The sequence below is a fragment of the Eptesicus fuscus genome, chromosome 9 (assembly GCF_027574615.1).
Source record: "Eptesicus fuscus isolate TK198812 chromosome 9, DD_ASM_mEF_20220401, whole genome shotgun sequence".
Lineage (NCBI taxonomy): Eukaryota > Metazoa > Chordata > Mammalia > Chiroptera > Vespertilionidae > Eptesicus > Eptesicus fuscus.
The window spans coordinates 32787096-32912841 of NC_072481.1; the positions used below are offsets into that span (position 1 = coordinate 32787096).

General features: G+C 41.7%; 2 protein-coding genes across 2 annotated transcripts; one reads left to right on the forward strand and one right to left on the reverse strand.

Annotated features, from left to right (window-relative positions):
* Positions 1-13077: 13077 nt before the first annotated feature.
* ZYG11B (zyg-11 family member B, cell cycle regulator) lies at positions 13078-82699 on the reverse strand. Its single transcript, XM_054720547.1, has 14 exons — positions 82493-82699; positions 59561-59726; positions 45572-46326; positions 33757-33897; positions 27473-27649; positions 25843-25907; positions 22856-22955; positions 22581-22631; positions 19779-19940; positions 19626-19673; positions 17506-17703; positions 17320-17372; positions 15867-15964; positions 13078-13697 (listed from the first exon to the last, which is right to left on the reverse strand). The coding sequence occupies exons 1-14, from the start codon at positions 82520-82522 to the stop codon at positions 13507-13509; spliced, it is 2235 nt and encodes a 744-aa protein (XP_054576522.1). The 5' UTR covers positions 82523-82699; the 3' UTR covers positions 13078-13506.
* Positions 82700-103923: 21224 nt separating this feature from the next.
* LOC103284015 (cytochrome c oxidase assembly factor 7) lies at positions 103924-125165 on the forward strand. The gene is made up of 3 exons (XM_054721070.1): positions 103924-104167; positions 106509-106649; positions 124437-125165. The coding sequence occupies exons 1-3, from the start codon at positions 104062-104064 to the stop codon at positions 124883-124885; spliced, it is 696 nt and encodes a 231-aa protein (XP_054577045.1). The 5' UTR covers positions 103924-104061; the 3' UTR covers positions 124886-125165.
* The last annotated feature ends 581 nt before the right edge of the window (positions 125166-125746 follow it).

Here is a 125746-nt window from a genome sequence, read left to right on the forward strand (position 1 = left end):
CCTGGGAGACCAACGTCCCTCATCCCACCCTCAGGACTGACACCGCTGCTGTCCTCCCGCAGAGGCGTGCGGGCCGCGGGCCAGCTGACAGAGTTGGGAAATGGAATATGTCATTTTATTTAGCTCTTGAAAATATATTTTTTGAAGACCTTTCTCCTAAAAATCTGGCAACAGCCGAAACCGGTTTGGCTCAGTGGATAGAGCGTCGGCCTGCGGACTCAAGGGTCCCAGGTTCGATTCCGGTCAAGGGCATGTACCTTGGTTGCGGGCACATCCCCAGTAGGGGGGTGTGCAAGAGGCAGCTGATCGATGTTTCTCTCTCATCGATGTTTCTAACACTCTATCCCTCTCTCTTCCTCTCTGTGAAAAATCAATAAAATATATTAAAAATAAATAGATAAAAATCTGGCAACAGAGCCGAAACCGGTTTGGCTCAGTGGATAGAGCGTCGGTCTGCGGACTGGAAGGTCCCAGGTTCGATTCCGGTCGAGGGCATGTACCTTGGTTGCGGGCACATCCCCAGTAGGAGGTGTGCAGGAGGCAGCTGGTCGATGTTTCTCTCTCATCGAAGTTTCTAGCTCTCTATCCCTTTCCCTTCCTCTCTGTGAAAAATCAATAAAATATATTTTTTAAAAAAAATCTGGCAACAGCACCTCTCGTCGGATCAGTCCTCTCTGTTTGAACTGCAGACATTGGATGAATCAAATGTTAAACCACTTTCGACGTCAGAAGTATTACAAAATGAACTACCCAGACCCGGCCAGCGGGGCTCAGTGGCTGCGCGTGGACCTATGAAGGAGAAAGTCACGGTTCTGTTGTGCTCAGGGCAGGTGCCTGGGTTGTGGGCTCCATCCCCAGTGCCCGCGTGCAGGAGGCAGCCGATCCATGATTTTCTCTCATCACTGATGTTTATATCTCTTTTCCTCTCTGAAATCAATAAAAATATTTTTAAATGAACTACTCAGCTTTCTTGTTCCCTAAATTGTACCAAAAAGACCCTTATACTCTGTTCCAAGAGAGCAGTAAATTACACTTTAGGGAATCAGAAAGAAAACCTGTCTTGGAGGGGGTGGTTCTTAAAGAGTCTGCGCCTTGGATTTAAATTCTTGATTGGAATGCCGCTCCACCTTCTACTAACTCTGAACCTGGGGCAAGATTCTTGCAGCTCAACTTCCCAACAGTAAAACAGGGTGAGAATGCTTCCCGGGGTCAATGTGAGAATTAAATAAGACAATGTGTGTAAAGTACTTGACAATGCTTACAAAGCAAGTCCTTGAGGAGTGGATTCAAATGTTAAAATTATCTTTCAAGTACTAATAACTTTGCCAAATGCCTTTCTTCACGTTTATTCTTTTATTTAATCTTCAAACAAAACAAAGAAATTCTGAGCAGTAGGTATCGCCATTTTACCCACCGAGAAACTGAACACCTGAGAGGTTCAGACAAATGTTACCCACCTGATGAGTGAAAAATCTGGAAGTCAAAATCGAGTTTTCTAATTTCAGTCCAAACCAATATTCTTTTTTAAAGATTTTTTTAAATTGATTTCAGAGAGGAAGGGAGAGGAAGATACAGAAACGTCAATGATGAGAGAGAATCATTGATTGGCTGCCTCCTGCAAGCCCCTTAGGGGAATGGAGCCCGAAACCCGGGCTTGTGCCCTGACCTGAATCGAACCCTGATCTCCTGGTTCATAGTTCCATGCTCAACTACTGACCCACACCAGCCAGGCAATATTCTTTTTTTTAATTGACTATTTAATAACTTCTCCTCTGTCTTCAAACTTCCAATATCCCCTCTCTGCCACCAAACTCTCAGCTTCTTCCACTGCAAAAAAGAAAAGCTATTGTGCTTGCTTTGGCGGCACATATATAAAAATTGAGAGAAAACACGCAAATTTTTGAAGTATGAAAAAGAGAGAGGAAGAAAGCCAATAAATAAATAAAAAGAACACCCCCACTATCACATCTACCCACCAGTAGAGGCTCTTTGTCTTGCATTCTCTCCTGTTACTATGAAGAATTTATACTCTTGTCTAAAACCAACCCCTGGACTTGTGCACTAAATCACACCTCCTCCTGTTTATTCAAAGATATCATCCAGCAATATCCTTTTCCCCCTGCATTATCATCTTTTCCCTCTTTTTGGATTATTGCTACCAGCATATAAACAAGCTGATTTTTTCCCCATAATTAAAGAACAAAAGATTTCTTTTTATCTAATTTCTCTCTTCAGGTCTTGCCCCCATATCTCTTCCACCTATTACAGCAAATCTCAAAAATATGGTCTCTACTTGCTGTCTCCAATTTTCCTCCTACCAATTTCTTTCACCCCTGCCATTCCACTAAACCATTCTTGTCAACAGCTCCCAAGTTGCTAAATTCACTGGTCAGTTCTCATTCTTCATCTTATTTGACTGCTCAGCAGCATTTGACCCAAACAATCATTTCTTCCTTAAAATTCTTTCTTCATTTAGCATCCAGGACACATCTTCACCTCCTACGCCCTACCCCTTCCTCTTTGTTCTTTCTCTTCTCCTCCTACCTCATCAACTGCTCCTTCTCATTCTCTTGATGCCTCATCACCTGGACTTCTAAATCTGAGTAACCAGGACTCAGCACTTGTGTATCTCTTCTCTATCCATTCTCTTCGACTTGTGGTGCTTGTATCTAGTTGCATAACTTTAAAGGCAGTCTATGTGCTCGTGTATTCCTATTTCATATGTGTAGCTGGTAACTCACTTTTAAACGTCAGACTCATATATACAGCTGTAGACTCAACATGCCCACCTGGTTATCTAAATGGTCTTAATGAATCCAAAAGTAGGCTCCTAATAGTCGCCCCTCAAACTGCTTTTCCTACCAGTCTTTCCCAATTCAGTATATGGCAACTCCTTCATTTCAGTTGCTTGTAACAAAAACTTGGAAATAATTTTTAACTCCTCTATTATTCTTGTCATCCCATATCCTATCTTTTAGGAAATCTTGTTGGCTCTACCTTCATTTTTTTAATTTATTGATTGGTTTTAGAGAGAGAGAAGAGAGAGAGAGAGAGAGAGAGATATCATTTTGTTGTTCCACTTATTTATGCATTTGTTGGTTGCTTCTTGTATGTGCCCTGATCAGGGATCAAACCTGCAACCTTGGCGTATCGGGGGCAACACTCTACCCATGCAACACTCTACCAAGACTGAGCTACCCAGGCAGGGCTTGTGGGCTCTGTCTTAAAAATATATTCAGAGACTGTCTATGCCTTACCTCTTCCACCATTGCTATCCTGGTCCAAGCCCCTATCACTACCCACTTGGATCTCCCATCTGGTTTCCCTGCTTCTACCCTTTCTCCATTAATAGCTATTCTCAGCATAGGAGCTACAGTGATCATTTTAAATGCCTTGATATACTTTCTGGCTACCTTGGAACTCCTAGTCGACCATTGGAATCTATTTAATAACTAGTGGGTATTTGAAATGACTGACCCCTTGCAATAATAGTTCTTGGCCCATAGTGCTAATTGATTGACCCTGTTAAAGAGAAAACCAGAGGCCCGTGAGCACTTGTGCTAAAACCCTTGATACCTAATGTAGATGTAATACCTGATCTAGTAGCTGTTTCTTAATCAACCAGTCTGGAATTTTCTGGTCACCACCAGAGGTATCTGTCACGTGGGCACTCTCTTTTCCCCCCTTACTCCCCCGCCACCACCAATACAAATAAGAGATCATCTGCATGATAAAAACTCTAAAGAAGACATCCTGGTCTAAATGTAATCCTTTTTTACCTTTTGTTAATAGCTCCTTTGTATTATCCTTCTTCCTCTTAGAACTTTACTTTTTGTACAACTCCCTTGGAGTGCCCTTCAAATTGCTAATTGCTAGATGAAACACTGCCCCATTCATGAATTACTTAGCTTTTCAAATTTACTCGGTTGAATTTTGTTCTTTAACAACTCCTGAACTATAGCTATGTTCCCATAAGTCTATAAAGGGGAAGACTCTTTAAATCCACAAACAATAATGTGATTTATTTCATGAACCAGTTTCAGAGGGCTTTTGATTACACTGTTGTCTTCACATACAAATACATCACTACTGAGATTGTACAAAGCAGCAAATATTCTACAAAGAATAGGAATGCTGGTGTTAAACTGTCTAGGTTTAATCTACAAGTCCCTCTATTTTCTATCTGTGTGGATTGATGCAAGTCATTTGACATTAGGCTTCCCCTTATCTGTATAATAGGAGAAAATAATCTTCCCTTATAAGGTGTCGGAGGGTTAGATTGAACGCAGTACTGGGTTCATTATTCATAGTTGCAGTTTTGAATTGATAAGATCAAGAATTAGGGTGAACAGCCCTAACCCGTTTGGCTCAGTGGATAGAGCGTCGGCCTGCAGACTGAAGAATTAGGTAGAAAATGTGTTTGGTAACTCAATCTCCATATTTGAATATGACAATCGCATCCTAAATATATAATTGAAATGGTTCCTTTTTATTTTTATTTTTTAAATACATTTATTGATTTTTTACAGAGAGGAATCGAACCTGGAACCCTTCAGTCCACAGGCCGACGCTCTATCCACTGAGCCAAACCGGTCAGGGCATGGTTCCTTTTTTAAAAAAATATTTTTATTTATTTCAAGCCCGGCCGGCGTGGCTCAGTGGTTGAGCGTCGACCTGTGAACCAGGAGGTCACGGTTCGATTCCCGGTCAAGGCACATGCCCAGGTTGGGGGCTCCAGCCCCAGTGTGGGGGGTGTAGGAGGCAGCTGATCCTCCCTGCCTCCCTGCATGTGCTTTGACCAGGAATCGGCCATTATGGAGGGTCAACTATACTGTCTAAATCTAAGAAATCTCATGCCATTATGCAACAATATTGTGTGGGGGGGAATTGGGGGGACATTGGATTGGAAGCTGGGAAGTAAGAATTGTGATCGAGTTTGTGACTGACTTGCTATGTGACTTGGGCAAACTGATTTTACCTAAGACTTACTTTCTTCTACTATAAAATGAGGTTTCTGAAACTAAAATCACTAAGGATTCTTCCAGGCCATTAGGGTTCTTATATTATACTTTGTTTTTTTGGTAATCTCCCTGACTAAATGCACTTAAAAATATACATTATATCAGTTAATTATTTTTTTAAAATAATTGTCAGTCTCAACGAAGCATTGTTTTAAATATATTTTTTAATTGGTTTTTGCAGAGAGGAAGGGAGAGGGATAGAGAGTTAGAAACATTGATGAGAGAGAAACATCGATCAGCTGCCTCCTGCACACCCCCTACTGGGATGTGCCCACAACCAAAGTACATGCCCTTGACCGGAATCGAACCTGGGACCCTTCAGTCTGCAGGCCGACGCTCTATCCACTGAGCCAAACCAGTTAGGGCTATATCAGTTAATTATTGCAATAGTTGTGTGAATGAATATCATCCTGGATATTATGTTCTCTAGGAAGTCTTCTTGAGCTGTCTAGCAGGTATCCAGTTTGGTTTATGTGTGGTCTCTGTGCCTCTATAACAAGCACTGTGTATTGGTCTGTAAAACAATCTATAATAATAAAAGTGTAATATGCTAATTAGACCAGATATCCTTCTGGATGACCTTCCAGACAAAGTCGGTGCTGTGAGGGTTGAGGCAAGCCGCCATGGCTGCGAGGGCCGAGCCCCTTGCATGAATTTTGTGCATCGGGCCTCTAGACTCTCTCTCTCTCTCTAAAACCCTAATATGCAAATAGACCGAATGGCGGAACAACTGAACTGAACTGGATGCTATGACGTGCACTGACACCAGGGGGCGTGCGTGAAATGTGGCAGGCGGTGGCAGCAGGTGGCAGAGTGCGGAACACGGTGGGCATGGGCCACGGTGGGATGGTGGAGCAGGTGAGCAGGGGTGCCAGACCAAGGCGGGGTGCTGGTCGCTGTCATCAGGGCAAGCCTCTGGTGGTTACTGAAAATTCTTTGCTCCTGCGCACCGTGGTTGCCGGGTGCTCACATCTGCTGCCAGTGCTGGCCCCACTCACACCCACTGCTGGTGCCAGAGCCACCGGTCGCACCTGCTGCCAGCGTCCAGCACCGGCCCCAATAGCTCGGCACTGTCAGCTGATGTGAGCAGCAGCTGCTGGCCTCGATCACCCCTCAAGCCTTCTCCACCTCCCTCTGCTCCTGAGGGGCAATCGGGGCAACAGCCGCTGCTCGCACCCGCTGATGGCACCAGCCCCACTTGCACCCACCGCTGGCACTGTTCCCAATCACTCCGCATTGTCAGCAGGTGCGAGCAGGGCTGGCACCATCAGCAGGTTGGAGCGGCGGTGGTGCAGCAGGAGCGGGGCTCCTGGCAGACGGGACCGGGGGCTACGGCAAGAGGGGCCGGGCGAGGACGCGGAGGATGGGCCGAGACCCACCCCTGTGCCCACCACAGCCTTGCGGCCCACAGTTCTTTTCTTTTTTTTTTTTTTTTTTTTTTATTTTTTTTTAAATATATTTTATTGATTTTTTACAGAGAGGAAAGGAGAGAGAGAGAGAGAGCTATTAGAAACATCGATGAGAGAGAAACATCGACCAGCTGCCTCCTGCGCACCCCCTACCGGGGATGTGCCCGCAACCAAGGTACATGCCCCTGACCCGGAATCGAACCTGGGACCCTTCAGTCCGCAGGCCGACGCTCTATCCACTGAGCCAAACCGGTTTTGGCCACAGTTCTTTTCAAGGTGCACAAATTCGTGCACTGGGCCCCTAGTGTTAAATAATAGTTATCTTTCTTAATATTTCTTCTTCTCCACTAATCTATATTTGGTCAATGCAGTCCCCTGAGGGATTTATAGATGATAGAAGTTCCAACACTTACACAGTACCTAGCATAGGTATTTAATAAAATGAATAAATGGAGTTCTAGCACTAGAAAACTTTTGCAGTAAAATTGAGGTAGGATAGTAAGAAGCTAGGAAAATTCCTTAGCAAGTGAAATGGGGAGACAGCTAGTGGATTCAAACTGGCCTCATCCAGCACGCTGACTTACCTGCTTCCTTCTCCTTTGCATGACCACCCCTTTAAGCATTAAGCACTCAGGACAATGAGGTTCTGATTAGCATAAAAAAATCTTAGGAACAAAGCCTCCAGTCTGTTGACCAGAGAGACAGAGTTTTGGTCAAACTAGAGATAACATCTAGGCCTCGGTTGTGTTTCAGCTCTAGGCCCAGAAAAGCAGCAAAACCACATGAAGTAACACCATGGCTGGTGTCAGGACCAGATGCATGACCAATGAACCCCTATCCTAGGGCCGACCAATCAGTAGAGACCACAACCCTGACCCTAAAAGCTATGAATCCTCATATTAAAGGACACACCTGGAAAGCTGATGAATATTTTATGGAGGTCCTCCCCTGAAACTCCTGCCTTTAAAAAATAGCTAAAATCCCTTAAGATAAAGGACCCCGTATAGGTACTCTCTTTCTCTAGAGCATGCCCATGTCTTCTTCCTTCAGGCATGTATCTTTGCTTTCTTTCTCCTAAGCTCTAAGGGTCCCCACCAGACTTGCAAACAGAGAAGCAGCAGGTAGCAGTAGCTCGCTGTGGGCTAACCCCTGAACCTTTCTCCAAGTGCCCTTTTTTTGCCTCTGAACTTGTTTCCCAAGTCCATGCAGCTCAGCTGGCTCACTTCTGCCTCTGTGACTTTCTTTCTAAAAGGTCAAAGCCGCTCTCTGAGCAGCCCACTCAAATCTTCTCTTCAAATGTACTGTCACTTTGCATGCTAAATAAACTTCCTCTGTGTTAGCGTTCTTGGCTCTGAATTCTTTCTGTTAGAAATAAGGTGAGCCCCTCCAATTCAGGGGTCCTTGTAGAACACAAAACACACTTGGGAGTCAGGCAGTAAGGCAAATACCTTTACTTCTACATAGAAGGGTGCACACACATGGTCTGGAAGTGCGTGCACATCAAGCAGGCGGGCTGCTCAGCTTTGTAATTCCTGACACACCTGACCTGTCCTTTGCTCTTGATTGGAGCTCAGGCGCACAGTCTTTTGCGATTGGCTAATTCAAAGGAAGGGTTGGCCTTTTCTGTTTCAAGATGGCGGCCCCCAGGGGAGCTGCAAGCCATGTGGCCAACATGGTGGCTGCCAAGTCACATAGACCAAAATGGTGGCTGTCTAAACTGTTCTTTGATAGAAAAGATGATTTGTTTATTCTTACATTTCTTTACCAAACTAAAGCATCGAGAATTAACAGTGCCAGTAACAAAACCTTTGGTCTTTTCGAAAAGCAATTTTTCAAGAGGATAACTAAGGAATATGAATCTTGCATTAGTATTAAATTTTAAAACAAATGTCTAGAATCAAAGTAGACAAGACACACTTTACATAAAATTTATAACATTTATTTAGGCAAAAAAGAAATTCCAAAAACAAAAATCTTTACACACAACATTAATATCTAAGTGATGTCCTGGTTTAAAATATAGCATGACTCATGTACAGAACACTGCCATTTATCTGGCCACAGTGAGAACAGTGCCTTCAGTCCAGATAACTGAGAGACTCTGAAATGTATACACATTATACTTTCCAATGATATCCTTTGAAAGGAGTTAAACTCTTCCACTAGAATTCAAGCAAAAGATAGCTTTTTTTTTTTCACACTCACAAGTTAGAATTTGATAGTGGGAATTACACAAAAGTCAGGGATTAAAAATTTTTATTCTTGCAGATTATCTGAAAGTATAAATCTTGATATAACATCCTCCCATTTAAGGGAAAGAACACTCAAGAATTTCTTGCTTTTATTAAAGTGTGTTCAGCTTCCACTAGCTAAGTAGCTTCTTGCTTCTAGGTTGATTAAAATAAGCTTAAAAGAATCCAATTTGAACAGTTTTCCCAAAAGTGAGTCCCAAATTGAGCACATACTATTAATGAACTAGATCTATAATTTCCCATTAAATAATTTTTATAAGATTAGGTTTTCTAAATATTCTTAATAGACATTCTGTCTAGCTATAAAGTTAGGTTGTGCTGTCAAAGAGTTATGCTTCATCCCAAGAAAGGAGGAACAGCATTGATTTTGCTCATAGTTTACCCCAAAAAACTGGGGGAGGAAAGAAATAGGCAGAGAAAGCTTTCTCTTAGGCTACCCATCGGTTAACATAGTATTTCTTAGGTTAAGATTTGGAAACTGGCCCTGGCTGGGTAGCTCAGTTGGTGAGAGCATCAACCTTGATATGCCAAGGTTGCAGATTTGATCACCGGTCAGGAATCAACCAATGAATGCATAAATAAGTGAAACAACAAACTGATGTTTCTCTCTTTCCCCTTTCCTCTCTCTCTCTAAAATGAATAAAACAAAACAAAAAAAAATTAAAAGATCTGGAAACCAAAGAATGTATAATTAGGAGTGTACCATGTCATGCAAAGATTATGAAATACTAAAAAAAGATAAAGTAATTACTCACTTAAAGCATATTCAGCCAATGTTCCCATCATACTGCTATTCTCATCATTGGATAAAGGTTGGATTTGCATTATTCCTAAAATAATCAGTTCATGAGTTAACAATAAAAATTAAAAATGTGCCAACACAAAGCAAATGATAAAGATTAAATATCCAATACCCACAGTCATTTGAAACTGCTACAATGGGTTTGAGAGGGAAACCATAAGTATGCAAATCTTTCTATTAACTGTCTTAGAATACTACCCTGAAGCTCTAACCACAAAGTCCCAAATAAATATCATACAGATAAAACTGCCCACATCAGCTGACAATAACTTATACCTTTAGTTTTAATAATACTGTTTATCCCAAGATAAAAGTTGCACAATAACCAAAGAACGTACTGGTAAAAATACCATTAGAGGGCAGCAGAGGGATAGGTTTTCAACAAATAAAAAACTTTCCCAGCTACTCAAGACGTCTTTTCAAACTTGAGTACATTGTTCTATGGCAGGGAAGGCATGGTGGGTGAGTGTTATCCATGCATTTTGAAACATTAAGCCAAAACCATGATTCCTTAATCTGATCTTCCCTAATTTAACACATAAAATGTTTTCATTAAAATGTGGTCCAGCCCCAGCTGGTTTGGCTCGGTGGATAGAGCATCGGCCTATGGACTGAAGGGTCCTGGGTTCAATTCCGGTCAAGGGCATATGCCTGGGTTGCAGGCTCGATCCCCAATAGGGGGGATGTGCAGGAGGCAGCTGATCAATGATTCTCTCTCATCACTGATATTTCTATTTCTCTCTCCCTCTCCCTTCCTCTCTGAAATCAATAAAAATATATATATATTTTTAAATGTGGTCCAAAGGTCTAGAAGATGGCCCAATGCCACCTTACACATGGTATAATAACAATAAACACAGCCAAATGAAAATGAATGGGGAGAAAAAGGGCCAACTCAAAAGGTTCCATTAGTAAGAGCAACTTCGTAGGCTGAATATATAGGATTAATGTTTTTACACATGAATGTGATTCCTGGGCTGTTTGTAATCAAAAGATAAAATTAAATTCCCATGGCAGCTTTACGGTGATTCATTGCAATCATGGGTAATTCACTTAAGTTGACTGATACCACTAAACAGCATTTCTGTTCCAGAGAAGTAGTAATACTTAAGTCAATTCCTGGAATTGTGGATCTGATATGATTTTTTATATCCTCAACTAAGGTCAGTAGCCACTGAGGCCTTGCCAGAAGGTAAACTAACCCTTTATTATTACTTGATTTATGTTTTTTTCTGCAAAAAGAGAAAAAAAAGATCTTTTAGAGTTCAAAGGCCACAGTCAAACTTACTTGATGGAAACAATGAGATGGCTTAAATTTTGCTTTAATTTCAGACTGCTCTTGTTTTACTTAACAATACCACCAACATGCATCATTATACTCTAAAAAATCGAATTCCATTTCCTGTTCATCTCTTGCTGTTGCTTGTGGACTGCTGTAGTGTTATTTTACAATATCTGAGCGCACCTTGATTTGAGCTATGAGTGGCTCAACCCTTGTCTTAATTGTGCTTGAAACAGTACCTTTTAACCACTGAAGAAGTAACCCTTGAAGGCACCAAGTACTGTTAAATTCTGTTAAACAAATGCAAAAGGAAGGCCTAATAGATTCTAACTGTAGAGAGAGGCCAGTTGTGCCTTATAATTTCGATATTTTAGCCAGATTCAAGACCTTAGAAACAATTCTGTGCCTTAATTAGATATACAATTTTAAGAACCATCCCAACAATAAAGGTACTACAATTTTTACATATTTGGGAAGTGATCAATTAGTTTGCTTTTAAGACTCAGAGGTGTTTGGCCATCACCAGTGCTCAAAGTAGTAAATTAAAATATCCGAGTCTTCATCTATCAACAAGTTATTCTGTGTAAGAGATTTATTCTTTTCTGTACATCTTTAGCCATTTCTGAAAAGAACTTGTTAGGAAAAATTAGGATTAGCCTATAAGGAACATGCACTTTGTCTTGAACAGAATATAAGAAAAACTTAAAGCCAAGCTTTTCAAATAGGCTTTCCTTTTACTACACAAGCTAGGAGACTTGGAAGTGGTCAACATAGCTTAGTAGCAACTTCCAAGCTACTGTAGGCTGCCCTATTTTCTATATTTTGCCTTAGACCAGTGGTCGGCAAACCGCGGCTCGCGAGCCACATGCGGCTCTTTGGCCCCTTGAGTGTGGCTCGGCGTTAGCACCACTTCTTCAAAATAGACTTGCCCAGGCCGAAAACTGACTTCTGCGCATAGGCCATGAAGTTTCAATCGCACTGTACGTGCGTGCCTGCATGTGGTATTTTGTGGAAGAGCCACACTCAAGGGGCCAAAGAGCCTCATGTGGCTCGCGAGCTGCGGTTTGCCGACCACTGCCTTAGACATCAGAATTCAGAAAAAAAGGGGGAAATCTTAAAAGAATTTTCTATTTCCTTTGAAATAGGCTTATTCTGTAAAAATTTATCCTGTATCTATAACATTTTCTAAACCAATTAAGTTGGAATTAACACACAATTTTATTGGATTTTTAATGGTTCTTAAAGACCTACGTTAAATTTTCATCCCCATGGAGGAGTACCAAATAATTCAAGTATGATTACTGTAATAGTGGTACAAAATGTCAATGTCAAAAATGTTATCAGCATACTAGTAAACCAGTTCCTTTCTAAATAAAAAGGCTTCTGAATAATCACCATAATTTAAATATACCATTTAAAATCTCTACTGAAAACATTTGGTCATCTATAGAAAAAAATGCATTCATCTGAGATTGTGATTAACTTTAATCACAAAGTAAAATTTTAATTGGGAATTAAACTTTTTGGTGACTTGCTGCCTCCCAACTGCTGTTATTGATATAATGATAACTGATTCTTTACTATAACAGGTATCTTAAAGGAAAGGCAACTGTATTTAAAAAATCCATCAAAAAGTATTTTCTTTTATGCACTGCAACTAGAATCACTACATTTAACAACAGTCTAATTCTTCTTGTTCATTTTGGCAGTACAAAGTGGACATCCTTCTCCAACATAAAAACATTAAGATACATGTTATTTTGAAACAAAAGAAATTTAACTTCTTGTGGCAAAATTTACTGTTGTTAATTGTATTTTAACTGAGCAGGTAACATCATATGTAGTCTCTCTATTCCACTGGACAAAATTACTTTGAAACAGAATGGTCATTTTTAACAAGACATTTTAAAAATTCACATTTTCACAATGATGTGACCTATCGATTAGAGAGTTAATCTTTAACACAGAATGCTGTAACACTTTACACTGTGATGCCTGGGGATACATTTCTAGAGAATATGTGTAGGAAGCAGAAGCCCATGCTTCCAGGAATAAATATGAAGAAGCTACTGCTCATTGCCCCAGGAGATGTGGACTCCAGAAGGATAGCCTGCTCCAGTTTAACAACTATACCGTAAGACCAGACCTCTTCCCAGTTCCTAAACTCTGTTATCCCTTAACAGTTTTTCTTTTTAATATATTTTTCTTCCAGCTATCCAAGCTCCAGCCAGTGAGTAGCTTTCCCGAGGAGAGGATTCAGATTTCCATTCTTTCACGCTAAGGAGGGCATCTAATAAAAGGTACACAGACGGAGAATAAAGGCATTTTATACAAGCATTATAAAATTTACAACTGAAGCAGTTTCAGAAATCAGGTTAACAGCTTATCTGAAACTGCAAACTGATTAGAAGGGTCTTTAAGGTCAGAAAAGTCTGGCCTAAGGGTTCGTGCAAACTTTATCATAAAACTGTAGAATTTCAAGCACAGGTAAGTTCAAACACTGAAAGATGTGGAAATTTTTCTAAAAAGCAATGATGAAGGAAGAGACCCTTCTTACCTCATAAGTTAAAAATCACAAAACAAATTAGAGACTGTTCACATGGGCAGTACTGTACAGCATCAATCCCAAACCGATCTAAGACTCTTGTTATAGAAACCCCAAAACATCACAGAAGATACTCCTAATGAGCCTATCACAAAAAGGATGCCTGTGATTCAATTATTCAGTTGCCTATGGCTATCAATTTAGTCTGGCCTGGGGTTGTTTTTTACAGGGAGGTGGTCTCCCATGGCGTACAATGTGTTTTTCTAAAGTGTCCAGAATGGCCACAGCAATCTGTTGGACATGGGGATCAGTCTGTTCATGTTCTTTGATGTTGTATAAATGCTGCAATCCTCCTTCTTCAATCAACATGCTGCAATACCTGGAGGCTGAAAGAAAACAAGAGAAAGAGCTTTTCTTAAAACACTTAAAAAATTATTCCACACACACAAAAAATAATTTTTTCACACTTAAATTTTAGCTCTTTTGTTATTGACCGCTAACATATGCTACAGATTGATAAATACCTTTGTAATAATGTTATGTCTACATTGCAAGTTCCCGCACATAATGCACGTACCATATATATATATTTACATTTATATTTTAATCATAACCTTAAGACATAGACAATCTGGAAAAGAAAATTTATTTGACCCCAAATCACAAGCAAGATAGGTGCTTGTTACACTTTTACACATTTCCTATTTTTTTATATATATTCTTTTCTTTTATTTTTAAATTACAGTTTATATTCAATATTATTGTTTTTTAGTTTCACGTGTACAGCATAGTGGTTAGAAAATCATATACTTTCCAAAGTGTTTCCAGTATTTCCAGTACCTATCTGACATCATACATAGTTATTACAATATCATTGACTGTATTTCCTATATGACTATACATTCCTATGATTATTTTTATAATTGCCAATTTGTACTTCTCAATCCCTTCACCTTCTCCACCAGTACCCTCCACCCCCACCCTCATTTCTGTTGTTGTTTTTTTAATTTAATGGCACTGATATTGTACATGCAACTTTCTTTATTTCTGCATTTTTATTTAAAAATGTTTTTGTACACACAACTTTTAAAGCCTTATTAGTTTTAGTCATTTATTAAAGTACAATTTACACAGGATAAGACAAAATTAAAGTTAATCTACATTTTGATGAGTTTTGCAAATGTACTAATATACCTGTGGTATAATTCTTGTTTAAGTTTTTTGGTGGACTTTCCATTTCATTGATCTTGAGGAAATACCTGGAACGCTGGGCAAATGCTAAATGTATGTTTAACTTGAGAAGAAATCACCAAATTATTTTCTAAAGTGGCTATATAATTTTTCCATCCTATCAGCAAAGAATGTAAAAGAGTTGTTTCGCATTCTCGCCAACACTTGTCCTTGTCCATCATTTTGATTATAGGCAGCCTTCCTAGTATGTGTGAACTGGTATCTCATTGTGGCTTTAATCTATATTTCTCTAATGACTGATGATGTTGGTCCTGATTTTTAATTTAAAAAACAGTGCTTCTATGTGTTTCTTGTGCAACGTTTAAAATAATTTATGGAATGAACTTGTATTAATAAATAACTGACAAATAGTTGACTCATAATCTTTAAAAAAGAGATATAAAACCTGATCTAGGCCCTGGCTGGTGTGACTCAGTTGGTTGAGTGTCATCCTGTGCACTGAAAGGTCACCTATTTGATTCCTGGTTAGGGCATATGTACAGGTTTTGGGCTTGATTCCCCATTCAGGTGCATGCAGGAGGCAGCACAGTGATATTGCTCTCTTTCTCTCTCTCTCTCTCTCTCTCTTTCTCTCTCTCTCAAAACTTAAAAAAAAACACACCAAAAAACGCTGATCTAAATGCTTTGCTTCTCCACAGACTATGGGTGCAGAGAGCAACATCTTGAATGGGAAAATTTTGTGTAGATGAGGACTGGATACTGGAATGTACCATAAATATTGGATCTCCTTAAGACATTTTGCTCAAAATGGAGGCTCCTAATTTTTATTTTTTTTATTTTTTTAAATGTCTGGGTTGTTGAATAAAACTTTGGTTCTCTTGACCCTTTTATTTATTTTTATTTATTTATTTTTAAATGTATTTTTATTGATTTCAGAGAGAAAGGGAGAGAGAGAGAGAGAAACATCAATGATGAGAATCATTGATTTGCTGCCTCCTGCATGGCCCCTACAGGGGATCAAGCCTGCAACCCAGGCATGTGCCTTTGACCAGAATCAAACCTGGGACCCTTCAGTCCACAGGCAGACTCTCTATCTGCTGAGCCAAACTGGCTAGAGTGGCTCCTAATTTTTATATTCCATATTAGAACAATGTAAGTCTCATTCACCATTATCATTCAGTATCTACTATTGGCAAGCTCATTCTGAAAAAAATAAATGTACTTTATAAACTAAGATTCTCTTATATAGTATTTTTAAAAGTTTATGTCCTTAAAAATCACTTAAATACACAATTCAGAAATGGCTTTTCTATGTAAGGAGAATTTTCCTTGAGGAAGAAAAACAGTTTCTTTTTGGTACATACGATTCTTGCTGCAGACATGTTGCATGGCCCAAACTGCCCATAGCTGGACTCCTGGTGTTGTGAAACAGCCAAGTAATGGGAAAAATGGATTAAAGGACCTAAAAGTACAAAAGAAAAGAAAAGTTACGTCCTCTACTTAATGTTATTTTCTTTATTTTTTTTTAATTCCTCACCTGAGGATAAGTTTATTTATTTTAGAGAGAAAGGGAGAGAGATAGAGAAACATGGATGTAAGAGAGAAACATCAATCAGTTGCCTCCCGTTCATACCTCGACTGGGGGATGAACCCGCAACCAAGGTGTATGCCCTGACCAGGAATAAAACCCACATTTCTGGTGCACGGGACGGTGCTCTATCAACTGAGCCACCCAGCCAGGACTTAGTGTCATTTCCTAAAGCAATGATTCCTGAGCTTTTCCTTCTATAAATTTTATCCAACTATTTTTAAACTAATATAAATAAGCTATCAGTATATCTTTTCTTTGTCTTAGCCATTTGAAAAAAGGACCATATTCTGAGAAGTCTTGGTAGAGAAGATGGAAGGTGACTAGAACAAGGTACTAACACAGAAATTTATTTTTTTTCAAAAGTACTTTTTTGGTCTTGAAGATACACATTTAAAGAATAACAGACGTTGGCTGGACAACCTAGAAAAGAAAAAGTTAGTTGATAACTAACTGGAAGAACACCATGAAGGAGGTCTAGAATTAGCCTTTCTATTTCTACTGGTCTTCTGCCCAAAAGTGGGTAGAATATAAGTTGGGGGAATCATAAATGTTGGCAGCATCAGCATTTATAAAGTAGACACAATAATAAGTTGTAATAATATTATGCAGCCATCTGGAATATTTCAAGTAATTAGTAATTAGCTATCAAGTCAACTAATTGTCATAAGCAGAGTTAGGCATCTAGTATGCAATAAATTATTATAAATTGTTTCCCTAAACTAATCTGGTGCTACTTCTAGTTCTCTCGATCTTGTTTTGGAACTCCTTATATTAATATACTGTTTCCTGTTCTTAAAATCTTATGCCCTTACTTGATTATCTCTCAAAATTCAGCTCATAATCTACTATCGTCTTTAACTGTATAGCCTTCTATGCACAAAACTCGAATAATAGTGAATTATATCTGATTCACATTTGGTCTCCCTCACTAGGTTCTTGTGTGCAAGCCCCATCTCTTACTCCTCTTTGAATTTCAAGAGCAAAAAAACAAGTTCCTGGCATTTGTCTTCAATAAAAGTGGAATAAAGGAAGGAATGATGAATGAGAGGTAGCAGAAAGTAAAAATACTTTGCTTCTTTTAAAACCAGTAGGAAGATAGATACCTGGGGACGGGGGGTAGAGGGGATTATGTACCTAGTAGGAATTACACATTTACTAGTAGTAAGACCTCTAGACAAGCAAAATGACTAGGTTACTGTCTTAATATTAATTATCTTGCTAATTACCTGTATGCTACCATCTCACACTCTGGAGTTGGCCATTTCAAAATAGCTGAATGCTGCAAGACACAAGACACACAAAAAAGGATTACAATATTTATTTAGCACTGCCTTACTGCATTATGAAGCTTTGATAGTTTAACCACTATGAATATTGTGTGTATGCTTCCAGAAAACATCAAATGATCCTACCAGATCATCCAGAAGAGAATTTCTCTGGCTACGGCTCAATGTCCAAGCTTGTTCACCTCTAGATATTAAATGGGCAATAATTCCTGCTGCAAAGTAACTGACTTCCACTTCCACACTATGTAGGAGACTACTGATGTGGTCTATAAAATCCTTCCACATTAATTCAGAATGCAATTCTTGTACTTCAGCTATATTGTTCTGGAAAAAAAAATTAAAATATATAGTAAATGCCTATGACCTTTTGTACTTTAAGAAACAACAGAGATTGAAATGATTTAAACATGTACCTGTACATGGACATAGCTGAAGACTGTTGCTATATTAGCACAGTGGGATTATGGATGATTTTTTTCTCTCCTCTCCAAACAAAATAATAAACAGTAGTGAGTCCCTTTTCAGGCAAAATTGCTAAATAGATAACCTAAAAATGTCCTGATATAAAATATCTAGAAGTGCTGGGTGAATAATAGCTAGCAACCCTTAAATATGTAGCAAACAGAACCAAACTAGAGCAGTTACAGTTCATCACCAACCTGCAGGGGCAGAGAACTGGTTTTAATAGCCATGCAAGGCCAGACGGTAAGGGCTAAAAATTGGAACTAAGACTTCATATACAAAAGAAGGACTTTCAAAGTGCTGTACCTCAATAAAGGAGTGGATTTAACAGAGGCACATGAAAAAGAAACCTATTGGAACCTACTCTCTGGCCTCAAAGGAAGTCTTCCCTTGTAATTTATAACCAGGGGCCTACCCTCAGACAAGGCTGTGGTTAAAACCCAAGTTAGGAAACAAGAGCAAGAGAGGTAGGAAGAAAACCAGAAATGTTTGGTATCTAGAAAGCAGAGAGGGGTGAGTATATCAGAAGGGTAAAGGAACCAGTAGTTCTGAATACTGTGGAGAGCCTAAATAAGATTAAGACAAAAAGCACCTATTTGTTTGAGCAATATAGCAATCTTGTGCCTCAAAAATTTCATAGCCTTAGATCCCCACTGAATACCACCGAAGTTTGCCTGCTGGACTATAGAAGGCAGGTGTTTTATCTGGACTTGGGATGTAATGGCTTCCCTTGGCAGCACATAAGGAGGACCTCTGGTCACACGGGAAAAAATTGAGGGGTTTCCAATTTATCACACTATTCTGAAGATTAATCCTTATTCTTTTTTTTTTTAAGGGTAACTTTTAATTTTTTAAATTTATTCATTTTTAGAGGGAAGGGAGAGATAGGGAGCAAAAGAGACATAGATTTGTTGTTCTACTTATTTATGCATTCATTGGTTGATTTTGACCCAGGATTGAACCTGCAACCTTGGCATATTGGAAAAATGCTCTAACCAGTTAAATGATTTAACATTTCCTTATTACTGGGCATTTAGATCGTTTTACATTTTCTACTTTATATAACTAAAGCTATGGTGAATAGATAGGTCCTTCTTAAATGCCAGCCTCCAACTGACCCCCAAATCCATCTCTTATTGCTCAGTATTTCAAAGTCTTGCATCTGGAAAACAAACACAAATCTACATATTTTTACTCACTAATCTATGCCTCCTATGATCTAATTCCTTAAGAACAGAGGTCTGCTCTAAAATGGTTTTTACCACATGGGCACTTTGCCTGTTGCAGAGATTAAAGCATTTGATCCTTTATCTTTGATCCATAAAACATTTGATCTTTCATCTTTGTCTCAAATTCCTAGAGGGCTCACTTTCACCAAATCCAATATATTTACTGAATATATGATTTGTTAAGCAGTCTTTTAGGTAGTAATTATTAATTACCAAACACAGCCTCTAAAAATACTTTAGGTTAGTGACATTTTTTTCTTTTTTTATATGTGGCATTTTTAAATGAGATTTTTTTCTGACTATAAAAGTAAATCATGCTCATGAAGTTTGAACTATATCAAAAATATAAAGTATGTAATTCATATTTTTCCTTTTAGTGTGGTGAAAATCTTAATATGTACATATAGTTTTGTACACTGCTTTTTTAACTTAGTTAAAATACATATGTTTTCTAATGTCATTAGGTATTTATATATACAATAGCAACTTCAATGTATTACCTCAGACAGAAAATAATTATAGCTTTGAATTAAGCAGGAAATGCTTATATCTTACCAAAAGTCCTAGAACTTTCTGTTGAATGGATGACTCAGTTGGAAAAGACTGTAAAAAGAAAGAGAAACCTATAACTACCTAAAGAATCAAATATAATAAATGCTTAATTCAATCAATAAATGTCAAAACTGTAGGCTAAATTCCCATTCTAACCTCTAGAACCCTCATGAAGAGTTCTAACCCTTGGTTTTCAATAAAGTGTCTGCAAGTGGTTGGAGATTCATCTGTGAGGTTCCAAAGTGCACTCAAAGTAAATTTCAAAGTAGTATCCACCGAATTTTGATTGGTTTTCTGCTTCACTATTTGAAGAAGTTGCTAAAAGAAGGAAAACAGAATTAATTCTCATTATTGAACTGTTATTACAATTATTAGTGGTAATAACTAAAAGTCCATAAGGTTTAGTCTCATAGCTCAAGACACTTCCTATAAAGGTTTTTATAAGTATAACAAACAGCCTCCTAGACCAGACTATTCCTCCAACAAGAAAAAAGTATAAGAACTTCACAGATACTTCTATGTTATTCTGTTTGTACCTATAGTGTAATCACCTCTAAATAAAATGAAAAGCAAAATGATTAAAGCTTGGGACCAACTATCTTACCCAATCGGTGACAACATATACTCATTTCAGATCCTGGTATATAAAAGGTGAAGGGGAGAATGAAGCAAACATTTATTTAGCATCAGCAAATTATATCCTAAATTGTAGTAGTTCTATCCCCATTTTTCAGGAGAGAAAATTCAGTCTGAGAGGTATTAAATTTGATCATGGTCAACTTAGCATGAGAAAGTAAGAAATGGAAGAACTAATTCTATCTTCAAGTTTTCCTTAAGAAAAAAAAAAGGACAAACTAAATATAATAGTAAGAGAATTAAAGTCTATATTGGATTTCCCGGGAGGAGGGGGGGGTCAATGGGGAGAAAAAAAGGGCTATCTGTAATATTTACAACAATAAAGATACATTTTAAAAAAGAAAACAGGGGTGCAGGAAAAAAATTAAGTCTATATTGGATTTAAATAAGATAATATTTTTGAAATTCCACTTGTATATTATCTCTGTCATAGCTTTAACCTCCAAAATTTAAAGTTTGCAAGTTAAATGTTTTAACACCTACATAAAGCATCCATAATTCCATTTTTAGATTACACTTTTGGGAATAAGAGACAGCTTTGCTAAAACAGATACAAGAAAACATTAATGAACACTTACTTCAAGTTACATACAGTTCAAGAAAAATATTTAAGAAACACAAACACTTCTGTGCAATTATTTAAATTAATAGCATAGAGGCTAAGAGTTTGGCATTAGAATCAGGTTACCTGAGCTTAAATATAATAATTTCTCTGCATCTGATTAACTGTGTAACCTTGTTTGCCAATTCTTTGTTTCTTCATTTGTAAATTGTAGGTGATAATTAAAAGCAAAAAGAAAAAGAAAAGCTATCATCATCATTACTACTACTACTAATTTCTGCTCATTCCTGCTTAAGCTAAGCTTAATTTCCCCCCAAAGCATATAAGAGGGCTATTTCCTTAAAATTTTTGAATATGTCTCCATCTAAAAGTACTGAAACACATATATTTAGCAATAAAAAGGCATAATTAAAATGCCATTCTGAATATAGTAAAAATAAATAAAATCATCATTTTCCACTTAACTAATATATATATTGTATCATCTAGCACTTAGCATATATTCCTTCAATTACTCTTTTTTCCTTTTCATTTAATCTTCATAATAACTGTATGAAGTATTCTTTATCACCCTTAAGAAAATTTATGTGACTTGCCACAAATCAGACCACTAATAAATAACAGAATTCGGAATAAACCTAGATATGTCAATTTAAGAATTCCTACACTTTCCATTTATTATGTTTCCTTCTTGTTATGTTACTTATTTCATTGATATCTTTATTATTATACTTATTAAACTATATTACATCTACATAGCTATTTTCTCTACTCTACTGTGAGTTTCTTATGGGAAGTTATTAGAAATATAATTCAATGTGAATCCCTAACATTTTAAGGTGGTAGTGATGAGTATTGTATAATTACCTATCAAATGAATGATTTACTTTGTCATTACATACATAATTTATGTCATAAAAAAAAAGGAGTCTCTCACTTGACTTTTCCATCTACTATGGTTGTTCAAACACCTCATGCCAGGATTATAACAGGAAGCCCCTACGTGGACGTTTTCCCTCCAGTTCTTCCTAAAGCACTATTCATATTTATTCTCTTTAAAGATTTTTAACTTTTCACTGTTCATTATATTATTTCCTCAACCGTGTAAGCAAGCAAAATAATATATGAACTATTTAAATTATATTCTTCCCCAAATCATCTAGCACAATCTTAAATATTTTTAAAATATATTTTATTGATTTCAGAGAGGAAGGGAGAGGGAGAGAGAGATAGAAGCATTAATGATGAGAGAATCATTGATCGGCTGCCTCCTGCATGGCCCCTACTGGTGATCGAGCCCGAAACCCAGGCATGTGACCTTGAATGGAATCCAACCTTGGACCCTTCAGTTCATAGGCCGACGCTCTATCCACTGAGCCAAACCAGCTAGGGCTAGCACAATTTTACATTTAAGACTGTGTGTATAATCATCTTTACATTTTCTTCATAAATTTAACAAAATCACAGAATTTTAGAACTCAATAAGATCTTAAGGCATATGTACACACTAATAGTTCAGGCAATTTGTCTAAATTCACAAAATGAGTTTACAAATTAGATTATAGGTCATCTGACTCTTAGTTCAGGGCTCTTTCCATCTCTGTTAAGGAGTAAAGCTGCCTTTATAAAAAGGAATACACTCATTTAGAAGAAAGAAAAATAATTTTTAAAATATAAAATATCAGAAGATACACAACACTGCCTGAAAACAATGAAAATGAAAACTGTCTAGTGGTCTGCATAGAGGAGATAACACTTACCCTCACAATGAAGAGCTCAGCACCAAGCTGTGCAGTTTGTTCTGTAGAAAGCTGCAAGCAAGCAGACAAAATAAATGTCCAAGAACCTACTAGTGTGAATGTAATATCAGTCACTATAACAGACTAAGGTCAGAGTAAAATCTTTGATCAACCTGGAATTCCGCAATATTGAATTGCAAGGGTGAATAAGCAGGCTTGCAGAGAGGCTTACTAACCTTTGTGGCTTTCAGATTTTGGGAAAATAATAACTATAATGGAAACATGAGCTCAGGTACCTTGGCAGCCAGAATGGAAATGATAGCAACTGCCATCCTTTGCATGTTTTGATCCTCATGGTTGCAGAGCCACTGCATGACAAGCTTAGCTGCTTCAAACCTGAAAACACACAAATGGGTTCATGAACTAATTCTGAAGGGGCAGGCACAATTTCAGAGTCCCAGTTGGAAACTGATAATTCTTCTTAATTAACAGAGAATAATAATTATATTAACAGAGAATAATAATTAACAGAGAATAATAATTATACTTAGTGTTCTGGAAACAATACCTCAATATTGATTCTGACAACACTTTTGTAATGAAATAAGAGTCAAAACTATTGGGCATTCATCTTCTAAAATTATAACACATTTCTATTCTGTAGTGATTTCTATAATGTAGTAATAAGTATTTTCTGAGTTCCTCACAGTAGCTACCACAACAGTAATTCATTCACTCACAAACATTTATTGAGCTCCTGCTTATGCCAAACATTGTTCTTGGTGTCAGAGACAGAGTACTGAATAAAATAAAAATATTGCTACTCTCACAGGGTTTACACTTTAGTGGAGGAAACAGATAATAAATCAGATAATAAGTAAAGTATATGGTACAATTAGGTACTGACATGTTATAGAGAAAAAAAAGCAGTGAAAGAGAAGACATGAAATGTTGAAATTTTACGTAGGGTGCCTAGGGAATGTCTCACTGAAACTTTTGAGGAAGTAAGGGCTAGCCATGTAATAATCTGAACAATAAAGATTAAAAAACAAACAAAAACCATTATAGGCCCTAGCTGGTTTGGCTCAGTGGATAGAGCATTAGCCTGCAGACTGAAGAGTCCCAGGTTTGATTCTTGTCAAGGGCATGTGCCTCAGTTGCAGGTTCAATCTGTGGCCCTTGTTGAGGTTTGTGTGGAAGGCAACCAATCAATATGTCTCTCTCACATCAATGTTTCTCTCTCTGTGTCTCTCCCCCTCCCTATAAAAAAATAAAATAAAAAATAAATGGAAAAATATCCTTGGGTGAGGATTAACAAAAACATCATAAACTTTGGAGTCAGCCTGAACTCGAATATCACCTTCTACCACTTAATAACTTTGGGACCCTGAGCAAGTTCCTTAATCTCTCTGAACTTCAATATTCTCATCTATTTATAATAATAAAATCATAATATGCTAATTAGACCGGACGTCCTTCCTGACAAAGCTAGGGCTGCGAGGGAAGCCCAGGTCCCAGGTGCCAGAGGGAAGCTGGTGTCGGCAGCTGGGGGAAGGAAGGCCTACTCTTGCACAAATTTCGTGCATTAGGCCTCCAGTAAGATAATAAGATCTATTCTATAGGACCATCATGAGGACTAAATGATATCACATATCAAGCTTAAGACTTAGTATAGAACTTGACACACACCAAACTTTTGATAAAGGTTATTTTTTTACTAGTATTATTATTGACTTCCTCCATGCCTTTATTTGTACAGTTCCCAAAACATAAAACAATCAAATCAACTAGCTTCATCTTTAAAGCATATAGCATGGCGTAAAAAGTACAGTCTCTCAGTCAGTCTAGATTTAAATCTAAATTCTGCTACTTACTATCTTATCACCTTGAGCAAGTTACTAAACCTCTGTGTGCCTCTGTTTCCTCATCTGTAAAATGAAGATTACAAGAGTAATCATTTCACAGAACTGATGTAAGGACTGAATAAGCATATGTAAAACACAGCACAGTGCCTGGCGATTCCAATGCTTCATACATGTTAGTTATCTTCATTATCTCAAATGCCATCACTAACATGAAATCTTTAATGATTACTAATCAGATGGAATCTTTCCCTCCTTGTTTGGGGGCCCAATTCACTCTGTTATTTCTTCTATGAAAAATTCTGTTTTCTATTATACTCATTCATTCATCCTTCCATCCATTAAACATCCACTTAAGCACTAGAGACAATGAGATAAATCAATCACCGTCTCTAACCACAAACAAGTTCAACTCTAGTAGAGTGCACTGCTATAAAATTAAATTAGTAATCTACTATATATATATTCCAAACTACTCATTTTAAATAGTAAATGGAACACCTCATTCCTCAGCCATGCCAGATAACAGTGTACTGTTAACAAAATAAAATTAAATCACATTAAAATTGATGCTTGAGAAATTACATTTCAGTATAAATTTCTTTTTTAAAATATCATCATTAAAAATTATAAAATAGAAAAATGAAAAAAAAATCTCTTTTAGCTCGCAAATTATAGCATCTTAGAAAACAAAAGAACCCTTTTTACTTACTGGAATCTAGTCTTCCTTAAACCTCTGCTTAAAAGTTTCCTCTTAAAAAGTTTCTTCTATAATTCAATATCAAATAACTAATAATAAGAGGTATGATACAAAGAAAAGAACACTGGACTAGAACTAGAAGACTCCTAGTCTGGTAATTACTAGTCACAAAACCATGGGCAAGACACTGAATTTCTATATGCCTCAGTTTCTTTAGCCCACATTATTGTGTGGATATTTTAAAAACTATAACCAATATAAATTCTTAAGCAAGGGGCTATGAAAACAGGGGCCCATCTGTTATCATGAATATCAATACACTGAACTAGAGAAAGTAGATTTAGCATTCTATAAGACAACATATAATCCCATCTACTTGATTAATTGTACACCAGGGATATAACTGGTACGAAATTACCTAAGGCTTGGCTGTCATAACTCAGTGGTTGAGCGTCGACCTATGAACTAGAAGGTCATGGTTTGATTCCTGGTCAGAGCATATACCTGGGCTGCAGGCTCGATCTCCAGTGTGGGGCGTGCAGGAGGCAGCCGATCAATGATTCTCTCATCATTGATGTTTCTATCCCTCTCTCCCTCTCCCTTCCTCTCTGAAATCAATAAAAATATATTAACAAAAAAAACAAAAAAAAAAAGAAATTACTCAAGACAGATTTCTAAAATTCTGTTTTGTCCCATTTTAAGCTTTAGGACTCTCACTTGCCTGTTAAATGGAACATCTTGAAGGATCCGGTCACTGCAAAGTGAAAGGAGGCAATTCTTCTGCAACTAAAAAACCAAAGGGAGAAAAAAATCCTAAATAAAATAATGCTTTGTTATTTGTTATTTTTTAAACAGGAGTAGCCTCTATATTAAAAAACACACAAAAAAAACAGAGGAAGACAGATGAAACCCCACTTATGTTTTACAACCTTTATTTTGGCCACCTACTGTTGAAATAATGACTTCCACTGGACACATATAAGTTTACCAGAACATTTTTTTTCTTTTCCTTTAGATGACAAATAGGATAAGAAGTAGGATAATTCCAGCTAATTTCCCTCTGTTCTGACAGACTTTGGGTGGGTCCTATTTTGTCTGCTATCTACCTGGCTTCCAGAGGCCATGAAAAACAAAGACCAAAGTTTATCTAGTTTGAGGGAAGCTGTCTTTAATGCTCCACTTACCAATGTGGGTTGCCATTTTTACTTGGTTTTAGACATATTTTTTACTAACTTACCAACTCATTGCTAACTTTTTAGAGTTAAAAATATAATTTAAGCCCTGGCTGGGTGGCTCAGTTGGTTGGAGCATCATCCTGTACACTGAAAGGTTGTGGGATCAATTCCTGATCAGGGTGAGTATAGGAGGCAACCAATTGATCAGTGATTCTCTCACATCAATGTTTCTGCCTAATCTCTCTCTAAAATCAATAAAAACAGCCCAGCTGGTGTGGCTCAATGGCTGAACCAGAAGGTCATGGTTTGATACCTGGTCAGAGCACATGCCAGGGTTGCAGGCTTGATCCCTAACAGGAGGCAGCCAATCAATGATTCCCTCTCATCATTGATGTTTCTTTTTAAAAAAACAAACAAACATATTTTTATTGATTTCAGAGAGGAAGGGAGAGGGAGAGAGAGATAGAAACATCAATGATAAGAGAGAATCACTGACTGGCTGCCTCCTACACACCCCCTACTGGGGATCGAGCCTACAACCCAGGCATGTGCCCTTGACCGAAATCTAACCCAAGACCCTTCACTCCGTAGGCAAATGCTCTATCCACCTTGCCAAACCAGCGAGGGTTCATCATTGATGTTCCTCTCTCTTTCTCCCTCTCCCTTTCTGAAATAAATAAAAAATAATTATATATATAAAAAATAAAATAAAATCAATGAAAACATAGCCTCAGGTGAGGATTAAATATATATATATATATAATTTAAGCAGTATTTTGAGTTTTCATCTGGCTATGTTATATAGTCTGCCATACTGCTAGACATAAAAAATACTTGTCTTATTCATTTCTGTATCCCAGTACTTGATAGTATATGGCACAGAACAGATAGATGCTCTAAGCCTAGACTCAAGATCTAGGTTGAAAATGAGTTTTACATGGCTTGCACTATTTCCCTAAACATTTGGATTTAAATACTATTTAGGCAGGGAATGCACACTTTAGTTTTCTACTTCTCTGTCGTCCTACACTCATTCATACCACAAATTTATTACTGTACAGTTTCTAAAGGCATTTGTTTTTCCACCCTTGGGCTATTAAACTGAACTATATGGAGGTAGGAGATGGGTAGGAGACACTAAAAGGACTATTTGAATGCAGATTCCCATATGCTTACCTGCTGGTGATTAGGAAAATGTTCCATAGCTTTCAGCAGCAAGTGGGTCACATCAGCCAGGAGTCTGACAGGCATTCCTGCAGCAAGATCCTGCTTGGTTAAATTAAATACACAGGCGCTTGCAGCAAGTTGCACTGGTAAATTCATAGGGTGGTTTCTCATCCCAGTGACCACAAGCTGGAAAAAAAAATTCGTTCTCTTAATCCACCTTATAAATCCAAGCCCTCTTCACATAGCAACATTATTGTGTTAATATGTAATAATTTCTAAAATATCTTAAGTATCTTTTTTATCCTCATGTGCGAAGAGCCTAGGACATAGCAGTTGCTCACTAACACTTAGTTCCTGTGAACCTTGTTCATGTCCAGAAATTTTTCTGTACGACTAATGAATCTGAAAGAGGCGAAATAACAACAGACCCCACAGAATTACAAAGGATTGTTAAAAAATACTATGAACAAATCTGCTCCAACAAACTAGACAACCTGGAGGAAATGGACATATTCCTAGAAAAATACACCCTTCCAAAACTCAATCAGGAAGATTCTAAAAATCTCAATGGGCCAATAACTATGGAAGAAATTGAAGCAGTCATCAAAAGCTCCCAGCAAACAAAAGCCCGGGGCCAGACGGCTTCACAGGGGAGTTATACCAAACATTCAAGGAAGAACTAAAACCTATCCTCCTCAGATTATTCCAAAAAATTCAAGATGAAGGAACGCTTCCAAGTTCATTCTATGAAGCCAGCATTACCCTAATACCAAAACCAGATAAAGACACCACAATGAAAGAGAATTATAGGCCAATATCCCTCATGAACATAGATGCCAAAATCCTCAACAAAATTCTAGCATATCGGATCCAGCAATAGATCAGAAAGATCATAGACCATGACCAAGTAGGATTTATCCCTGGGATGCAAGGATGGTACAATATCTGCATATCAATAAACGTGATACATCACATAAACAAATTGAGAGATAAAAATCACACAGTCATATCAATTGATGCAGAAAAAGCATTTGACAAAATACAACACCCTTTCTTGATTAAAACTCTCAGCAAGGTAGGAATAGAAGGATCATACCTCAACATAATAAAAGCCATATATGACAAACCCACAGCCAACATCATACTCAATGGACAAAAACTAAAACCACTTCCCCTAAGAACAGGAACAAGACAGGGATGCCCAGTCTCACCACTCCTGTTTGACATAGTACTGGAAGTACTAGCCATTGCGATCAGACAATAAGAAGAGATAAAAGGCATCCAAATTGGAAAAGAAGACGTAAAACTGTCCTTATTCACAGATGACATGATACTGTACATAGAAAACCCTAAAGACTCCATCAAAAAATCATTAGACTTAATAAATGAATTCGGCAATGTAGCAGGATACAAAATTAATGCCAAGAAATCTATGGCATTTCTTTACACCAATAGTGAACTTACAGAAAGAGAAACTAAAAAAGCAATCCCATTTACCATCGCACCAAAAAAATTAAGATACCTAGGAATAAACTTAACTAAGGAGGTAAAAGACCTATATGCAAAAAAACTACAGGACACTGAAAAAAGAGATAGAGGAAGACATAAACAGATGGAAGAACATACCATGTTCATGACTGGTAGAATCAACATCATCAAAATGTCCACACTACCCAAAGTAATCTATAGATTCAATGCAATCCCCATTGAAATACCAAGGGCATATTTCACAGACCTAGAAAGAAAGTTCCAAAAATTCATCTGGAATAAAAAAAGACCCCGAATAGCTGCAGCAATCCTGAGAAAGAAGAACAAAGTAGGTGGGATCTCAATACCAGATATCAAGCTGTATTACAAAGCCACTGTTCATAAAACAGCCTGGTACTGGCACAAGAACAGACATATAGATCAATGGAATAAAATAGAGAACCCAGAAATTGACCCAAACCACTATGCCCAATTAATATTTGACAAAGGAGGCAAGAGCATACAATGGAGTCAAGACAGTCTCTTCAATAAATGGTGTTGGGAAAATTGGACAGATACATGCAAAAAAATGGAACTAGACCACCAACTTACATTATACACAAAAATAAACTCAAAATGGATAAAGGACTTAAACATGAGACGGGAAACCATAAAAATACTAGAGCACTCATTAGTCAACAGAGCCAAATATCAATAGTACAACGATTGAAATTTCTTTTGAGAGCCAAATTTTTTTAACTTAAACTTCTTCTAACGCCACTTCTTCAAAATAGACTCGCCCAGGCTGTGGTACTTTGTGGAAGAGCCACACTCAAGGGGCCAAAGAGCTGCATGTGGCTCCCGAGCTGCAGTTTGCCGACCAGTATACTAGAGGAATCCACAGGCAGAGAAATCTCAGACATATGCAGAAGCAATTTCTTCACGCAATTTCTTCACCGCTCCTAGGACAATGAAAACTAAAGAGAAAATAAACAAATGGGACTACATCAAGATAAAAAGCTTTTGCACAGCAAAGGAAACCACCAACAAAACAACAAGAAAGCCCACTGCATGGGAGAACGTATTTGCCAATGTTATCACTGATAAGGGTTTAATCTCCAACATTTACAGGGAACTCATACAACTTAACAAAAGGAAGATAAACAATCCAATCAAAAAATGGGCAACGGACCTAAACAGATACTTTTCGAAAGAAGACAGAAGGAAGGCCAAGAGACATATGAAAACATGCTCAAAGTTGATAATTATACGAGAGAATCAAATCAAAATGACAATGCGGATTCATCTCACACCTATCAGAATGGCTATCATCAACAAATTTAACAAAGGACAAGTGTAGGTGAGGATGCGGAGAAAAAGGAACCCTTTTGCACTTCTGGTGGGAATGCAGACTGGTGCAGCCACTGTGGAGAACAGTATGGATTTCCTCAAACAACTAAAAATAGAACTCCATTTGACCCTGCGATCCCACTTCTAGGAATATATCCCAAGAAGATAGAAACACCAATCAGAAAGGATATATGCACCCCTATGTTCATAGCAGCACAATTCACCATAGTTAAGATTTGGAAACAGCCTAAGTGCCCTTCAGCAGATGAGTGGATTAAAAACCTGTGGTACATCTACACAATGGAATACTATGCTGCGGTAAAAAAGAAGGAATTCTTACCATTTGCAACAGCATGGATGGAACTGGAGAGCATTTGCTAAGTGAAATAAGGCAGTCAGAGAAAGGTAAATACCACATGATCTCACTCATTTATGGAATATAATGAACAACATAAACTGATGAACAAAAACAGATCCAGAGACAGAGAAGTAGCGATCAGACTGTCAAACCTCAGAGGGAAGGTAGGGGAGGGTGGGGGTAAGGAGGAGAGATCAACCAAAGGACTTGTATGCATGCATATAAGCCTAACCAATAGACACAGACAACAGGGGGGTGAGGGCATGAGTGGGGGTAGGTTTGGGGGACTAATGGAGGGATAAGGACACATATGTAATACCTTAATCAATAAAGAAATTAAAAAAAAGGACTAATGAATCTTTTTTATTCAGATAATTTATCTTTGTGTATCCAAGACTTACTACAGTATCTGTTATAAGGTTAACACAATAAATTCTTAAAGACTTGAACAAAGTAAAGCAGAGGCTAACCACTTTCAGATGAGATTGGGCATGTTCAGGGTGATATGGCAGTAGACTAAACTTCACTTACTTTTTTCCCCCTACTTTTACTTTTATTAGCATTTATTTTATGCTGAATTTACTCCCTAGCCATAGTTTTTGTTTCTTCAGTTTCTTCTGGGATATCTTTATCTTCCATGTAACTTCCTCTTCTGGTTTAAGAACCATTTGCTCTTTTTTAGTAAGGATCATCTAAATGTGGGAGGGAGAGTTCATCTATGGGTTAATCTGCATGAACTCTAAGTTCTGCGCCGCATCTTACGCTTTGTTCAGCTGGATGTGCTCAATGACTAGAGAACCTACATCTAAACCCTGAAGTTCAGCATTACTCTCTGCATTTTTAAGCACGTGCAGGAAAAATTTAGCACTCTTTTTGGCCATTGACCCTGCATCCTCCCCTACTCTATGGCTTGGGCAAACATACCAACTCTACCATTCAAAAGACAGAATGGCACACATTTGCTTCTGTACAGTAACATCCTTCAGATACTTGGTGGCCTGCATATACTTGATGGCCTGGGCAATTTCACAAGTGTTCTTAAAGGGAACACAAAGATTTGAACCTTGATTTGTAGGGTTTTCTGGGTGAAATGAATAGCAAATTATTTTCAGAAATCACTTCAAGCCATTTTCAAATTCCAACATTCAGTTCCTTGAGAATGCTAGTTAGAGCACAATAAAATCAATCCATTCACTTCCTTCTGGCCTTGATAACTATTTCCTACCTTTCCCTCTCTAATCAACCCCCAACAAATCCTTCCTACTCATTACCATCTGAAGACCTTGCTTCCAACTACATGGAGAAAACTGAAGCAATCAGAAAAGAACTTCAGATTCTCACTACCACATGTACCCTCTAACCAGCATATACACATGCTGCCTTCCTGCCTGTTACCATAAATGATTTCTGTGGGCTCCTGTTTAAAGGTAATCTCTCCATTATGTCCTAGATCCTCCCTTCCTTGTCTACTTAATGATATTGTTTCAGTTGTTCTCCCCTCTCACTTTTACACCATTTTAAAATTCTGCAGTAGATGCCCTGGCCAGTGTGGATCAATTGGTTGAGTGCCGTCCCTTATACTGGAAGGTCACTGGTTTGATTCCTGGTCAGGGCACATACCCAGGTTATAGGTTTGTTCCCCGGTCGGGGTGTACATGGGAGGCAACAGATCCATGTTTCTCTTTAACATTCATGTTTCTCTCTAAAATTAATAAAAATACATATTTTTAAAAATTCTATAATAGGTCATTCATATCATCATATAAACAAGCTAGTTTGTCACCCATCTTAAAAACAAACCCATTTCCTCAGCCAACTACCACCTTTTTTCCTTTGCTCCCCTTTGTAGCAAAATCTCTTAAAATTACTGCCTATATTATTTTCTCTCTGTATCATTCACTGAATGAATGAATGAATGAATGAATGAATAAGTATTTCAGATCAGGATTAGAGATCTAGTCCTTTGGTGCTAAAAAAAAAATAAATAGATAAGGCATATGCCAAGTGCCAATATCCTCTGGTATGTATGGAGTGGGTGATAGGTGTTGGGGATAATATCCTAGGATCTGAAATGTACTTGTTCCTATTCATGCACACCATTCTCAAAATGTAAGATCCCTGAAGATTAAGTCATTTCTGGTTGTGCCACTAACTTGATGTTATTAAACCTCACAGATCCTCAGTTATACAATATATAAAATAGAAGGTACAACTTATCAATTGGGATTATGGTGCCCACTAAATGAGGTACCAAATATAATATACTCCTATAATCACTGGTTTCAAAAATGAATGTTTATAAGGATTATCTTTTTTAAATTTATCTTTATTGTTGAAAGTATTACAGATATTCTCATTTTTCCCTTTTGACCTTCTCTTCCCGGTTCCCTCCTCTCCCCCAGGCCTTCACCTTCCTATCGTCTGTGTGGATGGGATATGCATATAAATTCTTTGGTTAATCTCTTCCCATCACTTCCCCTATTGAATCTAAATTTCTTGGGGTGGGGTTCACAAATCTGCTTTTTAAAATAGGCAATATACCAGACATCTGGTAGACAAAGACCACATTCTGACAAACACTGCCCTAAGCAATCAACAAAATTAAGAATCTTTCTTACTTGCCCTTTAAAAGCTGTCTTGGTTAAAATAACATGGCTTAGTTATGAAAGCACAGGAGGTTTATAAATGGCACAGGAGGTTTATAAATGGCATGGAAAGCACAGGAGGTTTATAAATGGCATTGCAATTCCAATGTTGTATTTCTAAAAAGAGCCTATACCGAAGCAATACAGGGCCAATATCTATTGCAGTGTCCTGATATACTTCCATTTTCAACTACAACTGGTGAGAAAATATCACACTGGTCACTGGTTTTAGGTAGTTAAATATCATCTGGAAGTAATGTTCATACTGCTAAATGAGACTGCTATATAACTTCAAAAACATTATGCAACTATCTTCTTTCTTTCTCATTTACTGCTAATAAGTAAAGTCATACATCATCAATCCTATTACAAAAAAAAGTCAAAGGCTAAATGCATATTTTCACCAGTTTTCTTTACAAAACCATCATCTATCCAGGCAGATAAATTTTTCATATCCAGTTTCTTATTCTTACCTTTAAAATTTCTGGCTTTGTTTTTTCCATCACATGAGTCAGACTAAAAAGATGAAATAGAGCTTCCCGGACAAAGAATGCTCGTTCACTGTACCGCTTCAATGCTTCTGCAATCTGAGTTTCGTTGGCTTCTCCAGACACCTTTGAACAGAGCCAGAAAATTAGCTTTTAGGTTCTTCTCAACCCCCTAACTTTCTCTATCCAAACATCATTTGTATAGATGGCATCCAGGATAGCTATGTAAGGCTTAAAACAAATCAGAATAGTCATCCTATGCAGGTGCACATATGATAAAGAGAGATATAGATAGATAGAGATATATAGAGATAGAGATATATATTAGACTAGTAGCCCTGCACACGAATCCGTGCACCAGTAGGTCGCTGCTGCCCTCCTGTAGCTCTCTGCCCACTGCCCTGCCCTCCTGTACCTCCCCCCAACCCCCTCATAGCTTGCTGCCCTGCCCCCTCCTGTAGCTCTCCGCCTCCCACTGGCTTGCTGCCCTGCCCTGTCCCATAGCTCTCTGCCACCCGCTTGTAGTTCACTCCCCCACCATCTGCAGATCTGTGATCTGATCGTTACGTGGTCAGTCGTTACACCTCATGGTGTAACGGATAATTAGCATATTCCTCTCTTAATATATAGGATAGACTCAGACCCTACTATAAGCCTGTGGGTAAAATTTTCTACATTGCACCTAAAATAAATCTCAATTTATTTAATACTATCTATAACAGTGATGGTGAACCTATGACACGCGTGTCAGCACTGACACGCGTAGCCATTTCTGATGACACACGGCTGCTGAGGCGGCCGCATGCCGAGGATGAAACATTTGCTGCTCCTGAGGGTGAAACATTTGCGAAATAATGTTTTTTCCTCTAAGTGACACACTACCCGAGTTATGCTCAGTTTTTTGGCGAAGTTTGACACACCAAACTCAAAAGGTTGCCCATCACTGATCTATAAGGTCTTGCCTTGGGATTAGGCTTTTATCTACCTTTTAAGGTACTCTCTCCCCCTAACATACAATGTTATAGCCATATGGGCTATTTTCCTGATCTTTCAATAACTCAAGCTCTTTCCCAGGAAAAAATCACCTATAATAATAAAAGCATAATATGCTAATTAGACCAGTCATCCTTCCGGACGACCTTCTGGACAAAGCCGGGGCTGCAAGGGAAGTCCGGGTCCTGGGTGCCTGCCAGTGGCTGGAGGGAAGCCAGAGTCCTAGGTGCCAGAGGGAAGTTGGTGCCGGCTGCTGGGGGAAGGAAGGCCTACTCTTGCAAGAATTTCGTGCATCAGGCCTCTAGGTAGCCTATCTAATAAAGAGGGAATATGCTAATTGCCCATCACACCCTCACAAAGATGGCAGTGCCCACAGCCAATAAGGAGGGAATTGCTAATTGACTGTCACGCCCTCAAAGATGGCGGCGGCCAGTACTCTCAGCCCCGCCGGAGCGGCAGGCGCGCGGCATGGCCTGGCCCGCCCCCAGGCAGGTCCGGCTGCTCTGCGTGCCTGACTCTGGAGTCCCCCAGTCCCTTCAGCCCCTAGCCGCCCAGGGCCGGCCCAAGGTTCAGGCAAGCCTTGGATGGTGGTTGCGCAGCCGCCCAGGGCCGCCCGAGGCTCAAGTAACCAGGGACGGCCAAGGTTTGCACTGTCAGCGTGGCAGCAACAGAGCTGTGATAGGGGTGTCGCCTTCCCCTGATCACTGGGTTGCCTCCCGCCCCTGAGGGCTCCCAGACTGTGAGAGGGGGCAGGCTGGGCTGAGGGACTGCCCCCCCAGTGCATAAATTTTCATGCACCAGGCCTCTAGTTTATAATATCCTCTCATTGAAATCTTCCTCTCTTCTACTCAATCTTCCCAATTCAAGTTAAATAATACTTCTTTAGCAAGTCCTTCTCTGACCCACCAATCTAAGTCAGGTCCCTCTGAAACATCTTCATAGCCATTATCATAACCACCCCTCCCCCAACTAGACTGACCCATTTACCACTGTATCCCAACAGCTGGCATTATGTGTGCCTCACAGTAAGAACTCAGTAAGTATTCATCACATAAACGTATAAATTAATTTTCCAAGATTTATTAAGCTCTCATTCAGCATCAAGAGGTTCTGTTAAAAATTAAGACCATCTAGGAATTTCCCATTTATAAAGGTTAATACACTTAAACTATGGTTCATGTACCATTGGGTAACCAAATGTATGTAATGTATGTAACAAGAAGTGGCTCTTTATAAAAGTAATCCAACTAATAAGTGAAAGAGAAATTATTAGAATAGCACCATAATCTCCAATGAATTAATGGAACTAGGTATTAAGTTTCAACAACTGTTAACATCACAGAACAGATAACGAACCAGACATTATATACTTCCTTAATGAAACAGCATGACACCTTAAGGGTCCTGCCAAAGGTATCAAACATGAGTGTGATTAAGTTTCCCAATCTAACTACCAATTTGTATAAAATCCAAACACGGGGAAATATGCATCAAGAGTATATAATCAAGAAAATCCAGATTGAGGGAAATTCTACAAGTCAAAAAAAGCTGGATTCTTTAATAGACAAATCATAAGGAAAAGAAAGGGATGGAGAGAGAACTTGTAAATTAAAAGGTACTCAAAAGACAAAATTTTGAAAAAATGGACAAGACTAACTAAGTCCCTAGAGATAAATAGTTGGGTCATAAAACTATATATAAAAAAAGCAATGACATGATTATTATTATAAAGTCAGAATAGAGATACTTTTGTGGAGAAGGAGGGAGTTGTAATCAGAATTGGACACATGGAAGAGCTTCAGGGTAGCTGACAAAGTTCTATTTATTAACAGAGTGATGGTCTCAAATGTGTTCACCTTATTTTCACTCACTACAGTATACATTTGTTATTTACAGTCTTTGTATCCATCTTATTTTATAATAAGGTTTAAAAACATGTAAAAAAAAAAACAACACAACAACCCTGTCATTCAGAAAGATATAACCTCATTAAGTTGGAAGACAGGTATTTTTTGGCAGTAACATTATGCAGGATGAAAGAAAAATAAATACTTAAAAAATATATTACTCAGAAAATGGGTTTTATATGAACAAATAGTATTTAGAAAGGAAATGCAGCTTTGAGGAAATGAAGGGCTGCATTATGACTGACATTTCAACCATTGATATGATATGCTACAAGGTCTAATACAAACTAGACCAGTGATGGCGAACCTATGACACGTGTGTCAGCACTGACACACGTAGCCATTTCTTTTTTTTTTTTTTTTTAATATATTTTATTGATTTTTCACAGAGAGGAAGGAAGAGGGATAGAGAGCTAGAAACTCGATGAGAGAGAGACATCGACCAGCTGCCTCCTGCACATCCCCCACCGGGGGATGTGCCCGCACCAATGTACATGCCCTTGACGGAATCGAACCTGGGACCTTCCAGTCCGCAGACCGACGCTCCATCCACTGAGCCAAACCGGCTTCGGCACACGTAGCCATTTCTGATGACACGTGGCCGAGGATGAAACATCTGCTGCTCCTGAGGATGAAACATTTGCAAAATAATGTTTTTTCCTCAAAGTGACACACTACCCGAGTTATGCTCAGTTTTTTGGCCAAGTTTGACACACCAAGCTCAAAAGGTTGCCCATCACTGAACTAGACTATAGTACCGATGCATGCCAAGTGACACAAGGGTACATACCGCGCATTTGTAAGATTGTAGAAATAAAAATGCTATTTCTTTACAAAATATTTTAAAAACTATCCTATATTACAAAGAGGTGATATGCAAATTGACCCTCACACTGTCGACAAGATGGCCACTCCCATGTGCTCAAAGATGGCCGGCAGGGGAAGGTAGTTATGGGCAACCAGGCCTGCAGGGGAGGGCAGTTGGGGGAGACCAGGCCTACAGGGAAGGGCAGTTAGGGGCGGGGCGACCAGGCCTGCAGGGGAGGGCAGTTGGGGGGGACTAGGCCTGCAGGGGAGGGCAGTTGGGAACGACCAGGTCGGCAGGGGAGGGTAGTTGGGGGGAACCAGGCCTGCAGAGAAAGGCAGTTGGGGGCAACCAGGCCTGCAGGGGAGGGCAGTTGGGGGGACCAGTCCTGCAGGAGAGGGCAATTGGGGGTGACCAGGCCGGCAGGGGAGGGCAGTTAGGGGTGACCGGGCCAGCAGGGGTGGGCAGTTGGGGGCAACCAGGCCTGCAGGAGAGGGCAGTTGGGGTAACCAGGCCTGCAGGGGAGGGCAGTTGGGGGGGACCAGGCCTGCAGGGGAGGGCAGTTGGGGGTGACCAGGCCAGCAGGGGCAGGCAGTTAGGGGCAACCAGGCCGGCAGGGGAGGGCAGTTAGGGGTGACCAGGCCAGCAGGGGAGGGCAGTTTGGGACAAGCAGGCCTGCAGGGGAGGGCAGTTGGGGGTTACCAGGCCTGCAGGGGAGGGCAGTTGGGGGGACCAGTCCTGCAGGGGAGGGCAGTTGAGGGTGACCAGGCCTGCAGGGGAGGGCAGTTGGGGGGACCAGTCCTGCAGGGGAGGGCAATTGGGGGTTACCAGGCCAGCAGGGGAGGGCAGTTAGGGGAGACTGGGCCAGCAGGAGTGGGCAGTTGGGGGTGACCAGGCCTGCAGGGGAGGGCAGTTAGGGGAGACTGGGCCAGCAGGAGTGGGCAGTGGGGGTGACCAGGCCTGCAGGGGAGGGCAGTTAGGGGCAACCGGGCTGGCAGGGGAGGGCAGTTGGGGGTGACCAGGTTGGCAGGGGAGGGCAGTTGGGGGCAAATGAGCCGGAAGAGAAGCAGTGAGGCATCAATCAGGCTAGCAGGGGAGTGGTTAGGGGATGATCAGGCTGGCAGGCAGGCGAGCGTTTGGGAGCCAGCAGTCCTGGATTGTGAGAGGGATGTCTGACTGCCTGTTTAGGCCCGATCCCCGAGAGGTCCCAGATTGGAGAGGGTGCAGGCTGGTCTGAGGTATAGTCCCCCGCAGTGCAGGAATTTCGTGCACTGGGCCTCTAGTTTATGTATAATATACATGCATACACATTGGTCATGACTATGTATTCACATATATAAGCAGTAATTGAATAATAAAATTTTCCAAGTGTTCACCTCTTTTTAATCACTCTGAACCTTTTCTTACATTCTCTTACATTTGGAAAGACACCGATTTGATCCCTGACCCCATTTGGACTGCCCTGGAGACAGTCAATCAAGTGTCTCTTTCACATAGATGTTTTCTCTCTATCCCTCTCTCCTCCTCCCTCCTTCTTTCCCTCCTTTCTACTCTATCTAAAAATCAGTCAAAACAATATCCTTGGGTGAGGATTAAAAAAAAAAAGAAGAAATAGCCTAGAAAGCATGAACAAGTAAATCAGAATCACAAAAAAGATTGTAAGGGGGAAATTACTTAACAATAATTTCAGTCAAACTTCATTTACCCACAATTGGTTGATTCCAAACAGCTTTATAATATCTTATATGAAATATAGCCTCAAGTTTGCATGGGGACCACTGCTAGGTAGATAACCCCAGAGTCTGGGAATGAGGTGACCCACAAATTTAAGAATCCTAGTTGTGGAGAAATAGAAGGTTCAAGAAAGGGATTGTGACAAAAGAGCAAATTGAGTGGGGAAATGGTGATGACAGAGTTGGAAATTCTATAGTAAGAAAGCTCTCTGTGTTGGGACTAGAAAGTGAGAGGAAAGAACTAAGATACTCAAATAGAGACAATGACATGTAGTGGAAAGGATACATAATTTGGAATCAAATAGTCCAAGGATACAGGGGCAGGGTCTGATGTCATCTAGTTGTGAGCCTTAAGAAAACCATTCCCTCTCATTGAGTCAAGAGATCAAAATAAGTAATCTATAATAATAAAAGCATAATATGCTAAATAGACCGGATGTCCTTCTGGACAACCAACCTTCCAGACAAAGTCAGGGCTGCGAGGGCTGAGCCCCTGGCACGAATTTCATGCTTCGGGCCTCTAGTATCCTATCTAATAATAGAGTAACATGTAAATTACCATCACTCCACTACGCCCACGATTGAGCGGCGGGAGGCTGGGGGGTGGGACTCCCGCCCCCTGTGCCTCTCAACGGCCAGATCCGCGGCCGCTGAGGGGGCCTGCCGCGGACACTCAGCTGCGCCTCTCAACGGCAGGGTAGCCAGGTGTCCGCGGCAGCCCCCCTCAGCGGCCGTTGAGAGGCGCAGGGGTAGCCCCCCTCAGTGGCCACGGACCATCAAAAGGGTGGGAGCTGGGTGCCAGTCTGCTCTGGCACCAGGCCTTTCAGAAGCCTCTGAAAGGCCTGGTGCACCAGGGACAGGCACCCAGCTCCACCGCGAAAAGCGAAAGCGTGTAGGGGACCCTACACGTGCATGATTCAATCATGCACTGGGTCTCTAGTATATATATAAATGCAAAAGTCCCCCCCACCCCCAAATCCCCACAAACCTCTTCTTATAACTAACCACTCAAAGTACCATATATGCAATGCCTTATAAAGAATTCTAGGAAGTCACACTGTCTCTCTTTCTTGCATCCTTCAGTCTGACCTAAAAAACTCGGAATGTAAAGCCAAAAAACCAGTCTCAACTAATTTAAAGCATCACAATACTAAGACAATTATTTCAGACAAGTTTTTCATCAACTTTACTAAGTTAGACAATTCTACAAAACGAGACATGGCAACATCAGCTCTCCTCCCTTAACATGACCTGTTATTTTCCAGTTTTCAAATCAGTAGTCAAATAATGTAAAAAGAACATAAATTGTTGTATTTAGTTGAATAAAGGGCAAAGATCCAATTATCTTTATCTTAAAAAATATTTTAAAACAATGATTCTCAACTTTGGCTGCATATTAATCACCTACTCAGTTTTAAAAAATATTGAAGCCTGAGTTCCACCTCCCTGTGATTCTGATTTACTTGTTCAAGCTTTCCAGGCTATTTCTTTTTCTTTTTTAATCCTCACCCGAGGATATATTTTTTGACTGATTTTTAGAGAGAGTAGAAAAGAGGGAAGAAGGGAAGGAGGGAGGGGAGAGAGAGGGAGAGAGAGAAAACATCCATGTGAAAGAGACATGTCGATTGACTGCCTCTGGGGCAGTCCAACCGGGGCTAGGGATCAAACCTGCAACCCAGGTATGTGCCCTTCACTGAGAATCGAAGGGCAATACTCTAACTACCTAGCAACACTGTCCAGGGCCCAGGTTATTTCTTTTTTAAAAAAAATATATTTTATTGATTTTTTACAGAGAGGAAGAGAGGGATAGAGAGTTAGAAACATCGATGAGAGAGAAACATCAATCAGCTGCCTCTTGCACACCCCTACTAGGGATGCGCCCGCAACCAAGGTACATGCCCTTGACCGGAATCGAACCTGGGACCCTCGAGTCCGAAGGCCGACGCTCTATCCACTGAGCCAAACCGGTTTTGGCCCAGGTTATTTCTTTTCAATTAAAATTTTATTCTTGCTTTATCAAGAATAATCTATAATAATAAAAGCGTAATATGCTTTTATTATTATAGCCGACAACCTTCCGGACGTCATTCTGAACATCTTTATGGACAAAGCCACGGTGGCGGGGGCGGGGGCTGAGGCAGAGGCGGTTAGGAGTGATCAGGCAGGCAGGCGAGTGGTTAGGGGCGATCAGGCAGGTAGGCGAGTGGTTAGGGGTGATTGGGCAGGCAGCCGAGTGGTTAGGAGCAGGCAAGTGGTTAGGGGCATTCAGGCAGGCAGGCAGAAGTGGTTAGGGGCGATCAGGCAGGCAGGCAGAAGTGGTTAGGGGCGATCAAGTAGGCAGGCAGAAGCAGTTAGGGGCAATCAGGCAGGCAGGCAGAGTGGTTAGGAGCCAGCAGTCCCAGATTGCGAGAGGGTCCAGGCCAGGCTGTGGGACACCCCTCCCCTCCATGCACAAATTTCGTGTACCGGGCCTCTAGTTGACATATAATATTGTAAGTTTAAGGTGTACAACATGATTTGATGCATGTATATACTATGAAATGATTACAATGGTAAGGTTAGTTAACATGACCATCATCTCACATACTTACACACCATGTGATTTTTCTTGTAGTCAAGGTTGAGAATCACTGCTTCAAGAGTTACACAGGTGGAATTAGATAATGATAACAAACGGTGTTTGCTAGGGCCAAGATTTCACAGTAATTACAGTTGCATTTGTAAAATCAAACTTGGATCACAACTTTTATAGGATTTTTACCTTGAGATTATTTGGCTTAATGTACCAGGGACACATTCTTGTCATCCTTCAGGATGCAGGTCAAGCTCACCTCCTCTGGGAAATCCTTCCTCAACTCCCAACACACAGGGCTTTCTTGCCCTTTAATTTTTACAATTCTTTACTATCTGACTGATTTGTTAGGCACTTAAGTGATATTAAAATAGTAATTTACATTTTTGTGCTCCCTTCATCAACAAGTCATGCACTAGAAACCTAGCTTGTTTCATAAAGGGCTGTTAAGTAAGTTCCTCATACTTCTTATTGTCCTACACCTGGCTTGTGTGATGTTGCCAAATCTGCCCTGGCATCTAGTTCTCCAACTTCATTTCATCACTCTGTGACTTTCTACTGTTGAGTTCTATCCAAGTAGCCTTCCTTCAGTTCCCTGAATATACTATGCTCCTTCCTGCCACACATCTTTTATATATATTACTAGAGGCCCAGTGCACGAAATTCGTGCATGGGGAGGGGGTTCCCTTAACCCAGCCTGCACCCTCTCCAACTGGACATCCCTCTCACAATCTGGGACCACTGGCTCCTAATCACTCACCTGCCTGCCTGCCTGATTGCCCTAACCCCTCTGCCTGCCTTCCTGATCTCCCCTAACTTCTCTGCCTGCCTGCCTGCCTGCCTGCCTGCCTGATTGCCCCTAACTTCTCTGCCTGCCTGCCTGATCACCCCTAACTGCTCTTCCCTGCTGGCCTGATTGCCCCTAACTGCCCTCCCCTGCCAACCTGGTCACCCCCAAATGCCCTCCCCTGCTGGCCTGATTGCCCCTAACCCCCTGCTGGCCTTATCTTGGCCCCAACTGCCCTCCCTTGCTGGCCTGATCATCCCTAACTGCCTCTGCCTCAGCCCCCACCACTATGGCTTTGTCCAGAAGGAAGTTGGACGTCCAGAAGATGGCTGGTTGACCCAATCTAATTAGCATATTATCCTTTTATTAGTATAGATCCGTGATCGGCAAACTGCGGCTCATGAGCCACATGCGGCTCTTTGGCCCCTTGAGTGTGGCTCTTCCACAAAATATCACGGCCTGGGCGAGTCTATTTTGAAGAAGTGGTGTTAGAAGAAGTTTAAGTTTAAAAAATTGGGCTCTTAAAAGAAATTTCAATCGTTGTACTGTTGATATTTGGCTCTGTTGACTAATGAGTTTGCTGACCACTGGTATAGATTACATAGGATAGGATTGCTTAAATGGGGGAGGGAAGCCTTTTTCAGCAGGAGGAGATGCTCTTTGCAGACAAAAATACATAATCCCTATATCTGGACTGATAACCAGCCATATGCACTATACTGCCAAACCGGTTATTAAAAAATTGAACCACTTTCTTATACCAAAAACTGTTGCTCTTATACCTTATACCAAAAACTGTTGCTCTTAAAACCCCTTCTCAGCCCCCACCTTAGGATCTGCCTTCGCAGTTCACCCAGATTAGGTTCTGATTGGTCGGTTTCTATACCAGTCAGCATAAAAAGCTCCACCTCCTGCCGAAGCGGGTTTGGCTCAGTGGATAGAGCGTCGGCCTGCAGACTCAAGGGTCCCAGGTTTGATTCCGGTCAAGGGCATGTGCCTTGGTTGCGGGCACATCCCCAGTGGTGGGTGTGCAGGAGACAGCTGATCGATGTTTCTCTCTCATCGATATTTCTAACTCTCTATCTCTCTCCCTTCCTCTCTGTAAAAAATCAATAAAATATATTTTTTAAAAAAAAAAAAAAGCTCCACCTCCTAGGCAGCCATTGGCTCTTCTGGAAAATCCAGAACGGCCCCACTGACAGCTGCCTTTCTCTCCTGGCCTATCTTCGGGCCTGATCCGCAGCCTCCATGGCAGCTGTGGATCAGGCCCTGCCTCTCTCTCACTCTCTCTCTGGGCCTTGCCGGCAGCTGCGAAGGCTGCTAATCAGGCCCTGCCTCTCTCTCTAGGCCTGATATGCAGCTGCAGCTAGGTCATTAGGCCTCCAGACCGGCCCCGGCCAGAGGCTAATGACCTCACTGCACCCGCCTTGCCCCGCTCACCCACCACCACCCCGCCCACCCGCCTGCTGCCAGCCTTGCTGTGATAGGAGCCTGTGGGCCACGGGGGAGGGACCAAGAGGTGCTCCATGCACTTCCTGGTGACCATTAGTCTGTCTGGTCATTTAGGTCCTGATGGCCCTAGGCTATTATTAGTATAGATTCTCTCTGCCAAGAGATATGTTCTCTCCCAAGCTATTCACCCTTAAGATCATCACTCATTTATCAATTCCTCAGAGAAGACTTAAACTAAGTCAAATCTCTATGTTAAACATTCTCATATATAGTATTGTGTATCTTCTAGATTCTTAGCACTATACAGTTTAAAGCATGTGTGTGTGTGTGTGTGTGTTTGTGTGTATTCTTGTTTTTTTGTGACCATATATATTTGCAAACATAGCCACATAGCATATAATATTTGGTTGTCTGACTCTCTCACTAGTTACAAGCTCCATGAGGGCAAGGTCATATTTGTCTGGCCTCACAATCAAAAACCCATGTTCAGCACAGTATCTAGTGTACAGAGATACCTGATAAATATTTATTGAATGAATAAAAAAGATTAACTCAAAATCATTTTCTACATTCTATTTTTTTAAAGTCTAAATTTATAAATAACCTTTCCTTTTCCTTTATTGAAATCTATGATGGTTGCTCAAAAAAGATACGTTGCCATTGTAGCCATAATATTCCCTTCTAGGCCATCCCTGACACTGCACCAGGTCAGATCAAAGAATGCTTTTGCTTAAGTGGTAAAGGTAATAAGGGGGGAGGGAGGGAAATGTGGCTCTAGAACTAGACATGTAGATCCAAATGTTGGTTCTAATGAACAGTAAATCAGAAAATGTATGAGTCTATGTTTGACATCTATAATATGGGGTTAATACCTATCAATATAAAGAATCTAGAGGATACAATGTATATTAGAAAAATATTAGTTTTCCTTAAATTTGTCACGTTCTTTTCTTCAAGGTCTGACTCAGATACCATTTTCTCCATCAAGCCCCAAATTCTCCAGCTAGAAGAAATTTCTCCTACTCTCTTATAGCAACTATAGCTATCCTTGGCTTAATACTTCTTGTTTTTTTGTGACCATACCATCACCATTCCTATCAGACTAAGCTCCTGGGAGGCAGATCCTGTATCTTTTTCATCTTTGAATGCCAAACTGTATTAAGCTCAATAGATGCTTGCTAAACTGAATTTAAACCACTAGGTATAAGAAACCTAAGAAAAGCAAAATTTTACCATTTCTGCAGTAGATTTTTAGAGATTTTTCTAAATCTCTAGGCTTTCTAGGGCCTACTACATGACTTTCACTTTACATATGTAATTACTAATCTTCAAAAGAATTCTGCAAGGTAGGAATGATATCCATTTTATAAATAAAGAAATGTAGACTCAAAAAATTACATCATAGCTTGCTCTGGATAATAAGTAAGCAAGCTGGGATTTTTGTTAGGACTCTGACTCTAAAGCAAGGTCCAGATATTATTAGACATTCATCTTAATGGGTCTTATGTAACTAAGACATTAGACAGCCTGACAAATAATTCATTTTCTAACCTTCAAATGCCCTTCGCCTGTGAGGAATTCAGAGTAACCAGCATCAGTGGCCAGCAAACCTACGAACTGCATACTGGGCCGTTGTTGTATAAAGGCTTCAACAGCTTTATCTGTCACATGCTTTCTCCCAGAAACGTCCAAGGAGACCAGGTTGGGTAGGATATCTTTTTGTTCTAATAATCGAAGGGCTATGTCTGATGTAAATTGTTTATCATCTGATATATCAAGATGATTCAGGTATTTTAGTTCTCGAACAACATCCAGTATCTGAGTAGTTGTCATTTTTAAACATTTTAAGTGATGCATGGTTAGAGACTTGAGTCGGTCTTTGCAGGCCAGCAGAGCCGTGATGTCTGTGATTGAGGTGTTAGAAATATCCAGGCTCTCTAATCTTGGCAATGAGGCAACTTCAGCCAGGTCTTCATTGTAAAAGAGAACGTTGGTGATGCTTAATGCTCGAAGGCCAGAAAGCTGGTTGAAGCACCGCTCATAAGGATCTTCAAGGGACAGAGTTAATGAATTCAGCACCAGGCACTGGAGATTTTGCTGGATCCATTTATTACTGCCAAGCCCGCTGATGATGTCTGTAATCGTGATGTCAGCATTCACACCTGTCGCATCAAGTTCCACTAACTTGTGATGGCAGAAGGCTTTGCGAAAAGCAACAGCAGAGATCTTGGCTTTGCGAATGCAAGCTCTCTTTAAGCGCATCTGGTTGCCCCTAAAAATACCTACAGTTCCATCATTCAGGAGACCTGAAAAAAAAAAAAAGGCAGTACTTCAACTTCAAAGAAAAGCTAAAATTTCCAGCATACTTTACATTTCCAAAGCACTCCCATGTGACAATGTTTCATTTAATCTATACTAATAAAAGGGAATATGTTAATTAGGGTGGACATCTTCTGGATGTCCATCTGGAAGTCCATCCGGACAAAGCCACAGCAGCTGTGAGGCCCAGGGCTCAGGCAGCCTTGAGCCCCAGTGGCTGTGAGGCCCGGTGCTCCCAGCAGTCGTGGGCTCACGGCAGCCATGGGCTTAGGCAGTGGCAGCAGCAGCGGGGTGATGGGGGCGGCGCCTTCTCCTGATCAGCCTGGTTGCCTCCCGCAGAGGGAGGCCAGACTGCAGTTGTCAGTAGGACATCCCCTGAGGGCTCCTGGACTGTAAGAGGGGGCAGGCTGGGCTGAGGCACACTCCCAGTGCACGAATTTTCATGCACCAGGCCTCTAGCATATATACAAAACAATTGGCCTAGGTAAAAATATTATCTACAATTTATAGATGAGTAAACAGAGGCTTAGAAAAGTGACTTTCCCAGAACTAGCAAGTGGCAGACTCAGGACTGTGGTAGACGTTACTGAAACTAACATCTGGTTCTCCTCATCTTCCTGAACTCATGGACAATTACATTCCCCAGAACACCCTTGGAGTTAGATGGGGTTATTTCCCTAGATCTGCCAAATCTGCTGTAACCTGAAGCACCTGAGACGCAGTGCATAATTTTTCACTCAATCTTTTCCTGCTATGACAAATGAGGAGCCTTCAAATTCTAGACAGTTAACCTTTATGAGAGTGGAGCTTCTATCAGCCTACGTCCTAGGGTGACCATGGAGCAGAACCCTTCATGAATTTGCAGCATTTATGAACCATGAGTGAGGTCTAAACTTTGTGTGATGCTCCTATATCTGGGGGTAAATTTGTTAGTAATGCATTTAAAGCTTATCCCTTTAAGTCACTATAACACATTATTAAACACATATCTACATACAAATATAGTTAGCACATATGTCTATAGTTCATTATTAAACTACTAGCTAATAAAATCTAAAATATTATTAAGAGGATCTAGAGGTTATAGACCCTCCCTGTCAGATGAACTCAAATACAGTGAACATAGTAACCTCTTGAAGACCCTAAGAGATAAAAATAATAATAACTCATTATACCAAGAACCAGTAAGGTTTCAAACTGAAAAAAAAAAAAAATCTATAAATTCAATATGTGATAACAAAAATGTTAAAATTGACAAATATTTTAAAGGAGCCACAATAAAAAGTGCTTAAGTGGGCAATTACAAACATGCTTGAAACAAATAAAAAATGGAAAGCCTCAGCAAAAAATAAAAGACCTTAAGAAAAACCAAATGGTAATTTTAGAACTGAAAAATACAATAATAGTTGGGTTCAACTAGAATGGAAGGAACAGAGGAAAGAATCAGTAAACTAAAAGATGAAACAATAAAAATCACTAAAATGTAAACAGAAAAAAAAAAATGAAAAAAAAAAATGATCAGAGCTATTTGTCATTGAAGTCCCAAGACAGGAGAAAGAGGGCAGGGTTGGAAAAGTACTAAAAGAAATAATAGCTATGAGAATGCCCAAATAAAAAATTATAACAACACCAAAGGCTGGCAAGTATGTGGAGAAACTGAATCTGTCCTATTTTGCTGGCAGGAGTGTAAAATGGTACTACCATACTTAAAAACAGTTTGGCATTTTTCTTAAAACCTAAACATGCGACTATCAAACAACCCAGCAAGAGCACTCCTGGGTATTTATCCCAGTGGATGAATGGTTATACAAACAGATGTACTTCATAACATGGACTACTACTCAGAAATACTAGGTGTACCAGTTAATAATGCGGATTGGTTTTCAATAGATGGAGTTACACATATGTTGATATATATGTGATTTGATATTATGCTATTTTGTTGTGTTGACAACAAGCTTCAAAACTTCATATGTCAAATTTTCTGAAGTGTTAACACCATAGATATTTTTACGCTTAAAACTGTCGAATTTTGGGCCAAAAAAAGCGCATTTGGGGGAAGTTTTAATTTATTACTTTATTTTGAAGAAAAGTTCTGCTGAATACTTCGGGAAGCTTATGGTGAACATGTTCCATCTCAAGATACTTGTGAACGCTGGTTTAAACGCTTTAAAAGTGATTTCGATGTGAAAGACAACATCCAGGTCAACTGAAAAAGTCTGAAGACCAACAATTACAAGCATTATTGGATGAAGATGCGTGTCAAACTCAAAATCAACTTGCAGAAAGATTAAATGTTGCTCAGCAAATAAAAGATTTTAAAGGAAGGAAAATGGGTGCCACATCAACTGAACAAAAGACAAATGGAAAACCAAAAAGTCATCAGTAAAATGTTGCTTCAACAGCACAAAAGAATGTCTTTTTTGCATTGAATTGTGACTGGGCGGTGAAAAGTGTATTTTGAGAATCCCAAAAGCACAGAATCATGGGTTGATCCAGGTCAACCATCAACATGGACTGCAAGGCCAAATCATTTCGGAAAGAAGACAATGCTCTGCGTTTGGTGGGATCAGGAAGGTATGGTGTATTATAAGCTTCTAAAACCAGGTGAAGCCGTTAATACTGATCACTACCGACAACAAATAATCAATTTGAACCACGCTTTGATCGTAAAACTACCAGAATGGGCCAGAAGACACAGCAAAGTAATTTTGCTTCATGATGACGCACCATTACACACGTTAAAACCAGTTAAAGACACGTTAAAAGATCTTGCCTGGGAAGTATTAACCCACCCACCGTATTCACTAGACCTTGCTCCTTCACATTACCACTTGTTCAGATCGATGGCACACGCACTTTCTGAGCAGCACTTCAAAACGTACGAAGAAGTGGAAAGTTGGGTCTCTGAATGGTTTGGCTCAAAACAAGGAAAGTTCTATTGGGATGGTATCCACAAATTACCTGAAAGATGGGGGAAATATGTAGCTAGTGATGGACATTACTTTGAATAAAGCACTTTTGATGTTTCTCTTGAAATTATCGTGTTTTCTTTGATTACAAAATCCACCATTATTAACCGGTACACCTACTAAAAAGGAATGATTGATATACACAACAATCTGGAGGAGTCTCCAGAATAAATTATGCTGAGTAACAAAAGCAAATCCCAAAAGGTTATATACTGAATAATTCCACATATATAACATTCTTAAAATGACGAAATTACAGAAACGGTGAACAGAAATGGTTGCCAGAGTTTACGGAGGGGTAAGGAGAAGGAGAGAAGTGATTGTGGCTATAAAAGGGTAATATGGCCCTTGCTGGTTTGGCTCAGTGGATAGAGCATTGGTCTGCGGACTGAGAGGTCCCAGGTTCGATTCCGTCAAGGGCACATGCCGGGGTTTCGGGCTAGATTCCCAATAGGGGACGTGCAGGAGGCAGCCAATCAATGATTCTCTCTCATCATTGATGTTTCTCTCTCTCTCCCCCTCTCCCTTCTTCTCTGAAATCAATAAAAATATACATTAAAAAAAAACAAAAACAGGGCAACATGAGGAATCCTTGTGGAGATGGAAATTTTGACCATATCAATGTCAATATCCTGGTTGTGATTTTGTACTATGGTTTCACTACCACTGGAAAAAGAGGATATCATCTATATTATTTATTACAACTTCAGGTGACTCAACAATTGTCTTAAAAATGCAAAGTTCAATTTTAAAGAGATCACTGCAGAAAATTAAAAAGTGTTGACATGGAATTAAGGGAAATCCATCTGATGGTTTCAAATTTCTTGCTAAGAATAAGTGACAGAAAGTCTGAGAAGAGCAAAAAACATCTGGAACAATTATTAGGAGCACTAATAATGATCAGAGAAATACTCAAGAATTCCCAGGCAGTGCTGAGGAGCTTTAGCTTTATATTATTGAACGGCCTCCTCATCATTCAGATCTCAGCCTAATTATCACCTCCTTGGAGAAGCTTTCATTCATCATCCAAGCTAAAGTAGATACCTTCCTTTTTTAAAATTTTTCCTAAAAACCATGTTCTTTTTTCCCTCAGAGAATCTATCACAAGTTGTAATCCTATATGTTTGTTTGCTTCTTAATTACTAGTATGTCTCCAACTGGACTATATACCCCATGTGAGCAACATTTGTGTTTAATATTGTATGCTCAACACCTGACATAGTGCCTGGCATGCAACAGGTGCTCAATAATTTTCTCCTCTGGCACGTCCTTCTTATACATTTTATTTCTATTGAGCCTCTTCTGCACTCATTAGTAACTCCTTCCACAATTCGTTAAAGATTTCTATTAAGGATGCTTGTAAAAAACAAAATGGGAATAGACACTTAGTTAAGATTAATATTTACCTAGTTTATGCCACAAATTAAATTTTCATATATTTTAAATGTTTTACAGAAGAAATTAACCTCCTGAGTTAATTTAGACTGATTTTAATCTTAGTGACTATCACAGTGCCTTTTGATATTGTATACATACATTTAGTGAAATGGGTTACTCCTGGCCTATTTGGGTCAGTGTACATTAAGTGAATTTTTCTAATTACTAAGTTTAAGGGTCTATAATTGAGAGTAATGGAATTAAAAGAGCAAAGAAATATTAAAGAAGGAAAAAAGAGAGACTGAGGTTTAGAAACCAGTCCTGTGTTTGAGTCCTGATTCCAATATTTATTTGCTATTTGACACCAGACAAATTACTCCACAAGTCCAATTTTCCTTATCTGTAAAATGTGAAGTTATATCTCCTTCACAGGGTTTGCTGTAAAGATGAAATAAGACAATATACATACAAAGCACTTTGCACTACACCCGTGGTTGGCAAACTGTGGCTCGCGAGCCACATGCAGCTCTTTGGCCCCTTGAGTGTGGCTCTTCCACAAAATACCACAGCCTGGGCAAGTCTATTTTGAAGAAGTGGCGTTAGAAGAAGTTTAAGTTTAAAAAATTTGGCTCTCAAAAGTAATTTCAATCATACTGTTGATATTTGGCTCTGTTGACTAATGAGTTTGCCGACCACTGCACTATACAAATGTCGTTAATTATATTTGAAAGAAATCTTTCTAGATCTTTTCCTTCTTTCAAAAATAAACATACTGAAGAATCGTCTGTCTTTTTCCATGATCAATAATTGTACTTGCTACAACGTATTTGAGCTAAATCTTCCTTTGCTGTCATTCGATCTGCTTGGGTTGTAGTTGACAGCCTGCCCCTTCAGATTATCAATTTTTTAAAATATATTTTATTGATTTTTTTTACAGAGAGGAAGGGAGAGGGATAGAGAGTTAGAAACATCGATGAGAGAGAAACATCCATCAGCTGCCTCCTGCACACCCCCTACTGGGGATGTGCCTGCAACCAAGGTACATGACCTTGACTGGAATCAAACCTGGGACCCTTCAGTCTGCTGGCTGATGCTCTATCCACCGAGCCAAACCAGTCAGGGCCAGATTATAAATTCTTTTTAGGTTTTGCTTTGTTAATCCTCACACGATATTATTTACTAGAGGCCCAGTGAATGAAATTTGTGCACCGGTAGGGTCCCTAGGCCTGGCCAGCAATCAGAGCAGATCTGTGGGGCAACAGGTGGGATGACCAGGGGCTCCCACTGGCACCCGCCTTGGCTGGCCTGGGGCCTGTGGGCTGGGGGCAGCTCCTGTATTGAGTGTCTGCCCCCTGGTGGTCAGTGCACATCATAGAGACCAGTCATTCCACCATTTGGTTGATTTGCATATTAGGCTTTTATTATATAGTACTGCTTTCCAGAGAGAGTGGAAAGGAGGGAAGGAGTGGGAGAGAGACAGAGGAGAGAGAGAGAGAAACATCTATTAGTATGTAAGAGACACATCAATTGGTTGCCTCCCACAGGTTCCCCTACTCGGGCCGGGGATGGAACCTGCAACTCAGGTACATGCCCTTTACCGGGAATCAAACCTGAGACCCTTAGTGAGCAGCCGACACTCTGACCACTGAGCCGTGCCATCCAGGGCAAATTCTTTTTTTTTTTTTTAATATATTTTATTGATTTTTTACAGAAAGGAAGGGAGAGGGATAGAGAGTTAGAAACATCAATGGGAGAGAAACATTGATCAGCTGCCTCCTGCACACCTCCTACTGCCCGCAACCAAGGTACATGCCCTTGACGGGAATCGAACCTGGGACCCTTCAGTCTGCAGGCCGATGCTCTATCCACTGAGCCAAACCGGTCAGGGCCCAGGGCAAATTCTTAATTTGCCAGGGTCGAAGAATCAATATGTTCTAAATGAGGGTACCTCAATGAGTTCTTTCGACAAATAAAGTACAGAAGCATTAATGCAATTAATTTGCCCCAAAGCATTTTTTATTTCTTTCTGCTTTAGTCTATAGATGGCTGAGGTGACCAGCAATATGACTTCCAGATAAATGGGGCATTGGTCTGGGACTATACACCCTCAATCATTTAGAAAGTCTATTTGGCTTTCAAGGATGTAATTCATGTTTCAAAACGTTTCAATTTAATCCCATACCTGAACATGTCAAGGTGTATCAATTTAGGTTTGGTAGGCAGTGTAACACAGACACATTAACATTAGATGGCAAAATTCTTATTCTGATTCGTAGCTCATAAGTGCACATTTCCTTGAAAATTTTGAGCACTGAGACACAGAATGAGCAGAAATTATGGTAAGAGAATTATAGATCTCTGTAAGTAAAACTTCAGCTTCAGGTTTATTATTATTTTAAATCCTCACCTGAGGATATGTTTTTCATTGATTCTAGAAGGAGAGGATGGGAGAGAAACATTGATGGGAGAGAGAAACATCGATCAGTTGCCTCACAGTCACCCTGACTGGGGATCAAACTCGCAACCTGTATGAGCCCTGACTGGGAATCAAACCCATAACTCTTCGATGTATAGGGTGACGCTCTAACCACTGAACACCCCTGGCCAGGGGAGCATCAGGTTTAATAAAGACTATTAACAATCTCATTAATCCTTTGAATTTGATAAATAAATAAAAAATTTTAATGTAAATAAAGTATTTTTAAAAATCAGTATGCTATTAGAAAAATATATTATCAATTTTATTGATTCTTTTAGAGAGGAAGGAAAGAGGGATAGAGAGATAGTAACATTGATTGGCATGCCTCCCATTGGGGATTAGCTCACAACTTGGGCATATGCCCTGACAGGGAATCGAACTGGCAACCTCTTGGTTCATGGGTCAACACTCAACCACTGAGCCATGATCACACCAGCCAGGCTGATATTACCAATTTGAAAGCATTCATGGAATGTTTTTCCCAAAATATTTTATTATGAAAATTTTTAAACACACAGAAAAATTTATGAAGCAACTTTCTAAAATTGTGACAAGAATTGGCAATATGTTCTTTTGCATATTAGTAGTAGTATCCACTCTTGATTATTTGAAGGTGGATATGATTTTTACAAAGAGATTAAATAATCGAGTAATACTTTTTGGTGAATAATGCAGGTAATCACATTGGGGTAACACAAATGGGGGCAGCAGGTTACTTCTCTAACCCTCAGTTTTCTCATCAGAAGGCAGCTTGAGGAAGTAGAAAACACATTTTAGTCAAGCATATAGCCTCTACAAGACACTACTCCAGAGGGTAATTATCTAGTTAGAGTGACTTAAAAACTACTTCCATTATTTTATCTATTTAAAGCAAACATGTCAAACTCAAAGGCTAACAAGAGCCAAATAAACAAGGTTTAACTTTATGTGGGCTGCAAAAACAAAAGCTTCAATTTTCATAGGAACGTAGCTTTATTTTGATAGAGACATGCTGAATACAGAGGGCTGAAATAAATGAGTAATCATTAACATAATAAAACATTTTAATAAAAATTAATACTTTTTCTTGAACATTAACTTACCAGACACTGAATAACTGCACAAATTAATAAGCGTAATGCAAATAAATCTATTTTTCTTGTTCTCCAAAAGTGAAATATTTCCTGTTGTGCACACCAAACAAGTCAGTACAAGACTAATGATGTGGCAATCAGCTAAAATATTTGCTGCTAGTATTAGTGGAGAGAAATGGTGCACCTGTGTGTAAGGCGCTTAAGGGAAATGAATGCAACACTATTATAGTAATCAGTCATTAGAAAATGTTGTAGTTCATTATTAATAATCCTACCTAATAAAAGAGTAACATGCAAATTAACCATCACTCCACTACACCCACCAACCGTGCCCACCAACCACACCCACCAGCCAATCAGAGCGAGTATGCAAATTAACCCCAACCAAGATGGCTGCCACCACAGAGAGTAGGAGGGAGGCTTGGGTTTCCCCGGCAATGGAGGAAGCCAAGCTTTCCACACACCCTGGCCGGCCCAGGCCTCCACTCAAGGCTACAAAGTTTCAACTATAGAAGGTGAATAAACCCCAACAGAAATGGCTGCCGCCACGGAGCAAGCAGAAGGCTTGGCTTTGCTCCAGGCTACAAAGTTTCAATTGTAGAAGATAAATATATCCCAGATACCAGGGCCTCTGCTTGGGTTGCTGGGGGGCGTGGCTGGCCTGCAAACCACCACAGGCCCCTCACCCAGGCCACCCCACGCCCCAAGGTAACCCCCACCCTGATCCAGGACACCCTTCAGGGCAAACCAGCTGGCCCCCACCTGTGCACCAGGCCTCTATCCTATCTAATAAAAGAGTAATATGCAGATTGACCATTACTCCAACACACAAGATCAAGATAGCTGCCCCCATGTGGTCAAAGATCCTGCCCCCATGTGGACACATGATGGCCACCACAAGATGGCCAGCAGGGGAGGGCAGTTGGGAGGGACCAGGCCTGCAAGGGAGAGCAATTGGGGGCAATCAAGCCTGCAGGGGAGGGCAGTTAGGTGTGACCAGGCCGGCAGAGGAGGGAAGTTGGGGGCAAACAGGCTGGCAGGGGAGCAGTTAGACATCAATCAGGCTGGCAGGGCAGTGGTTAGGGGGTGATTAGGCTGGCAGGCAGAAGTGGTTAGGGGCAATCAGGAAGGCAGGCAGGTGAGCAGTTGGGAGCCAGCAGTCCTGGATTATGAGAGGGATCCCAGATTGGAGAGGGTGCAGGCTAGGCTGAGGGATACCCCTCCCATGCATGAATTTCGTGCACTGGGCCTCTAGTTATATATAACAGGCTATTGTGGGGAAAAAAGTAAGAAATTTTTATTAAAACGTTTCTTACATACTGTTATATTGGCTGGGCCCCAAAAATATTCATTGTGGGCTGCATGCTGCCTGTGTGTTTGACACGCTTGATTTAAAGCATTTGCCACAGTGCTTTATTATACAACTAGTGGCTCAGTGCACAAATTTGTGCACATTGAAAGGAAATTAATTAGAAGAAATATTTTAATATCGCTATTCGCCCTTTCTCTGTGTCACCCAAATTCGTGATCAACAATTATAGATGGAAACACACCTGTGCAATTGGCGACAGAGAGAGCTTTATATGTATTGCACATGTGCAAGTCAACTTAGCCTTTTATAGATATAGAATAAAGTTGCTTAATTAGAGTTGCTTTCTGATTTCGCTAAACTTTTTCCAGCCCAGTGAAGCACCCCAACTTCTCTTTCAGGTAATTGTCAGCAACACAGCAGTAAATATCAACATGAAGCAGATTATTATTGTAGATGATGCAGGGAGAACAAAGGGTAAAATATTTAACTATAGCAGTGTTTGACTATATTCTGCACAGTGAAAAAATCTGAAGTCATTTTCAAGGTCCACCATCTCTTACTTCTTTTCAGTTGGGTCAAGTTTCTAAGCTTTCTAAATCTCTGTTTTCTGGCTAATGAAAAGAAAATACGATTTCACCAAGTCTCCTATCTACCTACTCCAGGACTTCTGTGAGGATCAAATGAGATGAGGCATGGGAAAACACTTCACAGACATTTGGTTACAGTGTGAAATGTTTCCACCTGGCTATAAAGCAAGTTGTGTTCCTGGGCTGAAGAAACTGTAAGGAGGCTAGTTGTCGCTAGGGAGAGGAAACCGGGCGTTGCTATGTAACATCATTACCTGGAAGGACACTTAACATATTAGCCTTTTACATATATAGACAGATAATAAGCATTCAGTCAATACTATTAACTGCCATCATTAGGAATCTGGCAAAGTTAAAACTTTAACATTTATTCTTTTGATTTATAAGACTAGTTGTACATATATTTAAATATATATTTAAGTGGAATATGCTCATTATACACAGAGTGGCCAGATTATTATGATCTCTGAACAGATAATAATCTGGCCACTCAGTGTATATCCTATATAATAAAAAGCTAACATGCAAATTGTCCCCTTGACCAGTTTGACCAGCAGGCAGGCCAGCCAACCGCCCATGTTCCCTCCCCCTGGCCAGGCTGGCTGGACCCCACCCATGCACGAATTCATGCACCGGGCCTCTAATACACACACACACACACACACACACACACACACGAGTGGCCAGATTATTATGCGTTCAGAGATCATAATAATCTGGCCACTCAGTGTATTTAATGTATTAAATTTAATATGCTAAGCATAATCATTAAATTGAGACTAGAAAGAAATGTTAGCACTGCCATAATCTCTTAAATTGTTGTGCAGCTTTGTAAGGGATCTTGAACTCTAACACATATAGTACCTATTGAAATTTACCTTAGTTCCCTTGACAGGCTGAAAGAATTGAAAGAGACTACAGACTTGAGCAATTTAGTGAAAATGAAGGAGTACAGAAGTCTTCTTTTTTACTAAATTATTCCAAAGTGACTTATTTACAGGTTTATTTATCTTACCCTTCCTTGGCATACTTTATCTACATTTATGCTTTAAATATTTATGTTTAAATGTATATACAGTTATTTGCCATCGAGGAGCAGAGATACCTATAATGTAAGTGTAGAAAAGGTTGTGTGGCACAGGAAAAGAGCATAGACTTGGAATCAGTCATATTTGCATTTGAACCAGGATTCTACCATTTATTAGCAGTGTAACCCTTAACAAGTTACTTATCTGAACCTCAGTTTCATTATCCTAATATATAAAAATCCAGGGGCCATCACAACCAAAACAACCAGACAGAAAACCAAACACAGGCTGCATGGGGCGACAAGGCCAGCAGGGGGGTTAGTGAGGGACGACCAAACAACTGACCAGAAGGCTGCATGGGTGACCAGGCCGGCTGGGGGGTTAGGGAGGGATGACAAAATGACTGAACAGCAGGCTGCATGGGGCGACCAGGCTGGCAGGGGGGGTAGTGAGGGATAACCAAATGACTGAACAGCAGGTTGCATGGGGTGATCAGGCTGGCAGGGGAGGGGCAGTTGGGGGCAACCAGGCCGGCAGGGGGAGCAGTTGGGAGCGACTAGGCCGATAGGGGCAGGGGGCTGTTGGGGGCGACCAGGCTGGCAGGAGGCAGTTAGGGGCGACCAGGCTGGCAGGGGTGGGGACAGTTGGGGGCAACCAGGCTGGCGGGGGGGGGGGGCAGTTGGGGGCGACCAGGCCGGCAGGGGGAGCCGTTGGGAGCGACTAGGCTGATGGGGGCAGGGGGCTGTTGGGGGCAACCAGGCTGGCAGGAGGCAGTTAGGGGCGACCAGGCTGGCAGGGGTGGGGGCAGTTGGGGGCAACCAGGCTGGCGGGGGGGGCAGTTGGGGGCAACCAGGCCGGCAGGGGGAGCAGTTGGGAGCGACTAGGCCAACGGGGGCAGGGGGCTGTTGGGGGCAACCAGGCTGTTGGGGGTGACCAGGCCCGCAGGGGGAGCAGTTGGGAGCGACTAGGCCAATGGAGGCAGGGGGCTGTTGGGGGCGACCAGGCTGGCAGGGGGAAGTGGGGGCGACCAGGCTGGCAGGAGGCAGTTAGGGGTGACTAGGCTGGCAGGGGTGGGGCAATTGGGGGCAACAAGGCTGGCAGGGGGAAAGTGGGGGCAACCAGGCAGGCATGGGAGGCAGTGAGGGGTGACCAGGTCAGCAGGAGGGGCAATTGGGGGTGATCAGGCCAGCAGGCAGAGGCAGTTAGGAGCCAGCAGTCCCGGATTGTGAGAGACAATTAGGCCCTGGGATCGGGCCTAAACTGGCAGTCGGACATCCCCTGAAGGGTCCTGGATTGGAGAGAGTGCAGGCTGGGCTGAGGGGACCCCCCCTCCCACGTGCACGAATTTCATGCACCAGGCCTCTACTTTGTATATAAATGGGACAATAATAGCTTCCTTATATTGTGTTTTGAGAAAATTTAAGGAAAACATATAAAGTAACTGGCATGTAGCAATCAAAAAATGATATTATCGTCATATTTTCATTCTACAGTACTTTATAATTGTAGACAAATTATATTTCCTACTGTAAGATTTTATAAATCCTATATAGAAATGTATTTTACCTCTTTCTTTTAAAAAATGTATTTATCGAGTTTAAGACAGAGAGGAAGAAAGAGAAAAAGAAAACTGATTTGCTGTTCCACTTATTTATGCATTCATTAGTTGCTTCTGGTATGTGCTCTGACCAGGGATTGAATCTACAACCTTGGCATATCAGGAAGACACTCAAACTAACTGAGCTACCTGGCCAGGACCTTAAGGTATTATATCTCTTCGACTTAAACCTTAAACAGAAGTAAGAAATATACATAACCAGAATCTCACAGATGAAACTTAACAATTTATTTTTAGAATTTGTTTTTTAAGACAGAAGTACTGTGATTTCCCATTAGCTATGATTTCCCATTTCAAATGTTAAAAGCAGAAACAGTTTTTCTATAATAGTATTTATTGATCCTCCCACTGCCAAATAAAGATGTAAGGTATATTTTTTATTGATTCTCCCACTGCCAAAAAAAGATGTAAGGTACATTTTTTATATCAGCAGACTTCTAATTGGATATTTTGGAAGCTAGAGAAGTTATTTTTGCTTTGAATATGGCTTCTCAAAGAAAAAAAAAAAAGAAAGAAAGAAAGAAAGGAGGAGGAGGAGAAGAAGAAGGGGGGGGGGGAGGATTTTCCCAGATTAAAAAAGAAAAATGCTTATTCCAAATTACAAAAAAGTGGCAGGGCAAGCAAAAATAAACAAAATTATTTTCCTGGAATCAGGCTCATCTGGCCTTTGCTGTTATTTCTAAGAAAATAATTAAATGACCACAGTAGTACTTCAAAATCCAGTGAAAATTAACAGCACAAATTTTTGTTTTCTCTGATTATATTATTTTTTTACCATGAAAGGCCATGGTCTGAAGCAGTCGATCAGCCACTTCCTGTGGGAATACTCCAGGTTCTTGCAAACACAATGTTCCATCTTGTCTTGCTGAACAGAACTTCTCAAGATGTGTAGTCAGGAAATTCAAGCAGATATCAAGTAAGGAATAGGGAGATGCCTCCTCCTTGGAGCCCAGAAGAAACATAAAGGAAACACAAAAGCCAACAAGTTAGTTTCCAGAGAAGTAGAGAACAAAACATTCATTTCCACATTCAACAAGTATTTTTACTCAGTGTGATACTGTTGTAACTATTTATTTGTTGTAACTAGCTATTTATTAATAATAGGAAAGAAGCCAAGGGAGAAGCCGGACATTATAGGCATGTCATTTGGGCATCTTCATCAGGAAGCCTGCAGATTGCTGGGGGAAGGGACTGGACAAAGGGGAGGATGGACTCAAGTACAGTGAAGTTGAGAAGGTACTTGCTGTCAGTCAAACTTGAGAACAGAAATCATTGGCTAAAAGGGATGGAGCCAATGCAAGCCTGTGATTATTTGGCGATATAAAATCCCCCAAACAAAGGAATTTCTCTCTCTTGGCTCTTGGAGCTTTTGGGTTGGGGCTCTCTTGGCTCTCTGGTTCCTTTGGCTTTGCTCCTGCCCATGTTTCCTCCATAACCATGTGGCCTGTGGACCCACACACAAAGGACTAATAGACTGCAGCAGGGAACACAATCTAAGCTAGCTTGATGCTGGTCTGGACACTGCTCCAATATAGAGTGAAAATTCTGGACACTAGCTTTGCTGAAGCTATGGCTATACTTCTTCCTTGGGGGGAAGAAGGGAAATGGGACCTTGGAAACTCAGGGGTTTGATTCCACAGAAATAAAACTTTCTACAATATTCCATCCTCCCATGTGAGTCTCAGAAAATTCCTTTTCTCTTGATATTGCAAGAAGCCCACTCCCAAGAGCAACTGGTGGGGATGGGGAACTCTCTCCACCAATAACAAGTGCACCATATGCTAGATACTTTGTTAGGCAATACAACATGTGACCATGTTCTCAAGAAGTAGGAGAAGAGAATAAAGCCTATTATTTAAATAAAGTCTATTAAATACTGTAATAGAGGGCATATTGGGTAATGTGTAAGCACAAAGCAGGGAGCCCCAAAAGTCAAGGATGGTCAGGAACGACCTTCAGAAGCAAAGAAGATTAATCTTCCTAAATTATTACCAGGACCCCTCCTCTGCTCAAACCTTCAATGGCCTCCCATGGGCCTGAAGAAAAAAATAATCTGAGATTGTTAGACTGATGCTTGAGGTCTAAAACCTAGCCTCCATGGACACAGACAATAGGGTGGTAAAAGGCCTGGGTCTGGGGGGGAGGGGAAGGCTGGAGGGGATCAATGGGGGCAAAAAAGGGGCATATGTAATACTTTCAATAATTAAGATTTAAAAAATAAAACCTAGCCTCAATTTACTTTCCAACTTGATTTCCCACAAAATCCCCATCCCAATCTACACTGAGTAGCCAGATTATTATGAACTCTGAACACATAATAATCTGGCCATTCAAAAAAAAAAAAAAAATAAATATATATATATATATATATATATATATATATATATATACTAGAGGCCTGGTGCATGAATTCGTGCATGGGTGGGGTCCGGCCAGCCTGGCCAGAGGGCGGGGACATGGGCGGTTGGCCGGCCTGCATGCTGATCGAACTCCTGGTCAAGGGGACAGTTTGCATATTAGCCTTTTATTATATAGGATATACACTGAGTGGCCAGATTATTATGTGTTCAGAGATCATAATAATCTGGCCAGTCAGTGTATAGTTCAAACATGATAAATTTATTTGGGTAAAAAAAATTTGCTATAGGTGCTGGCATTCTCAAAAAAGAAAAAGGTTAACCCAGTTATTCCAGTCTGAGAAATAAAGAACTAATCAAATAAGCACAAAAATTTAAGTCTAAGAGTTTACAGAAATAAACACTCTAAACCAGTGATGGCGAACCTATGACACGCGTGTCAGCACTGACACACGTAGCCATTTCTGATGACACACGGCCGCTGAAGCGGCCGCATGCCGAGGATGAAACATTTGCTGCTCCTGAGGATGAAACATTTGCGAAATAATGTTTTTTCCTCAAAGTGACACACTACCTGAGTTATGCTCAGTTTTTTGGCAAAGTTTGACACACCAAGCTCAAAAGGTTGCCCATCACTGCTCTAAACAATGTCTCCCAAAGCAATATTATAACTAGTGGTCCAGTGCACGAATTTGTGCACATTGAAAGGAAATTAATTAGAAGAAATATTTTAATATTGCTATTCGCCCTTTCTCTATAATGTGTCAACCAAATTCATGATCAACAATGACAGATGGAAACACACCTGTGCAATTGGTGCCAGAGAGAGCTTTATATGTATTGCGCATGCACAAGTCAACTTAGCCTTTTATAGATATAGAATAAAGTTGCTTAATTAGACCTGCTTTCTGATTTCGCTAAACTTTTTCCAGCCCAGTGAAGCACCCCAACTTCTCTTTCAGGTAATTGTCAGCAACACAGCAGTAAATATCAACATGAAGCAGATTATTATTGTAGATGATGCAGGGAGAACAAAGGGTAAAATATTTAACTGCAACAGTGTTTGACTATATACTACGCATTGAGAAAACCTGAAGTCATTTTCAAGGTACACCTTTTCTTACTTCTTTTCAGTTGGGTCAAGTTTCTAAATCTCCGTTTTCTGACTGATGAAAATATGATTCCACTGAGTCTCCTATCTACCTACTCCAGGACTTCTGTGAGGATCAAATGAGATGAGGTATGGGAAAACACTTCACAGACATTTGGTTACAGTGTGAAATGTTTCCACCTGGCTATAAAGGAAGTTGTGTTACTGAGCTGAAGAAACTGCAAGCAGCCTAGTTGTTGCTAGGGAGAGGAAATTGGGCGTTGCTACATGACATCATTACCCGGATGGACACTTAGCATATTAGCCTTTTATATATATAGACTAGAGGCCCGGTGCACAAAATTCATGCACAGGGGGCATGTGTCCCTCAGCCCAGTCTGCACCCTCTCCAATCTGGGACCCCTCAAGGGATGTCTGGCTGCCCTTTTAGGCCCGATCCTACCGGAATCCCTCTCACAATCCAGGACTGCTGGCTCCCAACTGCTCGCCTGCCTGCCTTCCTGATTGCCCCTAACCGCTTCTGCCTGCCAGCCTGATCACCCCCTAACCACTCACCTGCCAGCCTGATTGATGCCTAACTGCTCCCCTGCCAGCCTGATTGCCCCTAATTGCCCTCCCCTGCAGGCCTGGTCACCTCTAACTGCCCTCCCCTGCAGGCCCGGTCACCCCCAACTTCCCTCCCCTGCTGGCCTGGTCACCCCTAACTGCCCTCCCCTGCAGGCTTGATCACCCCCAACCGCCCTCCCTTGCAGGCCTGATCCCTCCCCAACTGCCCTCCCCTGCTGCCTGATCGCCCACAACTGCCCTCCCCTGCAGGCCTGATCCCTCCCAACTGCCCTCCCCCCCTGGCCATCTTGTGTCCACATGGGGGCAGCCATCTTTGACCACACTGGGGCAGCCATCTTGTGTGTTGGAGTGATGGTCAATTTGCATATTACTCTTTTATTATATAGGATAGAGTCCAGGTGCACGGGTGGGGGCCAGCTGGTTTGCCCTGAAGGGTGTCCTGGATCAGGGTGGGAGTTCCCTTGGGGTGTGGGGCGGCCTGGGCGAGGGGCCGATGGTGGTTTGAAGGCTGGCCATGCCCCCCGGCGACCCAAGCAGAGGCCCTGGGATCTGGGATTTATCTTCTATAATTGAAACTTTGTAGCCTTGAGTGGAGGCCAAGGCCAGCCAAGAAGTTTGGCTTCCTCCATCGCCGGGGAAACCCAAGCCTCCTGCTTGCTCCGTGGCCGCAGCCATTTTTGTTGGGATTTACTTATCTTCTATAATTGAAACTTTGTAGCCTTGAGCAGAGGCCTTGGCCAGCCAGGGTGTGCAAGAAGCTTGGCTTCCTCCATCGCCAGGGAAACCCAAGCCTCCTGTTTGCTCCGTGGCCGCAACCATTTTTTTTTTTTTTTATTGATTTTTACAGAGAGGAAGGGAGAGGGATAGAGAGTTAGAAACATCGATGAGAGAGAGACATCGACCAGCTGCCTCCTGCACACCCCCCACCGGGGGATGTGCCCGCAACCAAGGTACATGCCCTTGACTGGAATCGAACCTGGGACCCTTCAGTCCGCAAGCCGACGCTCTATCCACTGAGCCAAACCGGTTTCGGCGCCGCAACCATTTTTGTTGGGATTTACTTATCTTCTATAATTGAAACTTTGTAGCCTTGAGCAGAGGCCTTGGCCAGCCAAGGTGTGCAGGAAGCTTGGCTTCCTCCATCGCCGGGGAAACCCAAGCCTCCCTCTTGCTCTCTGTGGCCATAGCCATCTTGGTTGGGTTTATTTGCATATTCACTCCTGATTGGCTGGTGTGCGTGGCTTGTGGGTGTAGCAGAGGTATGGTCAATTTGCATATTACTCTTTTATTAGATAGAATTATAGTAGCTACCATCCATTAGGTACCTTCAATATGACTGTGTTGAGTGTTTTACATGCATTACATATTACTTCACTTATTCCTCATCCCAATTTTACAAAGTAGTAAAGAATTATCTTCATTTTTGTATAACTGAAAACCAGTTCAGAAAAGTAACACCTTTCTCAGCATTTCACACATAGTAAGTGACAAAGTATGGCTTCAAATTAAAAACTGATTCAGGAGTACAGCTCTTAACCACATATTACATGTGACATTTTAATCGCTGAATATGCAGCTATTAAAAAATTATAGTTAAAAGATATATTAATCACATAGAAGGATGCTTATAATACAGGATAAAACATAAAAATTTTTATAGATTAACTTCCTTAACCAGATAAAGGTCACCTACAACAAACCCAGTTCGTATCATACTTAATTCATGTTGAAAGTCTGAATATTTTCCCCCTAAAATCAGGAATAAGACAAAGATGTTTCTCTTACCACTTCCATTCAACACTGTATTGAAGGTCCTAAAATTATGCAAGAAAAGGAAATAAAAAGCATACAGATTGGAAAGGAAAAGTGAAACTATCTCTATTTGCAGGTGACATAGTTTTGTATAAAGAAAATCCTAAGGAGCTCATAATATAAAAAAAATATACCTATCAGAACAATAAAACAAGTACAGCAAGGTTGTAGGATAAAAGATCAATATAAAAACATCTATTATATTCCTATAGTATACTTACAATGAATAAGCTGAAAATGAAATTAAGAAAACAGTTCCATTTACAATAACATTAAGAGTAAAATACTTAGGATAAAGATAAGAGTGCTACCTCACAAGATACAAAAACTAACTCAAAATAGATCAAAGACCAAAATGTAACAGCTACAACTATTAGCTCTTAAAAAAAACAACATAGATATAAATCTTCCTGACTTTGGATTAGTAATTGGTTTCTTAGATATAACAAAAGCACAACCTTAAAAAAAAAAGAACAGATAAATGAACTTCATTAAAATAAAGAACTTTTGCCCTGGCCAGTATGGCTCAGTTGGTTGGGCATCATCCTGTGTACCAAGAAGTTGTTGGTTCTATTCCCAGTTAGGACACATGACCAGGTTGTGGGCTCCATCCCCAGTGGGGGATGTGCAGGAAATAGCTGATCAATGTCTCACTCACACATCAATGTTTCTCTCTCTCTCCCTCTCCCTTCCTCTCTCTAAAAAAGTCAAGTAAAAGATCTTTAAAAAAAACAACAACAAAACTTTTGTGCTTCAAAGTTATCATCAATGAAGTGAAAAGAAAACCTACAGAATGGGAGAAAATATTTGCAAACCATATATCTAATAAGGGATTTGTATCTAGAACAGTGATGGGCAACCTTTTGAGCTTGGTGTGTCAAACTTCGCCAAAAAACTGAGCATAACTCGGGTAGTGTGTCACTTTGAGGAAAAAACATTATTTCATCCTCGGCATGCGGCCGCCTCAGTGGCCGCGTGTCATCAGAAATGGCTACGCGTGTTAGTGCTGACACACGTGTCATAGGTTCGCCATCACTGATCTAGAATCTTATATAATAAAAGCCTAATATGCTAAATGTCGGGTCATCCAGTCGGCCATTCAACCAATCAAAGTGTAATATGCTAATGATATGCTAAGGCCGCTCAATTGCTCACTATGATGTGCACTGACCACCAGGGGGCAGACAGTCGACCAGTCGCTATGATGTGCACTGACCACCAGGGGCAGACACTCTGACCAGTAGGTTAACTGCTGGGGTCTGGCCAATCTGGACTGAGCGAGATGGGCCAGACACGCCCTGGAGCCCTCCCTCAGTCCCTCCCCAGCTGGCCAACCTCCTATGTCCCTCCCCGGCCCCGATCGTACACCAGTGGGATTCCTCAGCCTGGCCTGCACCCTCTTGCAATTCGGTACCACTCAGGGGATGTCAGAAAGCCGGTTTTGGCCCAATGGTGGAACAACTGGTCACTATGATGTGCACTGACCACCAGGGAGCAGACACTCAATGCAGGAGCTACCCCCTGGTGGTAAATGCACTCCCACAGGGAGAGCGCCGCTCAGCCAGAAGCCAGGCTCATGGCTGGTAAGTGCAGCGGCAGTGGCAGGAGCCTCTCTTGCTTCTGCGACAGTGCTAAGGATTTTCGACTGCCGGCTTAAGCGGGCAGTTGGACATCCCCTGAGGGCTCCTGGACTGCGAGTGGGTGCAGGCCGGGCTGAGGGACCTCCCCGAGTGCACAAATTTCGTGCACCGGGCCCCTAGTATAGTATAAAGAACTCTTACAACTCAAGAATAAAAAGACAATTAAAAATAGGCAAAGGTCTGAAAGGACATTGCTCAAAAAAAATATATAAATGACCGATGATCTGAGGAAAGATGCTTAATTCCATTAATCATCAGGGAAATGCAAATCAAAATGACAATCAAATAACATTCCACACCTACGAGCATGGCTATAATATAAAGTCAGCCCTGGCTGGTGTGGGTCAGTTAGTTGGCTGTCATCTTGTGCACTAGGATGTTGCCAGTTCAATTCCTGGTCAAGGCATATACAAAAATCAACCAAATGAATGCATAAATAAGTATAAAAACAAATATACTGTAGAGAGTGTCTGGGAAGGCACATGAGCATTTAATTATTGTCAGCTGAATCCAGTGGCGTTGGCAGAGCCATGTCCTGGAAACACACCTTGCCAGAGACAGGTGTATTGTCAGCTTGACCTTCAGCTCAGGCGCCAGGGGGTAGGTTTCATTATCTAAATCCAGCCAAGCACCAGGAACAAACACGATTATCCGGGCCCATCCAGTAGTGATGACTACAAAGCCACAGAATGCACATAATCTCCTTTGTCTTGGGCTTTAGTAAAACTTCCTGGTTTTTGCTGTATAAAATAAAAGGGCTGTATGGGCTCTGGGTCTCTGTCTCTCCATCAGAGGACAATGGTCCTCCCACCCAGTCCCAGCTTTCCCTACTGTATTTGTGTCTGTGTCTTTCATTTTCTCTATCCCCCGTCGCCCCTACTCAGAAACCGAACCACTCTCTAGCTGCGCTGGACACGAAAGAGAAATATTTATAATCTCTCTCTCTCTCTCTCTCTCTCTCTCTCATCATCATCATCATCATCATAAAAAAAAAAGAAATTCCAAGGCCTAGCCTGTATGCCTCAGTTGGTTGGAGCATCGTCCCATACACCAAAAGATGGTGGGTTCGCTTCCCTGTCAGGGTACATACTGAGATTGCAGGTTCAATCCGTGGTCTGGCACGTGCAGGAGGCAACCAATGGAAGTTTCTTTTTTACATCAATGGTTTTCTCTCTAAAATCAATTTTTAAAAAAACCTCTCTTCTTTGGAGGAGAAATTAGTTAAAAAACAAAACAAAACCACATACTCCAAAATTTAAAGTAATAGTTAACCAGAGGGGGAAAAGTGGTGTGTGAGAGAGAGAGAGAGAGAGAGAAAAGAGAGTGAGCGCAATAAAGCACACAGAATAAAATGCTAACATTTGGGGAACTTGGGTGAATGCTACATGAGAATTCTTTATATCACTTTTGTAACTTTTTATATGTCTGAAATTATTAAAAAAAAGTTAGAAAACAAAATAGTGATTAACACTCCCATGATTTCACAAACAAAACTAGGCAAGGGATTATTTCTTCAATGGCATCTGTTATGCTCATAGAGTTCGTCTGCTTTGGCAAGTACAGAAGAGGAACTAAAGCTTTGGTGAATGAACTAAGCAGATTATACAGATTTAAGTTTCACCCCCTAGTGGTGACAGCTAGATAAACTCTTGGAGTGATCAGAGATAACTAAGCCCTCTAATTACCACAAAGTACAGCAGGACGAATGACAGAGTACCTGAACACTGACTGAAAAATATCCAAATGCAAATAGGAAAAACAACAACTCCACTCTGAAAGAACAGCATAGCCCTTTAATTTCCTTTGCTTAATGTGGTGTTTTCTGAAACAGGATATAATTGCAACATTGTGAATTGTTGAAATAGAATTTGCCAAGATTGGTCTTCTCAAACACTGCTGGTCAGAGTGTAAACTGGCACGATTTTTCTGAATATAAAGGATTTAATAATTATCTTTAAAACACCCATACTCTTGATTCAGTACTTCTTCATCCAGGAATTTGTGGGGGAAAAAGGGAAGAAAAAAAGGAAATAAAAAGTGCCCTGGCTGGGTAGCTCCATTGGTTAGAGCGTCGTCCCATATGCTAAGTTTGCAGGTTTGATGCCTGGTCAGGGCACATTCAAGAAGCAATCAATGAATGCATAAATAAGTGGAACAACAAGTCAATTTCTCTCTCTCTCTCTCTCTCTCTCTCTCTCTCTCACACACACACACACACACACACACACACACACAATCAATTTTTTAAAAGGTAGTAACAAAAGATTAATCACAGTTTTTCCAATCAAAAAAACCTCCAAAACCCATAAATACATACAAAAGTCTAAAATAATGAAAATGGTAAACAAATTATGCTATATCAACTCTACAGAATATTACACAGCAATGTGTACATCTATGTAATAAAAACCCAGTGGTCATAATGCCGTAACAACCAAAGACCGGTCACCAGGAGGCTGCATGCGCGGCAAGGTGCACACAGGTGGGCAGGGCTGCGAGCACTGGTGGGCGGGGACTTGACGCCGGGAGTCAGGGGAGTCCCGGGTCTCACGCGATTTCCTGCGGGTCTGGGTCTTGGGCGATTTCGCACACTGGGTCTCTAGTTTATGAATAACTTTTTACAACATGGTAAAATGCTGAGAATAAAATATTAATTTGAGCTAAATAAAAACTACATATACAGCAAGATTTCAATTAAACATTAATTAGGCATAGGAAATATTACCTGAAAAGTTATTTCAGAAGGTTAGAAAATTACATCTAAATTAAATAACATGACTTGGGATGGTGAACACACAATACAGTGTTCAGATGATCTGTCGTGGAATTGTGTGACTGAAACCTGTGTAATTTTGTTAACCAGTACCACCCTAATAAACCAATAAAAAGGAAAAACAAACAAATAAAATAAAACAATTTGTTGGTAAATCTATAGAGAAGATCAAGGAAAAGGTTTAAAATAAAAAAGGATAGTGGATACCTTGCGGGTGGGAGAAGTGACATAAAGTACATGGGGGGAAAATGGCAGCGGTCTTGTTCTATTTCTTAACTTGGATGCTGGGATTTTAAATATTTGTCTACTATGTTCCATGGCTTACATAAATGTTTCATATCATCTTCTGAATATATCAAATTATTAAAAATTTTAAAAAAAGACAAAAATAAAAATTTTGGCCCAGTCCATGTGGCTCAGTGGTTGAGTGTTGGCCCATACATACACACATTTCCCCCCCTAAATTATCCATTCTCTCTACTGCTTATTCTCTTTTCTCTATCTAGTCTTACATTCCCCAGAGCCGTGGTCGGCAAACTGCAGCTCGAGAGCCACATGCGGCTCTTTGGCCCCTTGAGTGTGGCTCTTCCACAAAATACCACGGCCTGGGCGAGTCTATTTTGAAGAAGTGGTGTTAGAAGAAGTTTAAGTTTAAAAAATTTGGCTCTCAGAAGAAATTTCAATCGTTATACTGTTGATATTTGGCTCTGTTGACTAATGAGTTTGCCAACCACTGCCCCAGAGGTTTTACCACCTGATAATGATGGACTGGGAGAGTTTTCAGTGGAAAGGCCAAGGAGCAGCTATATAAGTGAAGTAGATAGAAAATAAAAAGAGAATTTTGAGAAGATCTGTGAACTCTATTCTACTTCACAATGTTCCAAATTTTGCAAATAAAAACTTTGAGTTATTTCTAAATGACATTTTGACTGCAGGATTGTGTTCCATGGATTATGTCACTGCTCTGAAACTAGACTACCTAGGTCACAACTTAAACAGTTATACATCCGCAATTAAAGAATTTCTCCTAAAAAAATAAAAAAATAAAATAAAGTAAATAAATAAAGAATTTCTCCTACTATTAAAGCTAGGTATATCACAAATCTTCTCTTCTGCTCCTGCCTTTAGACATCACAGAACAGAGTCATGGAGGACAGAATACTACCTAGGGGAGACACCAAGGCTTTCAAATGTTGGGGGAGAGGAGAAGAAAAGCAAATAATAATAAAAAGAATCTTTGTCATTAAACATCTGCCTAGTGCTTCAATTTATAAAGTCTTTTCAAAACAATCATTATGACTCTGTAAGGTAAGGAGAATTGAAATTATTTTTGTTGAGGAAACAGGTTCAGAGAAGGAATGTTACTAATAGTAGCTATGCCTCCCTTTTATATATGTTGTTCTTCTCCTTAGAATGCCCTTCCATACCTGTCCATCTATCAAATTCCTACTCATACTAAAAGAAGCAGTACATATATCCACTCCTCCACAAAGCTGTCCTTCACATATCTACAAAAACACAAGTAGATATAATCACACTACATTTTGTATGTAGTTCTATTAGTTATCCACTGTATAACTTTTATTCGTTTAGATGCTGTCTCCCCTCCAGACTATGAGTTCAAAGAAAGTTAGTAGTTCTTAAATGTCTTTTGTCTGTCCCACTTAGGTGAGACAAAAAACCTCATAGCCTACCCACCCCTTTTTTCCCAAGTTACATGGAAAGTTTTATAGACATCTGCTTAACAAGAATATGGATGTTCCAGCTGTTGTGGCTCAGTTGGTTGAGTGTCGACCTATGCACTAAAAAGTTGCCAGTTCCATTCCTGGTCAGGGCACATCACTCATTTTATTTTTCCTCATGGCACCATTACATCTGATATAAAAAATATTAAAATTGTTTTAACTCAAGACCAACCCTGTGGACTTTATAATAACTGAGTATGAGGTTTCTCTGTTGGTTAATCATAAGGAAAAACACATGTTATAGATAACTAGAGGCACGGTGCACGAAATTCGTGCATGGAGGTGAGGGGTTCCTCAGCCTGGCCTGCACCCTCTCCAATCTGGGACCCCACGGGGGATGTCTGACTGCCAGACATTCCTCTCGCAATCCAGGACTGCTGGCTCCTAACCGCTCGCCTGCCTGCCTGATCACCCCTAGCTTGCCCCCCTGCCGGCCTGATCACCCCTACCTTGCCCTCCTGCTGTCCTGATCGCCCCTACCTTGCCCCCCTACCGGCCTGATTGACCCTAACTTGGCCCCCTGCTGACTTGATCGCCCCTAACTTGCCCCCTGCTGGCCTGATCGCCCCTAACCACCTCTGCCTCAGCCCGCAGTCTGGCCTCCCTCTGCGGAAGGTGAGATCAGGGGAATCAGGGGAAGGCACCACCCCCATTACCCTGCTGCTGCTGCCACTGCCAGCGTGAGCCTCAGCCCTTCGCAGCCGCCCACGGCTGCCTGAGCCTTGGCCCTCACAGCCGCTGCAGCTTTGTCTGGAAGGAAGTCCGGAAGATGTCCACTCTAATTAGCATATTACCCTTTTATTAGTATAGATGCTGGTAACAATGTCTTATAGTAAACAAAGCATATCCATATCCTTTATTTGATACTCACAATAACCTTATGAAGTGAAAGGAAAAATATTACATCTTTAATTTTATAAATAAGGAAACTGAGACACAAAAATGAAGACACTTTGACAGAGGCATTGTGGTTAGCAGGAAGAATACTACACCTGGATTTGAATTATAGTGTATTATGTTGCAAAATATCTAGCTTTTTTGACGTTCAGTTCTGTCCTTTGTAGAATGGGGATATTAATACTTATCTCAGTATGCTATTGTTATAATGAAGCTCAAAAACCCCCAGCATAATGCCTGATGGAGTAATTAATTACTAAGTAAATGTTCCTTTTTCACTTACTAGACACAATCTTATGCAAGTAATATAAATTTAAGTTTCAGATACATAGGACAGGAAGTTCATGGTTGTAAATCCTCAAGAAGAGAGTTTTCTAATCCAGAGTTTATACCAAGACAAACAAGCCTCTTTATCTCCTTACACTATCAGGCAGATATTTTTTGGTCTGCCTTGTCGCTAAGGCTATAGGCAATTTAAAACCCTGGTTTTATGTAGCTATCTCAGTTCCAACTTATGAATTAGGTTCAAAATCTCATCTCCCATCTGAAAGGTTCCTAAAACTGATAAATCCTCCAGTAGAAGAAAATGGCTCTGATAGTGCTCCATTTTTTTATCCCTAGATGACTTTTTAAAAAATATATATTTTATTGATTTTTTTACAGAGAGGAAGGGAGAGGGATAGAGAGCTAGAAACATCGATGAGAGAGAAACATCGACCAGCTGCTTCCTGCACACCCCCTACCGGGTGTGCCCGCAACCAATGTACATGCCCTTGACCGGAATCGAACCGGGGACCTTTCAGTCCGCAGACCAACGTTCTATCCACTGAGCCAAACCGGTTTCAGCCTTTTTTTTTTTTTTAGATTAGGCCAGAAACCAGGTGATTATAAAGATTATAAAGTTGACATAAATAAAATTTGTATTGACATCTCTCTGCAGGGCTGTGTAATACTGTGGTGAAAAGTGTGAGGTTGGGAGTCAGACTGCTTAGATTAAAATGTCAGCTCTACCATTTATAAAAAACTATGTAACCTTAGGCAAAGTTCTTAATCTCCCCGCACCTCAGTTTCAAAATCTGTAAAATGCAGACACTAATAGTCACTATATCATAAGATTGTTGTCAGCATTAAATAAATTCTAAGAGAAAGAAACATGGAACAGTGATTGGCACATATTAATTGTTCAAGATATGTTAGCTATTATTATAGAATATAAACTTCATAAAACAAACACTATGTTTTGTTATTGCCAGAACCTAAAATAATGCCTACCACATAATGGACACTAAATGTTTATTGAATGAATAAATGATAAATCAAGCACAAATTTATTGTTAGGTGTATTTAAAATACTTATTTCCCTCTAGAGAAAGAGACTGTATGTCCAGCGAGAAATATAAGCCCCAAGTCCAGCCTTGAAATTAAACAATGGGATTGAAAGGCAGACAAGTGTCATTTGAGTTAATGGGTACAAGAAATTTCAGATATTGGACAATCTTTGACTCCTCATTTTTGTAGTACTGCATGGGAAATCCCTCCTTCATTTATGGGAGTTTTTTCCTTATACTTTCTACTACTGATTCAACCAAGTTATTAGGGATAAACACTAATATAACCTTAGATACATATAATCCATTTACCTTCTCCTTCCCCAAACACAGTCATTTCACAAATGAGGAAAAAAGTCAAGAATATAGTACCACCCTGGTGGGTATTGCTCAGTGGTTAGAATGTCAGCCCACGCACCAAAAGATTGCAGGTTTGCTTCCCAGTCAATGGTATGTACCTGAGTTGCAGGTCCAGGTCTAATCCCCACCCCCAGGCAGGGCGCATGTGTGAGGCAACCAATCGATGTATCTCTCTCACATCAATGTTTCCCCCCCTCTCCCCCTCCCACCTCTTCCTACCATTCTCTCTAAAAATCAATGGAAAGAATGTCCTCACTCCTCAAGTGAGGATTAAAATATATATTGTATTCAAGGGTATAAATATAATAAACTATTTTGGCATGAACAGTGGGAAGTTATTTTTCTGTTTTAAAAACCACCAACTGGGGTAGGAGAGGCTGGGGGAAGGTCAATTGGGGGAAAAAAAAAAAAAGGAGACCTATGTACTACTATTTGTAATACTTTAAACAATTAAAAAAAAAAAAACAAAAACCACCAACTACTTTCAGAGATCCCTAGATGTCAAATAATGCAGGTAAGACAAGCTTCTTGCATGTATCATTTCATGGACTGGCCAGTGCGGCAAATGACTATGTGCCAAAGGACAAGAAGCTGGAGTTCCATCTATAAGAGATCATGGCCTGGTAAGGTAAATAAATCCCCTTCCATGTTAGCACATGGAGCAAAACTATTCCAAGAAACAAAACAAAAAATTCAAGTCAATAATCACTGAGCTGTTGAGTAGATCATAGGAATCACTAACTCAAAGAGATACTTTAGCATCATTTTCCTCTTAACTTTCAGCATAAGTTTTGAAACAGAATATGGTAAACAGAGAAGCCAGGTTAATAATGGAAAAAGCACTGGGCTTGTAGTCAGTCCTGGCTCTGCTACTTAGTAGCTGTGTGACCTTAGGAAAATAAATTAACTTCTCAGTTTTCTTATTTGTAAAATTGATGCTAAACCTCTATCTTGACAATCACAAAATAGTATTGAGGAATAGATGGGATGTATATGAAAATGCCTTTAAAATACTAAAGTACTATGCAAATATTAACATCATTGAATAAATAGTTTCCGGTATGAAAGTTGGGTAATATATTCATGGAAATAAGAGCTCAAGTGTATACAAAATTTAAAGTTATAAAAGCAGCTTCCCATTATCCCATAGTACTATAACTAATAGAACATACCCACTCTACTATAATACTTACCTTTAACTTGCCAGAGTTTTACATTTTTCTAAGAGGTGGAAGGGATGGCAGAGAGGATTTAATACAACTGTTTCATTAGAATAAAAAAAATGGAGGCATAGAGAGGTGAAATGATTTGCCAAAGGTTACAAGGCCCATGAAAAGTAAATGACAATACATAACCAAGAACATTCAAACTTTTTAAAAATGCCTTTAGAAAAGGAGAATATGACATTGAACAGGCATTAAGATGCTGGGGAGCTAAGAAAAATGTTTATACAAAACAGAAGTGGAGACAGGAAAAAAGGAAAAAAACAAAAGATCTTTTTATAGAGCTAACAAAATGTTTAAATGATTAACCACCCCTCTAAATTTACCTTGTAACCGAGTCTTTACTGTCTGTGTTTAAATATTCTATTCTCTGAAAGGACACCTCCACAAATTATAAACAAGTAATTTGCAAGTATTTATACAAAGGGATATTGTTTTGCAATTCATCTTGAAATCACTTGGCTTCCTTCCTAACTCCAGCTCAACTCTTCTGGACAGAAATATGTATCTTAGGTCAAAAGTACCATTTAGGCTAGTATCTGATCCAACATTTCTTACCCATCAAACCTCTTTTCCCCCTCAGGGTACCTATGGACAGTGTTCACCTTTTTTGCCCTCTTTTACAACTCACATCTCAGTTAACATCACCTTATTCAATTCTCTACAAATACATTCTTTCAATAAGTAAATATTTATCTTCTTAGTATGTCTCAGGCATTATGGAAAGTGCTTAAGACTTGAAACTGATAAAACACTGTACTGTCCTTGCCCTCAGAGAGCTCACAATCTGGAGAGACAGCGAGACTTGTTAATGAACAATACTGGCCCTGGCCTGGTAGCTCAGTTGATTAGAGTGTCCTCCCAGTACATCAAGATTGTGAGTTCGGCCGAAACCGGTTTGGCTCAGTGGATAGAGCGTCGGTCTGTGGACTGGAGGGTCCCAGGTTCGATTCCGGTCAAGGGCATGTACATTGGTTGCGGGCACATCCCCTGGTGGGGGGTGTGCAGGAGGCAGCTGGTCGATGTCTCTCTCTCATCGATGTTTCTAACTCTCTATCCCTCTCCCTTCCTCTCTGTGAAAAAATCAATAAAATATATTAAAAAAAAAAAAAAAGATTGTGAGTTCGATCTCCAGTCAGGGCAGATACAAGAAGCAACCAGTGAATGCATAAAAAAGTGGAACAAATCAATGTTTCTCTCTCTCAAAAAAAAATAATAATAATAATTAAAAAAAAAATACTACCACCACAGAATAACTGTTGTAACCAAGACATATACAAAGTGCAGGAAAGGCATATGGAAAAAAGTATACAAGGCTGCCTGAAGGTAACTGAAGGCTTCAAAAAGGAGGTAACGTTTAAGGCAGTGGTTTTCAATATTTTTCATCTCATGGCACACATAAACTAATTACTAAAATTCTGCAGCACATAAAAAATATGCTATATTTTTTGCTGATATGATAAAAAATAGGTATGCTAGTAATTTTGATTAATTCACATTGGATGGCTATTGCTGTATTGGCTGTTGTCATTTTTTTTATTTGACAGGGAAAAGAGATCAGTGCCACTAACTAAATAGTACGGTATTGCATGTTTTATAATTTCTTGCGGCACACCACTGTGCCTGCCTGCCGCAGCACACCAGTTGAAAATCCCTGGTTTAAGGCAACACATGAAGATTAAATAGTAAGGAAGGGGGACAGCATTCTAGGCAAAATGAAATAGTGTAAGCAAAACTCAGAAGCAGGAAAAACAGCATAATGTGTGCTTAGTATTACAGAGTATAAGATGAAAATACTTTTATGTTGTTGTTGTTAATCCTCCCCCAAGGATATTTTTCCACTGATTTTGAGAGTTAGTGGAAGGGAGAGGGAGAGACAGAAACATCGGTTGCCTCCAGCACACACCCTGACCAGGGCCAGGGAACCTGCAACCAAGGTACGTGCACTTGGCCAGAATCGAACCCGGGACCTTTCAGTCCTCAGGCCAGCACTCTATCCACTGAGCCAAACCGGCTAGGGTTGAAAAAACTTTTTTTCATGAAATGATTATTCATTGAACGATTAGATCACAAGGGTCCTAATATAATACTCAAGACACTTTCCTTCAACAACTATTTGCTAAGCCCCTACTATGTCCTAGACACTAACAAGTACACAGGATACAGATCTTTGTAGACCCACTGTTATCCATATGTGTGGTTGCCACTTGAGTTGTACAGTACAGCCTGTGTGGCCACAGCAGTACTATAAGAACACTGTAAACTAGTGGAGTCTAAATGGCAGGCTCCTTAGCACCATAAAAAAGTCTACAAATCCACATGCATACCAAGTATGCTCTCTCTATATATAATAATATCTTGAAATATATGCTGTTTTTAATGCATAATAGATGCTGTTAGAATTAAGAGCAGCATCATTTTAAAATAATACTGAATCCCTACCAGCCTTTTGCTTTTCCCCCCAAATTAATGTGTTCTGAAAGTATATTCCTGTCATATCTCACAAGCTTTAAATGTTCAAAAGGTATCTAAATGCTAAAGACAGAATGCCATCAACATCTGATGTTCTGCTTCAAGTGCTTTGTAGAAGGCAATTTGGCAATATGGATCAAGAACCATAAAACTGTACATACCCTTTGATCAATTTTTTTTCAATAAATATGAATTACTTTTATAGTGGAAACAATGGTACAAGTATTTTAAATGCATGAATTCAGTTTAGATTCCTACAACCACATAAGAGCCCAGGGAATGTGTTTGAAACAGCATAGGCTTAGGGGTCAGAGAATCCTGTGCATGAATCCTGCTGTCATTAATAGCTTTATGATCTCAGGAAAGTTATTTGATTTTTCAAAGCCTCAGTATTCTTATGTGTGCAATGAAAAAACATTATCGACCTTATGGGACTGTGAAGATTAATTAGTATACCCTCTGACACACTGGGTGCTCATTAAATGAAAGCTGTTGTATGAGATCATGCTCCTCTAAATATATGTCCCAGTATTCAAGAACATTGTTTTAACATTATTTTCCTATTTTAATTACTATTCACATTAAAAATGTCTTTTATTCCACTATAAATGATGATTATTTCTGCCACTTACTGGTTAAATGTATTTTTAAGGGCTAGCTTTAGAACCAATGAAAAATGTAGTGGTCACTTGTGTGCATGCATACGAGCCTAACCATTGGTTAAGGACAACAGGGGTGTGAGGGCATCTGTGGGGAGGGGTGGGGCATGGGAATGGGGGGATGAGGACAAATATGTGACACCTTAATCAATAAAGAAATTTAAAAAAAAAGAAAAAAGAAAAAAGTAGTGGTCTAGCCAGCATTTCCCAATGGCTCACATCATTAAATTCAATACTGATGTCTATCTCAATATGCATATTTTTAACCATTTAATAAAATAATTATTACATTTTTTCTCCTTTAAAAACAGAATAGTTTGAGAGTATCCAAAATTTTATCTGCTGCACATAAGTGAATTAATAAAAATCAGGAGACTGGCTCATAATATTATAGTGGTTCAACTGTTATAACTTCATCTGAACACTGAACATCGCATTAAAATTATTTTTATTCTTATAATGAACTATTGGTTAAAGACAAGAAACATTAGCTACATTGATGATGAAACAAGTAAATGAATGCATTTATCTGATCAGGATTCTTAAATGGTACTACATTAAGATACCTCAGTGTTTATTTTTTTAATTGATTTTTAGAGAGAGAGAAAGGGAGAGGGAGAGAGCGAGAAACATCGATGTGAGAACAGAACATCAATTAGCTGCCTCCTGCATGCCCCCTACCAGGGATATAGCCCAAAACTCGGCATGTGCCCTGACTAGGAATCGAACCAGCAACCTTTCGGTCCACAGGACAAAGGCCAATCAACTGAGCAACACTGGCCAGGGCAAGATAGCTTAGTGTTTTTTAAGCATTAAAAAAAAAATGTGGTGATAGTTATATCCAATTAGGATCTTCATTTATTGGATATAAACTATCCATGCTTCCAATGTTTTATTTATGGAGATAGGCTTTCAAGTAGCAGCATGGAAACATTCCCTTTAGTCTGTCATTTAGAAACAAAACAGAACAATTATAAAAACCTATTGTTTTTAAGTACAAAAATATAAGAATTCCAAATTTAAAGTTAGAAAGTCAGTTATTATCTATTTTGATGCCATAAACATAATTAAGTTCATTCTACATTGTAATATATATTCATTTTAAAATATGACAATGATTTATCTCATATTAATGTGTCATTTGTTAAATAGGAAGAGGAAATTTGTTTTAATGTATTTTGCTCAATGTATTATTAAATAAATTATACATGTAATTTAAAATAAAATATATTTTACTTAAAATCACTCCTTTCTCATACCACACAAAAAATATTTTTAAAATTAAATAAGTTTGCCCCCTGGCTGGTGTGGCTCAGTTAATTGGGCGTCATCCTGGGCACAGAAGAATTGCCGGTTCAATTCCTGGTCAGGGAACATGCCCAAGGGCTTGATCCCCAGTAGGGGACATGCAGGAGGCAGCCAATGTTCTGCTCTCACATCAATGTGTCTCTTTCTTTCTCTCCCTCTCTCTTCCTTTCTCTCTAAGAATAATTTTTAAAAACTGAGTAAGTTTGGAAAGTACTGATTCTCTCTACATGACCTAATACATTACCTTTGGGAGACCTACTGTTTGTAAATAAAGGACTTTGGTATAGTAAATTTACTTTGTTTTAATATTCTCATAAATTCCTAAAGGCTGCACACATATGAAAACTGAGGCCCAGTGAACAGAATTGCAAAACTGTTACTGATTCTGTGTTTCTTGTACAACTCCATAGTAATGTCTCTATGGAAAATTCACTAAAAGTGGTGTGGCAGATCTTCATATTTCATTTCCCTATATTCTCCTCCCTCCAATTTAAATCACCACCACCATAACAAGGCTAGGGAGAAAGCTCACATACTTATTTTTCACCCAGAGGAGTACAATAGCTCTTCCCACTCCAAACCATGTTTCATATTGATTTATAGTGATCATCCCTTCAAATCTCTTAATTATGACATCCCTTCACACATAAAAGAACTTTCAAGGTAACTCAGTCTTACAATGAGGTCAAAACTCCTGAATCTATGATTCAAGGTCCTCCATGATCTGACCATATCTCACCTAGTCTCATCTCCTAGATCTAGAGTCACACCCTCAATCTAGAGTCACACATTTCCCAGAATACATCATGCCTACTCTGTCTCAGCTTCAACATTCAACCTGGTACCTTTGCCAGGAATGACTTTCCTTCCCAAATTCTTATCCAATAAAGCCCCACCTATTGAGACCCAAGTTCAAATGCCCCCTTCTCAACCAAGCCTTCCTCTCTTTCTGATCATGCCTAAAGTCATTCATTCACTCAAGAAATATTTATTGAGCACTTATGCATAAGGCACTATGTATATGCTAAAGATTCAATGATGAGCCAAATAAACATGGTCTCTACATTCATAGACCTAGTACTTATCTCACTGGGTTGCTATGAGGATTAAATGAAAAAAAATATGTAAGTCACTTAAAACAGGGCCTCTACAGTCATGCTCAATAAATATTAGCTATTAATGTTGCTGCCTAACCATACTAACTAAAATATTTGCCACATACACATATACATCACTTTATAGCTTACCCTGATTTAAGGCTTTTATTTGATTTTTTTAGAGAGAGAAGGAGAGACAAACATCAATTTGCTGGGTTATTTTTTAGGACTATATCTTGGGCTAGTGGTTCACAGACCAGGAACATCAGCATGACATGGGTTACTTGTTAGGAATGCAAATTCTCAGGCTCTATTCCACACTTAATAAATCAAACTCTGGAGATGGCAGCTTGCAAGCTCTCCAGTTAATTTTGATTCACGGTAAGGTTTGATGGCCTCTGTCTTAGACATCTCTACTACGGTCATGCACTCCATAACAAACAACATTTGGGTCAATGATGTACTGCACATACAACAATGGTATATATATATATATATCATACTAGAGGCCTGGTGCACAAAAATCGTGCAGGGTAGGGTCCCTAGGCCTCCCCGTTTCCTCCTTCCCTCTCTCCCTCAGTGCCCCACCGCCCTGCTGGTCGCCCACCATGTTTTGCACCACCCCCTTGTGGTCAGTGCACATCATAGCGAGCGATCGAACTCCTGCTCTCCCGGTCGAACTCCTGAACGGACAATTTGCATATTAGCCTTTTATATAGATAGATAGCCTACGTGTGTAGGCTATACTACAAGGTTTGTATAAGTGCACTCTATGATGATCAAACAACAAAATCACCTAACAATGCATTTCTCAGAACATATCCTTATTATACTTAAGTGGGCACTGGGAATTACAGAAAGAAGTAAAGCACAATTGCTGTCTACAATTACTCACATCTCAGGGGGAGAAACAGGTTAACACAATGACAGTGTGATCGGTTGTGAATGTGAAGGCTGTTGTGGAGGCAGACACAGGAGAATGACAACCCAAAAATGCAGAGTCAGTGAGTTAGAAAAAGCTCACAAATTAAATTATTTCATTTATAAACCACTTTCCTAAAAAACAGATGGGAGAAAGAAAAAATAGAAATTAACTAGCCTTCTAGGAGAACATGATTACCAGGACTTAGATTTGACTAGGAATGTCTTATTCCTCCCAAAAACCAAAATATAGATGACTGCATATGATGGAGAAATATGTTCATGAATGTATGGTCCTGCAAACAATGAGTGACCCAACTCAATGAAAAACCAACTGAAACCTCAACCTATTTTGAAACCGGAAGGAGAAACACTGCAAATATAAGAGTCTCCCAACTAAATTCAGAGAGGGCAAAACAAACGAAGGCATTAGAAGGTATTAAGGAGAACTGCCACAATCTGACTGCCAACCTGATTTTCAGTCTTTAGAAGCCCTGGTCTCTGTCTCCAAGTGGAAACAAGCCATTGGTTCTGAGTAATAGTCAAACCTGTAAATATTTGGAAAATTTTCCAAACTGTACCTTCACACTAAAAAGCCCTCAAAATAAAAAATGCATTCCAAAACATTTTTAGTTGTTTCTGTCAAAAGGCTACATATCTCATAAGGTCATCTAGAATGCATGCTGGCCTCACACCATCATTCCAAACACACCACCACTTGGGTTTTGCAATGACACTAGGGTAATAAGGCTTTGAGGCCCTCCCCAATACCTCCAGTATCGCCCTTCCCCTCCACAAAAAGAAAAGCCAGCGAATTCCCATCTGCCCGCCCTACCTCTCCAGCGAGGCAATTGCCTTCAAATTGTTCCAGCTTAGACCCCTGAAATCCGGAGAAGGAAATGGGGACAGCTGTTAGAGACGGGGGAGGGAGGAGAAAGGGGAGAGGAAATGTGGAGGGTAGAGGACGCAGGGAAGAGATGATACGGAAAGGAGGGGGCGGTGGGGATGTAATGGTGAAAGGGGGTGAGAAGCGAGAGCAAAACGAGCAGGAACGGAAAATGGGGAGGAAAAGAGGTAAGTAGTAGAGATTCCCCAAAGAGAGATCATTATAGGCAAAATGGTAGAGAAGAAAAGGAAGGTCGGGTTAAAGGACGAGGAGGGGGCGGCAAAGGGGAACGCGAAAGAGGCTGTCACCGAGGGCGATTAAAAAACAAAAACACAGAAACCGGTGTCACCTGGGAGGAAAGGGAACAGGGGGATGTCAGCCCGGCAGGTGGCCGGGAGCACCGGGAAGGAGGAGCGGGCCACCGAGGGGGCGGTAACAAGGAGGTAAGGCCAAGACGGGGCGCGGAGGGGGGCACCGGAGCGAGGGCCGGGCAGGCCTGCGGGAGCCGGGGTGGCGGGCGACTGCGGTTCAGGCAGGCCTTGCTCCCTCACCATGGCTGTGCCAGCCTGGTCCTCGGGCATGCGGCCTCGGTCCTGGGCTCGGCGGCGGGCCGGGCCTGAGCCCGCCCCCAGGTTGAGCCGGCGCGGGGGCTCCAGGAGGCTCCGGCTAGCGGCGGCTAGCGGCGGCTCCAGGCTCGGCCCAGGCCGCGGCCTCCTTCCCTCTGAAGCTGGAGGTGCTGCACCGCGGCGGCGGCGGCGGCGGCCCCAGAGCGCAGACTCCGCCCCCGCGAGGCCCCGCCCTCGCGCACGAGCCCAAGCTTGGCCCCGCCTCCACTCTCACTGCGCAGACTCGTCCTTGGAGTCTGGACCAGGCATCCCACCTCGGACTTCTCTCCCTACCAGGCCCTTAAAGCAACCACACCCCCTCAAATCCCATTCTCCCGTTAAAAATAAAGAGCTTTAAATATTACGTCATTATGGAGACGACAGCACTCATTCGTTTCAGTCACAGACTCCTGTGCTTCTGGTTCATTGTCATTAATTACTATTGTCCTAATTCTTAGGGATTTCAATTCTTTTAGATGATTCTTCCAGTGCCCTGGCCTCTCAAATTCCTTTCCTTTAGTGATCACGCTTGCCTCAGCCTCTCATTTCCACACTCATACCTTAGATCTTTTCATTACCAGTAATTGCAACCCCTCTAAAATCTCTAATTTAATCATCCAACTCTCACACCGAAAACTCCTTCCTTTCTCGCTCTCTTCCTCTAATACCCAACTCCAAAAATTCTTCAACTCCACTAAGACTCGAAACCCATTGATCCTACTACCTTTTCACTATTCCTCACACTACCCTATGTCCTCACTTCCTTTCTTGAACAGCTTAGATTTTACTGTCCATCATCAAAGGCATTCCCAGATATTAACCTTCATTTCTCCAGTTCTGCTCTCCTTTCCTTGTACTCACCTGACAAAACTCTAACTCTGAACCTGCAGCAAAATGGGGTGTGAGTCAGGTTAAAGGGGTGGTAGTGGAGAAGAATCCAAAACCATACTGACTATACTGATTGGTGTCCCTCTCCCTTCCACTCTCTCTAAAAATCAATGGGAAAAAAATATCCTAGGATGAGGATTAAAAAAAAAAAAAAATCAACCTCCTTTGGCAAACAGAACTTATAACTTTAAGTGAACATTGTTTTCTATAACAAACACTCTAACAAATGTAGTACCCTATAACAATTCATAATTTCAAGATTACAAATTGAGATTCTTTGGAACTACTAAAATAAACATTTAAATATTGGGAAACTTTGGTTCTTTTGATAAACATAGAAACTCAACTTTATGAGGAAAGATGCAGAGTAAATATAGCTTTAACTTAAATTCAATGATAAATTGTATGTAATTATATATTAGTGTTTCCTCTTATCTATATAAACAAAAGTTAATGGTTAATTCAGTGCTCCACCCTCTTAAAAACACTTGTATCCTTTAAAAAGTCCTGCTATTAAACCTTTGTTCTCTAACTATAATCAAGACTGAATTTAAGGTATTCAGGACTTTATAATAATTTATTTCTCCAGAAACTCAATTGTTTACAGAAATTGAAAGATTTATTTATAATTTTAATGATAGCTGATATTATTATTATTATTATTATTATTATTATTATTATATCTATTCCATTTTGTCCTGGAATGTAAAGCTAGAGGCAAAGAGGGGATGGGAAGCTATAGGAAGATAGATTTCAGTTCAACAGAGGGAAGAGCATTCAAAGAGCAAGAATTATTCCGCATGAAATGGACTACTTATAGGACACTCTTGGTTACCAGAAAAGAGCAAAAGGGGGGAAATTGACAAAATGTTGGGAATGCGATAGGTAAGAGTTCTATAAGGAGTTAAGAAAACAGAATTGATGATTATTCAGATTCCTTCTAATTCTAAAATTCAGTGGTTCAAGAAAGTTAAGTGCAAAAGCAAAGGGATAGAAATTTCAATACAACTCACTTATTTCCGAGGCAGGATTTCCTGTTACTTTTAACATTCAGTGCCCTGAATCTTTAAGGGAGGGGACCATTCTAAATGGTCTACGGTATTTTGTAGTTTGTGGGATAATGAAAAAGACTCCCAGTTAAAAATAAACAAGCTCCTCCTTAGCAATTTAATAAGGGGATAGCAAACTTACTGAGTATGGTGAATTTCAGCTGGCTACTCCTGAGCATGAGGTGCTGAGCTCCATTCCAACCACTCATCAGAACCCAAGACTCAGGGCGAAGTTTCCAATAAGCATCATCTCTTAACAGTTCACCCTGGTTGGTGGGCTGACTACTCTCCATGTAGAACTAGGTAGTATGAGAGGTTTTTCTTCAGAGCTAAAAGTAGCAATCTAGAGACAAACTTTAGCAATCCCTCACAAAATCACAGCACGCTGTTTTTTAGAAAGCAGTTTACCAGCCAACCTCACATTTAATCTTCACCACAACCCCCTGGGACTGGTAGAAAGGGTTATTTTCCCATTTGATAGATGAGAACACAGGCTTAGAGATAGGAGACATCACCAATCAGCTGTGGAAGGGCTAAATCTGACCCCAGAGCTCATTCCACTATCACACAGCCTTGGAATGTCTCTCTAGGACAGGAAGGACCAGGTGAACAAAAGGTCTTTCTGATACAGAATTTTCTGCTATAATCCATCACCAACTTCTAGTGTCTATCAGAATCAGCTGGAGCACTTGTTAAAGGAGTTTTCTAGGTCCCTCCCCGAGGCTTTCTGATCTATTAAGTCAGGGTTGGGACTCAAGATTTTGCATTACTAGCACATTCCCAGAAGATGCTGATGAGGTTAATCTAGGAAGGAACTAGGAGTGCTGCTCTCCTACTCTCTCCTTCCTTCCTAGTGCCAGAAGGCAAATGAAGATGCTTTGAACCCCAAAACCAGTGTACTGTCTCAGGACGAGACTGAGGAGCACTGTACCAGGAATCAGAGGGTTGAATTCTAGCCCCGGGCTCTGACACAGGGGAAGTGGGATTTGGTACCTTTAATTAAGGCTGCTTATACCCTTGAGATACTGAGGCCTTGGGCAAATCTTGCCTCTCCCTGGGGCGGTTTGATTATTCGTAAAATGTCTTGAGGAGATGAGTGGTCAGGAGGGTAAACTCCAAGGTCTCTAACAATTCTAATATTCTGGTTCTATATTTTTCTAGCTAGAGTCTATTTCACTAGGTACCTATGCCTCCAGAATATTAGAAAGCAGCTAATATTTAATACTAGAGGCCTGATGCATAAAATTCGTGCAAGAGTAGGTCTTCTTTCCCCCGGCTGCTAGCACTGGCTCCCCTCGAAGCCCCAGCTTCGTCCAGAAGGTCTTCCAGTCTAATTAGCATATTATAGGCTTTTATTATTATAGATTAGACACAAGAACTCTGAGAAATCAGACAGTGCTTGGGAAATCCTCTTCACGTGATGGCTTCAAGACCTCTTGGGGGAGCTGGTGAAAACTCCTGACTGTGGAATCAGAAATTATGTCTCCAGAGAAGAGAAATGTGGTTTAAAAATCAATTAACTATCTTCTCATTCTTTTTAATTAAAAAGAAACAATGAACAGAGGGTTTTGTACGGAAAGGCAACAAACTCCTTGGACCTATAAGTGCAGTGATATAAAATGAACCTTCTTAGGTGACTAATCAGGCTGAGGCAGAGCTCGCTAGTAAGATTACATTTTACCATGCTCTGCTTTTTAATATAAGTTACAAGTTTTTCCTTTATTTTCCTGACTTTTAATGTAAATAGAAAAGGTTAACTCCTAAAGCTTGTAAAATATATTTCAGAGAGTTGCATAAAGTCACAAAACATGTTTATTGTGAGAAAGAGCATGAATTTGAAAAATCTGCCTTATTCACTTAATCTATAAATGACCTCCCTAGTGTTTTCTTTTCCATTTCCTTTCTTTTTTAATTTTTTTATATGTTTGGTGATTTTAACTGATTTTTTAGCAAAAGGAAGGGCGAGGGATAGAGAGATAGAAACATCGATGAGAAAGAAACATCATCCTTTGGCTGCCTCCTGCACACCCCCTTCCTGGGAATGCAACCCTGGCACATATGTGCTGTGACTGGGAATCCAGCTGTGACCTCTTGGTTCCTGGCTCAACCACTGAGTCACATAGGCTGGGCTCCATTTCCTTTCTTCATTCCTCAACACATAATAAAAACTCTGGGGGTAGAAGGCAGTTAAGTCTCCTTTTTCCCTCTGAAGTTACTGGTTTTAGCATAAAGATGGCTTTAGCTATTTCTGATTCAAACATCAAGGTAAAGTGTATTCCATAGAACAAAGAATCAAAGCAGAGCTAGTATAGAGGGCAGGGGGGAGTATGTGTCCATTAGGTGGAGTGTCCCAGTGTCAGAGCCACATTCTCAATCAACTGTTTAAGGTTGGTATCTCTCCCTCTTCATTGTTCTCAACCGCTAAACACATTCATAGACACCTGACCCGGGCTTTACTCTGTTGCAGTAATTATCAAAGTTTAGTCCCCAGTATCATCATCACCTGGAAACTTGGTTATAAATACAAATTCTTGGGTCACAAAGACCAACAAAATCAGAAACTCCAGGTATGGAGCCCAGAAATTTTCCAACTGATCCTGATCCATACTAAAGTTTGAGAGCTATTGCAATCCTACAACAACTTGGGTGACTTCAATATTTACCTCAGTGACTCATCTAGCTCTCTGGCCTCTCTGCTCCTTGATCATCTCAATCCTAATGACTCTCCCTTCCATTTCAGCCACCCACTCCCACGTCTCAGTTTTCATGTCTATTGTCTGAAAACATCCTACACATGCATCACAATCTCTTTACCTTTGTACTCTCTGTGCTTTTCTTGAATGGTAACAAATTCTCTGATGTCTTCAGGTAGACAGGGAGAGGCCAGCCCTATATTCTGGTGAGTCCAAAATTTTTCTCCCAAATCATTCTCCCAAGCTTCTGATCTACACATCCAATGCCAAAAGCAAACTCCATCTGGATATCCCACTGGTTTCTCAGAGCAACATGTCCAAAAATTAACTCCCTATCTTTCCCCCAAACTTTCCCCCTTTCTTGTGCTCTCTATCTCAGAAGCAGATACCCGTAGATGAGTTTTTAAGGGTGACCTGGCAGTCATCCTTGATATCTTCCTCTCCTTCACCCCTTACAACCAAGAAATTACCCATGTTCTACTACTGTTACCTCCTTGAGGTCACATGTAAGTTATTAACTTACCCTTCAACAGAGATTGAGGCTTGCAAACCTGTCCCTAGACCAGGAATTCTCAATTTTGTCAAACTCAAAATTCATTCATGTCTGAAAACATCCTACACATGCATCACAGTGATTTCTCAATTCTTTTCCCGCTTCCTTGATATCCCTATCACCGGTGCCTTTCTTTAAGTGGTTCTCAATCCTGACTTCATATTAGAATCATCTAGGAAGCTTTAAAAATTACACAGCCTTAGCTCACTACCTAAATAATCTAATTTAACCAGACTGGGCTGAGGCTCCAGTACAGGAGGTGGTTGTTTTTCTTTTTAAAGACTTTTAATTTGTTAATGGAAGTTTTAGATTCACAGCAAAATTGAGAGGCAAGTATAGAGATTTCCAAAATACCTCTCACTTCCACTCATGCATAGCCTCCTCCATTATCAAAATCCCACACCATATGTACTAAAATGTTACATTTATTGCAATTGATGAACCTAAACTGGCACATCACAATCAATCACCTCGAGTCCATAGTTGACATTAGGGTTCACTCTTGAGGTTATTCATTCAATGGGTGTGGACAATGTATGCATCATATTAGTGTCACACCGAGTAGATGCCTTTTCCAGATTGTCATATAGTTGGAATCAAGCCTTCGAGTTGGCCTCTTTCACTTGTTAGAAGTGACAAGCATTTAAGTTTCCTGTATGTCTTTTCATGTCTTGATAGCACATGACTTTCTAGTGCAGAATAATATCCCATTGTCTAGACATACCACAAGAACTGGAGTTTTTCATTTTGAACACCCTAGATGATTCTAAGGTAAAGGTAATTCTAGATTTTACATTCTGGTACCCTCTAGAAAAATTTGTAGAAACTATGGTCCTACAAAAACCATTAGAAGCACATTTTTAATTTGACATCTACTTTTTATTATCACTTTAATAATTGCTTACTGAATGTTCTTGCTTTGCTGTCCTGGGACTCTCCCTTAAAGCCCTTTAGATTTAAGCTATCCCTCTCAAAGGTGCTCCAGACATTTTACCCTCAGGGCAATACTCTCATAGTAATATTTAAGATAGGGGAGACATCTATCTTTCCTTTAAGGGTGAGAGAAATGCTACTGTGAAAGAGGAGAAATAAAAGGCACATTATGAGGCAGATTAATTTTAGGAAAGAACACATAGAAGTTCAGGATGTAGAGATTATTCATGCTTGTATACCCCCTGTAAAGTCTTCATGAACCTCCAGGGGTGTGAGTTCCCCTGTGTGAAGCATGTTGCTTAGACCATTCTGTCTCCTCACTGGTAACTCTGCTACCAGTATTTTTTTGGAAGGGACAGGAGATATATCATTCACATGCCATAAAACTCATCCTTTTAAAGTGTGTAATCCAGTGGTTATTAGTATATTCACAAAATTGTGCAACCATCACCACTACTTCCAGAGGCCAGTACCCAATAGGAGTCACTCCCCATTCCTTCCTATCCCAACCCCTGGCAACCACTAATCTATATTCTATCTCTATGGCTTTGGGTACTATGAACATTTTATATGAGTGGAATCATATGATATGGTTTTTTGTGTGTCTGGATTCTTCCACAATGTTTTAAAGTCTCATCTGTGTTGTGGTATGTATTAGGGCCCCATTTCTTTTTATGACTGAATAATATTCCATTGTATGGATATAGCAAATTTTATTTATCTATTAATCAGCTGATGAACATTTGGGTTGTTTCCACTTTTTGGCTATTTAGAATAATGCTGCTGTGAACATGCATGTAAGAGGCTTTCTTACATGCATGTTCTCTTGGGTATATATACCTAGGAGTAGAATTGTTGGGTCATATGGTAACTCTATATTTAACTTTTTATTTTTTAATCCTCACTTGAGGATATTTTTCCATTGATTTTTAGAGAGGGTGGAAGGAAGAGGGAGAGACAGAGAGAAACATTGATGTGAGAGAGACACATTGATTGGTTGCTTTCCACATGCTCCAACCAGGGCCGGGAGCCTGCAACCGAGGTATCAAACCCAGGACCCTTCAGGCCGCAGGCCGACGCTCTATCCACTGAGCCAAACTAGTTAGGGCTATATTTAACTTTTTGATGAACTGCTAAACTGTTTTACAAAGCAGCTGCACCATTTTACATTCCTATCAGCAATGGACTAGTATGAGGGTTCCAGTTCTCTATGTCTTTGCCAACAGTTGTTTTTGTTCATCATTTTTATTATAGGTATTCCAATGGGTATAAAATAGTACCTTATTGTGGATTTAACTTATATTTCCATAATGACTAATGATGTTGAGCAACTTTTCATGTGTTTGAAAGCTGTCTCCAGTTTTAAACCTCTAACACAACCCCCTTTTGTTACCAAAATTATCTTTTGATTCCATACTAGAGGCCCAGTTCATGGATTTGTGCACTGGGGGGGGGGGGGGGGTAGGCGCTCAGCCCGGCCTGCGCCCTCTCACAGTCTGTGGAACCTCTCGGGGGATGTCCACCTGCTGGCTTAGGCCCAATCCCCTAAGCCTGCAGTCAGACATCCCTCTCACATTCCAGGGCTCTCGCAGTCCAGGACCCCTTGCTCCTTAGCACCCACCTGCAATGGAGGTGGGAGAGGCTCCCGCCACCACTGCTGCGCTTGCCAGCCGTGAGCCTGGCTTCTGGCTGAGCGGTGCTCCCCCTGTGGGAGTGCACTGACCACCAGGGGGCAGCTCCTGCCTTGAGCATCTGCCCCCTGGTGGTCAGTATGCATCATAGCGACTGGTTGTTCCACAGTTCGGTCGATTTGCATATTAGGGCTTTATTATATAGGATTAAACCCCTGTTTGGAACTTTTCAGTGGCTCTACATCTTCTACAGACACAGTCAAACCCCTTAATTTGACAACTGAGGCACTTTCCCAACTGGCCTCTGTCTATGCCTTGGGCAACAGCACTCTCGTTTCATGTCTCCTAGCCATACTAAACTATTCATGGTTCTTGGAATACACAGTGCTAGTTGAAGCCCCTATATATTTGCTCATAGCATTCTCTCTGCCAAGAAACCCTTCTTGCTTTCTTCAAACATGTCTTCCACTTGCCTTTGATACTAGATTCACGTGCCTCCTCCTTTGGAAGGCCTTTTCTGATTAATCCCTCCACAACTAAGTTAGATGTCCCTTATGAGCTTCCCTCCATAGCAGCACTATCCTAGGGTTGTCTCTGTTGCTTACCTACCCAACTAAGCTGTGAGCTCCTTGAGAGCATTGGGTGGATTCCATTCAGCTCTGTCTTCAGGGCCCAGAACGTGGCTTGACTGGAGGAATTAATTTCATGGGATCCTCATATCCCTTGAATGCCCTCTGGCTGAAGTGCTAAGAACTTGTTCCAGTTCCTCAGACGAAGGCAAAGCCAACTTACCTTTAGGGCATCTTAAAATAGCCTGGACTACTCAGACAGAAAACCTTCCAATCACAGGAGTATGTAATAGTTGAAAGATAAGACATTTTAAAAGGAAATACTAGAGTACTTGTTAAGAGCATAGACTGGAGCAAGCCAGTCTGTCTGGGTTTCACTCCCAGCTCCATACTTACTAGCTGTGTAATCTTGGAAAAGACATTTCTGTGTCTCTGTTTCTTTATCTATAAAATTGCTATGAAAATTGTACTTACCTCATAGAGTTTTAGAGAGGATTAAGTTACTATTATATTTAAAGCTCTTAGAATAGGACTTGGCAGAGTATAAATGTAATATGAGTATTAACTATTATCACTTATTCTGCAAGCTAGATATTATTATTCCTATTTTACAGATGAGGAAACTGAAGTATAAAGAGAGGAGTGACTTGCTCCAGGTTATAAGTTAACTTGACTCCCAGGTTTGGTAACTGATCCAGATCTCATATTTTGTGTGCAATTTTTTTCCTTTGCCTTTAACCCTTCTGCTACTCTCTGCCAGAGTGGGATGGGAGAAAGGAAGATGTGGCAGCTAGTTTGGAACAGTCATCCCAATCAGACTATTAGGGCCTTGTCCCCAGGATACCCTTCTTTAGAGGGTCATTCATGCATGTACTACAAATGATGCATCTGCCATGAGCTCTGTGTGTGTGTGTGTGTGTGTGTGTGTGTGTGTGTGTGAATGTGTGTAAATTCCACTTTTCCAGGCATCCTTGCCTGTCATTTACTATTCATTGTCCTATCCCTTTCCGAAGGCATATGCACGTAAATAATTTATTCCTCAGCAAATATTAAATGAGGCTTTGCAAAACCCTTCTTTTAATTTTTAAATTACAGTTTCCATTCAATATTATTTTGTACTAGCAGCCTGTTTGCACGAAGATTCGTGCAATAGACCTTCATTCACCTGGCTGCCTGCACCAGTTTTCTGCCGGCACTGGGGACCCAGGCCTTGGCTGTGGCCACCGCCTTCTGCCTTCTTTCAGGGTCGGGGCTTGGCCCCGGGCAGCGGCCTTGGGCTCGGCTGCACCCCAGCCTCCCTGCTACGGATCTTAGGAGCCGACCCCCAGTGGTTGCCTGCCATCCGTGCAGGCTCCCCGCTGGTGCCCGAGGCTTTCCCGGCCTTTGGCTAGGCCACACCCCAGCGTCCCTGCTACGGTTTCCTGGTGGGCGTGGCTTGTGGGCGTGGCTTGTGGGTGTAGCGAAGGTACAGTCAATTTGCATGTTACTCTATTATTGGGTAGGATTAGTTTCAGGTGTAACAAAGCCCTTCTTAAACCTGGAATTTTATGGGTGGCAAATTCTCTGACTAATGATAATAACTCTTCTCCTATGCATTCTTTCCACTGGACCATGTGCCTCTCCTCTGTGTTATGCCATATGCTAGACACTGAGGATACAGAAATAAATAAGACACAGTCTTTGCCCTCAAGGTGCTCAAGTCTTGTGGGTGAAAAGGATAGATAACAGCAAAACAATATGATCAGCACTTTTATAAAAAGAAGCAGGCACCTACCAGAGCACAAAGGAGGCATCCAGCCCAGTGGAGCGGTCAGAGAAGGTTTCCTAGAAAAGGTCCTACTTGACTTGAGCTTTGAAAGGTCAATAAGAATGATCGAAATTAAGAGGGGAGGAAAGAGTATTCTAGGTATAGGGAACAATAGGTGTTAAGTCACTGGAGCATGAAACCAGATGATGTATTTTGGCTCTACAAATAGTTTGGGATGAGACACAAAGAGTATGCGTAGAAGGGAAGAGACAGCTGGAGAGGCAGGCTGGGGCAGTAAATTACAGCAGGGCAAAGGTAAGGAGCTTACACTTCATCTTGAACACTATGTGACATTTGGTCACAACTCTTTTCCTACACCACTGCTTCTTACTGACAGTCACCATTGGGTTACATTTAGAAGCCCGGATTAATTTACCCTTTCATTGATTCACTCGTCAACGTGTACTGAGCACCCACTTGTATCAGTTCTCATGTAGGGATAGAAAGCCTCAGGATAACAATTTGAAATCTTGTGAGCTTTTTTAGAAGGCACTAAATCTCAGCCCAGACTTGAGATGATTTACCATGAAATTTGATTTCTTTACCTTTGGTGTTGCAACCTGTTGGGTACCAGACCTACTCCAAGGGACCGGCTCAGAGTGGGTCTGCCTTAGACCAGTCTGTGGTGTGTGGGTTCTTGACTTTGTGTAGGAAAGATTTCATAACCCGAGTCCAGGTGACTTTGAGAGTATGTTTATTAAAACTGGGGACAGTGAAACAAAGGAGGGACTTAGGGTAGAAGAAACAACAGGAGAGAGCTTAGGCGGTGCTCTGCTTTTGTTCTCTGGAAATGTTCTAGGAAAGAAATGAGCCACGGTGGGGCTGCTGTCAGCTCGCTGGGAAGTCAGAGAAAAGGGGGCCTTGGAGACAGGATCAGGGATTGAGTCCTGATCCAGCTACCACTGCCACCGCTCCCCTGGTTGCAAGTCTCGTGGGGACCCTTGGAGTTCAGGAAGAAATAAAAAGTTCATGCCTGGGAAAGGGCATGGGTGTGCTCGAGAGTGAGCTTGCACTGAGTCTTTGTCCTGAGGGCTCTTTATCCCCCCCCCCCCCTTTTTTTTTTTCTACAGGGAAGAATCTTAGGGAAGGGTTTCAATAGACTATTTATCAGCTTTCCAGGTACATTTTTAATATGCTGATGTATCAAAATTCATGTACAGGGGAGTTTGGGATTATTCTTTGGTCTGTTTTACTTTTATTTAGGTCTGTCCGGCTTTAATGGTTTTTTTCTTATTCGTTCCCCAGACTTCATCTGTCCTTGGGTTTAGCTGGCACAAATGGCATTAATTGGGTCTATCTCCCTGACCAGGGTGATTTAAGCTATGTATTCTCTGGTTAGGGAGGAGAGGTATAAACCATTTGCTTCCAAGCGCCCTTGGCTGGGGAAGATAAGGTCTTTTGATTGACAAGCTGGCTGCACGTTGCCCCAAACTATTCAGCCTTGTTTAATTGTCTTGTCTCAGTCTCCCTATGCCACTTGCCCAGTCCTCGCTTCTTACTATCCCGCCACAGGGTCAGTTGTACTTCCCTGAGCATGCTGCAGTGAACCCGGTAGGGAGCACATTATGGGAATGGCTACAGTTGCAACAGCTAGAACAGTCAGCCTGGGTGGTGAATGAGTGCCTACTGTTATCAGACACAGGGAGAGAACATCAAGTCCCTGCTCTCTGGGAGTCCACAGTCTCAAAATGCAGAAAGTTATATCTGGAAGACACCTTAAAAATCATTAGTCAAATGGGATAAACTGAGCTCTTACCAAGTGCCTGGCTCTCTGTGGGGACCTGAGTTCTGGTTTTTACCCTTAAGGAGCTCACCGTCTGGTAACACAGGCATTGTAAAAACAGGTAATGACCACAGAGCTTCAAGAGGTGGAGGAGACCTCAGCTGGCTAACCTAAGCCCACTGTCAACCAGTAACGGTTAGAAAGGGGTCCTCAACAAGGACTGGGGGTGTCATGTCTGAGCTGGTATCAAGGGTGTCATAGTCTGAGCTGAGGCTGAGGAAAAGTGGGAAGGACAGCCCACCGAGAGGAAACGGCCTGAGGAGTTCAGAGAAGAAGAGAGGGTCAGAGTGATTGGCTGGTTTCATAGGTGGGGAGGTATCAAGTGCAGTGGTATGTCGGGGCCAGATGAGCTAAGTGGTAAGCAGGGGTCAATGCTGAGCTGAGCTAAGAAGGATGTGGGCAATGTGGAGCCACTGGTTTACAACATGGGTGTGACACACTTGGATCTGCCTTTGTGAAAAACAAGTCCCTTTCATTGCTGAGCTCCAGGGTACTCGTCGGTAAAATGAGGAAGTTGAAGATATCTTCAGAACCTTTTCAGCACATGGGTCCTATGAGTCTGATTTACAGCAACGCTTCTTAGACTTTATTGTGCATCCAAATTCCCTGAGGATCTTGTTAAAATGTAGATTCTGGTTTAGTAGGTCTGGGTGGGGTCCAAGAGCCTGCATTTCTACTAAGATCTCAAATGGTGCTGATGCTGCAGATCACACTTTCAGTAGCAAGGATTTAGAGTCATTTCTAACCAGTAAATTCTGTAAGTTGTAGATTACCTGATTAGAAATAGTATCTTAATTTTTACAGTGTTTAAAGATTTACAAAGAAGTCTACCTACCTGGTCTCCTTTTACTACTTTCAGCGATTCTTCCTGAGAAGGAAGATAAAACTTAGGTATTAAAGTTGGTCTGTCTCCTTCCAGCATCATGGTGGGCTAGTGATTATAAATCTGATTTTACAGATTAGGAGACTGAGGGTCTGAAAAGAAAACAGACTTAGCCAAGGCCTAATACTATAGAAGTAGCAGAACAGGAATTAGGATTGAAGTTTCCTGACCCCTATTCCACTGCTATTCCTGCTTCAGGCATCCATTCATTCACTCAACACAGATTTATCATGCACCAACTACATTTCAGACCTGTCACAACATGAATGTAGAGAAAGTCACTTTTCAATAACTGGAAAGAGTGAAATATACAAATGTAAGGCGAGAGGAAGGCCTATTGGAGAGTGTAGCCTATTGTTGAGATAGCAACTCTAAAGATGGATTGTAAAGGAAACCCAGTCAGTATTTATCTGTAACTTTTGTACATACTTTCATCAAATATTTACTGAACCTTAATCTGCACCATGCCCTATGTTAGATTTGGATGACATAGGCATGAGTCAGACAATTCTCAGAGAGCTCATAGCTTAATTTAATATGACATTTACTGTTTAGAAGTCCTCTCCCCATCATGAATAATAGCTGCCATTTACTGAGTGCTCAATATGTGCCAGTATTGCACTAAGCTTTGTATGTCATTATCATAATTGTTTTAATTAATTCTCAAAAATATCATTAGAACAAATACTAATTGAGGGCAAAGATTTTTGTCTGTTTTGTTCACTGATGAATCCCTAGAACTTAGAATTGTTGAATGAGTGAATAAATAATTGATATGTAGATACAACTATTACCTCCATTTCACAGATGAGTAAACTAAGGAGCAGGTCAGTAAAATGCTTTGCTTGAGACTTCCCAAATAGTAAAAGGCAGAACTAAGACACTTTTAGAAGAACCCAGAATTGTCTGACTCCAAACCCAATGGCTTTACCCATCGTATACCAGTGATTCTCAAACCTTAGCATGTGTCTGAAATGCCTGAAGTTTATTTATAAACCCAGATTGCTGGATCCCAGAGTTTCAATTTGTAAGTTTGGGGTGGGGCCAGAGAATATTCATTTCTAACAAATTCCCAGATGACTCTGATGCTGCTGGTCCAGGGACCATACTTTGAAAACTATTGCTCTAGACCAAACTGCCTCCCAATTTCTTTTATTCCAATAAGGTGTTAGTAAGTAGAGATTACTATCCCATGGCAGACGAGGACAATAAGGTTAGAAAAGTAACACAATTTGTCCAAGTTCCCACAGCAAGTATGGGATTCTAAGGTTAGTGTGATTCCAAAGTCTTGATTATTCTTGATAAACCTTGCTGCCTCAGCTAATGATATATGGGCAAGGGACACAGAAGAAACCAGAGACAAAAAGGAGGGAGGGTATTTGTCAGGAGGAGGTGAAGATAAGGCTGGAAAGGTTACCACCCAACTTGCTGCGCTGAAGGGAGAGTCTGTGGCTTCCGTGGCTCTCTCATTAACTTTCTGGGTCAAGCCTCTTTCTTCCCTCTGGACTCCAGTTCTCTTCTCTATAAAGCAGGGGCCTTTCCAGCTTGCAGAACAACCTGGGTGCCTCAGAGACAGGCAGGGAATTAGAGGTTACATTGAATCCTGTTTCTCATTGCTTTGCGCTGGCTGAAAGCCAAGCGGGTCATGTGGGGACTATGCAATGTGCAATCATGCTGCTGAAACGCGAGTCTGAGCAGAGCCGGCACCTGTCAGTGACTTTCCCTGTTTCCGGTGGAAAGGGTGCCGGGAGGAAGGGCTAGGGGTTTGGCCGCAGCCAGAAGGGCAGGGCGCCTCCATGACTAACCCAGCCAAGGCGGAGGTTTCTCAGGGGACCTGAGGGCAAAGAACTGGTGCCTCCGCCGCAACCCTGGGAAAGCCTCCTGATCCACAGTCTTCGCCACCGTGCAGCTGCACCAATCCCAGGCCTTTGAAGTGACATCACAGCAAACGTGATTGGTCTGGTCTTTCCCCACTGGGCGGATCCTGTCAGCTCACGGGTCCGTAACCTTTGAGGAGGCTTGCCGGGCTGTGTGACCTTGAAGAAATCCCTTTACTTCTCAGAACCTCGTTTATAAAAGGGAGATATTAATATCTGAAATGACCAGTTGAACGTTATGTAATTAAAACACTTTCATTATTTTTCAGCTTACAAAAGTAATATATGATTACTATAAAAATAAAGATGGAATAGAGATACTGCAAGTCCCCTCCCTATACACTATTCCCTCTCTCCTCCCCAAGCCATAGTTACTATTAACAGCTCAGTGTATTTTCCCCTGTTTTTTTTCTATGACTATATGAAAGGTTACTTTTTAAACAAAATTAAGTTATACTATATAACTTTCGTTCACTTAACAATACATTTGAACATCTTAAAAATAAGTTAATATATTTTATTAGTGTATTTATTTTAATTAATTAACTAGTTAATTAATTAAAATCCTCACCCGAGGACATGCTTAGAGAGAGGGAGGGAGAGAGAGAGAGAGAGAAGAAAGAAACATTGATGTGTGAGAAACATGGATCAGTTGCCTTCGGGAATGGAACTGACAAGCCTTTGGTGTACAGGACAATGCTTTCAATGTTGACATGAATAGACTTAATTCATTCCTTTTAATGTCTACATTGTATCAAATCCCCTATTCTTGGATATTTGTTATTTCTATTATCATAACAGCAGCAGCAGCAGCAGCAACAAAAACTGCAGCAAATACTTATTTGTGTAAGATTTTCTATAGGATACATTCTTTGAAGTTGACTTTCTGGACCAAAAATGTAAGCACATTTTAATAACATCAAAAGCAAAGGCAACAAAACATGGGACTACATCAAACTAAAAAGCATCTGCACAGTAAAGGAAACAATCAATAGAGTGAAGAGGCAACGGACGGAATAGAACATATGTCAACCAGATATCTGATAAGGGGTTAATCTCCAGTATATGTGGGGGATTCCTACAAGTCAAAAGCAAAAAACTAATAAACTAGTTTAAAATGAGCTAGGGACTTGAGTGCACATTTCTCCAAAGATGTGCAAATGGCCAATGGATATATGAAAAGGTGCTCAAAGTTGCCCGGCCAGTGTGGTTAAGTGGTTAACATATGAACCAGGAGGTCAAGGTTTAATTCCCAGTTAAGGCACGTGCCCTAGTTTCAGGCTCGATCCCCGATAGGGGGTGTTCAGGAGGCAGCTGATCAATAATTCTCTCTTATCATTGATGTTTCTATCTCTCTCTCCCTTCCTCTCTGAAATCAATTTTTTAAAAGATGCTTAAAGTCACTAATCATCAGGAAAATGCAAATCAGAACCACAATGAGATGCCTATAATGATGGCTATTATAAAAAAATCAAGAGACAGCCCTGGCTGGGTGGCTCAGTTTTTTGGAGCATCATCCTGTACACCAAAAAAGTGTGGTTCGATTACTGGTCAAGGCACATACCTAGGTTGTGGGTTTGATCTTAGTCTGGGCATGTGTGGGAGGTAACTGATGGATGTTTCTCTCTCACATCAGTGTTTCTCTCTCTCTCTCCTCTCTCTTAAAAATCAATAAAATAAAATAAAAACATATCCTCAGGTGAGGATTATATAAATAAAAAGACAAGTTGAGGCTATGGAGAAATTGGAATCCTTGCACACTTTGGACAGGAATGCGAAATGGTGCCGCTGCTTTGGAAAACAGTATGGAGGTTCTTCCAAAAATTTAAAATAGAATTACAATATGATCCAGCAATCTCACTTCTAGGCATTTATCCAAAAGAATTGAAACGAGCATTGTGAAGAGATATTAGCATCCCCATGTTCATTGCAGCATTATTCCCAGTAATCGAGATGTGGAACAACCTAAATGTCCATTGACAGGTGAATGGATAAAGAAAACGTGGTACATGCATACATTAGAACACTATTCAGCCTCAAAAAAGAAGGAAATTCTGCAGTGTGCTACAACATGGATGAACCTTGATGACATTATGCTAAGTGAAATGAGCCAGTCACAGAAAGACAAATATTGCATAATTCCAATTATATGAGGTATCTAAAATAGTCAAATTCATAGACTCAAAGAGTGAAATGGTGGTTGCAGGGGCTGAGGGGGAAGAGGAAATGGGGAATTACTAATCAAGGGCACAAGTTTCAGTAGAGCAAGATGAGTAAACTCAAGAAATCTGCTGTATAATACTGTACATTGTATCTTTATTCAACAATAATTTATTGTACACTCAAAATCTGCTAACAGGACAGATACATTGTGTTCTTACAAAAATAAAATAAAATTCAAACGAACAAAATACAAAGTGGCTGCTGCATTTTGCGTTCCAACAAGAAATGTATAAGGGTTCCAGGTTTCTTTTTCTTTTTCTTTCTTTCTTTTTTTTTTTTACATCCTTATCAATACTTGGTATTGCTTGTCTTGTTGATTATAGCAATTCTAGTATGGTATCTCATTGTGGAAATTTATTTGCATTTTCCCATGCTGGCCATATTTTAAAAAATTTATTATTTGTTTTTTGTTTTAGAGAGAGGGAAGAGGGGGAGGGAAAGAAAGAGAGAGAAGAGAAGAGAGAAGAGAAGAGAAGAGAAGAGAAGAGAAATATCAATGTGGGAGAGAAACATCAATAGGTTGCTTCCCAGGCACTGGAGATCAAACCTGAAACCTGGGTATATTCCATGACCGGGAATTGAACCTGCCATATACAGGCGGACTCTCCAATTAACTGAGCCCCACTGACCATGGCATGCTGGGTGTATTTTTGTGTGCTTGTAGCCTATTCATATGTCTCTTTGGTAAAATGTCTACTCAAATATTTTGCCCATTTAAAAAATATTATCTTTTTATTTCGAGTTGTAGGAGTTCTCTATATATTCTGTATATAAACCCACTGTGGGATAGATGATTTGCAAATATTTTCTCCCTCCCCCACAAAAATATATAAGCACATTTGAAATGTTGATAAATATTACCAAATTGCTCTCCAAAGAGGAAGCATCAATATATAATCCCACCAACAGTGTATGGGAATGCTGGTTCCGCAGCATGCTCACAAACATGTGATGCTGATCTTTGTTAATCGAAGAAATGAAAAATGGTATCATACTGTTTCTAATTTGCCTTCCTTTTATCATCAGGGGGAGCATCTTATCATGTTTATTTACTGGTACTTGTCCTCTTCTAAACAAAAGTGTGTTTTGTTGAAACCTTGAATTTTTCAATTTTGCATCCCTTAATCCCTAATCATTATTAAGCATCCAGGGAGTGTTTGTTGGATGAACAAAGAGTAATGCTGTGCAGAATAAGTGAGATAATAAATTGAAACTACTAAAGTACTATTTTTTAAAGTATATTTTATTGATTTTTTTATAGAGAGGAAAGGAGAGGGATAGAGAATTAGAAACATTGATGAGAGGAAACATTGATCAGCTGCCTCCTGCACACCCCACACTGGGGATGTGCCTGCAACCAAGGTACATGCCCTTGACCGGAATAGAACCTGGGACCCTTGAGTCCGAAGGCCAACGCTCTATCCGTTTAGGGCTAAAGTACTATTTAGTGATCCATTAATATCAATTTTATCTATGTCTGGAGTCGGGAGGTGAGTGCTCTAATGCTCTTGATTTCTTCCCCTTCACAATCCGGGATGATTGCTGTGAACTCTGAGATTCCAAGAGACCTGGTTTCTCTGGGTCTTCTCACTGTGTGTTTTGGGTAAGTCAATTTCTTTGGCCCTCTATTTCTCTGCAACAGTTTGAACAGTGTGTACAGATTGCATCATGCTTATCGAAAAGGGCTAAAAGCATAAGATTAATTTACAATAAGCATATATTCATGTATTATTTGAATAAAAAATAACTGTCAAAATGTGCTCTGTATCTATTTTTCCGTTCTGCTTGTTTGCTTATTTTGTTTTTTGGATTCCAGAAATAAATGAAATCATCTGGCCACAAAAACAGTAAATGTGAAAATTTATAAGAATAGGGAGAATAGCCCTGACCGGTTTGGCTCAGTGGATAGAGCGTTGGCCTTCGGACTGAAGGGTCTCAGGTTCGATTCCAGTCAGGGGCATGTACCTTGGTTTCGGGCACATCCCCAGTAGGGGGTGTGCAAGAGGCAGCTGATCGATGTTTCTCTCTCATCGATGTTTCTCTCTCTATCCCTCTCCTTTCCTCTCTGTAAAAAATCAATAAAATATATATTTTTAAAAAAGAATAGGGAGAATAAAACTACAGAGATAAGAACAGGACTAGTAAAGGAAGCTGGCTGCCTTTGTAATGACCTTAAATTTCTTTTTAAAATATGTGATTTCATACTTGGCCCAGCCTCTCATCCATCTTTTTTCTCAACTCTCTAGTGCCCTCTACTGCTCAGGTGTTCTCATTTCAATTAAGCAAATAGGATTAAGGGAAAGTACTATTTATGGCCTGTCCCTGACCTTAGTAACCTATATCACCCTCGCCACACCTTGCTCTATTCTGGCTTTGCAACCAGCACAAGGGACATAGAGCTCACAGTCTAGAGGGGGACACAGACTTTTAAGGCATTATATAGCTATTACAAGCATGACAAGAAATATTTCTGGAACAGAAAGGACTCTGAGCCAGGCACTCTGCTAAGCACATTGCATACATGAACTTGTAGTCCTACTGACAGTCATACAAGGGATCTGCATTTATAGAAAAGGAATCAGGGTCACAAATGTGATTGGCTCAAGGTCACAATGGATTCTGACTCAGATCTGTCTGCCCTCCGAAGCCAGTCCTTTCCAGTACATTACAACAGAATAAACCAAATGGTGTGAAACACTGAGTGGGAACATCTAAACCTATTTTACAGAGGAGAGAATCTCTGATTTGGGCAGAGAAGGGTGGTCCACACATCAAGAGCAGCAGTAAACAGGGGCACAAAGTTGGGACCTATTCAGAGAATAGAAGATTGGGTGGGGTGTGGAGGAACAGAGGCAGGAGATGAGGCTAGAATCAGATTGTACATGACCTTATAGGCCAGGCTAAGGAAGGTGGGCTCAAAATCCAAGGTCAGCCTTCCCTACCTGGGCATAATATATTCAGGGATCTCCCAATGTGATCAGGGTTTGAGAAGCCACAGGTAAATGTGGCATATCACCTGGAATTTCAATTTTACTCAAAGGCTTGAAGAAAAGGCAATCTTGTTTTCTTTTTATAAAAGATGTACTGTGGAATTGGATGTAAAGTAGTATGAATTTTAAAATAAAACTGGTATTTGAAAGACATTTCCCAGTTGCAGTAAGTTGCTTCCCAATGAGAAAGTGTTTGGAAGTTGTAGACTCTTTGATGCCATTAGGGGTAGGCTAATAGGGGAGTTATAGGGGAAGCATTGCTATAGGTGGTGGGAAACCATGGATTGAACTCCACTGAGGGCTTTAGTCTTGGGCTGGCTGGGACTCAAAAACATGAACAGGAACTGACTGTCTTTGGAGAGCTTTCAGTCTAGGCTTTATGAAGCTGAGCAAATAAAAAAAGTTCCTTTCCTCTTCCCCATCTCCTTGACACATACCTCTTGTAACTCATCCATTCTTTTACTTAAAAGATATTTACTCTACAACAACTCTCCCACTTCTTGTGTGACCTTGGACAAGTTACTTAACCTTTATGTACCTCAGTTTCCTCATTTGCAGAACGGTAATATAATAATACTTACTCTATAATGTCACAAGGAGTGTCATAGTGAGAATTAAATGAGAATTTGTATAATGCTCTTAGAATAGATCTGGAACAAAGTTCAACCCTGTTTAAACATTAGCTATCACAACAATATTATTATTTTTAAAAAATATATATTTTATTGATTTTTTTACAGAGAGGAAGAGAGAGGGATAGAGAGAAACATCAATGAGAGAGAAACATTGATCAGCTTCCTCTTGCATACCCCCTACTGGGGATGTGCCCACAACCAAGGTACATGCCCTTGACCGGAATCGAACCTGGGACCCTTGAGTCCGCAGGCCGACGCTCTATCCACTGAGCCAAACCGGTTTCAGCACAACAATATTATTTGTACAACTTCTACAGCTATTGTATTCCAGTCATCACCCAGCACAAGCCTTTGGTCATTCCTGTTGGGAGCAGGGGGTGGGTCTGGAAGGAATGTAGAGATGAACCAGATTTCTTATTGCAATTGTACAGACTTATATATAGGAGGTGCTCAAATTGCTTGTTGAATGAATAAATAAATGTCTTCCTACTAAACTGCAAGCTATTTAAATGCAGGGACCATTTTTCCTAGCTGTTGAATTACTAGAAGGAAGCACTTGGTGAGGCACACAGTAGGCCCTTAGAGATTATGGAACTAATGAATGTATGGGGAGATTACAGGCAGAAAGTGACTTAAGGCCACAAAGCTGGCATAGATAAAGTGCTGCAGAAAGACTGCCATCAGTTTTAGGAATGGAAGGGCCAGAGGAAAAGATTTGAACGCCAAAGACGAACAGTGTGAGGACTGGCCTTAGCGAATGAGCTGAGCGGATGCGCGCAGACCTCCGCCGCGGCGCGCCCGCCCAGGCCCCGCCCAGGCCCCGCCCAGGCCCCGCCCAGGCCCCGGCCTTAGCGAATGAGCTGAGCGGGTGCGCGCAGACCTCCCGCGGCGGCGCGCCCGCCCAGGCCCCGCCCCTCCGCCGGCTCCCGGGGCCGTGGGGCTGGACTCCGCGTGGCCTGGGCCGGAGCGACAGGTTAATCTCATCTGGGCGAGCTGGAACCATGGCTGGCGTGGTGGACTTCCAGGACGAGGAGCAGGTGAAATCGTTTCTGGAGAACATGGAGGTGGAATGCAACTACCAGTGCTACCGCGAGAAGGACCCGGATGGTAAGCGCTGCCGGCGCGGCCTGGGAACACGTGGGAGCCCCTGGAGGAGGGGCCGGGGCCGGAAGGTCACGTGAGCGACCTCCAAGGGGATCTGGGAGGCGGCCGCGCGCCCGGGGCACGGCGGGACGGGACGGGGTCAGTGGGACACTGGCGACCTTGCGCGTGTTGGGTTCCACGAGGACTGTCCGGACTCTCCGTGGGGCAGTGCTCTGCCGGCTTCCACCTGGAGGCCGGCCGGGAAGGAGAAATGCCAGGGCACTTGGGGTAGAGGGACTGGGGACCTATCAGGGAACAGATAAGATTCCCTGTCCTCATGGAGCGTACATTCTAGTGGGGGGGGGGGGAATTGGACAATAAACATAAGGAAATAAACGAAATCGTGGGTTAGAAAATAGTAAGTGCAATGGGAAGAAGTGACTGAGCGGTGTCGGGAATTGTGGAGGGCAATTTTAAATGGAGTAGTCAGGGGGAATCACTGAGAAAATGGCGTTTGAACTAAGCGTTGAGAAAGGGAAGGGAGATCGATGCCAGGCGGAGGGAACAGTGAGTGGCAGGGACCTAGGACATGAATGTGCCCTGTGTGTGCTGGGAACACTGAGTTGACTTGAGTGTGGGGTGAATGGTGGTGTCCAGAGGGGCCACTCAGAATCCAGTGCCTCTGGGTGGTTTTCTTCCTCCTACTTTACTTATTTATTGGTTGATTGGTTTTAGAGGGAAACATTGATTGGCTGCCTCCTGCACTCGGTCCCACTGGGCGGGAAACCCACCACCTTTTGGTGTATACGGGTCCACACTCCAACCAACTGAGCCACACTGGCCAGGGCTTCCTACTTTATTTTTATAGAGGAAAAAAAAATGGCACTGGCCCTACCTTATAATGGCTTGCAGCCTAGTTCCAGAACATGATATAACTCTTTTTTGTTTGTTTGTTTTTCCCATTGATATTTTTAGAGAGAGTGGAAGGGGGTGGGGGACATCGGTATAGACAGATACATCCATTGGTTGCCTCCTGAACCTGCAACCCAGGTACGTGCCCTTGACTGTGAATCAAGCCCAGTGTGCCCGTGGATGTTCTAACCACTGAGCAAAACCAGCTAGGGCGATATCGCTATTTTTTAATGCTAATCAACTGCGCAGAGTTGCTCTGTATTATATAATGCTTAAAAAGAACCCAGGGTTGTTCTTTGAGAGCTGGTCCATGTCCTAAGTGGAGAGAGAATTCACAGGAGAGTTACTTGAGCAGGATGGTTGGGAAAGATTTCTGGTGTTGGTCAGAGGGAGTTGGTCTTCCCCGATCACCTGTTAACCATTCCCCCAACATGCACAACAAACAATCTTATAATCCTGTTTCATTTCAATCATAACATTTATTACTGTTTGAATACATCTTGTTCACCTATTCACTTACTGTGTTTACTCCTCTAGAACAGTGGTCGGCAAACTCATTAGTCAACAGAGCCAGATATCAACAGTAAACGATTGAAATTTCTTTTGAGAGCCAAATTTTTTAAACTTAAACTTCTTCTAATGCCACTTCTTCAAAGTAGACTCGCCCAGGCCATAGTATTTTGTGGAAGAGTCACACTCAAGGGGCCAAAGAGCCGCATATGGCTCGCGAGCCGCAGTTTGCCGACCACGGCTCTAGAATGTAATTTTTTAGGAGGGCAATTGACTGTATTCCCAGCTTCTGGGATAGTGTAGTGTTTTGTGCATAGATGAACATAGATGGTCAAATACCGTTTGATTGAAAATGAATGAGAGATGGGTGTTATTGGGGATGAAGAAGGGACAGGGGAGAGATGTTAAGGAGAGGCTTGCTGGGACTAGAGCCTGCCAAGGAGAGAGGATATATTTCCAACTCCTTTGGTAGCTGCTGTTTCTCCTCTGTTGTCAGACTTCACATTCTGAGCCTGGCTGAGGGGTTAGGTACAGTCATCGAAGCACCCCTTTCTCGCTGCTACAAAGACTAGCCTATGGACCCGTTTGGTTTTCTGTGTTTGACTACTGAATTTCTGAAGCAGTTCCGAAGCCAGCAGAGTTTCAGTTACGGAAGTCACTGTGTCTTTGGGCTGGCCTGGCTGGCAGAGCAGAAGGGCTGGTGAGAGGAGGAGTCCGCGCAGGGGCCAAGGTCTCCCCAGTCCTTAACATTGCTCAGTCCCTGCCCCAGGGCAGACAATGCCTTTGTAGGAATGCTGAACACCACCTGCATTCCTTGTCACACCTCAGGAGAACAGAGGCTGGTCCTAAATGAAAGACACATCTGGCCTGTCACACCTTGACCCTCCCGACTGCTAAGCAATGGCCCCAGACGTGAAGAAAAGCTCTTGCCCTCTCTTCACAGGTTGTTATCGGCTGGTAGACTTTTTGGAAGGGATCCAGAAGAATTTTGATGAGGCTGCCAAGGTGTTGAAGTTCAACTGTGAAGATAACAAGCACAGTGATAGCTGCTACAAACTGGGAGCCTATTATGTGACCGGAAAAGGTAAGGAGGGCCTGCTTTCCTTGGTACTTGTCATCGGTAGTAGTGCTGACCTCACACTGAGCCCGCTTTGCAGAAGGGTCCTCACAGGCATTGGGGGAGCACGTTGCAGGAAGATTTGGAAATGAGTTCAGCAGAATGGAGAGGGGAAGAGGACAACCTTTTAAGTTAGGCAGACCTCAGGGAATGTTACTTGCAAGTAGTGAGTGGGATCTTGAGCCAGTCACTAACCTCTGTGCCTTTTACATCACTTATAAAATACTTCATAGGGATTTTGTGAGGATTAAAAAGGATAAAGTGTTATATTGTAAATCAGCGAGCTTGACAGAAGACGCCTTAGTGAGCCAATTAATTGGGAGTCTTTATTAACGCCAGCGGGCCCAGAGGGAGATGTCTCCCAAATTTCTGAGCAAAAACATGGAGGAAGCTTCTCCTATTTTTATATCTTTCTAGCTCTTTGTCTGCAGACTTTACACAGAGCTCTGTGTAAGTTATTTTTGCAGACTGCTTGTACCCTTGGGCACATATCTAACAAACATAAACACCTGGCATGAGAATATGGGAGTATTATCAGTATCAGCCCCTTATGTTAGATGGCTAGCTTGCAAGGTCAGACAGTTAAGTTTATCTTCTCTATTATTCAAGCTAAAAAAGCAAAGTCATTTTACAGAATAAGAGACCATCTAAAAATAACAGTTGACTTACAGAACAAGGGACTATCTAATAGCAGAGAATTTCAAACAGCAGTTTTTCCAAAAGAGGGATTATTATACTTCAAAAGTAGGTAAGGCATAAGTACATGCCTGGCCCAGAGGAGGGGATCAGTAATGGTTAATTCCCTTCCATCTATCTTTTCTCCTCATACCCTATTGCAGTCATTACTGGAGTAGTTTTTAAGTTATCTACTCTAAATAGCAAATTATCCTAGCAAATTTACTTCACATAGTTTCTTTGGGTCAGGAATTTGGGAGTAGCTTAGCTGTGTGCCTTAGGGTCTCTCATGGTTTTTTTAGACATTAGCCAGGGAGTTAGGGGTGCAGTTATTTGAAGACTTGACTGGAACTGGATTTTCCCATTTTAAGATAACTTACTCATGTGGCTGTTGGTAAATACTTCCTTCTGTTCCTTGCCAGCTGTTATCAGGTGACCTCAGTTCCTTGTGACATGGATCTCTCTGTGTCCTCATGCCATGGCATCTGGCTTCCTCCGGAGTGAGTGATCCAAGAGAGAGAGCAAGAAGGAATCCTCAGTGTCTTTTGATGAATCCTCAATGGCCTAACCTTAGATGTCACACATGTTTCATTCCCATCACATTCTATTTATTAGAAGTGAGTCAGTAAGTCTAGTCTACATTAAGGGGAGAGAACTTAAAAGTCCACCCCTCAAAACCAGGAATATCAAAGAATTTATGGACATATTTAAAACCACCACAAATAGGGAATATGACCTTTGAACAGGCAGCTATTTTTTTTGCTCACCAGATCATGAGCTTCTTGAAGATGATTCATTTATCCTTTGTTCCCTGTGCCCAAGCCTGGTTGGAGAGTTGTTCAGTGAAAGTTTGATGAAGAAGATGTCTTTTTAATTTTCTGGAGCTGTGTAGATTATTTCTGCTTTCACATGGGACATTGGGTTTGTGGTAGTCCCTATTTTGATGAAAGTTTATCATCATCAAGAATATCAGTTTCTGCCGAAACCGTTTTGGCTCAGTGGATAGAGTGTCGGCCTGCGGACTCGAGGGTCCCAGGTTCGATTCCAGTCAAGGGCATGTACCTTGGTTGCCGGGCACATCCCCAGTAGGGGGTGTGCAAGAGGCAGCTGATCGATGTTTCTCTCTCATCGATGTTTCTAGCTCTCTGTCCTTCTCCCTTCCTCTCTGTAAAAAATCAATAAAATATATTAAAAAAAAAAAAAAAGGAATATCAGTTTCCCTTCTGATGCAGAGGGGCGTTTCTTTAACTTAGTAATTTTCTTAATATTCTAACCTAAGGAAATAACTAAAAATGTAAATAAAGGTGATGTGCAAAGATATTCACCCCAGCATTATTCATCTGGAAAATTTATCATTAATTTATAGTGTATAAGCAGTACATAACTGCATTATATTAATTTTTAAAAAAAACTTGTCTACCAACAGTAGCAGCTTAGTTAAATAAATATCTTCCATTGGATGGAATGTTATGTAGCACATTAAAAAATGTTTCTGCCCTGGCTGGTTTGGCTCAGTGGATAGAGCGTTGACCTGCGGACTGAAGGGTCCTGGGTTTGACTCCAGTTGGGGGCACATGCCCGGGTTGCGGGCTCGGTCCCCAGTGGGGGGCATAGAGGAGGCAGCTGATGTTTCTATTTTTCTCATTATTGATGTTTCTATTTTTCTCTCTCCTCCCTTCCTCTCTGAAAAAAAAAAGTTTCTAAAAAATTTTGTTGATGTGGGGAAAACTTATAATATTCAGTGAAGAAAGCAGAGTACAAAATTATATATGGTATAAATTCAGTTATATAATATAGTGTGCAAAACCAAAAATGTCTCTGGATTTGTGTCCTGGTAAAGTTTTGGATTCTTTTTGTCTTTATACCATATTTTACTATATTTTCCACAAAGATTTTGAGTTCCTTATTGAATTAAGGAAAGACAGGCTTATTATACAGACTTATGTGATTAATTATTGTGCACTGAGCCTTTTTGTTGTTGTTCTAGTGCTCCTTTGTTGAGCATACTTTTAGTATTTTCTATCTACAGTGAAACAAGAATTAAACATGACCAGTGTGTATGGGGGCAGGGGGCACATTTATACTAATACCTGTTATACCTAGGAGAGCTTGAGAAGGATCTTCAGAGAGAGACATGTAAAGTACCCTGTTTAATGCTGGGACAGTGTCATCATTTGGGGTGCTGTCATAGAGGAGGAGGCATTGAATCTGGTGTTTCAAGGACAGAGTAGATTTTTTTTTGGTGGAGGTGGACTAGAGTTATGTTCCAGGCAGAAAGAAGGTGAGCAGGTGTGGGGAAAAAAAACAAACAGTGGTAGATGCCCTGGCCAGTGTGGCTTATTTGGTTGGGCATCATCCCATGCACCAAAAAGTTGCTGATTTGATTCCTCGTCAGGTACATACCTGGGTTGTGGGCTGGATCCCCAGTAGGGGGATGTGCAGGAGGCAGCTGATCGATGTTTTGCTATCACATTGATGTTTCTCTCTCTCTCTCCCTTCTTCTCTTTCTCTAAAAATTAAATAACAGTATTTCAAAAAATAATTTAAAAATAGTAAAACAAGTAAATTTCTTAAAAAAAAAAAAAGAGTAGGCCGGGCTGGCATGGCTCAGTAGTTGAGCATCAACCTATGAACCAGGAGGTCACAGTTCGATTCCCCGTCAAAGCACATGCCCAGGTTGTGGGCTTGATCCCCAGTGTGGGGTGTGTAGGAGGCAGCCAGTCAATGATTCTCATTATTGATGTTTCTATCTCTCTCTTCCTCTCCCTTCTTCTCTGAAATCAATAAAAATATATTTTGTTTAAAAAAGAGTGCTAGAGAACAATAATTAATCCTCCGTTAAACTAACATTCTTAAATAAATTTCTGTAGGTGTTTAAATCAAAGTGGTCCCATTAATAGATCTTTGCTACTCAAGCCCTTTTGGATTGCTGTTTATTAGACCTCGAGCCCTGCCAAGTCTAAAAGCCAATACTGTTGGCTCCTCCTGCCTACTTCTGAGATAAAGGATTTTATAATCTGTGGTTTTGCCCTCTGTTCCTGAAAACACGCCCCGTGTTCTTTCTTGACACAGACTGGTTAATAACTCTCCTTTTACCAAGGATAGCTGGGGCAGGGGAAAGAGTGGGAAGCCAAAGAACCCACTTTTAGCTGATGTTGTGACATCAGGCAAAGCATTTTCCTTCCCTGAGCCACAAATTCCTCATTGACGAAATTAAAAGTAATAAGGTCTGCTCATACCTTCTTTGTAAGTTTTTTTCTGTGCATCATATGAGAGTGGATATGACTGCTTTGTTAAACTGTAAAACATTCTATCATTTTGATCAGGTCTGGTTTGTATTGGTTGCTGCAGAAGTTACTTTGGATTGCACACCCACGGAGTATTTGGGTCACATGTTTTCATTTGTAAAGCAATTTAAATGTCCTATAAAAGGAAGGGGAAAATAATTCTGACACATATCTCTTTTATGACATATTCTGCAGCCAATGAAAGATACTAAGGGGTTTCTAATGGGGAGTGACGAGGGCTCATGATTATAACATGTAAAAATAATACCAATCTACATAGACCAAGGTCTATGTACTAGGAGGAAATACATCAAAATTTAAATAGTAATGGTCTCTAAAGATGCAAATAAAGATTATGTGCAGAGATACTCCAACATTATTCATCTGGGAAATTTATCATTAATTTATAGTTTATAAGCAGTATATATCTGCATTATGTATGCTTCCCCCTTTCCTATTTTCTCTTCTAAAAAATAAGATTACTTTAGAGGAGGAAATAAGTTGATGATAAAGCAAATAAACCTTTATCTAGTCAAGACCATTCTTGTGAGGTCCATACTGCCTATAGCTATTTATTGAACAGTTCTACTTGGAGTTCTCATAGACATCTCAAACTTAACCTTTTGCACTCGGATATTGATTGTGACTTGACACGGTTAGCATTAGAATAAAGGAATAGAGAAAAAAGCAAGCGAGTGCAAAGGGTTAACAAATCCATTGTGGAATTCTTGTTTTCTTCTCCCTCCTATTTATTATATCCTGGCTAGTTTATCTTTAAAATATGTCTCAAATCTGTCCTGTTTCTCCCTTTTCTGCTATTATTCCTATCCACCCCACCCGCCTTTCCTGCTTGGGTTATAGTTAGGAGATTTTTTTAAAAAATATATATTTTATTGATTTTTTACAGAGAGGAAGGGAGAGGGATAGAGAGTTAGAAACATCGATGAGAGAGAAACATCGATCGGCTGCATCCTGCACACTCCCCACTGGGGATGTGCCCGCAACCAAGGTACATGCCCTTGACCGGAATCGAACCTGGGACCCTTGAGTCCGCAGGCCTACGCTCAATCCACTGAGCCAAACCGGTTAGGGCTATAGTTAGGAGATTAATGCAAGTCCCCAGTCTTCTTTCCAGATGCAATTAAAATGAACTTTTAAGAACTTTGTATATTTTAGCCATGGATTAGCTAAAATATACAAAGCAACTGTTTTCAGGCATTGGACAACAGGCCATGAAGTATTGTGATCCCCGAGAAAAGGAAAACACATAAGGTGATCGCCATCCATGATTGCTTTCGATTTCCTCTTGAAAGTATTTTCCAGACTATGCACAAGGAGGTGAAGCCAAATAGAGCATGATAATCGTGCTTAACTAATGAGCAGAGGTCAGAGTTTCCAGCTACTGAGGAAGTGGAATTCGCAGGACAGGATACCAGAGAGGAATAAGCTACACAGAGGAACTCTAGAAATCCACATAGGCAATCTCTGAAGTCTTTGGCCCAATATTAAGCTGCACAAGGTCTCTGAGAGACCTTGCAGTAAAAAATATTGAGGAGCTATGGAGTGGTTTGAGTTCCAATCAGCCAGAGAAGAGGGACCTCAGTGAACACCACAAATATTCAACAGAGACTCCAGAAAGGCCATGGTAAGACTACTCTAGATCTGCTCTAACAAACTTAAATACAAGCCTCTAAAGGATCAGGCTAATTCACTAGTAAATTAGCTAGCTACCTGCCAGAATAAAACTCAACAGTCCAAACTGTACAAAGTATCATCCACAATATCCAGCATAAAATAAGGAAGTACTAAATAGTAAAAAAAAAAGAAAAAAAAAGGCAATTAATAGAAATAGATCCAGATATGACACAGATACTGGAATTTACAATTGAGAATTTAAAAACAGGTATAATAACTATATTTAAGGGTTTAAATAAAATATAGACATAATGACTGAACAGATAGGAAATCTCACTAGAAATATTGAAATTATAAAAAGAACCAAATGAAATCCTTAATCCTGCAATTGAAAGCTGTATCCTATATAATAAAAGGCTAATATGCAAATAGACCGAACAGCGGAACAACCCAAACAACCGGTCACTATGACATGTGCTGACCACCAGGGGGCGTGTGCGGAACATGGTGGGCATTGGCCGTGGCGGGATGATGGAGCAGGTGAGCTGGGGCGCCAGACCAAGGCGGGGTGCCAGTCACTGTCATCGGGGTGAGCCTCTGGTGATTACTGAAAATTCTTTGATCCCCGCGTGCCGTGGTTCCGCCCAGCGCTCGCACCTGCTGCTGGCGCTGGAACCGCCACTCGCACCCGCTGCCAGCTCTGGCCCCACTCGCACCCGCTGCCGGCGCCCGAGCTGCCGCTCACACCCGCTGCCAGTGCCCGGCGCCAATCTCGATCACTCAGCGCCATCAGCGGGTACGACTGGCGGCTGCTGGCCCTGATCGCCCCTGAGGGCTTCTCCACCTCCCCCTGCTCGTGAGGGGCGATTGGGGCAGCAGCCGCCACTCGTACCCGCTGCTGGCACCGGCCCCAATCGCTCCGTGCCGTCAGGGGGAGGGGCCGGGCGGGGCCGCAGAGGATGGGCTGAGACCTGCCCCTGTGTCTACCGCAGCCTCTTGGCCCACACTGCCTTAGTTTGAAATTAAAAGTTTACTGATCAGGCTTAACAGCAAGTTAGATACTTAAGAAGAAAATAATCAGTGAATTTGAAAAATCAGTTATTTGAATAAGAAGTATCAATATTATCTAAATTGAGGCACTGAGAAAAAGGAAAAAATGGACAGAGCCTCAACCTGTGGGGTTTCAATATACATCACTCTAACATGTGTATTGAAGTCCCAGAAAGATAAGAGATTGGAATAGGAAAAATATTTAAAGAATAAACATTTCCATCATATTTGATAAAAAAATATCAGTCCACAGATCTGTGAAGTTCAGTGAACCCAAGCAGGTTAACCAATGAAAATCACTCTTAGACACAAACCAAAGACAAAGAGAAAATATTAAAAACAGAAAATGGCATTGAGGTGAGAAAACAACCACTTCTTATCAGGAACAACAGGAAAACAAAAGAATACTATCTTTGAAATGCTGAGAGAAAAAACTGTTAAATTAGAATTTGACTTTAGCAACAACATCTTTAAAATTGTGGCTCAGTTGATTGAAGTGTCATCCCATGCACCAGAAGAGCGCAGTTTTGATTCCCAGCCAGGGCACATGCCTAGGTTTTAGGTTCAGTCCCCACTCAGGGTGTGTGTAGGACGCAGCCAATTAATGTGTCTCAGACACATTGATCTCTCTCTCTCTCTCTCTCTCTCTCTCTCTCTCTCTCTCTCTCTCTTTCTCTCCCCCCTTGCTCCCTCCTTCCCTCTCTAAAAAAAATAATAATTGCCAAAACCGGTTTGGCTCAATGGATAGAGCGTCGGTCTGCGGACTGAAAGGTCCCAGGTTCGATTCCGGTCAAGGGCATGTACGTTGGCTGCAGGCACATCCCTGGTAGGGGATGTGCAGGAGGCAGCTGGTCGATGATTCTCTCTCATCGATGTTTCTAGCTCTCTATCCCTCTCCCTTCCTCTCTGTAAAAAATCAATAAAATATATTTAAAATAATAATAATAATAATAATAATAATTTTACAATAAAGTAAAGTAAAATGAAGATGAGATAAATTCATTTTTAGCTAAATAAATTCATGAGTCACTAATGAGTCACTATATTATAAGAAAGTTGTTTGGGTTGGTGGAAAATGATAACAGATAGAAACTAGGGTCTATACAAAAAAAATAAAGCACATTAGAATATGTGTGTAAAAGGAAAACTTTACTTATTCATGTATTTAAAAGACTGTTTAAAGCAAAAGTAATAGCAGTATATTGTGAGGCTAATATATACTAGGTGTACCAGTTAATTGGATTTTTTTCAATAGATGGAGTTACACATATGTTGATATATATGCTGTTTGATGTGTATGCTATTTTGTCGTATTGACAGCAAGCTTCAAAACTTTCTATGTCAAATTTGCTGAAGGTGTTAACATCATATATATTTTTACGCTTAAAAATGTCGAATTTCATGCCAAAAAAAAGTTTTAATTCATTATTTTGAAGAAAAGTAGTACTGAAAGTTATTGTATACTTTGGGAAGCTTATGGTGAACATGCTCCATCTCAAGATACTTGTGAATGATGGTTTAAACGCTTTATTTTTTTTTTTTTTTTTTAATTTCTTTATTGATTAAGGTGTCACATATTTGTCCTCATCCCCCCATTCCCATCGCCCCCCCTCCCCACGCATGCCCCAACCCCCTGTTGAACTTAACCGTTGGATAGGCTCATATGCATGCACACAAGTCCTTTGGTTGAACTCTCCCCCTCCCCCCACCCTCCCCTATCCTCCCTCTGAGGCCCGATAGTCCGATCGATGCCTCCTTGCTTCTGGTTCTGTTCTTGTTCCTCAGTCTATGTTGTTCATCATTTCCCCTAGATGAGCGAGATTATATGTCACTAGATATATACTTATGAGAACTGAATGTGAGACGAGCAATAATAGTTATGCTGACAGGCAGATGGATCAGTCTGTAGTGAGTTTCTTTCTGGACCAACAGTTCTTTTGAGACCCAATTTCAATGTCCACCAGTTCCTTATGTGTACATGTCAGCACTGACCCCTCAGCTCTGGATGGTGGACAAATGGTGGTAACGGAGGTCCGACTCCCTCTGGTTTGGTCTCGGCCGGACCCAGGGGCACGGCTTCACCCGGACTAAGGGGCACGTGGCCTCACCCAGATCTAGGGACACATGGTCTCACCCGGACCCAGGGACGCTTGGGCTCTCCCAGACCCAGGGGCACGTGGCCTCACCCGGGCCTAGGTGCACGAGGCCTCACCCGGATCCAGGGACACATGGTCTCACCCGGATCCAGGGACGCCTGGCCTCTCCCAGACCCAGGGGCATGTGGCCTCACCTGGACCTAGGTGCACGAGGCCTCACCCGGATCCAGGGACACATGGTCTCACCCGGACCCAGGGGCGCTTGGCCTCTCCCAGACCCAGGGGCACGTGGCCTCACCCGGGCCTAGGTGCACGAGGCCTCACCCGGATCCAGGGACACATGGTCTCACCCGGACCCAGGGACGCTTGGCCTCTCCCAGACCCAGGGGCACGTGGCCTCACCCGGGCCTAGGTGCACGAGGCCTCACTTGGATCCAGGGACACATGGTCTCGCCCGGACCCAGGGACGCTTGGCCTCTCCCAGACCCATGGGCACGTGGCCTCACCCGGGCCTAGGTGCACGAGGCCTCACCCAGATCCAGGGACACATGGTCTCACCCGGACCCAGGGACGCTTGGCCTCTCCCAGACCCAGGGGCACGTGGCCTCACCCGGGCCTAGGTGTACGAGGCCTCACCCGGATCCAGGGACACATGGTCTCACCCGGACCCAGGGACGCTTGGCCTCTCCCAGACCCAGGGGCACGTTGCCTCACCCGGGCCTAGGTGCACGAGGCCTCACCCGGATCCAGGGACACATGGTCTCACCCGGATCCAGGGACGCCTGGCCTCTCCCAGACCCAGGGGCATGTGTCCTCACCCGGGCCTAGGTGCACGAGGCCTCACCCGGATCCAGGGACATACGGTCTCACCCGGACCCAGGGACGCCTGGCCTCCCCCAGACCCAGGGGTACGTGGCCCCACCTGGGCCTAGGTGCACGAGGCCCCACCCGGATCCAGGGACACATGGTCTCGCCCAGACCCAGGGACGCCTGGCCTCTCCCAGACCCAGGGGCACGTTGCCTCACCCGGGCCTAGGTGCACGAGGCCTCACCCGGATCCAGGGACACATGGTCTCACCCGGATCCAGGGATGCCTGGCCTCTCCCAGGCCCAGGGGCACGTGGCCTCACCTGGACCTAGGTGCACGAGGCCTCCCCCGGATCCAGGGACACATGATCTCACCCGGACCCAGGGGCGCTTGGCCTCTCCCAGACCCAGGGGCACTTGGCCTCACCCGGACCTGGAATCCGGCCTCACCTGGACCCAGGGGCACGCGGCCCCACCCAGACCCAGGGACGCGAGGCCCCACCCATACCCGGAGGCGCGCGACCACTCCCGAGCCCAGAGGCACGCAACCCCGCCCGCACCCGGGTCCCAGCGGGGCCCCGTCCTCCCGATCCCAATTCCCGCCGGTCAACCCCCCCCGAGCAACCCCCCGGCCATCCTGCCAGAGCTCCAGGACGGCCGCCGCAGAACTCGTCGGGCGGCTGCTCGGCGAAGCTCCGGTGCGCCCGGTGCGTGGCGGCGGGCCGGTCCGGCGTCGCTGCGCCGGCCCCTGGGTCCGCAGCGGCAGCCGGTCGCCGAGCATGCGCACCCGGCCGCCCCCGGGGCACCGAGATTCCTGAAGGACTCGGAGGCCAGCAAGCGCGGAGTCCCCCACCCCACGTCTCACAGGGGCCCGTCTGTCCTTGCTCGGCAGCCAGTGGAGCCGCCCCCTCAGCCGGAGACCGCCGGGGGGACCGCGCCGAGCACGCTCCAGGTCGTCACTGCGTTGCCAAAGTGTGGTCCTTGGGTCATCTGCATCAGCATCATCCCGCATACCCCTCTTTTATTCTAGCTGCAGAGCATCCACTCAGCCAGCCCTACGGTGGTCTTGGGTGGTGTCTGCTCCGCTCTCCCGTCGCAGCCTCAAAGTTGTTGTGGCAGGCAACATCAAGGCCTCCGCCCTATGCCTCCATCCCAGTCCTCCCTTGTATAGTTAAGTCTTGATTGTTGCTGGTGCCACCGGGAGGGCTCTCTTTGTCTATAAAGGAAGAGTTGCTGTGCAGGAGACACTCCTATGGGCCGGGTCTTGGTGCAGCAAGGCTTTGGCGCTCACTGAATCTGCCTGTTGGATGTGTCCCTTATGCGCGTGGTTGAAGTCTGGTGTCATTTCCCACAGACCACCAGATGCCCTCGTTTCTGGGTCCCCAATGGGGCGTAGATCAGCCACTGCCTTAGGCACTCAGCAGGGATTACAGCAAAAACTGTAGTTTCCTCCTCCTGTCTGAGTGGCCCTGGAGCAGTCCGACTAGAACAGCAGTTCATCTGGTCCGCTGCCAGAGGGCAGGCCACCCACATGCATAAGCCGTTGCTTGGAGCGTAGGTGCGCCTGCAAGACTTGCGGGGCGGGTCTTCAAAACGTGCGGGGCGGGTCCCAGGGCGGGGCGGGTCCCAGGGTGGGGCGGGGTCTCAGGGCGCCAACAGGCCATGGCACGGCGAGCCGCAATGGTTGCGAGTCTGCTCCTTCTGCCTTCCAAGTTTCTAAGTCCCTTCGTTCCGCGCTCTAGCGCAGCAAACACTAATTGCTGGGCGCACCTCCGCAAGAGTCCCGCCTCTCCCCGCAGGCATCTGGGTCTCCCGCGGGTCCCCAGAAGCTGGATTTCAGGGTGATGGAGAGCTAATCTCCCCTAGGTTTGGAACTAAAGCCCCTTTCCCCCGCCACCAGTCCGACCCATGCGCCTCCGCACCTCGTCCCCTCCGATTTCGCTGGTTTCCTCTTCCCTCTTAGCTGTAAATCTGCCATTCAGCCATCTCTCCTGTAGTTCTGGGCTGCAGACGCTCCGTCCTCCAGTCGCGCCCCTGAAACCGCTGCGCGAGGCGCAGTTCGCAGTTCCTTTGTTTATCTTAGCCGCCTTCTTGATTCTCCTCTGTCAAAATGGCTAGAGGACTTGAATGTAAGATGAGAACTCCTAAGAATCCTCCAAATCGGTGTTGGCGGCGTCCGGGGCCCCAAGGATCTCAGTGCGCAGCTCGGCCAGGTCGGTGGCGCGGGTGAGCCCCTCCTGTAGAAAGATGGTCTCTTCCTTCACCGAGAGCCGCTGCGCCGAGTCCGCGGCCGCCGCCACAGCAGCCGCCGCGGCGCCCACGAGTCCATGGCCCCGGCTGCGGTACTGAATGAGAGGAGCAGCTGCCCGGTCTGGGGAGACGCGAGCAGCAGTCGCCACCCTCACCAGTCCATGTTTCAGTTGTATTTCCGAAACTGCCATGCGAGGCAACAGATCAGCCTTTCACCTCCGCCGCCATCTTTTTTTCTCGGTTCGGTTTAAACGCTTTAAAAGTGATGATTTCGATGTGAAAGACAAAGATTGTCCAGGTCAACCGAAAAAGTTTGACGACCAACAATTACAAGCATTATTGGATGAAGATGGATGTCAAACTCAAAAACAACTTGCAGAAAGATTAAATGTTGTTGAGCAAACAATTTCTGATCGTTTACAAGCAATGGGAAAGATTTTAAAGGAAGGAAAATGGGTGCCACATCAACTGAACGAAAGACAAATGGAAAACCAAAAAGTCATCAGTAAAATGTTGCTTCAATGGCACAAAAGAAAGTCTTTTTTGCATCGAATTGTGTCTGGCGATGAAAAGTGAATTTATTTTGAGAATCCCAAACACACAAAATCATGGGTTAATCCATGTCAACCATCAACATGGACTGCAAGGCCAAATCGCTTCGGAAAGAAGACAATGCTCTGCATTTGGTGGGATCAGAAAGGTGTGGTGTATTATGAGCTTCTAAAACCAGATGAAACCGTTAATACTGATCACTACCGACAACAAATAATGAATTTGAACCACACTTTGATCGTAAAATGACCAGAACGTGCCAGAAGACATAGCAAAGTAATTTTGCTTCATGAAGACACACCAACACACACTTCAAAACCAGTTAAAGACACGTTAAAAGATCTTGCCTGGGCAGTATTAACCCACCTGCCGTATTCACCAGACCTTGCTCCTTCAGATGACCACTTGTTCAGATCGATGGCACATGCACTTTCTGAGCAGCACTTCAAAACATACGAAGAAGTGGAAAATTTGGTCTCTGAATAGTTTACCTCGAAACAAGAGGAGTTCTATTGGAACGGTATCTGCAAATTACCTGAAATATGGGGGAAATGTGTAGCTAGCGATGGACATTACTTTGAATAAAGCACTTTTGATGTTTCTTTTGAAATTATCGTGTTTTCTTTGATTACAAAATCCACATTATTAACCGGTACACCTAGTATATATAAGTAAAGCATAAGAGTAATATATATATATGTAAAACATTACAGCAATAGTACAAAAATGGGAATGTGGTAAATGAAAGTTAATTGTTAGATTCTTATATGTGAAGTGGTATAATACTAATTCATGATTGTGATATGTTAAGGATACATATTATAATCACTAGATAAACCACTGGAAAAGAAGTATAAATAACAAAAGCCAATGATGAGAACAAAATTGACTATTAGAAACATACAATTCAAAAGAGTGCAAGAAAGAAGAAAAAGCAAAAACATTTGGGACAAATGGGAAAAAAGATTGTAGACTTAAAACCTAGCTATATCACTAATTGCACTAAATGTAAGTAAATAGGTAAAAGGCAGAGAATGTCAGACTTGATATAAAAGCAAGACCTAACTACTATTCTATATAATAAAACCCTAATATGCAAATTGACTGAATGGCAGAACCACTGGTCGCTATGATGCCTACTGACCACCAGGGGGCAGATGCTCAATGCAGGAGCTGCCCCCTGGTGGTCAGTGCGCTCCCCCAGGGGGAGCACCGCTCAGCCAGAAGCCGCGCTCATGACTGGCGAGCGCAGCAGCGGTGGTGAGAGCCTCTCCTGACTTCACTGCAGGTGGGTGGTAAGGAGCAAGGGGTCCTGGACTGCGAGAGGGATGTCTGACTGCCAGGGGGTTCGGGCCTAAGCTGGCAGGTGGACATCCCCCAAAGGATCCCGGACTGCGAGAGGGCGCAGGCCGGGCTGAGAGACCCTCTGTCCTCCATCCCCACCCCCAGGGCATGAATGTTGTGCACCGGGCCTCTAGTTTAAATGTAAAGGTGAGAGGAATATATTCTCAAAAGTGAAAGAACTCAGGGGGCATAGAATCTATCAGCTTTTAGAGAAAAATATCTAATAACCAATAAAGAGGTGAATCAAAAATAATTCCGGAATGGAGATGCTCTTATGGAAAGACCAGTGATGAGTTGAATCCATTTAGAATGAATATTGGGCTAATTAGGGTTACTGAATAGAATGTAAATAATATAAACCTTTATGACAAAAACACTATAACATTTACTGATCACTTATTATCTGCCAGGCTCTTTGTAAGTACACATTTAAACTGCTTCCAGCATACGAAGTAAGTACTATTATCCTTGTTTACAGATGAGGAAAACTAAGACTTTAGGGTTAAATAACATGTCTGAGGTCACATAGCTGACAACTAATGGAGCTGGGCCTGGAGCCTAGGTGTTCTGGCTACAGAGCTCAGGCTTTGTTAACCACTACGCTATGCTCTTTCCCTAAAGTGAAATAACCAACAAAAAGTAGAAAGTGAGGGAGGAGAGATGGAAGGAATATCCTCACATTTTCTAGTTGTGAGTCAGTAATCTCTAAAATTTAGTTAAAAAATAAAAGCAATGACTAACCTTTTAATATGTTTAATAATTTCTTTATAACTCTAAGGCAGGGGTGGGGGACCGTTTTTCTGCCAAGGGCCATTTGGATATTTATAACATCACTCACTTAGTATAAATTATTTCATATAAACCTATGTTGCCATGAAAAAAGCTCCTAGATTTATTGAATTTTGAGTCCTGCATGCGGGTGTCTTGGCTGGGCCAGACCAAATGTTTTTGTGGGCTTTATACAGCAGCCTGCCGATGTTCCCCACCCTTGCTCTAGGAGCCCATTTAGGAAAATTTTCTGGTGAAGAAATACTCATTTGAAATTCAGCAGTTTCTTCAGTTTCACTTCAGTTTTCTTCTGATAAATTCAGGTGAAATCAAAGTTAATTTTTTATTAGCATATGTAGCCCAGTTTTTCAAAGCACTTCTATCAGCTATGTATTCAGCCATCAAGCTGAACACTTGCTACAAAGATGACTAGAATGGTATTCTCCTAATGATGATGCTTATTTCTAGGTGGTGTATTTGGAAAGATTTCTTTAAAAAAAATAATGTTAAGAGATAGTTAGAAATATTTATATATACACTAGAGGCCTGATGCACGAAAATTTGTGCAAGAGTAGGCCTTCCTTCCCCTGGCTACTGGCACCGGCTTTCCTCTGGCACCCGGGACCCAGGCTTCCCTCCTCCAGCCGCCAGCCTCCCTCCTCCGGCCAGCCGCAGGCAACCAGGACCCAGATTTCCCTCCCTCTGGCTGGCCACAGGCACCTGGGACCCTGGGTGGCTTCACCCAGGCCCTGGCTTTGACAGGAAGGACATCCGGAATGATGTCTGGAAGACATCCGGTCTATCAGGTCTAATTAGCATACTACCCTTTTATTAGTATATATATATATATCTTTTAAATGTTTGTTGTTTGTTTTAAAATATGTTTTTATTGATTTCAGAGAAGAAAGCAGAGAGAGAGAGAGAGAGAGAGAGAGAGAGAGAGAAACATCAAAGATGAGAATCATTGATCGGCTGCCTCCTGCACGCCCCCCACTGGGGATCAAGCCCACAACCTAGGCATGTGCCCTTGACTGGAATCAAACCCGGGACCCTTCAGTCCGAAGGCCAATGCTCTATCCACTGAGCCAAACCAGCCAGGGCTATTTATATATTTTTTAAATGGGTGATGGTGTTACTGGTCAGGGACCTGCCCGAAGTGGGTCTGCCTCAGGTCAGCCTCTATTGTGTGGAGGAGAGATTTCACAAAACAATCCAGGTAATTTTGAGAATATGTTTGTTAAAACTGGGGACAGTGAAAGAAGGAAGGGCTTAGCATAGAAGAAGCAACAGCCCTAGCCGGTTTGCCTCAGTGGATAGAGCTTTGGCCTGTGGACCAAAGAGTCCTGGGTTCAGTTCTGGTCAAGGGCATGTATCTTGGTTGCAGGCTCCTCCCCGGCCCAGGCCCTGGTTGGGGCTCATGCAGGAGGCAACTAGTCGATGTGTTGTGTCTCACATCAGTGTTTCTCTCCGTCTTTCCCTCTCTCCCTAAAAATCAATGGAAAAATATCCTCCAGTGAGGATTAAAAAAAAAAAAAAGCAATAGAAGAGTCTAGGTGGTGCTCTGCTTTGGCATTCTAGAAATGCTATGGGAAAGAAGTGAGCCACGGTGGGGCTGCTGTCAGCTCACAGGGAAGTCAGAGAAAAGGGGGCCTTGGAGGCAGGATCAGGAGGAAAGCCCAGGATGAGCTGCCACTGCCCACTGCTCTCCTGGTTGAAACTCTTGTCGGGACCCTTAGCGTTTAGGAGGCAGTAAAAAGTTCATGCCTGAGAAGGGACATAGGTGTGCTCTACAATGAGCCTGCACTGAATCTTGGTCTTGAGTTGTTTTTTTCTCTTCTGTTGGCGAGAATCTTAGGGGATGGTTTCAGCAGAATATTCATCAGCTTTCCAGGTGCATTTTTAATATGCAGATACATCAAAATGAGTGTATAGGGGAGTTTGGGATTGTTCTTTGTTCTGCTTTACTGTTTTACTTTTATCTTGGGTCTTTCTGGCTTTAATGGGGTTTTTCTTATTTGTTTCCCAGACTTCATCTGTCCTTGGGGTTAGCTGGCACAAATGACATTAATTGGGTCTCTGTTTTCTATTTTCCCTGCCCAGGGTGACTTAAGACAGCAGTCGCCAACGGTGGTCCGCGGACCACTGGTGGTCCGTGAGGTCTGAAAGGTTGGCGACCTCTGGTTTAAGGAAACCTTTGGAGCAGCGGTCGCCAATCTGTGGTCCGTGAGGTCCGAAAGGTTGGCGACTGCTGATTTAAGATATGTATTCTCTGGTTAGGGAGGAGAGTTATAAACCATTTGCTCTCACGTGTCCCTGGTTAGGGGAGATAAGGTCTTTCAATTCATCAGCTGGCTGTAAGTTGTTCAAATTTGACTTTGTTTCCCCATTCCACTTGCTCAGGAATCTTCTAGCTTCTTACTATCCCGCCTAATGCTACATGGAATTTCAAATTTCCATTAATAAAAAAACAAACTAAAGAAAAAAGCCTTGTAATTAACTCTGCTTAAAATGACCCATTAGTGGTTTCCCATTTATTATTGCTCCTAGGATTCTGAGTCCAGGATCCCTAATACGACCCTCCGTACCCTGTAGGTTCTGCCCCCTGCCTGTCTCTCTAGCCTCCTTCCCTAGGATTTCTGGGTTCCAGCCACATGGGCTCTTCTTCTCTTTGTATCCTATTCCTTTTGCCTAGAGCAAGTCATATTTTCTTTCCCTTTTCCCCCCCATTATTTCACAGCTCAAATATCACTTCTTTAGGGAAGCTTTCCTTGATCTCACTGCCTAGTCCAGGCCAGAACCCTGATATATTCTCATAGCACCCTGTACTTTTCCTCTACAGTTGTCACACTTATATTCATGCATTTATTTTTGTAGTTGTTTAATGTTTGTCTCATTAGACCATAAGATCCTCAGACAGGGACAGAATCTGTTCCCCAGAACCTAGCATAGTAGTTGGCAAATAGCATACATTGAGTATATATTTAAATTAACAAACAGTTAATAAAGTGCTTATAAGATGCCATATTCTCACTGTAACCCCATGACGTAGCTATTAATATCATTCCCACTTTACCTTTACCTTTTTGGTGCCTTATAAGGTCTCATTTTAACGAGGCTCCATGGCTAAAAAAGCTGGGAGGTCTGCACTGGACCAGCCCACCTTCCTTCCGTGCTGCTTTAACTCGAGGAATGTGCTTTTTATTCAGGAATTGTTCCCTAGCTTTGGCCTGAGACATTCAGGCTCTGCCCTGGCCTGGATTTACTTTTTTCTTCTCTTTCCTAACTCCCAGGCGGACTGACCCAGGACCTGAAAGCTGCCTTCAGCTGCTTTCTGATGGCGTGTGAGAAGCCTGGAAAGAAGTCTGTGGAGGCATGTCACAATGTTGGTCTCCTGGCACATGATGGACAGGTCAATGATGACGGCCAGCCCGATCTGGGGAAGGCCAGAGACTATTATACAAGGGCCTGTGATGGCAGCTATGCCCCTAGCTGCTTCAACCTCAGTGCCATGTTTCTGCAAGGTGCTCCCGGCTTTCCCAAGGACATGGGCCTAGCATACAAATACACCATGAAAGCCTGTGACCTGGGCCACTTCTGGGCCTGTGCCAATGCCAGCCGCATGTACAAGCTGGGGGATGGCGTCGATAAGGATGAAGCCAAGGCTGAAGCACTAAAAAATCGGGCCATGAAACTGCATAAAGAACAGCAGAAAAATGTCCAGCCTTTAACGTTCGGGTAGCGTGGCCCACCCTCCTGTGCAACAGATGCGGGCACCTCCTATTCCCGATGCAGCCCTTGGAGATCAACCTGCTGGAGCAGGAAGACTTGGGACTTGGTATTAGTAGCCCTGGTTACATATACCCATTGCCCCAGAGTGTCACCTGCTGGGATGTAGTATGAAGTGTTTATTTCTTTAACTGGTGTGATCTGTAAAGAGACCCACATTTAACGGGGTTTTAGATCTCAAACTCGTATAGCTCTAAAAAACAGCAAACTAGAGAGCCATGGAGATTTTGCGGGGCGGGGCGGGGGGGGGGGGGGGTGTGTGGAGAGACAAAGAGCAGGAGATTGGAAAAATTAGCAGCCACAGGGCCGGAAGGAATGAGACATCATCGTCATCATTATTATTTTAGTTGGGAGGCTTGAAAATCAGGAAGTATCTTGATTTACATAACAGAGGGCTTAAGGGGCTAAGAACAGTCACGACTGCCACCCTCTGGCTTATGTAATCATTGGTGTGGGCTTTAGTTCTGCCTTTAGAGTCACATTTTTTCAATACATTCATGGAGATCTGGAAGATTAAAGGTCATTATGGTTTAGCACACTTTGTCCCTCAGAACAGAACCTTTTTAACTGTTCCTGTGAATAAACTATTTTGATTAATATTTTTGTTATTGGTGTTCTCTCCACATTCTGGGTAGAGATTATGTTCTTCAGTGGTTGTGCCTTTTCTTTTAAGAACATTTGCTTTTTCTGGTATCTTCCTAATTTGTCACTAGGGGGCGAGCTTGTCATTTTCCTGCTGACATCAGGACCGTTATTTCTGTCACCACCTGCAGTTTTTGTGCTTCCAGTGTTGCAGCTGTCTTAGAAGGAAGGT

Excerpts from the sequence above, each read along its gene's own strand:
- ZYG11B (XM_054720547.1), bottom strand. The coding sequence starts at position 82,522 with ATGCCCGAGGACCAGGCTGGCACAGCCATG. Across the intron at positions 17,704-19,625 it reads AGAAAGTTCTAGGACTTTTG|AACAATATAGCTGAAGTACA; the intron begins GTAAGATATAAG and ends TTTTTTTTCCAG. Across the intron at positions 13,698-15,866 it reads ACATGTCTGCAGCAAGAATC|CCTCCAGGTATTGCAGCATG; the intron begins GTATGTACCAAA and ends GTTTTCTTTCAG.
- LOC103284015 (XM_054721070.1), top strand. The coding sequence starts at position 104,062 with ATGGCTGGCGTGGTGGACTTCCAGGACGAGGAGCAGGTGAAATCGTTT. Across the intron at positions 104,168-106,508 it reads CCGCGAGAAGGACCCGGATG|GTTGTTATCGGCTGGTAGAC; the intron begins GTAAGCGCTGCC and ends CTCTCTTCACAG. Across the intron at positions 106,650-124,436 it reads CTATTATGTGACCGGAAAAG|GCGGACTGACCCAGGACCTG; the intron begins GTAAGGAGGGCC and ends CCTAACTCCCAG.